General features: G+C 39.1%; 2 protein-coding genes across 2 annotated transcripts; both read left to right on the top strand.

Moving 5' to 3' along the window:
* Positions 1-30,283: 30,283 nt before the first annotated feature.
* On the top strand, positions 30,284-36,358 carry LOC139737155 (E3 ubiquitin-protein ligase MYLIP-like). The gene is made up of 4 exons (XM_071647836.1): positions 30,284-30,440; positions 32,194-32,390; positions 33,211-33,600; positions 34,029-36,358. Exons 1-4 carry the CDS (start codon positions 30,354-30,356, stop codon positions 34,648-34,650), a joined length of 1,296 nt encoding a protein of 431 aa, XP_071503937.1. The 5' UTR covers positions 30,284-30,353; the 3' UTR covers positions 34,651-36,358.
* A 5,059-nt stretch (positions 36,359-41,417) lies between these two features.
* On the top strand, positions 41,418-136,308 carry LOC139735490 (rotatin-like). The gene is made up of 45 exons (XM_071646249.1): positions 41,418-41,549; positions 48,286-48,473; positions 52,337-52,532; positions 53,757-53,897; positions 60,323-60,413; positions 63,891-64,005; positions 64,399-64,552; positions 68,247-68,409; positions 72,583-72,850; positions 73,854-74,033; positions 75,306-75,518; positions 76,492-76,595; positions 77,435-77,570; positions 83,495-83,620; positions 86,612-86,728; positions 87,020-87,174; positions 87,938-88,103; positions 88,984-89,083; positions 89,860-90,072; positions 90,785-90,932; positions 92,586-92,792; positions 93,493-93,744; positions 94,317-94,646; positions 96,508-96,645; positions 97,520-97,595; positions 99,110-99,238; positions 100,236-100,328; positions 100,904-101,062; positions 102,137-102,232; positions 103,554-103,737; positions 104,632-104,696; positions 105,984-106,026; positions 106,613-106,805; positions 108,096-108,415; positions 109,055-109,183; positions 109,966-110,172; positions 117,062-117,226; positions 118,057-118,151; positions 119,115-119,192; positions 119,909-120,035; positions 121,985-122,175; positions 122,833-122,992; positions 132,737-132,859; positions 134,833-134,936; positions 136,123-136,308. Exons 1-45 carry the CDS (start codon positions 41,450-41,452, stop codon positions 136,300-136,302), a joined length of 6,918 nt encoding a protein of 2,305 aa, XP_071502350.1. The 5' UTR covers positions 41,418-41,449; the 3' UTR covers positions 136,303-136,308.
* The last annotated feature ends 7,871 nt before the right edge of the window (positions 136,309-144,179 follow it).

The raw sequence follows: 144,179 nt of genomic DNA, 5'->3' as shown, positions 1-144,179 counted from the left end.
TGGTATATCAATTTTCAGGGGAAAAAAAAGAAGAATAATAAAAGATGGAGTTCATTTCATGTATTAGACCTGATGGAGTTTGTTGAGAACAATGAATTACATTATCGTGTTTTCTCATTGTCCAGCGTGAATCAGACCGTCCTGTCGCATCCCGATGGTGTTGACACAGCGAGCCGATAACTATGTTAAGTTACTGAGTGCAAATTCGACACAGTGTTGATATGAGCGCGCCTGAAAAGTAATGAACCCTTCAAAGTCTTTCCTCTGTAATCCATTAACCGAGTAGCAGGTGGATCAGTGTCTCCCTTGTTGTTAAATGGCATGAAAATGTTTAGCTCTTTTTTTTTCTGTTTTCCAGTTTGCTCCCTTCTAAATTTGAGGCAACTCATACACATTAAATTGGGGAATTTATGAACTTTTCTCAACATGTATATAATCATGTAGATATATCTACATACATATACAATAATAAACTACAGAACATCGATTCTCGTTCTCGGCTTTGTTTTTGTTTTTTAATCGTATATGATTGTAAAACAAACGACGGCAAAGATTCTTAACACATCTGGACATTGATAATGATGTGATTTTGAGCATGCCTTTTTATTGTTAGTTTTTCCGTCAATTTCTGATCATTAATTGAGTCAACATCTGCCAATGGCTGCAAGGCTTGGCCAGTTTGAATCGGTGAATGTATTCATTTTCTTCTCTCTTCTAAACAAGTTCCTAACCGCCGAATCAAGACGGGTAATTGCCCGCAGTTGGAAACGTGCGGGAGCGTGAATGGCACGGACGTGTCTGCGGGCAGCAGGCGGCGTGTGACACGGGTCGTATGCTCGTCACGTCGGCTGCATGGAGCAGCTCTCGGTGTTATCATACAGACGGGGGGATCGAGGGAGTTAAGTGTATATGGTTTTTGCCGGCGTTTTATGACCGGTGAACGAGGAAATTCAATGTTTCCCCCCTCAAATGACAATAGTTGCAATAATCACACACAAATCACGTGAGTCACCATCTCTGAGGCTGCCTGTTTTTCAGTCGCCAAAGTGAGTTGACAATTATGCTCCTGTACTTTCGCCCCAGGTACAAAATATGATTCCTTTCTCCCCTGAATGGGTTTCCTTTATGCTCCCTTTGGCTTTGTTCCTTTTCATATCCCCCTCCCCCCTTTTTTTACTGTGGCTAAACTTCACATTCTCCGCTTTCTTGAGCATCAACCTGAATGATTACTTCAACGCCGTAGTTTAGCGCTGTTACCATAACATCCATAAATTTGCTCTAAAAAAACGTTTGCTTCTTATTATCTTGGAATTTCAATTGCAAACTTAACGATCTGATCATAGAATCTATCTTCGCTGTACTTTGTATCATTTTCTCAGAAAATTAATGATATTCTATTAAAATGAACCTGTTTCTCTATGTGTAAAACATACAAATGTGTATATATATATATATATACATATATATATATATATATATATATATATATATATATATATATATACACCCAGCAAAAAAAGAAAGTAAACGCTCTTTCAAGTTTAGATTTCTCATAGAATATTTGGCTGAAAGCTATGTATCTTATATACCATATTGAAGGTAACTTCATTGGCTATCAACCTGGTAGGTCGACAAAAACGGAAACTTTTCGCATGAGTGAACACCAATGTTTTTCTCTTCCAGGGCACGAAAGTAAAAATTGCAAAACTGAACGTCATTCATGCGTATGTGCTCTTACATAGAACAATAAGAACAAACAACAAATTTCACACACACACAAAAAAAAACATGAATTAAGTTGCAAAAATAAACCTTTGATCTCTATGATGTCTCTAAAGCCTAAAAGTCCAATGAAGGCTAAAAATAATGGAGGAAAAATAAAGCATCTTATGTCAAATCTAAATTCAAATGAAATAAGAGAAGAAGTAATAATTAACAAAAATGGTAGAAATTTGAGAATTTTTTCCAAACTAGGAAATTGTAAATAAGGTCTGGTTATCAAAATTGCCACATGTATTTTAAAATCACTAGATTAAAAGAAATAAACAAAGAAAATCTGCTAATTCAGTCATCTTCATGCTTATCATTCCCTATGTCATTTGAAGTGTGACTTGACACAAAAATTCTTATTTTTCCCCTTTAGTTTCCCCCTTTGTTTTTCTTAGAGGTTATAAAGAGATAAAGAGAACAAAAACTTATTTTCCCTATTTCATTCACGTCTTTCATTGTGTTTAACTGGTCTTTTGTTGTCAATGTTATCATGAAGGGCATTTGCAAATGAAAAAGAACATGTCAATTTTTACAATTTTGTGCCTTGGAGGACATAAACGAATGTGCTCACTCATGCGTAAAGTTTTGTTTTTGATTAACCTGTTAGCTTAATAGCCAATGAAATTACCTTTGATATGGTATACAAAACATTGATTTTCATCGAAATCTTCTTTGAAAAATATGACCTCGAAAAAGTGTTTACTTTCTTTTTTTTTTGCTGAGTGTATATATATATATATATATATGTGTGTGTGTGTGTGTGTGTGTGTGTGTGTGTGTGTGTGTGTGTGTGTGTGTGTGTGTGTATTATACACGTATGTATATGTATACAGATTATATATGTATTTTTCCCCATTCCCATTTTCTTTGTGTGTGTTTTTGTATATTCATTGTGATTTTCATTCCCATTCGTTTTTACCAACACAGGAATAGAATTGATTGCTTTAGATCCTGTCTTTGCTTCCGTAATAAATACAAACAAAACAAGGACTGTAGAAAATGCCAGTGACCATGCCAAACGTATAGCCATTCAGTGTGATTGATGTATAGTGTAAATTAAGCGATTGTAAAATCCGCATAAACTGCATTTAGTATTTTTGTATCCCTTAGATTCAAGTGAATATGTTGTTGTTGTTGTTGTTGTTGTTATTGTTGTTGTTGTTGTTGTTGTTGTTGTTGCTGTTGTTGTTGTTGCTGTTGTTGTTGTTGTTGTTGTTGGTGGTGGTGGTGGTGGTTGAAGTGCGTTAATTGTTTCGAGAGCCCTCGTGAGGAGAACGGCATCGAAGTCAAATGACGGGCCACCGCTGGCCCGGCAGAGGCGTGCTGGTCCCCTCCTATTGCAATGGCTGAAGCGCATGACATTCAAATTTCCGGATGAACAAATCAACTTGTCGACTGGGCAATCACATCTTAAAGGGGAATTTCCCCAAATGTTACATGTGAATTCAGTAATAAAAAAAAAAAAACAACGGTAGCACATATTGGTAAAGTTTGAGGAAAATCAGACCATCAGTGTAAAACTTATGGATCTTTAGTTTTGGTTAAATCCATGTGCCGTCATATCGCTGGATAAGAAGACTATAATTCATGAAGTCATAGTAAAGAAAATAATAAAGACACACTACAGATATTCTAATATTTCCAGCATGATTAAGAATTACTTCACTTACATATTTCAGAAGCCCGAGGGATAATACACTTAATATAATTTTAATTATGTAAGCAACAAGTAGAAGGAATATGTACTTTGAATACATTTTTTAAAAAGATTGAAAATTTTTGTAGAATTCTCTTTGAATCGTCGCCCTATACCTGTGACATCACGAATTGTGTTAGTTTTTGTATCCAGAAATGACGGCACATGAATTTAACCAAAACTTCAGAAATTCATAGATATTTGAACGAAATGTCCGATTTTTCCTCAAACTTCACTAAATGTGATATTCCTACATTCACTGAATCCACATGTATATACAGTATATTATATATATATGAAATTATATATGTGTGTATACATAATATATGTATATATATATATATACATATATAATATGCCTAGATGTATATAGTTTGAGGTAAATTAAGATTTAAGAAAGAAAAGAACATGAATGTGCTATTCCAAGAAGACACGTTTACAAACGAAATCAAATGAAAGAATACAACACATTTCCTTCCATTGCAATCCACCGACAAGTGCCTAAAGTCGTGATAACGATGAATGTAAGTCGAAAGATTTCCAGTCACGAGACTATGATTAAAAAACACAAACAAACAAAAACATGGACAGTAAGGGACAATAAAAATACATACCCGTGGGTATTGCCTGTTTAAAAGCGTGATAACACTAATCGACATTGCCGCTTGAGTTGTATTTTCCTCAAGATATTTTATTTCCCCTGGGCCGAGGGCGGCGCGCAGCGCTGAGGGAAAATATGATAATAATTATTGTCTCGAGGGTAAAATGTAACTTCCAAGGGACTGCCAACGGTCAAGTATTAAAGTACAACGATAGACAGGGCAATATTTCTTATATCATGTACTCTTTTTCTTTTTTGTGATGATGGAAATAAATAAACTATTGAATGATAAATATTGAATAATTATCACATGGTCTATGTAAGTGCACATCATTCATTCTAGCCCCATGTACAGCCAGTCAAGTTCTGGAATTATAATATATCCAGACGTGACATCACTGCTCGCAATATACTGCATATCGAATTTGATCATCGCTTCATTAGTCACGCGATTGCATTATGACCAATCATCGGCAAGTATTTAAGTAGCCCATTTAATATAATTTAAGATTGTAATTGATTAATTAGAATGATAAGAATTATATTGAAAGTAATCATTTAATGCAAACGAACGAAACTCTATTCTAATAAAAGAATGAATTTAGCTCAAAAGATGTTATCACTTAATCACTACTCATTGAGAGAGGTCAAATTAGGGCTATGAGGTTGGGTCTTCGGTGCGGATACATTGTGTGAAGGGAAAACAAACAGTCTATTGTCGTTGACATTCCCAATATTATTGTTACAATTATACATTTTCAGTTACTATAGTCTATTTACAAGTCTGTTTTCTTTCTTTTTTGCGATATGGGTGAGAAACACGTCAAAACTTTGTACCATCATCACCGTTATTCTCTTCAGAATCAGTAGGACCGTATACGTATACCGTGTGCTACTGACATGATCTTCACATGTCACTTTCATTATTTTCACTGCCATTGCTAATTGTAGGACAACATTAATGATATTCGTATGATCAATTTGAAATTATCATTATAACACATGATGACTGCCTTACAAACGCAATAATTGATAGTTATAATGACTGTAGCAATGGATGAAAGCAAGAGCTGGAGAGGACTACTGGAGCGGGATAATAGTTGGGAAAATATCACCGTTACTAGAGAAATAAATTTACAGAATGGATAGAGAGAAAAAAAAATAATAGATAGGCGTAGAGTCAGAAAGAGAAAGAGATAGAAAACGAGAGATGGGAAGAAGAAAAGAGAGAGAGGGGATGGGAGAAAGGTTACAGTTCGTTATTCCGAAGGTTCGTTAATCCGAAAATGTGACAAGATTTGTAAGTCCGAAGGTTTGTTAATACGAAACGAAACAAAGCTCGTTATTCCGAAGGTTCGTTACGAACTCTATTTCATTGTCAGATCAACGAACATTCGGAATAGCGAACCCTATTTCATTTTCGGATAAACTAGCCTTCGGAATAGCGAACCCTATTTCATTTTAGGATTAACGAACCTTCGGAATAACGAACCTTCGGAATAACGCCACATAATAACGTTTGGATTAACGAACCCTTGTTTCATTTTCGGTTTAACGAACCTCTAGGTATAGGGAATTTGTGTGTTTCGGATTAACGAACCTTCGGAATAACGAACCTTCGGAATAACGAATAGCACCCGGGAGATAAAAAGGTATATACCTAGAATGTCAGTGCTCTGCCCTGGTTGCGGGCAAACTCGAAAGGTTGTTACGCGAGTAAACTCATGATGGCGCTATTATCGGTTACAATTCGTTATTTCAAAGGTTCGACTACAACTACTCTAGCTGTTCGTTAGTCCTGCGGTCCTGTTGACTGGTTCGGAAGGTTTGCGTGTCTCCGAAAATGAGAAAGGTTCGTTAATCTCAAATAAAAGATAGATCCTTTAATACCGGAAATTAAAAAAGAGACTCTCGTTTTCAAAAAGAAGTACTACCTCCTTGGTTACTCCAACCATAGAATAATATATAATATGCTTTTTTTTTAATTTTGTGTCGGTTAATCTTATGCAATCATAACAATTTGTTACATAAAAATCATTATCATAAATGAGTTAAAACGTTATCACGTTTATCCATTTCTGATAATACGTTTCATCCACACATTTTAGAATTACCTTATTAAGTTTAGAAAACTTGAAATTCACTGCTAAGTTATTTGAGTTGAGAACACTGAAAATCCACCCGTTTTCAACATCATCTGAGTAATGTCAAAACACCTTTTCTCCTTTTTTTTGGCCATTCTTCTTCAAAAAGAAGAAGAAAAAAAAAAGAGAAGAAAGTTGTTCCGTTTAGTGTGTCATTCACGTGAAGAAAATCGATATCATCTTAATTCACATCCCTTTAGTAAACAATGAATGTAAAAAAGTAGTCTATTCTTCTTGCGAAGTGCTTACATAATCTTGAAATGATCAGTTCGTTTTCATTTCCCTGCAGAGCGCTTACATAATCTTGAAATGAACAGTCCAAAACCTCAAAGTGGATTTCGCCTTATCTAATTTTGAAAACCAGTTGAATTTTTAAGACTCCTTTCTGTTCTTTGTTAGAAAATATACCCAAGTATTTTACAGGGGCAGTATTCCAATTGCGATTATTTACATTGTACTCTTTGGGTGTCAGTGTTACTGCTTTTGTTTTTATTTTTTTCACGAAATTTAGAGTTGGTCGGGCAATCTGCCCAGAGTATTTGTAATTTCCCAAAATAGGCTTTCTATATGCTAGACAAGGAAATATAAGAAAAGATACAAAGAATTAAAAGAAAAAACAAGGATAAAGAAATAAAAGTCAATTTACATAAATGCAAAAAAAGAAGGGGAATGGAAGGCAGTTTGAACGAGTGATTCTTTTAGGAGTTAACAATTCACAAAGCAAGGCATAGCATGAAGCAAAGTTAAACGAACATCAGGTGGAACGCTGATAAAGGTTCAGTGGGTACTTCGCTATGTAAAGATTTATGTCGCCTGTGACTAGAGATAGAACAGCGCCATCTACGGAATTATATACCGGGCCATACGGAGTGCGAAAATACATATTTGCAGAGAGTGTATAGTCACTGTTTTTGGATTATACGGGAATATGCTTTTGAAGGTGACATTTGGCATAGATTAATACTCCATTATGATGAATGCGATGTCTAAAGTCCCCTGGCACGAAGAGGGTTTACAATATGTCTTATTGTCGTCGACGTGAATAACTTAAGCAACCACGATTCATACCACATAATATAATTGCTTGTTGTGTCTACATTTTCTTAATGGTTATAGAGGAAGCGCTTGATCTCGATACTAAAACGACAGAATTAAATACGAACATGTCAATATATATGTCAGAGACATGACGGCATAATCTACCGGATTGTGAACAATACTTCATGTTTTTCATGCAATATGGGTACAAATAATAATACATGTATCAACTTTTTATCATTATTTTCACTATGATGATCATTATCCCTACCTTCATAAGAAATTACATTCCACTTAAAAAATACAATTTGTCATAATTTGGTAACCATGTTGCCCACATACACTGTCACGCTGAATTCTTAAATAATTTAGCAGCAATCACTACTAGAGTTAAGTGGTAGTAACCCAGTATGAATGTGAGGGTATGTAAACGGGGCATAAACCGCAGCATACGGCACTGAAACGGAGATGATAACAGCGCCATCTGCGTTAAGGCAACAAAACTTAAACTCGCTTCCTGACGCTGCCAGGGTTTAGAACAAAGATACCAAGATCTTCATAGTCATGAACGTTGCAGATCCAGTGATCATTATTACTACAGTGACCAAACGGAATGCGTTAGAAATTGAATTCTGTTAATGCACATGTGTTATGATTGTCTCTTTTGCAATTAGAAACAAATCAAGTTCGAGCTTAAAGGGATCGCACAGTTTTGGTTGAGACAGGTTTTTATCATTTTTTGTTTTGTGTGTGTGAGATAGTGAGAAACCTGTGATGAAATATGAAAGATCATGTAATTCCAATAGGGATTCAATGTTTATTTGATGAAAATTGGTTTTGAAATGGCCGAGATATAAAAAACAGAGCGATCCTATGATAAAGTGTGGGACCCACATTTTATTATGATCGTTTTGTTTTACTTTGTTTTTGGATGTTTCAGCTACTCCGAATCGATTTTTATCAAATAAACTTTGAATTCCTCTTAAAATGGTACGCTCTGTACTATTTCATAAGTGTTTTCTTGGTATCTCGCAAGAAAAGTTAAAGTCCAATTTTCATCTCCGCCAATACTGTACCATCCCTTTAAAATTTGAATCAGTGTGTATGCACATCTGAACATATACATGTCGCAGTGCGTTAGGTCAGTATTTTAGTGCTTTTAAAGGGATCGTATAGTTTTGGTTGAGACCTAATTTTAGGTTTCTAACATTTTTTGGTGAGAAAATGAGGAACATCTTACGAAATATGAAAGAGCATGTAATTCCACGAGGAATTCAACGTTTATTTGATGAAAATTGGTTTTGGAATGGCTGAGAAATCCAAAGCAGAGCGATTCTAATAATGTGTGGGACCCACCTTTTATTACTATGGCATTGTTTCACTTTGTTTTTGGATGTTTCAGTCATTCCAAACCCGATTTTCACCAAATAAATTTTGAATTCCTCTTAAAATAGTATGCTCTGTACTATAATTCATAAGTGTTTTCTTGGTATCTCACAAAAAGTTAAAAGCCCAATTCTCATATCCACTAATACTGTACTATCTCTTTAAATGATGACTGGACCAAGAAATTATTACTAGGCAAACTGAGCATCCTACGTTCATATCAACAGGATACATACGAAGAGTTTGTTCGCAAAAACCGATAAGTCCATATTTGCCAAATGGAGATATTTGCGATTAAAGGTCAAGAAAAATAAAGAGAATAATAAGAAAATCTTTGCTTCTTTTGACCATAACTTCAAAAATGTACCTTTAAAGGTAGAGACCAATATATCATTTAAAAGTTATTATTTTGTACTTTATGACAGAGACCGTACTTCAAAATCTTCAAAAATGGACTTATCGGTTTTTGCAAACAAACCCTTCATACGCAACAACAAGCAATGACAGGACAATGTATCATAATCCTCTGCACAAAACAAGAATGGAAATTCAAAAAGTCATACGAAAAAGATCAAACGAATACGAGAAAAACCAAAAACTTGTCATTTTGAAGACTGATACTTGAATGAACAGAGCTATTATTAGGGTGTGAATAATGCATGTTAACAATTAGACTGATGATTAAGCATCATTCGATTGGCTACTAAATGATAATGCTGCTTATGCTTATCATAATCACTGCTGTTAATATCATTACTAGTATTATCTTTATCATCATCATCGTTGTTATGGATATTCATTGTTGTTATTGTGATTGTCAAAATTCATTGCCCATTCATATACTATTGTTAATTTAATTGATATAATTTTCATTAACATTTTGTTATCATCATTAATGATATAACATTAAGAGGAGCGTCATTTGCATGCAGGACCCTCATGCAGACACATCCGCCTATCGTTATGGGACGGACTACAGGAAATGGAGCCAACCATAACAAACGTGCATCTGTCAGCACACGTAAAAGATAACCATACTTCCGAGAGAGCATCTGACAGATCATAAAGTTTGATTGCCATACCGCATTCAGTTGCCGCGGGGGCAAGGCTGACGTGTTCACATTGCCAGATGTCTTTGCGAAATGTCCGGGGTACTGTCGGGATGAGATCATGCAGGCCACGAATAATGATCTTTGCAGAAGGCTTGTAAAGTGCACTCCGTGTGAACAGGAACTTGGTGTCCAGAAGGAGCTTCAGTGTAAACAAAGATAATGTATTTTAACGGAGACCTTATGAAGTACATGACAGTTCAAACAGACCTTGAAATCATTCAACAGCAAGAACATCTTAAAGTGTTGACGAGCATAACTTCATGTTTCAATATTTCTCAATCTAAGTATTTTTAATGATTCGTGAATACCCGATTAGTGGTAGGTGCCAACATGTTTCTACGGTTCAGTTCTTATTCGTACCTTTTCACCCTTCACTATTTTGTTGTTCTAAGCGATATAATAATAGAAGGAATATTATACTCCGGATATTGCCATACAGGCATACATACGCCCATACACCCATACATACATACATACATACATACATACATACATACATACATACATACATACATCACCTTATCTAATTTTATGTATAAGTCGAAAATTGGCGATCTTCCTAGTATATTTTCCTCAATGTTTGTTGAAAACAGTGATATCCATACATACCATACTTACCCTACAATACACAGTGAATCATATCATCCCCCCTCCCCCCGTTCGTACAGTTATAGCCCAGCACTCGACCGGTCCTTCTTTCTGAAATGAGTTAGATTCTGTTCGGTTGCAATCTAGTTCTTTAAGTTCCTTTGAGCAAAATCTTAAAGCCAATTTTCTAAAATCCTACGTTTAATTATTTTGCCGTGATCACTTGAAAAATTTCTGCAAACTCAAAATGATGCCTCGCTTGGATGACTTTATGGTTTGTTTGATCAATTTGCTACTTTTCTTAGTATTGATACCTTAAGTTTAATCATGAATATCATACAATACCTTGTACATTCAGTAAACTTTATAATATTCTCGACATGTATTTTTGCATGTTACGTCATCTTTTACATTGATATAAGTTGCTGTACTAAAAGCCTATATTATAATTTGGGAACCTTTATCCTACAGGCTTTGCTTTTTAGTGGGTTCCTCATATTACACGTCAATTATATGTCCTTATACATTTTGTGCAATTTGTTTCAAACTGACCGTTGAGTTAAAAATATTTCTTTTTCTAAAATCAAATGGAACATAAAACTTGTGTAAAATGTGGCATATGGAACATGAATTAAAAAATTAAAAAAAAAATCTATACGTGATTTCCAAACAGTTTTACTGTGTTTTGGAAAACAAGTCACGAGAAACTCTAGAATGCCGTAACTTTGTTACTTTACATGTGATTGTAAAAAAAGTGCTATATGGACCATTTCTAGTTTGTTTAGCTTTGATAATGACGGTAGTGCAGTCCGCCGTGCCACTGCACTTCAAGACCACAGATGTGGCTTCGATCGCAAAACGTCACACCTCTAACAAAAGTTCTCCACGATTATGATTGGAAGACCAGTTCCCGCCGTCACGGCACACATGTTGACTACCGGGTGTATATCCCTCTGGTTACAGCCGTATTCATTTTAACAGCTGAACACCGCTGCTCCCGTTGTCATGACGACACCAGCCTGGATTCGCGCGTACTGGTCGGTCTTCGTCAACTGGACTACACACAGAGGCGTGCGTATATATGGGGTACTAATGGGCAAATTGGTATAATTAGCAAATTGTAGTATATTCAAGAGTAGAACAACCTTTTCCAAGTTAACGACTGTCAGGACAGACAGCCAGATACCCCTTTTCCAGAACTTAATTGGTCATGGGTAATTTTGCCTCTTGACGCGGATAATTGGTGTTACTGTGGTAAACGGAACACAGTGATAGAATAATGACATCAAGAGTTTTTATTTTACAGGATGCTGATTGATAGCATAATATACGTCACAACAACTTAGAGAAATTAGTTCAACTAAAGTCGCTTTTTCATTTAATCTTTCACAAACACTGATTACTTGGGGCTTACAGCCCAACAAACTTGCTTTCATGTATAGGTCCCGTCATACTTCTCTTTGTACAACCCGAACCGAGATTTCGACCAGTTATCATGACCATGACTGTATGTATATTGTATATTTTTTTAATCATTGACTAGGTACAAGAAATTGTGCTTTTACTTTTGATGTAATATTGCTGTACGAGAAGTTTGAAATAAATTGAAATTGATTTGAATTGAATTAAACTGAATAATCGAGCTTGTGTGTTTGATACAGAACAACTTGGCTACTATTTAAGATTTTTACGTTTTACTCAGATGTCCAAATAACAATATTACATGCATGATTGAGTGTAGTAACGATATGTTTATATAGTTTTCTTTGATCTGGCAAAGGCTAATTGATGAAAATGCACAAGACTTTTACCCTGACCAAACGATTTCAGAGAATCTTGACATGATACTTCCGTGACTTCGTTATTTTACGTCCGATTTTAAAGAGAGTGCTATTTCAGGTGTGAGTTTCTTCAATTTGTCTCCCTCTACAAATCAAATTTGTTAAGATTGCAACTGCAGATCAGCAGTTGCAATCTTTAAAAAAATAATTTGTAGAGGGAGACAAATTGAAGAAACTCACACCTGAACCTTCACCCCTCTGAATAATATCTTTCTTTCATTCAAAGTGCTATTTGTTTGATTTGACGGAAGTGATTACACGGTCCGCCGTGGCGCGAAACAGATGTCCAAATCATACGTGTAGTAAGTGTAATACCAATTAATAATATATAGCTTTCTTTGATCTGGCAAAGACTAATAATCATTATTGATCAAAAACAATGTACAAGACTTCCACCACTGCTACATTCTTCTCTTATTGTCTTTTTTTGTACAGACGATTCGCAAAAGTTTTAGTATAATTTGATTACTAGTAAAATAATACAGAAAATTATGCTTTATTACGATTTTAAGTGTTGCCTTATAGTATCTTTGATTATGGCAGACTACAGAATACTGCCACTTTTAATGTAATCTTTATCATCATTATCATGGCTGTTGTTGTTTTGTAGAGGCCAACTATTCACAGCTACGTCAGCACGCCATAGGATGAACGGAAAGTGTCATATTATCGAGATTCTCTGAAAGTCGTTTGGTCACTAAGCGTATCGGTATGACGGCACTTCCTCTTTGGTTTCCCTGTCAATGGTATTCCCATCGATCGGCGACCACGGTTTCATATCAGAAGTTTGTTACGGTCTTGATAAGTAAGTTTAATAGCCACCTGATCCGGTTCAACAGATTGAAATATAATTACATTGTATACACCACGAAACCTTGACCGAGTATGATAAACCGATACCGATTCGATCAATCGAAGCAATGCCGTGGGAGTTTTCTTCTGACATTTTGTTGATAATTGAGCAAGGGTATGGCATGTAGAGTGAACCTCATCGCAGAGTCAAATTCAATAATCTTGCTGGATGAAAAGAGTGAAATCATGCAATATGAATATCATGAATATTTGACAGAAAACAAAACAAGAACTTTTAGGAATTCATTCGTATTTAGTTCATTTTAATTCCATTCAAATATGCCCTATTTCCATTTATAAATAAAAGGACATGCAAGGTGATACTATTTCAATCAATTGAAGTGTTAAACAATTTGAAAGGGCAAACCGTTAAGTATAGATTACAATACGAACAGATGATAATGTAACGGAAAAAAAGAACAATGCACAATATACTTTGCAAATTTGTAGTGTTTCTAAAGAATGAACAGTCAAATCTGTCGGAGTAGCTTAAAGAATATATCAAATGGTAGATTACAATTCCATATTTCCTTCTATAATTTAGCAAACTAGAGTATGGAAAGTAAAATAAAGTACAGGCGTGACAATAATGACTAATAAATAAAGAGATGTCGCAGGGTGTCATAGTACTTTAAGAAGCTTTCAACATTTTGTCTTTTTCAACTTTATTGTTTGTCCCCAAATATACATGGAATGATAAAGAAAAAAACGTAAAAACATTATATCTGTCTTTCTTTCCATCTATCTGTCAACTGATTTAAATTAAATGGAATTGAATTGAATGTTTTATTGTCCTGAATGTGAATGTGGAAATGTGCCTTCCACCTGCGTTACATATAATCATAGTAGAGATATACACACAGATAACAATTGTTCAGAGAACAACATAATTATGCGTGACATATTAGCAAAAAAAAATCAAACAAAAATATTTTGCAATAATTGTTGCAGAGAATGAAAATGATAACCATAATTTTCATAATACATCTTACATAATTATATCTCATTTAATTTAGTGATTAAGATAAATTCCATATTCATAAAAATTATCATCATAATAGTTATCGTCATTACAAATTCCACATTCAGACAAATCCTCCTCTTCTAATCAACATCTTCATTTGCATTATTCTCCTTCATCTGCAACTCATCGTTCATCTTCATATATCTTTTCTATATTTCTAAATTAACGGTTACAGTTCGTTATTCCGAAGGTTCTTTATTCCGAAGGTTCGTTTATCCGAAAATTTGATAAGGTTTATTATTTCGAAGGTTCATGAATCCGAGAATGAAACAAAGTTAATTATTCCGAAGGTTCGTATACGAACCTTCGGAATAATGAGCTTTGTTTAGGTATAGGGAATTTGTGTGTTTCGGATTAACGAACCTTCGGTATAACGAACAGCACCCAAATTAACATATTATAACATTTTAACCAATACGTAATACATCATAATTACAACGTTACAACACAATGCAATAGACAAACAAACAGCAATTGTTCATGCATAAACGCAAAATTCCCTGTTGACAGGACAATTAAACATTAAACGCAATAATAACAACCATCACAACACAGTACAACAAACAAACAAACGAACCTCAGCTATTCATTCATGAACAGAGAATCCCCTGTTGGCATGGCGATTGAACAAGAGTATGGAATTTGGCACAAATAACTGGCGGAAACGAGTACGATTTGTTCGAGGCACACGCACTCTGATAACAGAGTGATTATACACATAGTGTGCATTGAACTTTTTTTCTTAAAAAAAAAACCCTTTGTTCTTTTAAACACACCAAAAAAAAAAAAAACCAACCCTTTGTTTATTTTACAAAACCCATTTTTGACAAAACCCTTTGTTCAAAGATATCTTTCATTGATGGGAATTCCTTGCCTATTATGGGGAGAGGGGATGGGAATGTTATTTTGAATACATCAGTGTAAATGCACACACAGTTATGTTCAGATTATTTAACCAAATTCTTTTCCCTTTAATGAAAGAAAATAATCATATATCATCTTCGCACTAGCTTGTTATGAAGTTTGGTTAGATTCGTTTTTATTGGATTCTGATTTTGTTTCTGATATTTCTAAAATGTAATATGATATGAAAGTACGCATATCGTTAATGGATAACGGAATGTTACAAAGAATAAAATACATTCATATCTTATATGCTTTTGCGTCATATTTCGATATTGTGTGTGTGGGCACATTTGTGTGAGTGTACATGAATGTGAGAGGACTTCCTTTTGTGTTTGCCTGAGCGTATTGCTTGCAGTAGAAAGACCAAATCTGTTTGGGCGTTTTTTATGTTAATGTTAATTTTCAGGCATAAATGGGGGCATCAGTATGTTTAACAATACTGTTGATTTAAATGCACTGGCATAGTGAGACACCTGACTCAATAGCATAAACCACTACATCATCATTATTTTCTTCCTATTTTGGAAGTCCCCCTCCCACGTTATGACCAACATTACAGTGTTTTAAAACCGATTAAGAATATAAGAACATTAGTCTTTCAAATGAAGTGCGTGCCGCGCTATGTTCGACAAGGAAATACATACATATCTATTGTATATGTACAAGTATACAGTGAAGAATCTAGACTACGAGGATTGCTACGCTCGTGTGCATGGTGTCACGTCGCTTCAACCACCCAACAGAAAAAACAAATAGGGTGACTCATTGTCACCACCCTCAATTCAAGGGGATTCCCCTTGTCGTCAAAGACGTCATTCTACATTTTCGTCGAAACCTTCCCCCACGCCCCCCCCCCGTTTTGCAATTTACTCTCTCCCATCTCTCACACTCTCCTGTGTGTGTGTGAGCGTGTGTGTGTGTGTGTGCGTGAGTGTGTGTGTGTGTGCGTGTGAGAGAGAGAATGTGTATGTGTGTGTGTGTGTGTGTAAAGGCGAAGTTATATAAGCTTCTTTAATGAATCATCTATGTCAAAGACAGAAAAGACTGACTTTCTGTAGAATCAAACATTCTAATTCAAAGCTGCCATGAATAGCAGGCAGCATTTTATCCATTCTGTGTGCATAGTCCTCATTCTTCCTTCCTGTAATACAAAACGGCCTCTATATTTTCGTTTTTCATTATGAACTGCATGTCATCTATCTTTTTGTCTGTCTTTTTTAATATAAAAAGAGAAGGATATACACATATCAATATTCATTTGTCATTTGTATACACAAAAAAATCGAGTGAAAATATTCACTCTTGAAGGAATGAGTACAAAAAAGAGTGAATTTAGAGTGAAATTGGAGTGAATTTTGAGTGAAAATTTTCATTTTCACTCATTTTGGAGTGACCTCATCAGAACAGGGATCACTTGAAGATTTTGGAGTGATCCCTGAGGTCACTCTAAAACGAGTGAAAATGAGTATTTTCACTAAAAATTCACTCTTCATTGTATTCACTCCTTCAAGAGTGAATATTTTTACTCGTTTTTTTTAGTATATATATATATATATATGTATATGTTTATCTATATCTATATATGTACATATGTATACATGATATGCTATACAAAAATAATATATATTCATTGGTCATTTGTATATATATATATATCAATAAATATAATATATATATATATGTGTGTGTGTGTGTGTGTGTATATAATATTATATATTTAAACATATGAAAACATACAGACATAGAGAAAGAGAGGAAAAAGTCCCATGCAAACCATTTTGACACGTAATTGGTATTTTCTGAGTCACCGGCCAGGAATGACAAAGAAGTCACGCCCACTTTCAGTTGACCTTAACCTACTAACAGAATTCGGTTAGGTTCATGCGTATAATATTTCTACCTTTAAAAAAAAAAAAATTGGGCAGGAGCAGACAACGAAAATTCAGTCCAAACCAAAGAATCAAATACTCTTCTCAAATTATTGCTATGCTTTGCCTGATTAGAATCACTTGACCTGTTAATTTGAATTATCCTCTTTCAATGCATGTATGGCGGATCAATATGCAGTGTAAGCTTGCTTTATCTCTGGTTCCAGCGTTATACTTTCATTATTATAATCACTACACTGTACTTATACTTTGAACTCGTTATGAACTTGATTCTAGACAATATTATATGCTCGTATGCATGTGTATTTATATGCTATGCTTTTCACTTACTTCTTTTTTGTTTTGCTTTGTTTTGTTTTTTCATTTTCCTTTCTCTTTTCTCTTACTTCTTCTGCCCTCTGTACCGTACCTTGCTATTTTAGCTTTCATGTAGTTTCGTCATTAGTACTTTGTGTCCTATATACCTCCATTGCAAAAGGAATTTACGTTGATATCTTTTTCCTGGAACCCGCGGTTACAAGCTTTGCTTTTACGGGTCCTTCATATCTCACATGTTATGGAGATTTCTTCTTTTTTTTTAATGTACATATGCTGACACACTTTCTAGTCATGACCAGCTTTATATCATATTTTGTATCTTGCTAGTTTGTATTTTTTTTTTTAGTATATCTATAGATGTGAAGTGAAATATGAATATAAACGTGTTGGACCCGTTCACTGTGTCTCGAGTGTAACGCACCTGTACAGTTTCAGTATGTAATTCGATAAAAAAAGAATGGTAATGCATATATAATACTGTGTCTCATATAGCATTATGGTTTGTTTGTTTGTTTTATTGTTTGTTTTTATTTCTGCATTCAATCAGATACAATTTGAATACAAATTTCAAAAAGTATACAAAGACAAAGAATAGCAAGAGCAGAGAAATGTCTGTTTGTTTGTGTGTGTGTCTGTTTGTAATCATTTTTTCCTCAATTTCATAGTCCAAACAGGTATCCGTGTTTCATATTTCTCTATCAATTATATACACCTGTTTCTCCTGAGACCTATAACTGAACAAGCTTGCTTATGGGCCCGATCATGATTCTCCTATATACTTTGCAAGAATATAGTCCAATACCTCTTTAATCAGGCCTTGAATATGTTTATTTCTATATTTAAACAGTTGTGCATTCAGGTGAATTTTAGGTTTCACCTAAATTGTACTTATTTTTTGGGTATTGCGTAATTGTATTTCTTATGGCATTCACTTAAGAATACGCAAATAAATTGAAATTGAAATAACGTACCAACATGCATACTGACAGAGGAAGAAGGAAATAAAAAAAAAAGCTAATATCGCAATAATATACATGCAATTTCGGCACTGAAGCCATATAGTTTCTGAGTCATCGACAAGAAATGACGTAGAGGTATCGCCCACTCTGCTGAATTTATTTTACTCCCTCACAAAATATGATTATGCTGCCTAGAATTTTACCACCTACAATTTGCACAAGCAGATATATCTATAACCACTCCATGCAAACCAAGGAATGGTAATTCATGTTCCAGCATGCTATAGCAACACAACAGCGTTACTTGATTGTTCTATGAACGAGAGGAACAAACAAACAAACAAACAAACAAAAAGGGTAGTTTGCCCATTCGAGGTCGTTGCTCTGTTCCACAGGTGAAAGCAAACAAACAGGAAGGCAGCATGTGCAGTTTTTATAGAACTGGGCATAACGAATACTTTAAGTACGTGGAATAGGAGCATATATTATTCATTGGCCATTTCGAGGAGTATTAGAGTTTAATCCGAATCTCTCGATGCCGTGTTAATTCATTATCACGCATGCAGCTATTTATTACAATGATACCACGAAATATCATAGGACCGACCCTCTCATGAGAATCCAGTTACCGTATGAGAGGGAGGGGGAGAGAGAGAGAGAGGGGGGGGGGTGGGGATGGAGAGAGAAAAGGGGTGGGGAGGCTGTGAGACAGATAGGTGAAACATTACGATATAGGTCGCAACACTTCCTGGAATAATAAACAAAAGGACTAAAAACAAGCAAGGACAAAATCACGTTATTTATTAGACAGCATCGTAATTATCCACATCTTACACCGCGGGACTCAAACTTTTGCTTCTCCTTCCGAAAAGCTCCATTTTTTTTTTAATGTGGCATTTTGATTCCTTGTCTTTTGACCGATTTATTTATTCCATACAGAGCTCTAACATGTTTTGATCATCACGAGTCCCAGAAACATGCTCCAGTTTTTCATTGTATAACTGACAATGGTTTGAGTCACTATGGTAACGACGGACCCCATCACGAAAGCTGATTGGTCACCGTGATTGTTGTAATAACCATTATTCTGGTTTTTTTGGTACTCTTTTTACCTTCATATAGTGTGGATGAACGATTGTCCCGACCAAAAACGATAGCACATCAGATACTCATGATATATCAACGCAAATAATGCCCCTATTGCAGCTCCTGAACGGAATAAAAAATGGCAAAATGTCACCGATATCAATGTGCATGTATGGACATGACATAGTGTTGCATCAATCCTATTATACACCACGCGTTTCTAAGCCTATAACACCATGACAACTGGAATTGTTTAACTAATCAAATAATATGTTTATTTACATATTTGCGGGGAATTGAAGGTTCATTGCGTCGTGTTCCTCAAAATCGACGAAAAGGACAATAAAAGGAAAGAATTTTGTCCACAGCATGTGATGAGTCAACTGGAAGAATTTAATACCGTGCAAGCAGATCAGCTGCTGCGCTGTTTATGACCTTTCGTTTCATTATGATTCTAAGTCCTATAGGTTAGGTTTAGTGGTTATTTTGATGTTGTTGTTGATTTTTTTTTCCGTCACAAAACCGCATGCGGGGAATTTATTGTTGGCACACTGTCTTGTCTGATGTTTGTAATATTACGGGGGCGTGTCGCTGCATGTCGCACGCATCGATTCAACAATCATCGTGTGTACGAGTCACCTTTTGTCCTGGACAGCGAGGTGGCGGGTGAATGCCTCTATACACACAATGAACATAACGATGATGCACGGTCGTCTATTGTTACCAAAACAGTTTCCTTTCTGGTTTCAATTTGATTAGGCCTACTAATATTGTAAAATCTTGAATCATACTTGTCTATTTTCCTCCAGTGAACGTTGTCACATCTTTCTTTTTACATGTTCTTTTCTAAACTGCAGATCCACGAAACAATGGGGTAAAGAAACCCCGCAAATCCATGTCATGCCGTAACAACGTTTTTCACTTTAAAAATGATCCACAAGGACGAGATAATAATGTCTGGATACTTTTCTTTTATATGCCTGGGTTTTTTTATCATGTTATTCATGCACTCGCATTCAACAAATTCTTGCGCAATCTCTACGTGTCATTTTCATAATCAGAAACCCGACGCATGGAGCAATAGCAATATGAATCGGTGGTGACAATGTCGAGCATACAGCAGTTTAGGCTTGGCGTCGGTGTAGGGCCCACATGACTGTGCAGTGGCGATTATAATTTTGGATAATCACGATAAGTGTATACTTGGTAAAGGAGATTTAAAAAGACAAAAACAAAACAAGACCCAGACAAATTGATGAGGCAGAAGGGGACTCCCCTTTCCTATACTGGAGCTTTGATGCTGGATTGCAGGATTGCAGGACGATGGGGGGGGGGGGGGGGGGGGCTTATGCATACAATGAACACGGCCAATTTCATTTTACGCGATGTTGGCCGTATAAGGATACACAATGCAGGGAGGTGAGACTTCTCACCTCCCTGATAATACTAGTACATGCCATATCTATCTATCTATCCATCTATCCATCTATCTATCTATACTGTCTAGCTATCTCTCTCCTTCTCTCTCCCCTTCTCTCTCTATCCATCTCTCTATCTATCTATCTATCTATCTATCTATCTATCTATCTACTAGTATCTATCTCTATATCTATCTATATATTATCTCTATATCTATCTATCTATCTATCTATCTATCTATCTATCTATCTATCTATATCTATCTATTTATCTATCTATATCTATCTATTTATCTATCTATATATCTATCTATCTATATATATATCTATATATCTATATCTATCTATCTATCTATCTATCTATCTATCTATCTATCTATATCTATCTATCTCTCTATCTATCTTTATCTATATACAAATATATACTGAGAGAGAAAGAGATACTCAGATTAAATAATTTCTACTATCTACAGAAAACCTTTCAAAAGGGAGTATGACCATTTTGACCAGTTGAGAGGTCAAGAAGTATCCTTATTTGGAATAACACTATATGCTTTTGGGGAAAGGAAAAGGAAGGGGTGAACGATATAATGATAATAATAATAATAATAATAATAGACTTTTATAGCGCAACAGTCCATCAAAAGATGCTCATGGCGCTTTTAGTCTTAAAGGACAAGTTCACCTTCATAAACATAAGGATTGAGAAAATGCAACAATATTAGTAGAACACATCAGTGAAAGTTTGAGGAAAATTGGACAATCGATGCAAAAGTTATGAATTTTTTAAATTTTTGTGTTGGAACCGCTGGATGAGGAGACTACTACAGCTTGTGAGTCATATGTGTACAACAGTATAAAGAAAATATAAAAGAAAATTCAACATATTTTCACTTTTTTCGCATAATAAAAGAGCAATTGACTTGCCTCTTTCTAAAGGCAGGGGGAATAATTTTACCCATAACATTTATCGGTAACGAGTCAGGGGAATGTGTACTTTTTTCAAAAGATGGAATTTTGTGAAATTCTCTTTATATTTTCCTTATATTGTTGTACGCATGTGACATCTAAGTTATTCATACACTGCAGTAGTCTTCTCATCCAGCGGGTACTACACAAAAACTTCAAAAATTCATAACTTTTGAACGGATTGTCTGATTTTCCTCAAACTTTCAATGATGTGTTCTACTAATATTGCTACATTCTATCAATCCTTATGTTTATGAAGGTGAACTTGTCCTTTAAGGTTAGGAGAAGAAAGAAGAAAGAAAGAAAGAAGAAGAAGAAGAAGAAAAATGAATTATGTGACATCTTCACTTTTTTTGTTTTGTTTCCTACAACATATTAAACAGATATGTTTTAAGGGATGATTTAAATGATTCCACAGAGGACGACTGGCGAACAGTGACAGGGATATCTTTCCAAACTTTTGGTCCAATGTGGGAGAAAGAACGAGTTCCCCATGAATGCTTAACCTTAGGTATCTGAAATGAAAAGGAAGTAGATGATCGAAGTCTGCGAGGAGGGTTATAACAATATAAAGAATTCTGGAGATACTCGGGTGCAGTTGAGTGAACCACATGATACACAAGAAGAGCAATTTTGAAAATAATTTGCTTTTCAACAGGAAGCCAATGGAGAGAACGTAACACTGGTGTAATGTGAGCAGTTTTCCTACTATAGGTCAGTAATCTTGCGGCAGAGTTTTGAAGACGTTGTAGAGCGTTGATTTGTCGTTGTGACATGCCGAAAAACAAAGAGTTACAATAATCTATACGAGAGGAAATAAGAGCATGTACGAGCTGTTCCGCTGCTGTTTTAGTGAGATATTTCCGAATAAATCCAAGATTACGCAACTGGAATCTTACAGATTGTGATACATGCGCAACATGATATTTGAAGGACATGGTACATGATATAATGATAAGAAGGAAAATTATATTCATAAAATATAATGATGTAGATTTTTGAATGACAACAGACTAGTCCTATCGAGCTAGGACTATCACGAAACAGTATACAGTATGTCCCCCCATAAGTACAATCGGATTTTCGCATTGATAACACCCAGGATGATATGATAAAAACCGTCTAAATGCTACCTCAGGGTCTTAAAATATAACATCTTAGCTCTATTTTGCGGAAAACCCCATTCAATTTGGTTGAGTGGTCATAGAGAAATGTGGATTGTTGCAGAGCATGTCATGAGTCACATTCTTCCAAGTTTAGCACTTGGATGCTCTTGGAACTGCATATTAATGTGTGAACACTATAGACAGAACTCGGAGGGAAGAGATTCCTGACATGCTCTACAAAATTCCTCATTTCTCTTTGACCACTGAAGCAAATCGAATGCGGTTTTCTGTAAAGATGTTTTATGTAAGACGTGGGCAATGAGTTATAGTTTTATACCCTGAAATTGTATTTTGATTGATTCACTATTTTTAAAGGGACAGGAGGAGGAGAAGAAGAAGAAAAAGAAAAACGATTGATAGCTATTGATAACCCATTAGTTTGCACAGCGGAAATCTATCATAGGCCTATATTAATAATACTTCTTCACTGAGCGCAGAACATACGCAATATATAGGGTTTATTGAATATTTTGAATGAACCTTTGTCTTACTATAAAATCAGAACCCGAATAACTATACTAGTACTACCTGGACAGCTACCACCTTTAGACATCTGCACCCGGGACAGTATATACCCCTATATAGAACATGCAGCTACCCCCATTTGAAACTATACAATATCATATATCAACAGGACATTATCTATCTATACTCCATAGTATGCAATTCTGTTTTCTTTATTCATATTTTCTTCTTTCAAAAACTTAAATGCTTTACCGTATCTATCTGCTTTTGTTTCCCCTTTTCCGTTGGTTGTTGTTTTTTATCCTTATATCATTTTCTCTTCAGTTTCAACTTATTTTTCACTTATCTTTAGGTATAAAAATTATTCCCTATGATTGTATCTCATTCTTTCCTAATTTCCCTTATAGTTTTATATCAATTTATGTTTGCAGATGTGTGTGTGTGTGTGTGTGTGGGGGGGGGGGGGGAGGTGGGCATTTGTCCTGCATGGGTGTAATTGTCCGGAGGATAATTTTCCAGGAAATTTAGAACCGTTGACCCAGAAGGACTTCTTCCCCATCTGTTGTCCTAGAATCTCTAAAATCCCTCAGTGATTGCAGATTTGCTCTGTTGCGATCAGAAACATCCTAATCGCATGTCTTTATTTACTTATTCATTTATTCAGTTTTCTTTACCCAGGGTAGTTCATACACTGTTATTCTGGGGGGCCCTGCAGCAGAATAACAAATATAACACTAAACAGTTAATTCAAGATACACAAGACCAAGGACATCCCTTTTTACATCGTAACAGCAAAAGAATATGAATGCTATACGTGTACACTATTAAATGCACATGTAATTGACAACTAAAAGCTCGACAATTTCTTGACAAATCAAAGTTTGCCCCAGGCTTGCTCGTATCATGGCAACAACTATAATTATGCAAACTGGATACATGGTGTGTCTGTATAAGGTACACGGAATGGCTTGTTCGGCCCCACATACGCCTAGAAAACGTTCGAAAACGCTCGACAGTATACAGCACCATATGGAGCTACACGTGTAGTCGACACAATGTATCGTGTATTGTATATAACCTCGGGTTTCATCGTAACTCAGAAAATGACACGTGTGAACGGAGTCTCTCCTTCTCATAGGCGTTGCATGTCTGATTTATGACGGTAGGGGGATTATCCACTCCTGAAGAGTTTCACGTTTCTAGATCACGACCTTCAACGATCTGCTCCGTTTATTAAGATCACATTAGCGATGTTTATCCCCGACTCGACGGCCTTTTACATGCAGAGGAGACTGGACAACAACATAACAGCACGGAGGTGAGGAGTCTCACCTGCTGAAGAGAGAAGGGGGGGGGGGGGTGGCAGGGGGAGAGAGTGATCGCATCGTGACCTTGTTGTGGCATTGAGAGAAGGCTGAATGGGGTCGTCGGAATATTACGTAACCGAGCGGACGCGTCACGTATGGAGGAAACCCTGTTGGTCTCACCTCCCTGGTCTATACACAACCTCGTGGTCACGATGAATACACGATGAATACAGCGTACAATACATTATGACGACATAATGGCCAATAAAATGTGTGTAAATGCTCGATACTCTGGAAGATTGCCTCGCGTACGAAACAGTTACCCCATTAGGTGCAAATTAGTTTCCAAGGACGATTGTGTTTAATCAGCTTCAAGACAGTGTATTCTATGCTTCCCAGACTGACCTACCACTGGCCACTAACAAACTTTGAGAAATACAATTGCGTCCACGCTCTTTATATTCACATTGCGGATAGATATAGGTAGGATAGGTTCATGTGGCTGATTGTGGCGTGGGTATAAATAATGGAGGACTGGATCCCATGGAAGAACAGCTTAGTGTAGCTGAATATGGGCTATCCAGCCATCTTCTCAGCTGGAAATAAACAAACAAACAAAACAATATTTTGAATACGTTCGTGAATAAGCTGAAAAATAAGCAAACATTGATATGGCACTTGCGAATAATCTTGAATTTTATCAAATGTTGACTGTCATCCTTCCATAATCACAGGCATCTTGTATTACTTCTTGTCATGCCTTGCTTTCCATTTTCCGTCATTCCTTTGGGTTTTATTCTATGTTTTATAAAGTAGAATATACATATATATATATATATATATATATATATATATATATATATATATATATATATATATATATATATATATATATAATTATAATACACAACCAAAGGCGAAGCGGGCAATAGATTATTAATGATGAATGCTGGATACTCAATGAATGTCTCGATCTCTCACGAGCCTGCAGGCACTCACGATGATAGTCAGCATGTCAATGCAACAAAATTGCCAAAAAGTATAGTTCACCCTCACAATCATCACTGTTCAAATCGATTCCTGCTTGTATATCCCCCATTTGTTTTGCAAGGTCGAATCCTCGCCAAGCACGCCAAATAATCAACAATAAAGCCTTATAAGAACGTGTGGTTCTAGCTTTTCTGATACATTGTATACATTAATCATTCTATATATTTTTTTTTCTTACCATAATTTTGTATAAGAGGAATATCAATGCGTACAATGCGATACGATCGCGCATTGGCAAGGAGATACCTATATATCATACTCGCCTTGGCATGGGTATCAAGAGTGAGAAGAAAGCATCAGCCACAGTTGGGTCTAGGAATGAGACTACAGAGTATTACACTATGTACTGTACAGTAGTCCTTCACTGACCCGCCCTACTTTCACTTTGATGACTTCTTTCCTCTATACCACTTCTTGTAATCCCATCTTGTTTATCTCTTTCTATTCCTCTCCCTTTCCTTCTCTTGCTCTAAAAACAAAACAAAAACAAAAAAAAAGAAAGAAAGAAAGAAAAGAGATATGTTCTTTCGGGCAATGGTCTCACTGATCAGGGAGATGCACTGATCTATATAGGCTCATTATAATAAGAGATCAGAATTAAGTGGGATGAAGTGTTTGCGTAGTCCATGGCCGAAAGTAATCCGACATGAACAAACAATCGAGGATTGATGAGGTCACGCAGTCTATACATGGTCACACGAAGCATGCCCCCTTCTGTTTATGCTTAATTATCATGCAGGTAGTTTGACAAGTAACTGAATTGTTTCCGGTTAAAAAACAAACAAACACACAAATCCTATATTGTCGTACGTGTTAAGAGTATCTCCAAGATTGTGTAAAAATGATAATTTGTAAATACAAACAAACAAAGAAACAAAACAAACAAACAAAGAAGGTGACTGTCCCATACTGAATGTTTTGCCCCCCGAAATTCGTTTTAGGATAAACAAATTCTTCGCAAACGGTTTACTTTAGCTGTACATGGTGATATTTTGGTCAGCGACAGTCGCTATATAATTTTCTAAACGTTCATATGCCTCTTTGCAACATGATGATTATAACAAATGTTTCTCTTGTCTTTTTTTCAAATTGCTGCCAATCGTGTGTAAGTAATGTGATTTTGATTTGATTTAATAAAACATATCGATAGAAAAAAAAAAAGAATAACGAACCTTGGAACCCCCCCCCCCTAAAAAAATGATGATGCGACTCAATTAAATAAGTAAAGTGCGTTAATGCTAGGCTATATATAGTGAGCCTACAATACTACCATTCTCATATAACACGTTCAACAGCACGTGTTGCGTTCATGCAGATTCTTCGCTATCAATAAAAGACGATAAATACTCGTTTCTGTTTGACATTTTCGTTATTTTCTGATCAATATCAAGAGAGGAAGGTTATTTCCTGACTTGGTGTGCGACAGTTTAATCTTATAGAACTATGCAGGTCTGTATTGGGGAGTCAGGGTCGGATCTAGCTCTTTGCTATATGGAGAGGGGGTAGGTTTTGATCATGACAAGCAAGAAAAAAGGTCTTCATATTAAAAGAGTCTTTACATTTTTGCTGCCACTTTCCCGCTGACAAGCAAAAAAAAAAAGTGGGGAAAGCTCGAGCTCGGGGGAGGGGGACCGGGTTTAAACCTCTCACCAAACATCATTAAAAGAAAAACAAAACAAAACAAAAAGGATCCAAGTGGGGGTTAAACCTCCTCCCCCCCCCCTCATCCGCCTCTTGAAGTTATACCTCCCTTTGATGCCGAAGGTAACCACACATGATAGAGATTTGTTGGTGTCTGTTATATTCACTGGTGTTTTCTTTATGACAGAAGTGCACACTGGTATACCTATTATTTTTATGATGCGCATGTTTTTTTTTTCTACACGCATAATTTAAATTTCAAACAGTCAAATAACGGGATAAAGAGAGAGAGAGAGGGAGAGAGAGAAAGAGAAAGAGAATGACCAATGATCTGATCTCAAAGACTCGTAGATAGCAATCTATACTAGTAATTCATTGAAAATTGTGCTGGCTTTGTAAACTGTTAGAACATCATTACATTTAACCCTATATCACTCGTTCTTCCCACCGGCACACAAACAGACCCATCTCCCCCACCCCCTCCTCGTCCACGAGCGAGCGCGTGGTCCATGTTGCTGATTCTTCGAAATAAGGAAGGGGGATCCCCCTCTCCACCGCGCTAGCTTGGGCGTGTCCCCGCTGTGGATTATCAACAATCAACACTCATGCATATTCGTCGATCGGAGATGATTCATTAATACCGGCCTTCTGTGATCGATTATCAAGTAATTTTCTAAATGCTGAAATGACCTCAGATATACAGTGGCATTATTTTAAAGGGATGGTCACAGTTTTGCTTGAGATTGCTGGAATTCAGATTTAAACTTTTTGTGAGATAATTAGGAACCTCTTATAAAATATGAAAAAGCATTCAAATAATTCAAAGTTTATTTGATGAAAATTGGTTTTGTAATGGCTAAGATATCAAAAAGCAAAATAAAACGGTGATCCTCATACAAGGCGTGGGCCCCATACTACCTCTTTGTTATTGGATATCCACCCTTTTTCGAAACCAATTTTGAAATAAAATTCAAACAAACAAACAAACAAACTAACGTGAAGCTTTAAAATATTAGGCCTATGACGTTATTTCTTCTTCATCATCATCATCATTTTCTAAGTTCTGTCTCATTTCACTCTTCAAACTTGCATGGATGAGCTCACGTGGTCAATATCTGACTACGCCCTAACTAAAGAGCTACTACCTAGTTGCCCTAACCATTACTCAATATCAAATTTGGCGACTATGTTGTATCACTTTGTATCAGTATGCTCCATAAACTACCTCATACCGCTCAACCCGCTGGTATAGTAAAACGTAAATAGGGATGCATATTATGATAGCATTAGCAATGAGCAACATGGTGGAAAAGCAGGATATTCCGTGTCAGATCTTTGCGCCATTGTACGTCAGTATGCAATATGACACAGATGCGTGGTGTGTCGTATTGCACTTTGACGTACAAAGACACAATACTAACAGTATTCACGCATACAGCTGAAGGAATGATGATAAACTCGATATCGACATCTCCCTCATCAGCTACATTGGATGATGCACTACTAGTTTATTGAGGGGGGAGGGGGCTAGAAGTGAGGAGGAAATGTAAATCCATGAAGAAACGGTTTTCTTTGACGACGTATTGACTGTCCCTGAAAGCTATCTTTTCACATCCCTGATACATATCGTGTACCCGGTATATTAAAATAATCAACGTTGGTGAAGGTGATGGGACAAACTATCCCTTCCGAGGCGATCTGGATGTAGCTATCTTTCCGAAGCGCAGCTGAGGAAAGATACGTACACATTCAGATCGCCGAGGAAGTGATAGTTTGTCTCATTGCCTGAAACTAAAAGTAAGAATTACTAGTATGTGATATGCCCGATATAGATCTAATATGTAAGTTAGTTGTAAGCGTTTGGGGATGCACTGTCAGAGGCCGTGTACATGTACATGTAGGCCTACATGTACAGTACTGCCGATACATATCCGAGTCAACGAACTTCTCAGCTCGGGACGGTTTCTTCCTCCTGCATTTCCCTGGGTTGAACAAACTTTCGAGCTGGGGACTGATAAACATAAACGATACCAAGAAATCAACTTGAGCGTACGCGTGGAGAGGGAACGCGCTGTTTTCACAAGCGAGGCATGCAGCTTGTCTGGATACGCGGTGAAACAGCTGCTTTCGAAATCGTCTCTAGCTCGAGCGAGCGCCGCCTGTGCAACCGTCGTTAGGGGAGGTATTAGTCATCGCATAAATTAGCATACAATGCCAAGGTACCAGCCACCCTATGAAGGGCGACACAAGGGTACCTTGAGATATCCACAAAATTGAAGTTAATCCTCTTATAATCCATGTATTCTAATGTTAAGTAATAATATCATTTTGTTTTACTGCTCTGTAGATAGGGAAGTGTATTTCTGGAACAAAAAAATATGAAATCATCCTTATTCCGGGACTTATTCCCATTTTAAAAATGTTTTCTGCGGAGAAGTATGGTTGATCCAATGAATATTCATCTTGACTGGTCGAGCCCCCGATCTGTAATTGGTGCAGTAAAAAGGCCTTGTCTGATTTTACAGATTCTGATTGGTTACTGGTTATTTCACCCGGGGACTAAGAATCGGAATCTTCTATTAGCCCAACTGGAAAACTTACCATTCCTTGTTGAGGGATGTCATATAATCTATAAAACTGATCACAGGAGACGATCTCTTTGACAATCCTATGAACTAAATCACCGCACTCTATAAAGTGATCACTACAAGTAAGTGATTACCCAAATTTCCCAAATATAAAATCATACTTTGTAGTCGATTTCCTCTAACTCGCTGATATTGTCCATCGAGAAAGAGTGTGGACGCTACCGTGCTTCGCTTTCAGCCCATGCTGTTTTATCGATGAGAGATTTTTATGAAAGTCACCTTCACGCCGCACACGCACGTCCGTACGTACGTCCTTACCCTTCAGCTGCTGCTCGACGCGCGCGACGACCTCCCTAGCGCACAACACACACATTTTTACACGCACACACACACACACAGTGTACTAAATCAACGAGTAATCTCCGGCCGTATAAATGTATTGCAGTAATCAGAGTTCGCTAGCAGACAAAGCAAGCAGTGTTTGATGTTCGTGGGGTAAAGCTGGCTGGTCGTCGCATGAGGAATAAAAGCGCTCCAAAATGTTGGTCTTAGTGAAAAAGCCGGATGGTCATATCTTGGAAATTGAAGTAGGACCTAAAGCAGTAGGTCAAGAATGTCTCGATCTGGTGAGTTCTGTTTTATCGTTTGCAATAAACGTAATATGTATGCTGTAACGTTACAAGCTATCTACGTTTCGAGACTCGAGACGTAGGCCATGCATGCATATGTCGCCGTCGGTTCCAGCTGATCATCAGCTGGTCACATGATGAGAACCTTGTCAGTCTTTGCAACGAGCTGTGTAGTGTAACGCGTACCGGCAGGCAGGGCAGGTTTACTGCATTGTGTATGACATGCGGGCAATGCAGTGGTCATTTCTACCACATGGTTTTCACAAGTTTTGATTTGGTCATTTGACACAGGGTACCCTATGGCAAAACCAAACGTGATTGTGAGTTAGGTTTTTTTTATAGTTTTAGATTTAATATATCTAGATTTCTACATGAAAGCGTAAGGCACCAAAGTGAAAAGTAATGACATTGTCATTGGTAGTAAGTGTATCCATCATGGACATGGTACCGTACGTAACTCATTACATTTGATCAAGAAATAAAAGAAATTTTTTAGTCTTTGACATGTCTGAACATGCCATTCTGGCGAGACTGTTTCACTTATACTGTCACTGTCAGTCATGACGTAATTTGAATTTAGATATATATGTAAGTGTAATAATAGAGGATAAGAATTGGGACATGCACTAGTTCGCTAGACCCTGCTGAGGCTGAAAACAGAATGTCAAAATTTAGGTAGGTCTAGACCTCTATGTTTCTATATTTAATTTGAAATTTTGCCTGTCTGGATACCAGTGCAGTTGTATGTTGCATGTTTTATGATCCACTGATTCCAAGTATGGAGGAAGATGATGAGTGAAGGCCAGTGAAGTTGAAGTATTAATTCAACTGGTCTAATTTAGAATCAAAGGTAATCCACTTTGAAAGGAAAGTGATCCAATCATTATACAGTCTGCAACTAATGTAAATGGCTTTCAATAAAGATAACCCAAATTCCAGAACTGACATGAGACAACAACCTGTACATTGACTGCACCTGACCACGTTTCATAATGTCCTCATGGTCATATTAAAAAAAAAATCCTACTTTCAGGAATTTTTGTTGAATCAATGTTTGTAGACAAACCATTTCCAACCATTCTGAATTTGGAGGAAAGAGTCTGAGTTTTGACCGTTCCCAGCTCTTGTTTCAACAAGAGTGTTGTTGTTTTCTGGATAATTTTAATACACATACCTATAGGAATTGCTCTTTCTTTCCTACTCTTAAGCCAAATCATCCCTATTTTTCAGTCAAAAAAGGTTGGGAGGTCTGAATTAGACAAGACTTATCTTAGCATCTGCTGAAAGCGTTCAAAAGATTGCAATATGTATACCCTACATCTGTGCTTATGGATGAAATTCAAATGAAAGTGTGTTTATTAGGATTTTTTTTTAAATTCTCTGATGTATTAACATATTACAGGGGTATTCATTTTGATACACAGAGAGACCTGTGCAAATACTGCTATTCTACAGTATGAAAGTGATGAATATGATAATGTTGGCCTAAAATGTGTTCAGGGCCTTTTGGCATAAGGCTGACGATAATATTATTTTAGAATATCCGATATACAGAGTTTTATTTCACCCATGGAAGGTCAAGTTGAAACTTGTTTATAATCGCATTATTTCAGTGACTGGCAAAAAGTACATGTTTACTGTGCTTTGACTACCGGTAGCAAGTGTGCCATAACTTCTCTTTTTCATTGTTTATGTGATCTAAAATTTTTGGTCTAATATTAATGTATTCAATGTTTCTCTGGCTATGCAGGCTTGCAACATGTTAAACATGGTGGAAGTGGACTACTTCGGTCTGCAGTTCCTTGCCAGGAAAGGAGAGCGTCATTGGCTCAATCTCAGGAATTCAATTACATCTCAGTTGCCGATTGGGTTCTCCGCACCCATCCGTCTGGAGCTGAGGGTAAAGTTCCACGTAGAGCCCCATATACTGCAACAAGACATTACGAGGTGAGTGGACCCAGCATGTGTGAAAGGCTGTGATCTTTCAGTGAAATGTGATATTAAGTGAAAACAGTATGGTACTGTACAAGTGGATATTTTTGCGCGACTAATTCTTTTTGCTCGGTCGGATAAGAAGAGATTAGCAGGTTTTTCATTCCGCGGAATCAAGACATTGGCTACTGGAACGTATGTCAAGCAAAAATATTCGGGTGCTTTTATTTTTCGTGCTAGTTTCTGGTTGGGCGAAATGCTTGAAAACTTCAATGCCGTAAAAATTTCCACTTTTATAGTAACCATTGATTAGAAATTGCAATATTAATCATCAGCTTTCGTTGCTGTACAGGTACATTGTACATCTTTGTCATACTACTATTCATAAAGGTGGCAGGCATTGAACCCTCTGGCAATAGCAGTTTACTTGTAAAAATGCAGAGTAGTGTTTGTGTTTATCTTTTCTGCTCTTGTTTGTTTTAGTGATTTGTTTGTTTGCTTGCATGGGTATGCATGTGTCAAATTCTGTAGTTCATGACCTGGCACGTACACAGTGTAAGTATTTGTAAGTGCCTGATGAAAAGAGCAAACACTCCTAAATTACAAAGATGCGACAAATCCACTATTATTTGATGTCAATACATCAGCGTTAAATCTAAAAGTACATACAGTGTAAATACAGAATGTCTTGGTGACCACATCATTGAGGGCATGCCAGATAACACACAAATTGTAGTATCCCCATGGGTACTGTACCTGTTTGTAACATTGTACAAGCAGAACGTGATTGCACTCGTATATCAAGAACATTTCCCCTTGCTTTTCTCCTTTGCAGACATCTCTTCTTTCACGATGCCAAACTGCTTGCACACGAGGGTAAATTGAAGGCGCCCATGAAGGATGCCGCCCGCCTCGCTGCCTTCTTCGTGCAGGCGGAGAAAGGGGACTTCTCGTCGACGAATAGCGATGTCGAGCAGCTCGCCCAGTGCTTTCCTCAGTATCAGGACTCTGAGGAGTTCAAGGTGACGGCGCAGGCGGAATACGCCAGGCTGCGGAGCATGAAGCAGAGCCATGCCTTGGTCATGCTGCTGAGAGAAGTGTGTGGGAACGACACCTATGGCCTGGACACCTTCAGCGCCAAGGGCTCTTCGGGCCAGCTCTACGAGGTTGGCGTTGGTCCTCATGGAGTTCTCGTCACCAGTGCTGACTCTTCAGAAATGTTGAAGTAAGAGCAGCACATATTATGCTCTTTGTCCTTGTTGAAAGGCATTTCAGAGTAGAGACGTTTTTTGTGTTGGTGCTCATTTTTCTTTCCTTATTTCTAGTCAACAGTTTTACTTGTAGAAATGTTTTTTTTTTTATTATTCTCATGTTATGTCATTAACAACAAATAAAAGATGAAGTAAACAGTTTAAAGTTAGGTATTGTGGTTGGCGATGATGTTTATCTACAAGATAACTACATTGCAATTTGCAGCTTTGTTACTGTTGAGGATTTAGAAGTAATAGGGTTTATGTCATTTTGTTTCGTTGGTAGGATATTAATGTTTTCCCTCGCATGGAAAGAATCTGATAGGATTAATAACATTCAGGATTATTACTTTGTCAGCGATTTGTCATGCAAGACTTCTTCTGTGTCATACTCTGGTTGTAGGATTCCTCTGGCCTGTGTCAAACAACTTACTGTGGACAAGAGAGATTGTGACATCTGCTACACAGTCGATGATGGACACAACTTCCGGACTGAAAATCTCGCAATGACGCTGGGCAGCAAAGAGTTAACTGAGGGAATATACCGGTCCGTCACAGAGAAAGTCGAGTTCTTCACGAGCGAGACGGTCAGCGAGCCCGTCAAAGACACATTTGTGAGAGATCTTCGCGGCAGCATCTGCTCCTTCCTGAAAATGCAGACGGACACGGGGAAGAAGTACTCGTTCGACCTGCGCCGAACTCAGCAGGAGGTGCACGACCAGGCGCGGCGGGAGCTCTTCCGACGGGGCATCACCGCGCAGTGCGCGCACTCCGACCTCGCCGCCCAGGCCAACGACAGGGATAACCGGAGTGAACTCGAGGAACAGCTTCAGAGGTACCAGGACGCCGTTCTCTGCCGGGTCTGCATGAACGCCCACTTGGATACCGTGCTCTTGCCCTGTGGCCATCTCATCATCTGCAGCACCTGTGCCGAGATGGTGTCCTCCTGTCCGTCTTGCCGCGTCGATATCGTAGAGAAGAAGAGAGTGTACTGGGCAGGGGACAGCCCGCTCAGGCCTTGCTGAGTGACAGTGTACATGTACATGTGAACCCATAAACTGTTTTGTTGTCATCAGTATTATGAAATTTCTTGCTCAGTGTTATATGATGTATGAAGAAAAGAAAAATGGTTAGTGTGTTCAAGCGTGAACACATTTAAATCAAGTGAAAAAGCTAAAACATTCTGAATATAGAATTGTAAAGTGAAGGCAAAAAACATTTTATTTGTCTACTAAGGTTATCCTTGTTATCTATTTGGGCCACATTCCAATAAAGAGAAAAAGAAAAGAAAATTGTTAAGTCAGAGAGGCTGCTGTTCCTATTTTTTCCATTAAATTGACAAAGTTAACTCCAATAGTACAATAGCATCTTCCATACAACTGAGTGTGTGCACAGTTATGTAAGCACAATTATGTAAGAAAATATACACATGTTTGTCTCTACTTGAACATGTCTACATGTACATCAATGTGGGGAAATCTAAACTCTTGTCAGTTTTCGTTAATTTGAATGCCACACTGATAATTGGTGTGTAGGAGGATAATATAAAATGCTGAATTCCTATGTGAAGTAGGGGGATAGACAACAAGTATACATGCACTCGCTGTGATTATATCAGCATCTGTCACTCCATTGCAAGGTCATTCTTTTAGAACTTATGTACAGCCTTGTACAGGTACATGTAAATACCAGCTCAGAGGCACAGTGGTCTATAAAATGCCTCCGTGTTTGCGGGGCTGTGATGTGAATATTATGACTCCATCAGTTATATGAACTTTGACACCCTTCTGTGTACAGTTACAGTGGTGGGCCGAGTCGACATGTAATGTCCTGTGGTCTGATATTAATGATATCAAGTACAACTAAGTGAGAGGCTGGGGATGTTGGAGATATTGAGTGCAGCTGTCATGCATATATTATGGTATATCCCATCTCATGATGGTGATGCAAAAGATTACCACATACTTATTGGAATGTTGTTTAAGATGCTACTATATAGTAAGCTTTACATGATGCAAGTTTTACTACTAGAAATGTGATATGTGCCACGTGGTAAGATGTTGCTAGTTTTGGACAACATTTTTGTAGATAGTATAGCTATATATTTCATTAATGGTCACATTTTTGTAAAGTTTATAAAGAAATTGCCTTGAGAAGTAGAGAGTCTTGAAGAGTGCTCATGATATTTTTAGATGAAAAGTGTTAAGGCTTCTGGTTGATGATACATTTGTTTACTAAAAGTCAGCAGGAGCCATGGTACACTGTATTGTAATGCAACAGAATGCATACGTTGTGTATTCACATTATTTATAGTTTTTAGTGTTGTAGATTTATTCTTCGGTATGCACCACATATGCGTGAGGATTGTACATGTGATTATTGTACAGTTGCATCATACATGTAGAATTTGTACTCATTGCTTTCTACCAGTAAGTACATTCATGGTGTCTTGTGTTAAGATAGTGCTTCAGATTGCAATTTTTGTACTTTTTATTTTGTTGTTTGCATTCCGTGTGATAGAAATTTCAGCTACTTAGTATGTGCAATATATTTGGATTGTATGTGACAACAGTGACTCCTTTCATGCTTTCAGTGGAGTCCTTTAAAATGCAATGAAAGGGGTACAATGTACACATACGGAGGCCTGAATATTTGTTGGTTGGTGCTTATGGAGTTCAGGCTAATGTACTTAACACCCAGTGTAAAACTCAGAAGTTCATGTGGATTTGACACCCCCCCCTCTCCAATTCCCCCCTGATATGTGTTCTCAGATCACCTTTACCTTTTGTTTTTAACACAAAGGCCAAGTCTTCTTTTGAAGCAACATTTTTTTTTTTCCTTTGGTGGTCCCTTTAAGTGGCTTCCGCTTTTTTAGCACACATTCCAAATTGAACCACACTTTAGTAACTCAAAAAGCTTTTACAGGGTTGCTACTAAAGATTTCTGGAATCCACCACGTTTGGTCTTTCTGTGTGACGGTCTGCCTGTCTGTGTTGCAATGAAGTTTTTACTCATTTGTTTTGTTCTCAGGTACACATGTGGTAGGATGCCTCATGCCACTTGAGAATTGTGACAAGTTTGCATTGTGCAAGGCAGAGAGCACTGCAGATGAATCAGAATGCAGTAAGGCAAGGTTTAATTGTTTCACAATTTTCTTCTCCTTTTTTAAAGTTATTGGGTACAGTGCAAGCGCATGCACTTGCAGTGTATAATTTTGATAAGTTTTCCGATATGAGTAGGGTTTATATGTAAAGCTAATGCTGTGTCACTCACATCAATTATTTGTGATATAACAAGGCGAGAACCTTGTGTGCTTATTCAGTGCTAGCATGTTAGTGCTGAGCTGTGAGTACCTCAGTTGCATGTACGTTGTTTGTACTGCAATAGTTTCATAGTTTGAGTTACAAGTATGTGTACATGTAGTTTCCCTTAGTATTGAACCTGTGGATTTGCGCCTGAAGCAATTAATGTCAAAGAACAAGAGCGTTGCTTTTTACCTGAATGAGAGGCAGAATTATTTATTTTACTTTGACTACTTTAACAGTTAAAAAAAAAAAAAAACCACCAAACCCTGAATATACAGGGATGAATGGATTGTATGCAGTGGTTTCTGTTGCCATGACACAAATATTTGAAAAGTAAATTGCTTTTACTCTTACCAAATTGTGCCATATTTTTAATCATGTACAACCAAATGTAGAAAATGTAGACACTCCACGCATGTGAGCTACATGTACAGCTATCTGGATAGTGTAATGCAGTGATGGCTTTGGCAGGCTTACTGTTTGCTAGTGAGGCTATGTAATCCCTGCACTGATTACACAAAGCCAAAATCTAGTCACAGCTCTTGAAAACTGTCATTGAAAATTTATTACAAAGATACATCGCTTATTGCGCAATGGCCAGAATAGTGGTGAATTCCTGTGTGTAAGAAGTCTGGTATGATTCCAACTGGAATACAGAGATAGAGAGAGAGGAAAAAAACAGAATGGAATTAAGTACAGTGTACAAGGGAAAACAGAAAGTACAATTTGTGTGCACAACGTGTGGTGGTAAACAAGCCACTAGGTGACTTTGTGGGCTTTGTGAAAATGCACCGAGGTGTGTTACATTGTGCTGTCATTCAGGAGCTTCACAATGGGGTTTTCCGTCTTTGTAATCCAGTTGATGTGCTCAATTGCTGGGGAATGAATTGTATACTGGACTGAATTCCTAATCAGCCCTAGCTGGAGATAATCCTACACCCCTTTCCCCACCCCCACTACTTCTCTACCAGAGCATTGAACAGACAAATAATGCTTCGATGTATGAAGACACATTGTATTTAACTAATTCCACTTCTTTGCCAGTTGCTTGCTCCAGATCCTATATTCTGGAAGATCCTTCAAAATGAAAATAAACATGTCAAGGAAAGTGTTTTGTTCTGCAAGTCATGTTTGATTTGATGATAAAGCCAATTAATTTACCCTATGTTCAGGTTTTGCACCTTCATGCCAATTCTCCTAATCAAGACTCAAACTGTAACAAAGTCAATGCTATGATATTCAAGAATTACAGTTTTGTAGTTGTTATAAGAGAAGGATTTGTTGTGTGTATCTCCTTTTTGTTGGTGCAGTATAAGAAAAACATGTGTTGACTCATTGTCAAAGCAAATTCTCTCTAGGCATTGCACTTTAAACTGAATTGAAAAGTTTGTTGTCCCTTAGTATACAAACCATTTGCGTCAAATGCTCGTGAAGACTCAATTTTTGTCTGGTTTTGCTTGGACCAATTGTGTGATTTAACTTATTCTACTAGTAGAGATACATGAATTTATGTACTCGGATAGCTTACATTGCCAAATGCAGTAGTCTGTGGAGAGCCAACACCACTGAAGCTAATGTGTGAATTTTTATGAATTGTGTGCAGATGTTATTTGGAGATGTTGCCATAGTAATGAGTTATCTGCACATGCCATAGAATAAACCCTCTAATGTAAAAATGGATAGCCAAACATGCAGCTCATTCCATATCATATTGTAAATTATGGTAGCAGGAGAAATAGAAATTATCCTGTTACCCCTCTCTTGAATTGATTTTTAAATGTGAAGCCAATAAACATGAAAATAACCAGAAAGTATTATTGCATTGCCATATAGGCTCTTCTTATTTGCCTTCATCCTGTGTGTTATGCATTTGGTATTAAGTATACGAGTATACCTATAAATAGAATACATTATACCTACATTAAACATCGATATATATATATATATATATATATATATATATATATATATATGTACATACATATATATATATATATATATATATATATATATATATATATATATATATATATATACATATACATATATATATAAACATGTTGCGAATTCATATATTGGCTCCAATATAACGAAGAATCAAGAAATAAACTACCTGTAGTAATGCATTACTAGTATTTCGCCAATAAGAATGAGTTTATTGTACTCAAATTTTCAGTGGCCTCCACCTTCTTTGGAGTCTCGACGGGGAATCCCTGTGGAGACTCCTGAAGAAAGTGGAGGCCATCGAACATTTGAGTACAATAAACTCATTCTTATTGGCGAAATAATGCATTACTAGTTTTTTTCTTGATTCTTTGTTTTATATATGTATCTAATATAATAGACACACACACACACACAGATAGTGCATTTTATAGAAGTGTAACATAATACTTAACGTCTCTAAAGGAGGAGTTATATTTTCCCAAAGAGAATTATTATTTTTTTCTTGAAGTGTGTAGTGTTTAGGGAAAATATCTTGCATTGAAAATGTAACTCCCAAAGGACTGTCAAGCGTTACGATACAATGATGGACAACACAATGCTGGTTCTTTATTCTTGGCATGTCTTCAGGAAGTGAAAATTGTGAAATATGCTGACGTGATGCCTCTGCTCGCAAATATGATAACTTTGTGTTAGTCACATGAATGCATTATGACTAATCACTGACCAGTGCTTATGTAGAGCAATGATTGCACACACACACCCACATAAAAACACACACACAATATATGCATATCTTGTTCATGTGACATTATATACACATTATTGTACTATATATTCACACACACACAAACACTCATGTGCACACACACACATACACACACACACACACCACACCACATATATGATATATATGTATATACATATATATATATATATATATATATATATATATATATATATATATATATATATATACATATTCAATTAATTATTTACAATTTGTTAAGACTATCTTGGTGTAGAGTACTCAATGTCTAGGAGACCAATTAATGTAGAACAATAGTTACATTTGCACAGCGAGTTGACTCTAGAGCAGGTTTATCTCTGTTCTATTGACTACTCTAGAAGTTTCGCACAATTTTATCTTCAGGAGATATAATCATCAGACAAGTGATAAAACATTGTTTTTTTGTCATAAGTTATCAATACCGTCAAGCAAACACAATAGATACCATATTTAGTGCAAAACACAATATCACACAAAAGGTGGTTTGCATATGTTATTGTAGGTGAACTGGGTGTACAAGGGGATTGAAATACATGTAGATTTTTTTAAAAAAAAAGTCTGTATGTTAGGGTACATAACTAGTTGCAATATACTTTCGGGAAAAACTGAGTGAAGAGAAAATTCAATCTGTATAGGAACCATACTAGTATATCCATTGATATTCATATACTTTTGAATGCAAGAAAATTGGATGGAAATTATATTAGTTTGATTTATCACATAATGCTGTGGAAAATCACAAGTGACAGAGACAATGATGATATAGTATGACAATTATGGCTAAATTTGATTATGTTGATCATTTCATTTTCTCACAGATTTTACCATTATCATTATTATTATCATTATAAATCGTCTTGATAATATAATGATTGTCATTGACACATGCACACATGGACACACCCAGAGAATTGTTATACAGAATATTTCTGTATCTTTCACTCTTCTGAAGTTTACACACAAGAAGAGTGTGGTGATAAACAAATCACATTAATTTTAGAGGCATATAGGCCTACTGTAGGCCTATACAAATTACTAAGTAGTAATTTTGTGGTACCAAATATATCAAAATTATTGATATACACATCTATATCAGACCTGCATAAATTATCCCATGTGAAAGGATATTACCTGATATCACGATTATACTGTGTACACTGTACAAACCAACATCATTTTCTCGATAGAACATGTGGTAAGAAAATACACCTCATCCCTTTCTTATTATCATCGTTATGATGAATGTCAATGTTTTCAATCACATCTTTGGGCATTTATTGTTTACTACTTCGTAGTTTGTGTGATATTATAGGCCTGCGCCTACCAGTATTCTGTTGACCGAAAGATTGGTCTGTATCAGTCGTCGGGGATATGTTCCGCGGAGACTGCATCTGGCTTCACAGAATCCCCTATACAACGGATGAGAGCTGATAAAGTCAAAAGATAAAAGACTCCTTCGGACGTAGACGAATTTTCTGTCTACCTATATCAACATGGTTTTTACCTACTACATGTAGTTTGACGGCCCACCTGAAGAATCGCACAGATAAAAATTACAAAGCCTTGAATCAGAACCTGTACATCCAGCGAGCCGTCGTGCATCGCATGTGTGTGTTTGTGTGTGTGTGGACCGCAGAACTACTGTATGAGCTATGGTATGTGCATAATACACGTGTAGCATGTGGACGATCGATCCCGACTATCATTGGACTGTGTGTGTGTGTACGAGCTAAAAATGGCGCCCTATTCGAAGTGTTCAACCAACGACAGAGCGTTTGACAGACGATGTTAACGGCGACGGGGCCTCTCCCAGAGCTTGAAAACATGGATAGGAAAGCAGAACCTGCTACTCTACCTACGCTGGAACCAATATTTACAAAATTGGGTAAATATCTCAAAATCTGACCCTCATCTATCTAGATCTATGCTCTGGCCTCTAATGAGTCTACACCCATCCTAGCCCCGGATACCGCGCCGCTATGATGCAACACGCTGCGCTGCACGTTGGGGCTGGTCGCAGTTACACCCATCCATACAACTGGGACACAGTAACGTTAGTGAGTGACAGGTAGGGTTGGACCTACTACTCATCGACCGCCTAATGTTTATTTGCTTGATAAGAATATTTAACTCTGAAATTCACGTTAAAAACTTGACCTACGTGATTGAGAAAATCCAGCTCTATCAAATGCCGTTGTTCCCTTTTCGATTCGAAGTTTCAGTGCAAAAATATCGCCGACGAAGACCGCTGTTTTTGCATTGACAATGCACGCAAACCGAGTTGTATTGAATACCGTGTTGTACGAAGCTTTTTAGAACTTAAATAGAAGCCTTTTAGAAACTTCCATAGACATTACATTGTGCTGTCATTACGATTCGGTGAAAATATTTATTCGAAATTTTGTCCTTGATTAAAACCATTAATGAACAGTGAATTATTGCGTTTTCCCACACCATCCTCATCTACATTCGAAGCCAATCCATTTTTTATGTGCTTTGCACGCAGAGAAGTGCGTACTACAAATGTAAGTGTTCAGTGCGCGAATTATACGCGGTCGGTTTAAAAGAAGGTGGTCGATATGTAGTAGGGCTACCATACATGTAGGGTTGGACCTACTACTCATCGACCGCCTAATGTTTATTTGCTTGATAAGAATATTTAACACTGAAATTCACGTAAAAAACTTGACCTACGTGATTGAGAAAATCCAGCTCTATCAAATGCCGTTGTTCCCTTTTCGATTCGAAGTTTCAGTGCAAAAATATCGCCGACGAACTTGCATGGCCTCGTTTCAGCTCCCCGCGGTAAAGCCCGTTATTTGATAGGATCGACCGCTGTTTTTGCATTGACAATGCACGCAAACCGAGTTGTGCACCGTGTTGTACGAAGCTTTGTAGAAGCCTTTTAGAAACTTCCATCTTAGACATTACATTGTGCTGTCATTACGATTCGGTGAAAATATTCATTCGAAATTTTGTCCTTGATTAAAACCATTAATGAACAGTGAATTTTCGCGTTTTCTCACACCATCCTCATCAACATTCAAAGCCAATCCATTTTTATGTGCTTTGCATGCAGTAAAGTGCGTACTAAGTGTTCAGTGCGCGAATTATACGCGGTCGGTTTAAAAGAAGGTGGTCGATATGTAGTAGGGCTACCCTACAATAATCTAACGTTAGATCCTATCTCGTGGTCGTATGTGGTGTGTCGTGAGCTGGTCGTGAGCCCGACCGACGCGACGGCCGACCAGACCCCGTGCAAAGCACAGTGACACCTTGACCGACAAGTATGTCTAATTCCGCGAAAAACTTCTCATTTATAATAATGACATTTGCTGGGTCAGTTTTTTGCTTCTTAGACAGACACCATTGATGCACATGGCCGGCGGAACCGGCGTGGGGGCCGTCCATGGGGGTTCGGGCCCCCACATTTTTTGTGCACCATACAAAGGAATACATAACTTGTAACTGTTAAGGTGTCATCACTTTGGGCCCCCACACTTTTTTTAACCCGGAATTACCGGAACTACGGAAGTACGGAAGTGTAAAGTCGCACTAGAAACTTCTATAAGATAGAAATCTATAGATAGAGATCTTGAAGTGTGAGCGCGGTAAGTTTATGGTTTTCCACTGAGGACCTTTTTTTTTTTTTTTTTGGCTTGTCAGCTGAAGAAACCAAGAAATGGAAGGGGAGAAATGAGCTGAGAACCTTTTTTTTTTAATACCCCCGCCAAACGAAGTTTGAAGGGGGTATATAGGAATCAGCGGACGGTCGGGCAGTCGGTCGGGCGGTCGGTCGGGCGGTCGGGCGGTCGGTCCGTTGCAAATCTTGCGTCGCGAACTACTTCCTCAGTTTTCAACCGATTCCCATAAAACTTGGCACAGATGTGTGCCTTGGGTTGTAGATGTGCAAGACGTATTTTTTGACAGTACCCAAAAGTATGTTGCCATGGTAACGGCATATTATGGCAAAAATGGGTACAAATCTTGCGTCGCAAACTCCTCCCACAGTTTTTGATCAATTTTTATGAAATTAGGTACAGATGTTCATCTGAATATATTAATGTGCAAGACACAGATTTCCGCAGTGGCAAAAAGTGCGTTGCTATGGTAACGGCATGTTGGTAAAATATAGGGCAAAATGCTTCATGGCAAAACTGCTTCATCAGTGTTCTTCCAATTCTCATGGAATTCATATTGAATGTTTGTCTTAGGATATAGGTCAGCATGACACATTTCTTGACAGTGACAAAAAGTATGTTGCCATGGTAACAGCTCACATATGAGCCAAAATGATGGAAAATTTTGTGTTGCAAACTACTTCCTCAGTTTTTGCCCAATTTCCATGAAACTTGGTACAGATGTGTGCCTTTGGTTGTAGATGTGCAAGACGCATTTTTTGACAGTACCCGAAAGTACGTTGCCATGGTAACGGCATATTAATGGCAGAAGATCAAGGAAAGATCTTGCGGATTTAACTACTTCCTCAGTTTTTTGACCAAAGCTTATGAAATGTGGCACACACCTTGATCTTGGTGGGAAGATGTGGAAGACATATTTTTCGGACGTGTCGGAAGCTGCGTTGCCATGGTAACGGCATATAAATGGCAGAAGATCAAGGAAAGATCTTGCGGATTGAACTACTTCCTCTGTATTCGACTGAAGCTCATGAAATGTGGCACACACATTGGTCTTGGTGGGAAGATGTGCAAGACATATTTTTTGGACGTGTCGGAAGCTGCGTTGCCATGGTAACGGCATATTAATGGCGGAAGATCAAGGAAAGATCTTGTGGATTGAACTACTTCCTCAGTTTTTGACAAAAGCTTATGAAATGTGGCACACACAATAGTCTTGGTGGGAAGATGTGCAAGACATTTTTCGGACGTGTCGGAAGCTGCGTTGCCATGGTAACGGCATTTAAATGGCAGAAGATCAAGGAAAGATCATTCCTTGGGTAAGACTGTCGTCACAGGGGCAGGGGTATTAATCACCTTCAGTGATATTTCTAGTTTTTGCTTGTTATCTCATGAAACCCGTAAGTGGGCCCCCACACTTTTGAAAACGCTCCGCCGGCCCTGATACATACGCTATTGCGACGGTTTCGACCGTTCTGGTTAAAACGCAACTTCGACCCAGTTTCCCACCCCCCCGCATAAAAATATATGATTTACAGGATTAATCAGTAAACATTTTGACTCACCTCTTCCACTGTTTCCTCCTGTTTTCTGGTTGTTTCCTCCACTTCTTTGCAGCGCTCCCCAATTCATCGCCGCCTTCGTTTGAAAAATGACCGCACGAATGTCTATGGCAAGCCAAATGCTCCATACAATCATTGTCTATATTGGTACACTTGCGTTTATTGACTATACCAAGTACCAGTCAGTTGTCGAGCGCTAGATTTAACTTCGTAATATTGTGAACGAGCATTTGGCTTGCCATCTGATGTTCGTGTGGTCATTTTTCAAACGAAGGCGGCGATGAATTGGGGAGCGCTGCAAAGAAGTGGAGGAAACAGCTAGAAAACGGGAGGAAACAGTGGAAGAGGTGAGTCAAAATGTTTACTGATTAATCCCTATTCCTGTATATATTTTTTCCAGATTGGTTTAAAAACCGAGCTGGAAAAAATAATAATAACCATTTTTATGCGGGGGAACTGGGTCAAAGTTGCATTTTAACCAGAATGGTTGAAACCGTCGCAATAGCGTATGTATCAATGGTGCATGGTGTCTGTCTAAGAAGCGAAAAACTGACCCAGCAAATGTCATTATTATAAATGAGATGTTTTCGCGGAATTAGACATACTTGTCGGTCAAAGTGACACCCTGACAGGGCTGTGCTGTGCAAATCGAGTCGTTACAATTTTCATAGTTGTCGATGCGATGTCGAGTGGCAAAGGTCGAACCAGTGTACATTCTCTTGATTAAGGGAGAATTGAGTAGGATGAGAAAGTTTATCTTCCTGTTCAATGTCACGAGACAGGATCGGATCGGCATTGTGGCATTTCCATTCACCGCCATTCATTTTCGTCATAGCCGACTAGCCGGGGACTTCTTTCAACCTCCATGTAGACTTTGCACATATAGTGCCAGTGGATGGAGGTGCCTCCTTCCATCTGTCTTTTCTTTCATCTTCATTTTCTATCTATCCTCTCCAATGTATATTTGTTTCTTCCTTCATCATTATATTAATAAGCATCTTATATGTCCTACATATCAAAACATTTCAAACAATATAATTGTTTTTCCTCTCTAGTCTGCACAGTAATCTTTTCTTTTTTTGACTTTTCAACCATCTCTCTTTGTATCTTCTTTTCTGTTTCCGTATTGGCGTATATCTTCATTTTTTCCTTTCCTCTTGGAGAGCGCAGATGTCTGCCAAGCAGCTCATTTCCACCACCCCACCCATAGGGCCCTACATGCATGCTGATAGCTGATATTAATAGCCCAGTTTTCCTTGTCATCAGCGCCTTGGACAGAGCCTTCGCTTAAAGTGCGCATTTATGCAAACCTCAAACATGCGCAGATTGAATTCCCAAGTTCATTGACCTCACCTGCCGAAAAATAGAAAATCCTTTGAAAGTTTGTAAAAATTCTCAGATCACTGCCTAAATTTAATCATTGATGTTCCTTCTGTCATTAACAACTTTTTGCATCAGTTTCATTTATTTAAATCCATTCATGATTTTTTTAGCTATTATTTTGTAAACAGACAAACAAACAAACCAACCAATGCTGAGAAAAACACAACCTCCTTAGAGCAGGTAATAAATGTATATGAAATATATTTAAAATTGTTTAGATTCAAATCATTTATCACAGAAGTGTCAAGGGCCCAGTTGCATAAAAGTTGAGAACAAATGTTAGTAAGAAAATCAAACATAAGTCTCTGAATACTCTAGTCTGATTGGCTGACACCTGACTTACTTTTGATTTCTCTCTTGCAATGCATGTTTGATGGCATCTTTTTATGCAACAGCTCCCAGGGTTATGTACAAAGTGTATGTGAGTATTTTTTTTTTTTATGCCTCCGCCACGAAGTGGTGCCGGAGGCATTATGTTTTCGGGTTGTCCGTCCGTCGGTATGTACGTCTGTACGTCCGTCCGTCAGTCCGTCAGTCCGTCCGTCCGTCCGTCCGCTTTCGTTTACGCGATAACTTGAGTAATATTTACTGGAATTTTACCAAACTTGGTCCAAGTATGAAGTATGATGGGGCAATTATTTGATTAGATTTTAGGTGAAATCAGCTAAAGGTCAAAGGTCAAAGTTCAAGGTCAAATCATGAAATTGTATCCGTTTACGCGATAACTCAAGACTGGTTGGAGCAAATTTCACTAAACTTTGTTGGAGGATGATGTATGATGGGACAATTACTTGATTAGTTTTTCAGTGAAATTGGACAAAGGTCAAAGATCAAGGTCAAATCCTAAAATTTATCTGTTTACGTGATAACTCAAAACTGGATGAAGCAGCTTTCACCAAACTTGGTCCAAGGATGATACATGATGGGACAATTAGTTGAGTAGATTTTAGTGACATTGGCAAGAGGTCAAAGGTCAAAAGGTCAAGGTCAAATACTACAAATGTTGCAATTTCCCCCATATCTATGCAATGCCCAAAGGTATTTTCTTGAAACTTAGTGTGGACATGTACTACTGCGTAAAGATTCTCCAGAGAGAGTTTCATGTCATAAGGTCAAAAGTCAAAAGGTCAAAGGTTAGGTGAAAATGTTGCAATATCACTTTTCTCGCAAATGGTTCAATGTATCTTCGTGGAACTTGGTACATACGCATGTACTGACTGGCAGGGATTATCTGGGAATTTAGGGGTCGTGGGTCAATAGTCAGGGGTCAAAGGTCAAGGTCAACTTCTCAAAATTTTACTATTTCCCTCATATACTATGCAATGCTTGCATTATTAGTTTCAAAACTTAATGTATGCATTACCTAATGGAGATTCTCTGGGAAATTTCCAGTCAGAAGGTCAAAGGTCAAAGGTTAAGGGTCAAAGGCCAGGTTTCAATGCTTCCCCCTCCCCCCCCCCCCCAAAAAAAAAAAAAAATCTATTTTGTACCGTCATTACACTCTTTCTTCATACCGTGGAAATTACTCAATGCATAAACTTATAAAAAGGTCTGTCAGAATTCAAGTAAAAATTCTCAATTTCCCAAATATGTGTACCTGCAATCTTAGAAAATTATAGCAAACCCAGTTCAAGACATTTCTGACAAACCTGTCATCTCAATATTTTGCCAGTTATGTGAAACTGTCATGGATCACACATTGTGAAGACATTGTACTCTACGCCTATTGGGAGAATCATGCATTATGGCGGAGGCATCAGTCGCCATAGTGACATTTCTAGTTTTTTGTCTCACAATGCACAAGGTGTACTCTGATTCATACACACTAGGTTTATCTGTACATCATGCATTCAATCAGTCAAACAAATGTTATATATTTTGTAAAATGTCTATCCATGTTGTATCATTCACAACCTTGCTCATCTAATGGTGCCCATCCACAACACTTTGTAAATACAATGTAGTGATATGAGCTTGATAGCCTGGTGTACAAAGTGGTAACACTTCTTTTCTTCCATTTTATTCATCTCAATACCAGGCCATGAAGTGGAAGAAATACGCGCCAGAGCTCTGACGAATCTTTTGAGCAAACTGGAACACCGGCTGGTGGACGAGTCCGACCTCGTCCAAGAGCGCCACCTCCTGATTCGGCTACTCGAGTGGTTTAACTTCAAAGATTGTCCCCTGAAGCAAGAAACGCTCTCCCTAATCTTGCGACTGGCTGCTGTAAGTCGCACTGTAAAGTCTACAGCTTTCAGGAGCTTAATAATTCTTTATATTGTTGTACATAAACTACAGGAGCCTATGAAATACTGTAAACGTTGATATTTTTGCGCGATTATTTATTTATTTTGCACTTAGCCGCATAAAATGAATTTTGCATGATTTCAATTTCATGGAATCAAGACATTGAATAGTGTTACTTACACTGTATGCAAAAATATTTGTGTGCTTTAATTTCATGCTAGTTTCACTTTGCAAACATTTTCACATTACTTTAAATATTATTGTACATAAACAACAGGTGCCTACAAAAGATGTTCATGTGGTGTCCCTAATTTGCCTGTGGAAATTTCACCACACAGGGCTCTGTGACTTCTGGTGGCTTCTACACTGTATTTTGAATTGTTTGTGCTGCACAGAAGCCAAATTAAACTCTTGCCACAAAGTTTTGAAAGTAAACTCAAAAGTAAAAACTTATGTACACCAGTGTAAACATACCCTGTTCTATTTGTTACATTACTATAGGAGTAAAAGAAAAATCTCAAGAGCTTTTTAACTCTTAGCAATTTTTGAAAGTGTTAATGCTTGTTAAATGATACAATGTGTTATACACTTAGATTTGGTAATGAGGCTATACTGTAGTGTATGCACTATATTTCTCTGCCTTTTCATACCAAGGTATAACAAAGCCGAGTATAACATTTCACAGATACTCAGCATCAATTTCATTATTACAATAATTTTATTGTCTTCTGTAATCATTCATTTAGTAACCATTATGTGTTCTGGAAACATGGATGCTCCCCTTAGCATCCTTTCCCCATCAGCCTCTTGGACACAAGTTATTTAGAAACCTCTGTAGATGTCAAATGCCAGTGTTCAGATGAACACATAATTTTTTTCCCTCTCCTTTCTTACTGTAAGATGTTGTTCTAACTTCGTGAAAACAACAAGAACCCTTGGCATTGTGGTGTAGTTCACATCTCTGTGGTATTAAATATTGTATGCCCATGAAGCAACATATATTGTAGTCATGCACTCTACAGCTAACATGTACAGTTGTAGCTCAGTACATGCATGATCATGTCCAATGTATTTTTGAGAGCTGCTCCTTGGCATTTGCTGCTTGACATGTGCTGTACATGTGGCCAGCTGCTAAAGTATTCTTAAATCCTGAGTCAAATTTGAGTGTGGGAACTTTCCCCGAAATTCATCTTCTTCGTCACCATATCGATACCAGAAACAAAGATGATAATAATAACAAGCCATATTTGATCAATCAAGGTGATGTGGCGGTTTTTTGGTTCAGATTTAGAGGGCTTGGGGGTTGTTAATATAACTGATCACATGTAACAGTAAAAGCAGTATATTTCTCAGTTTTTATTTTCTCAAATTTTGTGTCAGCTGATAGTTTCAAAACTAACAGCTTGCCAAAATAGTGTCTCACATTACACATTTCTATAATGGGAAAACGGTTGACACCCTGTATCTTATTTCTGTCATTTTACTTCTCGGTCGCAAATGAACCCACTTGTGAAATTGCCTTTACAAGTCCTAATTAGTAATATATTATAGATGAAAATAAATTGTACACTTGTATGTGGAACAAATGTGTGTACAGTTATGCATAGGCTTGTTAAGCAGAGATTTATTGATTACCTTGGAATGGAGGAATGAAGATGGAAATAAATTGTACACTTGTGAGTGGAACAAATGTACATTGTATGTACAGTTATGGATAGGCTTCTTAATGCTTTCTGTAGAGATTTATTGATGAACTTGGCCTAGCTACGTATATATTCCAAAGGTCCTGTCATTTATGTATGCATTTAAAAGGTACAAAGTGCAAAGATCATTTAATTACAGGAGTTCACAACTTTTGCAGTCAGTCTCAGGTACTACTACTTTGCACATGTTCATTAAGAACAAGAAATGACTCAAGATACTGTGTTATTCTGTAGAATGCATACAACGTGACCCATGCATTGCGTAACTTGCACTGTCCCATTACGCTGTATGGTTGCAATATCAAGTGACAACTAGTACTAATACTTTTTTTTCTTGGAGAGTTGATCTCCTTTCAAGCATTGATTTGACAAAACAATTTGTTTGAGAAGTCACACTTTCTCCTGAACGATTTTTTTTTTCTTTTTGCAATAATTATGATGATGAGAAGACCACAAAGCATGAAATTTGTAACTCGCAAAAATGCTTGATCTACTGCCATTTGTATAAATATATATGTCCGCAAAATTATCAGCGTGTTTGTTGATTATCATCTGTTGCACTATGTGTTTGAATTATCTGTAATGTAGTGAAATAATTGACCCTTGTTGTATTTAGTACCTAAATTATTCACACATTCTTAAATTGCAAAAAAACAACAACAACAACAGACTATGCTTAGAAGTACTCTGATATCAAAATTTGACTTGTATTATACATCATGTTAGTTCAGACTGGTTCTGACCCAATATCCACAAGGATGTTCTATTTAATGTATTGTACAAGTAGTCAGTGCCAAAGAGGCACACTTCTCACATTTCACTTATCAACTTGTACACACGTAGGTTGACCTCACAGAGGTAAGTGAGAGGTACTTGTTTGTTCAAAACTCTTCACTTCAACTCCAATTCCATTTATTGTCTCGCCCACCGGAGGTGAAGGCGAGACTAAGGGATCCAAATGGCGTCCGTCCATCGTCCGTCCGTCGTCCGTCACAAATGTTAAAGTTTACCTGCAAGACTCTCTTATGATGCATAACTTGGCAACTGTTACAGCAATGGCAGCCACACTTGGGTGATAGAAGCACTAGGGGTATCTTCATGTTATGGTGTTGTCAGAAGTCATGTGATGAGGTCAAAGGTCATTTGAGGTCATATATTAAAGGGTATGTGCAAGACCCTCTTTTCTATGTTAAAGTTTACCTGCAAGACTCTCTTTTGACAAATAACTTCACATAAGTTGCTTGGATTACAACCTAACTTGGGTCATAGATGCACTGGGGGTACCTTCATGTTATGGTGCCGTTGGAGGTCACAGGATAAGGTCAAAGGTCATTTGAGGTCATACGTTAAAGTTTACTTGCAAGACTCTCTTATCACTCGTAACTCGACACATGTTGCTACAATTAGCAATCAAACTTGGGTGATGGATGCACTTGGGGTACCTTCATGTTATGGTGCCGTAAGAGGTCACATGATAAGGTCAAAGGTTATTTGAGGTCATATGTTAAAGTTTACTTGCAAGACTCTCTTATCACACATAACTCAGCACATGTTGCTACAATGGCAATCAAACTTGGGTGATGGTAGATGTCTCTTGGGAAGTTGAAGGTAACCACAAGGTCAAAGGTTACAGACAGGGGTCAACGAACTTTTAGGGCCCAATGTTAAGTTTTTAGGGTGCATTTCGTTTATGGCTCATAACTTTTGATCCCTTTGTCCGTTTGTGACCAAACTTGGATGGAACATGTCCCTTGGGGAGGTGAAGGTCGTCACAAGGTCAAAGGTCACAGACAGGGGTCAACAAACTTTTAGGGCCCAATGTTAAGTTTTTATGGCGCGTTTCGATTATGGCTCATTACTTTTGATCCCCTTTGTCCGTTTGTGACCAAACTTGGATGGTAAATGTCCCTTAGGGTATTGAAGGTCACCACAAGGTCATAAGCAGGTCAATTAACTTCTGTGAGTTATACAAAATATTAATTCCTTGTACGCGAATGGGCGAGACACAATTTGGCGATTGCCTTGTTAGATATTATGTAGGATATGACAATTTGCAATTACATACATGTAGGCCAGGTGCTCTGCACAATCCTGCATGTATCATTGAGACCCCAATTTTTTCTCCCCATCCACATTCAGCATGCGTCTGCGGTAGAGCACCTCGTGAAGATCGGTGCAGTAGAGTTCGTCTCCCAGCTGCGGTACGACGTTGGGGATGGCCTGCACCCTCTCATCGATGACATCTTGGAGAGGCTGCTGAGTCTGCCAGCTGACATGCCCAGTGTTTCCTCTCAACATTGCTTGTATGAGATGCAGGGCGCAAATCACGGTCAGGGTGGGTCAAACTGGATTTTGTAGAAGAGTCGCGAAAATTCTGCCATCTCATTGGTCGAGAATTGTGTATTGATTTTTATTGGCCACACGTTGCCTCACTGACAAAAGTCGCTGAGTTATGAACATGTTATCGCACACTTGTAGCAAGAGTTCACACACTAAGCAAGCGTTCATGCACTCGGTAAGAGATGCCTATTGGCTAGCTTACCATGCATCCAGTAAATTTACTGAGCATCTATTAGTGACTGGATGCATGGATGCATGGTTTTCTTCTATGGCAAGCCAAAAAGAAATGCAACCAGTAAATTTGCCATTGGGTTGCATAGTCAGAAAATGGATTTCTGGCAGGAAAAAAAAAAAATGTCCTCCATTCTATAAAACAAATGATGCACATGTCCTTTTGTGCATGTGGTAACTATGGAATTTAGTCTAAACCCACTTGGCTTTGGATACTTGGATTAAGCATTCTACAGTTACAGATCGTACATTATGCTCATAACTCGATCCTACTGACACATTCAGACCTGTGCATCAATATATCTCCTCCCCATTCCCCCACCTTCCCCTGTAAACAATTTGTTTGACTAATGTTGGACCATAAACCCATTGCATGGTACGGTAATAATGGTGAGGACTGATGTCAAAGGCACAGAGTGACAGAGGGCTTATCTTATTGGAGATGAGAAGTCGATACTCATAGCCATAAACATGATACATCTGCATGCTTCCTTTCACAGATGCATAGTCTGTCGCCAGATTTCCTGTATAATGACGCAACAATACATTAAAAGTGATATACATTGGTACATGTAGGTAATGACCGGAATTTGAGGGTTATGAAGACAGGATGCTCCGCAGCTCAGTTGTGAAGAACAACGCCTGTAAAATGTTGCTGTTAGTGGGCCATATGAATGCAGTTATTAAAAGTCTATCGTTTAAAATCTTAACCCTTGCAAGCCCAGTAGCACTTCCAGGAGCACCATTACCTAAAGATGAAGTCCACTCAAAGAAATTAGTGTGAATAGAAGTGGAAAAATGAGAGTATCAGGACTGTGAGATGTGAGCAAATTCTGAGCAAAACTTGTAAATTGCTTTAGTTCCTGTCTGAGTGTATAGATTTCAAATGTATTGTCTGTGGGAGTGTATCAGTCCATTCACTTCCCTGTCTTTTTATCACTGACTTACGAAGTTTTTAATTTACACCTGTATCGCTTTGCCATTATAGAAAGGAAGAATGACCCCTCCTGGCATGCCTCTCTGTCACCTGAGACAGGCAGGGGTTATTTCCCCCTGAATGTGACCCTGTCAGCTGATGGTAGCAGGAGCCCATCGCGACGCCCGTTGCTGCAAGACAAGTCATCATCGGGTAAGTTGATAGGTAGAGACCTTTAACAGCACATAAAATTAGCATTTTTTGTTTTATTTTGTTGTGTATGTTTGTTGTTTTTTTTGGGGGGTGGGGGCTGAGATGTATGAGATGTAGGGTGGTGTAGGCAATGACATCTGATCTACTGTACAAGCTGAAATTTTAGCGTACAAATATTTTCACGAATTGCTACGTGGAGGACATTTTTGCGTGTTGCTAGTTTCGCGGTTGCGAGGGTCTAACTGAACTTAGCTATTCGTGCGTTGTTATTTTTGCATGTTGTTATTTTCGCGGTTCAAAGGCAATTCGCGAAAATAAAACCACCATGAAAATTTCAGCTTGTACAGTATGCGGCGGAATAGTATGGCAACAGATTGGCCGTTTTCACATGAGCAGAGAAACTTAAAGGAAACCCAAACCCGAAGAGAAATGTGGATTGAGTGAAAGCAGCAACATTAGTAGAACACATCAGTGAAAGTTTGAGGAAAATTGGACAATTGAGGCAAAAGTTATGAATTTTTAAAGTTTTGGTGTTGGAACCGCTGGATGAGGAGACTACTAGAGATTATGACATATGTGTGGACAACGATATAATGAAAATATAAAGGGAATTCCACAAAAATTCTCTTCTCTAGCATAATGAAAGAGCACTCGACTAACCACTTTCAGAAAGCAGGGGGAATAATTGCTGCCCTTAAAGGTAGGGGATACCTTTTACAGACCTCCCAAAATGCAGCAAAACATTAAATATGAACCTCAGGGGACTTGCTTAGGCCACTGCTTAGAATTTGGAAGTCAACAGTTATCTAAAATTTGAATAATGCACAAAACTCAACTACTCAGTAGTTCTGTGTGTCAGCCACACTTAAGCCTTTTTGTTGCATTCTTCTGTATTTGTGATCTATAAACACAAATCTAAAAGTACAAGAGCTGATGTAATAACATATAGAGTGTGTGGCAAGAATGTATATAGAAATGTTTGTAAGTGTTGATGAACTTTCTTCACAAAATATACATGCTGGACACACATGCAGTACATAGGTCTGCAAAGGTAGCCTAGTAATGTACTGGAATTTACGGTGAGCCCCGAAAACAATTCAATTCAAAATCTAACGGTCAAAAAAATGTACTAAATGTTACCTTCCACTTTCAATACTTTATGGGAGTTTCTAAAATGATACTCTCTTCAACATACCACTGTATTTATACAACTCTTCATTTAAGGCGTGCAAATGGGATTCCCTACCTTTAACGCATGTCAGTATCAAGTGGACGGAATTTGTAATTTTCATGAAAAATTAATTTTTGTGGAATTCCCTTATATTTTCTTTATATATGACACCATAACCTCAAGTAGTCTCCTCATCTAGCGTTTCCAACACCAAAACTTTAAAAATTCATAACTTTTGCACTGATTGTCCTATTTTCCTCAAACTTTCACTGATGTGTTCTACTAATGTTGCTGCTTTCACTCAATCCCCATTTCTTTTTGGGTTTGGGTTTCCTTTAAGCAATGCTGATTAATGCTATAGGAAATATCGTCTGTAGTGTACACATGACAGAGGAAGGCTTCACATAGTCTGAGGTTTTGGATTTCAGAGCAAGAAGAGGAGGCGTGGCTTCTTTCCGGGTACCCATCAGTCACTCTTCAACAGAGCTTGTGATGCTATACCAGCTTTAAATCTATACCTTGAAGTTTAAATTTGAGAGATGGAAGAACATGTCCCTTATTACCCACGCAGAAGTTCTTCCTTATCATAAAAAAGCGCCCATAGCTGATAAATACCAGTATTAATTTTTGACATACGAGTGTGACCATGCGTGCTGCATTAGTAGCCAGTTCACTTAATAGTAGCCTTGCATATAGCCCTTTGGCTTGTGCACATTTCCTTTGCTTGCCTCTGTCTGCAAACATCTTTATCAAATATTTTCTATTGGTATCGCCTTGCTTATTGATCAACTACGCTTACCTGCATGCGTTCGAATAGCAATACTGGACATCAAAGTTTGCCCAGAAAGTTAACGAACTGTGTAATCGAATGCAATAGATAAAGCTAGGCCACTAGTTTTAGATCAAGGAGCCTGTAATGTTTGGTGTTTGGGGACTGATCTTTTTGATTTCAAAAGGCGTTTTCACATCAGCCTGATGTTTCGAAATAGCACGCTATTTTCTGACTTGGGAAATTAACCCGATGTATTGCTCTGGTCGAGAAAGTTTCTCGAGTCCAACTCGGGAAATTTCTGAAATAGCGGGATAATTGGCGAACTAGCGCGCTATTTGGTAATGTGAAAATGTCTCAAGAAATTAGTGCGATGCATCCCATCATGCCTAGCGTGTGTGACCCGATCGATCGAGGCAAACTGCACACAAAGCATGAGAAATTTTTGAAAGTGCACACATTACTGATGCTGTTTGCACATGCTCAGCTGTCGAATTAGCTCGAAACAATTTTCAGGCTGATTTTTTTCGGGCTGATGTGAATAAGAAATGAAATAGCGCGCTAATTCGCAATCGCGAAAAATATCTCGAGCTTGGATTTTTATCGGGCTGATGTGAAAACGCCTAGTATCTCTCTATGAGAGCAGCCTCTCACTCTCAAATTTTTCAGGGATATTACCAAGGAGGTATTAGAGAACTCTCATACCTCCTTGATATTACCAAAACAATAAACTACAATGTCAGAAAATAAAATTTTGTGTACAGTTACACTTTAATTTCCCTTTTTTATGCCTCCGCCACGAAGTGGTGCCAGAGGCATTATGTTTTCGGGTTGTCCGACCGTCCGTCTGTCCATCCTTCCGTCTGTCCATCAGTCTTTCCGTCCGTCCGTCCGTCCGTCCTTCCGTCCGTCCTTCCGTCCATCTGTAATGAATTTTGTGGACAGGGTAACTATCAAAACCTTTTGAGGTATCCTAATGAAACTTGGCATGTATGTGTATTAGGGGGTGAAGTTGTGCCTACCAACTTTTTGGTGCACATGCTCATGGTCAAAGGTCAAAAGGTCAAGGTCAAATACATAAAATTTCACTATTTCCACCATATCTATGCAATGCTTGAAGATATTTTCTTGAAACTTAGTGTATACATGTATTACCCAATTAAGATTCTCTGGTGAAAGTTTGGGTTATAAGGTCAAAGGTCAAAAGGTCACGTAAAAATATTAAAACTTCACCTTTTTTCGCTGTACCTTGGAGATTGTTCAAAGTATCTTCATGGAACATAGTATATATACATGTACTGACAGGCAGTGATTATCAAGAGAATTTAGGGTTCATGGGGTCAAAGGTCAAGGGCAACACTTCAAAATTTTACTATTTCCGTCATGTTTATGCAATGCCAGCAGGATTATTTTTTTTTTGCACTTGGTGTATGCATGTATAACCTAATAGAGATTCTCTGGAAAGTTTTTTTTTCTTTTGTTTTTGCCTCAAAGGTCAAAAGGTCAAAGATCAAGTGAAAGTGCTGAACTAAGTTTTTCCTCCACATCTCGGAAGTGGCTCAAGTTATCTTGAAACGTACTACATATTTATGCATGTTCTGCCTGACAGTGATTATCTAGAGTCAAAGGCCAGATGAAAATGGTAACAATTTACTATTCAGTACAGAAATTGCACTTTTTCTCCATACCTTGAAAATTACTCAATGCATAAACGTATGAATGGGTCAAAGTCAAGTTAAAGTCCTAAGTAGGTCAAGGAAGGTGAACATTCAACACATTTGTGACAAACTTGTCATTTTAATATTTTGCCAATTTTGTGAAAATGTAATCACACATTGTCCACATGTACTATCTAGACCTATAAGAAAAATCATGCATTATGGCAGAGGCATACCAGTCGCCATAGTGACATTTCTAGTTTTGTGCTGATTTTGGAATTCAGTGGTAGTAGTAGTGGTGGTACATATGAGTAGACTCAGGCTTTCCTCACAGCAGTATTGCTTGCATTTATCCTTTCTTTCATAAAAAGGAAGGTATAAAGGCTTCCATGTGCAATTCAACATTCATACACATTGGCCCGAATTCACGAAGGTGGTACAATGTACAATTGAAACCATGGTTTATTACCATGGACAAAGACTGTAGTTTCTTATTGGGTGCCAAGTGTCGCATGGCCTATTTCGTCTCATTTCGTCGACGTAATGTTAACATTTTGTAACGAAATGAACATTTTGTTGACGAAATCGACAAAATGACTGATTTCGTAACAAAATGGGCCATGTGACACTTGGCACCCCATACCATACAAAACTACGGTCTTTGTCCATGGTTTAAACCATGGTTTCAATTGTACCACCTTCGTGAATTCGGGCCACTAAAATCAGTCTTGGCCTCCTGCACTCAGAATAGAGCACAACTTCACAGATTAGCATGCAGTGCATGCATTTGAGGCACACGTTTTACTACAGAACTGGTTGCAAGGTTACTGTAAGCTCTCCCCCCCCCCCCCCCCCCCCCAAAAAAAAAAAAAGAAAAGAAAAGAAAGAAAAACAAACAAACAAACAAACAAACACAAAAAACAAGAAACAAAAACATGATTTGGAGGTCAATTCCTACACACAACTCTAATGTTCAGTCATTCTGGAGAATTGTCACTGGAAAACACCTCCAGACCATCATTTGAATTGCGCAATTCAAATTACCCTCTGTAATTCTAGTCTGCTATACACAGCCAAAATATGTCATTTGAATGATGATTCTAATGACGCATCACTACAATCATCATTCAAATGACGCACTCTCTTCTCACATACGAAAAGGTCATTGACAAATGCAGCTGGCGTGATGCCCATTGGCACCAATCCAACAAGTGACAGTGAAGGAAGTAAAACAGTCAATAAAAGAAATAACAACATGAGATTAATGTTATATGCAGATGAGAGCCTTGAGTAATTCCTGGCTAAGGTAATGACATCCTGTGCTATGTCACTGCCGAATTTGTTTTATTAAGTGTGTTTATGACTGTCTGGGGAAAAGAATGAAGTGCTGATCTCCCTCTTAAGCTTGGTTTGTTTGTGACAGTGTAGAAGAAAAGTGGAAAACTACCGTACCTGTTAAGGTTAAATATGTTATGTATTGTGCCAAATGCATGGAGCAAATTACACAAAGACACCTTTTTTAGGAGTGGGGGTGGGGGAATGAGGGCCGGGGCATTTTCTCTTTCTCTGCCTTTGTTTTTGTGTTTTTTTTTTCCTCTTTCAATACATTTTTTTTTTTGAGAGAGAGAGAGAGCCAACTGTTACATGGTCCATATACTGTCTTGAATAGACTGCTATTTTTAGAGCATGTTCATGCAGCACTGCTAGTTTCGTGCATTGTACGATGCAGTCGCTCCCACTCAAGCGTGAAAGTCACATTGAATTGTTTTTGACCCCATGTCTCAGCCGTTCTATTTTCTGTGACAAAACATGTGGTTGGAAAAAAGATTTCTCACCTTTTCTCAAATTTCTGACGTAGTAGTTCAAAGCAGCAATGTTCAGTGAGCTACATGGTTGGCAAATCAAATAATTCATTCAGCAAGTATTTTACACCTCAAGGCATTGTTAATCCACACCATGTTCCAAATTGAATTTGATCAAGCAAGAGCTTCATCAAATGGAATGGTAGCTGTTCCATCAAAATTAGATCCAATTTTAGAAAACCTGTGGAATTCAGAATTTTCACATTTCACTTACATGTTACTTAAATCGATATTCATAGCAAATTTCCTCTTGACCCCTGCACAAATCTTTATTGGATTTTCCAGTCTTAGCATGAAGTCACATGGAAAAATGTTCACGTCACATTTTTGTTGTGTTGCAGTACTTATTATACATAGCAGTGGTAACGTTTTGTGAATATTTGGTTCAAATCGCTGAAGTGTTGACAAAATTGCAAGAAAGATAGAGAGAGACATTTGAAATGAAACCAAATTCCGAATATAAATAGGTACTAGTGGTATCGGTATAAATGGGTCAATGGTAATATCATTCCCCTTATTCTCTGAAACACCTAAGTCAAGTGCTCTTTCGTTACGAAGGAAAACGAATATATATGGAATCTTCTTTGTATTTCCTTGTCCATAATGACATCGTGAATCCGAGTAGTCTCCGTATCCAGCGATGACGTCACCGAAACCATCACCGAAACCAAAATTCATATTTGCATCAAGTTTGATCCACACAAAAAGCCATGTTTGGTAACATTTGTATGACATTTGAATCGTCTATACTTTCTGAGTATTACACTTTCACCCATGATGTAAACACACTTGAAAGTATATATTGGATATATGTTGTATTATAAATAGAGAGACAGAAAGAGGAAAAATATCAGCCATGGCAGTCAGTGTGATGATAAAAATAAAATATTGTAGGTGTCAGGAACGAAATATTTTAAAATTAATTTGTAAGTGTACTTTTCTCTGACCATTTCATGAACCCAAAGGAGGTGATGGTATACGAGGTGTGGTCTTCTCAACTTTTCCGTGGTTACCACTGACAGCTACAGACGTCCATGTCCTTCGGTCAACAAACAAGTAAGTCTCGTGCCCTGTTCCGTTAAAGAGGAAATCCACTTCAAAGATGAATAAACATCGAAAGAAAGAAAAAAAATATTCCTTACAGAGGTCAAGAAATGTTTTCCGAAAAAAAAAATGAAATATCAAAATGTCATATCTTCCTGATTTCTTGTCTGATTTTTGTCATTTTTGTATCATTCTGTTGGAAATGATTTTCTTTCTGTTGAAGTTTATTAATTTTTGGTGTAGATTTTCTCTGTAACACAAGGCTTGAGAAGGAAAACTGTTTGCAGGCCAAAAATTATTTTTCACAGGGTATTTTACCCGGGTGTGCCCGGATATGGCCGCAGGACTTTGTGCATGACTTTCAAACAACTTGAGGTGATATTAAAAAGAAAATATGAAAATGACAGATATTGTGTCCCACCTTGCCTGATCGCATTCGGTGAGCTCACTCATGCACCCAAATCTGACATTCAATGTTTACACTTGCATTCAAATGAGATTTATAGTGATCTACGCACGCAGAAGTGAAACCAGAACGGGGTTCTCGGCTTTCCGTGGCATTTAGCCAGGTCAAGATGGCCCACTTCTGGTGCTTAAGTTTTCTGGCTGTTGGGAGGTGTGTAAGATCATGAACCTTAATGCAGCTGCCACCTTCTCATATCTGTCATTAAACTGCATGGACTTAATTTGCCTACTCCTGTGTATTCTGTGGTGATTTGTGATAAAATCATGACAATTGATGTTCTGACTTCACTTCATTCACACACAAAAAGCTTACAAACTGCAAATCATTGCACCATACAATGTATTATTCAGGGGAGAAAAAAACAACCAACTACCCATGAATCTTACTTTGAGTGAGATTTGAAATACAACCAGATCTCATGAATAATTTCATTAACTTTTTCTGTCTGCACATAATTATGAAAGAATGGTGTTTGAATTGCTATTATTCACTATGCTATTCTTGGGTGAACCAAAGAGGCCTTGTGGTTAATCTGATGATGGTTTATTAAGGAGCTCTGTAAAAAACCTTCCCATGAGACCCATATCATGAAATCAACAAATTATGTTCAAAGTTTTAACCCATTCCGTATGGGAACCTGGTGGCCTACGTAATAAGTCTATTGTCATTTCAGAATTCAGTGTGGAACGGATTAATGGGAAGCAGTATCTCCCCAGAACATATGTTTGTCTACAGAGCACTCTCACCATCATCTTCATGTTAGCCACCAGGGATAGTTAGTTTTACAAGTTTTATATACAGACAGAATTGACCCAATGTCCAATGTAATCATCTGACTTCTTTGCATGCCTGAATTTTTATTTATTTTCAGAATGTTGTTGTTGAAAGACCCGGTAATGTGGGAAGTAATGAGTGGTCTAATTGAGTCAATCTTCATTCACTGCCCACCGGGGTACATTTGAAAACCGTGAAGAATCTTCGGATGTGTGTGCACATGTACTGTACATGGAAATCAGTGATTTTAAAAAGCTGTACACAGTTCATATTAAGTGGGATCCTTGCATACATCCAGGCTGGGCCAGCCTCCCCACTACATGGCATCTCCACACTACCGAGTCTTTACAGTACTTATGATGATAGTATTGCATGCCTACCAGTCTTGGAGTCAACTTCCATTTCTTGTTGTGAAGGGATAGTATAGTATCAGTTGAGATGAGGATTCAGCATTTAACTTTTTTTGCATGATTCTAAGAAACCTCTTTATGAAATGTTAAAAAGCTAAGTAAATTCTCAGAGGAATTCAATGTTCATTTGATGAAAATTGGTTTTGAAATGGGTGAGATATTTAAAAACAAAGTAAAACAAAGTGATTCTGATAAATGGTGAGTCCTACCTTTTATTAGGATTGCTTTGTTTTGAATATTGAACCTTGAATTCTTGTTAGAATTATGAGCTCTTTCATATTTCATAAGAGATTTCTCATTATCTCCACACAAAAAAATCATCAAAAAGATGTAGCCCCATCTCAACCGAAACTGTACCATGGCTTTTAATAGCTGAGGAAACTATGGACACTGGCTGTCTTTCAGTTGCATCTGTTTTTGAAATAAGTGATACTGTAGCTGAGTAAGTGATACTGAGAGTCTGTTGAGGTTCATTAGAACGGCAAGAACAATGAGAACCAAAGAGCAACGCCCTCCTCGTAGGCATACAGTGTTCAACCTTATTGTGCATCACATACATGTTGAAATGGTTATTAGATATATCTCTCATAGTGATTGAATGATGAAAGATTTGACTCACAAAAAGATTGCAACTATTATCTTACAATATGGGCAACATGTTTAATATCCAGGGATTAATTACGATTCACTCTGTTGGCATCATGTTGCTAGAACTAAATGCTTAGCTTGGTGTATTGTTAGGACAGAATTGAAATTTGGTTGATAGCAGATGAAATGATCACCTTTGCACAGCAGTAACTGTCTGATGGTAGAGCATATATTTGTACTCTTGTAGACTGTGCAGAGCATGTCAAAGAAAATGTGTCCCCAGAGGAGTTGGGTATGTTGCTTGAAGGTTTGCATATAGAAGTAAATGAGGGAGAAAGGTTTGCAGTAGCCCCATGTGTATGTTGTCCTCGTAGGAATCGTGGCTCGACCAAAGAAGAGCCTAGAAAGAGGAGAGTTGAGGAGGAAGGCGACATAGGGAGAATGTAAGGAATGCAAATACTGTAAAAGTGGGAATTTTTGCAGTGTTGAAATTTTCGCGCATTTCGCGCAACCAGAAGCTTGCGTGAAAATAAAAGCACGCAAATATTTTTGCTTGCCATAATGTTCCATTAGCTAATGTCTTGATTCTGGGAGATTAAATACACGCGTACTTCTTCTTGCCTGGCCGAGCACGAAAAATTATTCGCTTGAAAACATCCACTTTTACAGTATTGTGTTGTCTGACCAGGTGCTGTGGGAAATTGTGCAATAACTACATGTTCACTAGAGTGAAGACTGGAACGAACAGACTAGAATACAGACGAGGAAAAAAAAAGGAGAATATACCACCTGATAACAGTTCACTGGAGCGAGGACTGGAACACATTTATAGACTAGATTTCGGGGGAGGGGGGGGGGAGAGAATATGTCTCCTACCCACAGTACACTACGTTTCAGACAAATGAATCTGCTGTGGCTGCTTGGAATGTGATGTTATCATAGCATTTTACTTAAGATTCAGTTCCTCACCAAGTTACAGATGACTTTAGAAAGATGACCACAATACCGCATTCTCCATGACAAAATCAATACAGTATTTTAATCCACAGAAACAAATACTGGGTGCAAAATGCTCAGAAGAGAGAGTAATTTTGATCCATGACTCAGTGACCCACACTCGGAATAGTGGTGAAATTTTGATATTAACACACTGAGTAAAATAATGGTTGACAGACACTGTTTCACTCGAAGTATGGCCAGAACCGTGATTTCATCTTTTCTGTTTAAATATTCGTATTCTCCCCCCTGTAGCTCATTGTGCAGCCCCCAATCACATGTGGTCCTGACGTCATGTGACTTTATCACGGATGTTGTACTCCACGACTTTCCTGCAGAGATATTCCTCCAGAGGCCTGCCATCATTAAGGTGAGACTTTTGAGATCACTTGAATACCCTTGTGTATCATTTTTTTTTTTTCATTGATAAGTATCTTTCCTTGACTTGTCACGACATATATATTTTAGGGTAATATTGTTCCCTCTGCTTTTTGAAAGAGGTAAATGTTCTTTCATCATGCTTGAAAGTGAAAATGTATGAATTTTCTTTTTATTTTCTGTGTATATCATTTTCCATAGGTCACGTTACAATCTGTAGTAGTCTCTCTATCCAAACAATAGCAGCACGAAATTTATTCTAGAATTGCATAACTTTTGCACTGATTGTCCGATTTTTATAAAACCTTCACTGATGTGTTTTGTAACCACTTCACTTCAAAGACTAAATTTCCCCTCATGGTTTAAATTCTGTATTTCCCCAAAGAGTCTGCTATTACTGCTTGCTGACCCAAGGCAAGCCGTTGCCGATGAGAACAACGTTACCCTGAGGGCCACCCAGTGCCTTGTCAGCATCACAACTCTCCTCATGGCTCGTCTCCAGTTCTACCATGACCCCGCCCTCTACTGCCCAAAGCAAGGTATGGCGGGTCACATGATGCTTTCCCTGTTGAATGGCGTGTGACCTGACATGACGTGATGTGTCGTGCTTGAAATGCGCCACAAGAAGATTAGACCCCATGCGCCCTCTTCCTGTGTGATGGTGTTGTGTTTGTTTGTTTGTTTGTGGCCTCCGCCAAGAGAGGAGGTTATGATTTCATCAGCATTGGTTTGTGTGTTTGTTTATTTGTTTGTCTGTCTGTTTGTCTGTTTGCAAAATAACTCAAAAAGTTGTACACAGATTTGGATGACATTTATAGGAAAGGTAAGAATGACACAAGGAACAGATGATTACAGTGTGGTAGTGATCCAGGAATTTTTCTGCATTTTATGAAGGATTTTCGATGTGTTTGGTAGGTAGGGTCAATGAACTTGGGAGTTCAATCTGTGCATTCTTTTTTTTTGAGGTTTGCATTTATGCGTAATAAAATGCTTGCTGTAGTTTCTGCTAGGGCGAGGTGTGCTGCGTCGCGCAGCTGAAAGTTGATGATGAGATAAAAGGCTTCTATATTGGGAAAGCGGGCGATTTCCAGCACGCATCCATGTGTGGGTGCAAATCACTGATCTCTATGGAAGAACAAGATCAGTGATGAAAATGAGGGGCTTGGTGGAGGTCTGTGCTCTCAGAGTGCTTCTCTAGTATTTAATGGGTGTGTGTGTGTGTGTGTATGTCTAGCTTTTAACTTGATTCAGAACAAGTTGTACAGCGAGATATCGTTACTCTTTTATGCATATGCCTAGGGTTCCTGGCTCATCATACATCCACTGAATCTTCTCTCAAAAGCACAGTCTCTTTTCTTCGCTTTTATCACATTTTCTTTTTCTTCCCTTTTTGCACAAAGAGGGGATTGGTCCTCTTACAAGTTGATAGGTCCTGCCTGTGTGCACTGGAAGCACTTACCACTTGGCAAAAACCTTGCCTCGTGCGTGTCAATCTAGGAGGGCATACTTGGACTTGCACTCAACTTTTCAGTCAATTAATGCTTGAAAGTCCTTTATGAAAACGGAAATGACAAAGAGAAAGAAGTGAAACAAGGTGTAGAGGGAGAAGAATGACCCGAGAGTCTGAACTTTCAAGAGAAGCCTATTAAATACTCAGTGTGTGTTGCTGTGACAGAAATACTAAGGAAGAAAAGATTGAAACTGAGACAAAAATACAGAATGATGTGATAAACCAGTCATGAATTAAGCGAAGCATCTTGGTGGTGACTTTACTCCTGTGAATGGTAGGTTTGTTTTTTTTTTAAATGCAGCCACCACGAAGTGTCGCTGGAGGCATTGTCTTTTTGGTTTGTCTGTCTGTCCATCTGTCCTTCCGTTTGTAATCAATTTTGTGGACAGCATAACTTAAATTAAACTTGCCATATGTATACTCATATATGAGTGGACATCTCTGCAGTGCCAGAAGGTATTTTCATGAAACTTAGGGGGGCAATTTTGACCCCCCCCCCCCACGTTTCTCGTGATTATTCCGCAATGCGTGATGCTCTCGCCACGACATTTTATGACTTTTTTTTTTCGAGTATCGCGCAACTTTTGAGACCAAATTTGTCACTCCCGGGCATACCCTTTTGAAGCCACGCCCCTTCGAAAAGAATTTGTTGACCAAAAAATTGCTCAGAAACATGATTTTGTGTACAAATCCAATGTAAATTGTGTTTTTGCAATTAATTCATGTAAAAATAAATATTTTTACTTTCAATGGCTGATGATTTATTTTAGCCTGATTATGCTTTAAAAAGTTTCTGCGACAAATTTTGACAAACCCCCCCCCAAAAAAAATAAAAAAACAACGAAATATTTAAGAAATTCAATAAACTATAAAATACGTAAGAAATAATTACAAAGCCAAATTTTTGCTTCAATATAATTATTGAGGATATCGAAAAGAACATGTTCACCAAAAATTAGAAGTCTTGGAGCTTTGTTTTTTGATATATAGGCAATTTTTTTTTTGTTGCATAAATTAGCCTAGATTAATTAATATAAAATACATAAATTAAAATGTGAAAAATCTAACTATACAGTTTTGTAGATTACATTAACCTCTACCGTAGTGCAAATTTTCGCGAGGATCATGCAGTCCAAGACCAAGATTTAGATCTGAAGGGGGGGCCAAGGGCCAAAAAGGCCCCCCCGGTTTCAAGTTCCTCAAAAAACTTGGTGGGATTAGGGTTAAAGTCATGTGAAACTGTCGTCTCACACTGTCGAGATGTACTACAGACCTAGTGGGAGAATGTTGCGATATGACAGAGGCATACCAGTCACCATAGCGACATTTCTAGTTATGGCATGTCATTGAACTTTGGGGAGGCATGGGTGTTTTATATGCTGGGCAAGTACTGTAAAGCAAGAACATTTTGTGGCATGAAATTTTTGCAAATTGGCACTGGCATTCAATGTTTATAAAATGTGGACAAGAACTTTCACATGGATTTTGATTTTGTGAATCTTTGCTCTTGCAAAATTCACGAAATTAAAATGCATTTAAAAATTTCTGGTTTTACGGCACGCTTTTAAGCTGGCTGGTGTATGTGTAGCCGGAAGTGAAGGTTACTAGCATAGGATTGAGGCGAGGTTCGTGAAATCTCTGTGCACAGTGTACAAGGAAGTGAAGGCAGATATTTGATATTCAACAAAATAGAGATGTGGGGCACCCCACGTTTTTGTTTCCTCTCTGCAGTATTGTCGCTGGCTGCTAGCCAGACTCTTTATGATTGAGAATCATGGCAAAGGTCTGGGGAAACGTGTTATTCTCATAACAACAAGGTGAACAAACTCATGATGGTAATAGGGTGGATGCATCTATTTGTAACATGCCAAAGGCCATACAAAATGAATGGTATTAAATTAAGCTGTATTTCACACAAACATACGAATGTACCAGTACTTTTCCTTTGATGAAATTGATATAATACTATTTTTTTGTAAATAGTTGATTATTCTGTTAGTGTCAGTGCTGTGGGTTAGGCTTTTAAACAAACAAACAAAAACACAAACAAACAAACAAACAAACAAAAAACAAATCAAAACAAACCAAACCAATAAAGGAGAAAACAAAAATCCCTGAGCCCAGCTTAATTTGCGTGCAAGAACATAATATGTCAGTCTGCAGAATCATGACCTGGACATCTTACAATACTGTATATAGAATATGAAACTTTATCCAGAAAAATAACTGGTGTTGACCTAGCAGAGCAAGAATTTTGCATAATGCCCTTTGTGTAAACAAAGGAACAGGGAAAAGAAAAAGAGATAAGAAATTTTCACCGTGTTTATACACAATGTGCCTTATGTGGTATGTGTACCGTAGTTTTGGTTCTTGTTTTCCTCAATGCATTCATGACTTTTCTTGCATAAGATGTGTGTTCTGTTTATGTTTGAGTGAGTGTTTGTGTTTGTTTCAGTGTTTGAGTAAATTTGTGTTTCTGTTAGGATATATACAAATTACAAGTTGAACTCTGTCGGGGTGTTGCATTTTTTCTTATCTCTGGATGTAGAATTATTTATATTAATTATTATATATGTAGATAACTGAGAATCAAAGAAGTAAATTCTTAGTCAAGCTTGCCTTTTGATTTCCTTCCTTCTTTTTTCATTCTAAATGGGACATGGAAGGGTAGGACTGACGGACGTGGCGTAATAGTTTTTTATGTGAATTGCCATCTATTGCAGATTTCGTGTCACCAACAAACTCCACGACGTCTTCGGTGGGCGGGGCGCAGTCGCACTCAACAATCCAGTCGATGCTGAGCTCAGACTCCAGGCCTTCCATCATAGGACGGAACAACAGACGGGTCAGCGGAGACGGACGAGATTGGGACTCCAACAGCTCAATGTGAGTCATGCGATGTATCAAAGGTCAAACGAAAATACTATAGTTTCACAATTTTTTTTTCTGTGTATTTTGACAATTGCTCAAATTATTGCATTGAAAGTTGTTGTATAGTACCAGATAGTGATTATTTACCAAGCATGTGAAATTGTCGTCTTGCGTTCCTAAGCTGTATTGTGGACCTAATTGGAAAGAAATGCAATATAGTGGAGGCATATTGTATACACCATGTACTTTATAGTTTTTATTTTTGCAAATTTTTGAGTCCGGTGCTATTTGCAAATTTTTCAACATGCAAAAGTATCAACCCTGATCCTGACATAAATGCAAAGTACATGCATACTTTCTCTGTTCATTACTGAACTCCCCCATCCTGAATTCAACCACTCACAAAATTGTTGAGAAGTCCCTATTTTTTTGCAAAAAAAAATTAGACTCATTAAATATATATGATATATACAATGCTAGTCGCCAGAATGGCATTTTTAGCTCACCTGAGCCAAAGGCTCACGTGAGCTATTGTGATCGTTCTTTGTCTGGCGTCCGTTGTGCGTTGTCCGCTGTGCGTCATCCATTGTCTGTTGTGCGTCGTGCATAAACTTTTCACATTTTCATCTTCATCTTGAAAACCCCAAGACCGATTTTCACTAAACTTGGCAGGTACATGTAGCATCCCTAGGGGGTTAGGATTTCAATTTGTTAAAATGGGCATGCCCCACCCATGGGGGGGGGGGGGCAAATTAAAGAATCTTAAAAAATCTTCTTCTCTAGAACCAGAAGTGATCAAGCTAAGTTAATACTATGAGTTAGTACATTGATGACTGTAGTTTCAAGTTTGTTCATGGCAGAACCGGGGGTGCCCCCCCCCCCCCCCCCTTAGGACCCAGGGGAGGGGGGTGGAGAGGGGTCCTAATGGGGCCAAAATTGTACATTTTCATCTTCTTCTTGAGAACCTCCTGACCAATTTTTACCATTCTTGGCAGGTAGCATCCCTAGGGGGATAGGATCTCAATTTGTTCCAATGGGCACCGTTTCCCACCTGGTGAGGGCCCCCACAGGGCCCAAACCACCCAAAATTAAGGAATCTTTAAAACTCTTCTTCTGTGGAACCAGAAGTGACAGAGCTAAGTTAATACTATGACTTTGTATATTAATGACTTCATGGCAGATCCAGGGGTGCCCCCTTTGTGGCAGGGGGGGGGGGGGGGGGTTATAAATTGGGGCCTAACTTGTACATTTTCATCTTCTTCTTGAAAACCTAATGCCAGATTTTCACCAAACTTGGCAGATAGCATCCCTAGGGGGTTAGGATCTCAATTTGTTAAACTGGGCACCATGCCCCACCACATGGGGGGGGGGGGGGGGGGGGGGGGGGCATGGTTCTCTAGAACCAGAAGTGATAGAGCTAAAAATGATACTATGAGTTGGGGGGGGGGGGGAGGAGGGGGTCCAAAATTGGGCCCTGATTGTACATTTTCATCCTCTACTTGAGAATGCCTGGTCAAATTTTAGTAGAGCTGTGTGTAATTTAGATTAGTGACTGCATAAAAGGTGAACTTCCTATTCTCAGGTGAGCGCGAGACCCCCAGGTCTCTTGTTAGTGGTGCAATGTTCGAATAACGATTATAGCCTTCACTGTTGTATGGGATAGTATGTGTGTTTGAAATTAATCTCGTCAGTAAAATGTAGGAGATTTATGCCGCTTGTGTGTCTAGATGTGTTTTTCATGCCATGTGGAAATTCACTTAATTTTGTGCTCACCTTGAGATTCAAAAGCTGTGAGAAGCCGTGATGAAGCATCTCAAACACATTAAATAGATGAGGCAGTTTTATGCTACCAGTATAGGGAAAATTTGATTGCACTATTAACTTTATGTGAACTCGCACAATCGATAGAAAGTGACTTTGGGCTCTTATCTTGTGTTATCGTTGGAAGTTGTTTTGCAACTTCAAGATATCATCAGCAATTTGATAGCCAAACTGGAGGTCAAGGATGCTTACTGTATACTTTCTGATACAGTTGAGGCTGAAAGGGGTTGTAAGCTTTTATTGAGACCTAATTTCAGGTTTCTAACATTTTTTAGTGAGATAATGAGAAACCTGTTATGAAACATAACAGAGCATGTAACTCCAAGAGGGATTCAATGTTTATTTGATGAAAATTGGTTTTAAAATGGCTGAGGTGTCCAATACAGAGCAATCGTGATGAAAAGTGGGACCCACCTTCTACTAGGATTGCTTTGTTTTACTTTGTTTTGGGTTGTCTCAGCAATTCCAAAACCGAGTCTCATCTAATAAGCTTTGAATTCCTCTTAGAATAGTATGCTCTGTATAATTTCTTAAGAGCTTTCTTGGTACACTGTATCTCGCAAAAAGTTGTCAAATTTTCATCTCCACCAATACTATACTATCCCTATAAAATGTTGTTCGGAATAAGTCCTCTTATGTCATGGTAACACATCTAACTTTTTTTTTAACTACCTCAATTACCACTATGTTTCCAAAAAGGATATAGCACTTACTGCCAAGGTGATTGCAACACAGGTGATTTGGTTAAAGAGTGAGAAATTTCATTCTTGTCCAAAATTCCACATCTTGAATTTTAGACTTTTCCTGTTGGTGTTTCACATGATCACAAGATCCTGTGAAATATGAAAACTTTTCAATTTTTGAGTCCTTTGAGTGTATAATTTTTCATTGGCACACTTAAGTGCATCTGCATTTTAAGGTCAGTTTTCTCAGAGTGTACTTTACTAATGGTCAGCCCCCTTGTCTTATTTGTCATGTTTTATGATAAGTTGTTTTATGTGATGTTTGGAAACTTATGAAACATTTGAAAACTTGAAAGGACCTCCGCCAAGCAGCTCATTTCCTCGCTGCTGAAAATCACCAAATTAAAGAAGCCTTGTGTTAACCTCATCAGCTTCCTGCATGTTGCATGACACCTTGAGCAGAGCATGCACTTTATTGGGCGTATGCAAACCTCAAATATGAACATCTTGAACTCCCAAGTTCATGGACTTTATTTGCCAAATCATTATTATTTTTTAAAATCCTTTAAGAATTCAAAAAATTTCAGGATCACTGCCCAAATTTAATAATGGAATCAAAAGCTTTCAATCCTAGCAGAATCTTCGGTCAGAGGCAAAATGACAAGCAGGCAGAGAAAGTAATCACATGTGAGGACTACACACAACAAGTCAGGGGAGGGCTAGGGACACAGAAAACAAAGAAAACAAAAGGGGAGGGTTGGAGGTCATTGGCAATGAGCCCAGTGGGTAAAGGGAGGGGGATAAATGGAGGGTGGACAGACAAAAGGCACAAGAGGGTCAGTGATGATCCGAGGACCATGGGGGCAACCTTACAAATTGTAAAAGGATAAGAATGAATAGGGAGGCAACATCAAACAAGATAAGGAACAACAGAGGGATAAAGAAAGGAAAAGAGTGAAACGAGTAGGGGGGGGGGGTGTGAACAAGCAGCAAGCCCTAACTTGTGCACCGAGAAGAAGCAACAAAATGAAAGTGAGAGTCAACCAACAAATGCAAGTTATCAAACATATCAAAGTGTATATAAAATAATTATAACAAAAATTAATCTTCTGTTTGTTGTGTCATTATTAACATTTCCTGTAAGTTTCATTCAAATCCAATCACAACTTTTTGAGTTATTTTGCAAACAGACAAAGAAACAGACTAACTAATGCCAATAAAAACATAACCTCCTTGGCAGAGGTGAGAAAAATGAAAACTATTAATATTGTTGACTCTTTTGGGCCTTTGTAAGGACAGCTCACAATTGATTGTGGGCCAAAGTCAATTTGTGGAAATCATGACAAATGAATTAATGAACAAGCCAGTATCAAACTATGGTAGACATTGATAGAGGTGCATGGCTAAACCTACATGTGACCTTGTCATGCAGGGTTTAGCTGTTCACTGTGCTAGTATGTCCCGTAAACATGCTTGGTATAACCAGTTAATGATTCCTCCTACCCATCTGCCACGTTCTCAGATCACAGCAGAGTGGATCTAAAGTCTGTATACAAAGGGTTCTTTTGTAACATAAACCCATCAGGCTTGCTTGTGACTTTGCTTTGTTCTGGTTTGTTTCTATAAAAGTTGCCAAGTTTTCTTTCCCCAGTAACAAAGTGCTTATTCCACCATGTCACCACAGAGGATCCAGTCCGCCCCTCCCGGAGCCAGCCACGCCCGTTCCTGACCCGGAGACGGATTCGGATGACACCATCGTCCTCCAGTTCTCCCAGATGACTCTGCCCCAGTTTACGCTGGAGGTCACCGAGCATGCCCTGAACCTCCTGAAGCTCTGCAGCTCACAGCTGGCAACCCACCTGATCCAGATGCTGTACCAAACGTTTCGCCTCATGCGTGTTTCCATGACGACGGACATTTGGCAGGACAGCAGTGTCTCAGGCAGGCTTCTGGTATGAATGATCATGGTCGGATTTTCAGAGTCATGTAGATAGATTTGCTTCTTATCTGCCCACCACAGTGCACCTGTATATATCTGAATTGATGTATGGCATTCCATTCTACAAGTAACTACCGCATATTGCAAAAAGATAGGATCTGGTAGGATCTCAATTTGTGAGAGGGAGTGTATGGGGAGGGGGGGGGGGGGGAGGAGGGTGATGCCCCACTACTCCCAAAGCCCAGAAATTAAGAAATCTTTGAAAATATTTTTTTCTAGAAGCACAAGTGATAGAGCTATGGAAAGTTGATGGTCAGAGTATTACATTGCTGACTGTAGTTTCAAGTTGTTTTTGCTTTGTTTTTTGTTTTTTTAGTGACAAATCCAAGGGGTCCCTTTCGAGCTGGGACCAAATTGGGGGCTGGTTTTCATACTCTAATCTTCTTTTTGAAAATGCAAAGCCAATTTTTTACAAACCTGGCATGTATTGGTGCTGGTGTGATAGAATATACAAAAGAACACCATACAGTACCCCTCTAGCTTTCTTTGCTTTTTTTTAAGGTAATAGTCTGCAAGAATGCGTGGAAAATGAACTTATTCTACACCCACTGGGTAACTAAAAATCTTTGAAAGCTTTTATTCTGGCAGTAGAGGAGTTTCTTTTCTACAACCCAAGCAAGTGAAAGATCCAATATGACAGTACAATCCTAAAACTTGAAATTAGGAATGGGTGATAAACACCTTGGTAACATGTACCAACATGTACTGTTAAGAAAAAAAAAAATAATTTCTAGACACTCTTGGACTTTGAAATATGGAATATGATACTTTTGATATTTGAACAATTATCTTATTTCACATTTTCGGCAAAATGGCATCATTGCATAGTTTCTCAGTACTAATGTGTGTGACTCTTATGGAGGTGATATGGTCATGGTTCAGGTATGGGCCAACTGTAAGGTGTTTATAAGTGCTGAGCCTGATTCCTGCACCTATTGCAACATACGTACCCACAGACAGACAAAATGAATGAATGTCTGGAGACCCTGGGAGCTCTGATTCACCACCACTGCCAGTCGGCCCACGAGGGCGACGGTCACATGACCAGCCAGCAGCGGGACCACCACGTCCGCATGTACCAGGTCCTGACCTCGTACACACTGCTCTACTGCGACCATTTCGTGCCTGCGTCAAAGGTGTGTGTTGTATTGTATGTTTTAAAAGGTGATTGCCAACTACATGTATATGGACATTTATCAAATAGAACATCAGGGCCCCATTTCATTAAAAGTTTGATATGCTAGCAACTCATGCTGGAATGGTATACTGGTCGTTATAATGGGAGTACACTGTTTATTGATCACTGATCTCTTTCAGTAGAGATGATGGTGATGGTATGGATAGGAAAATTTTGGTATCAAATAATGAGTAATTGTAATTTTCCAATGAATTATAAACAATATTGATTATTTGTGCCTCATTTGATGTGTTGTCAAGTCATATAGGGAATCTTATGTCCGTTATACATCAATATAAAGCTTGCGATACCGAAATGAAGTCTTGCATGTAACCTAGCGATCAACTCACTGAACTCTAATTTCCTGATCTTCTTTGCCCTTATTTCATTTCCTTCCTGCTTTGTTCTTTTTGTACTTCATTGTTTCTGCCTCTGTGCTTCTGGAATCTTGCCCCAACTGCCTTACCTCATTTTTCTTTTTCTTTGTCAAGCTCCTGTCTCCTACATCCTACCTCTTTCGTTTTTGCCCTTTACATTCTCACTCCAATGTCTCACTTTATTTCTACGATTTGGCATGTGACCTTCTTGCTCTCACTTCCATTATCGTCAACCTCCTTGCTATCCAACTATCACTCTCACTTCCACTATCCAACCTCCTTGCTATCCAACTATCACTCTCACTTCCATTATCCAACCTCCTTGCTATCCAACTATTACTCTCACTTCCATTATCCAACCTCCTTGCTATCCAACTATCACTCTCACTTCCACTATCCAACCTTCACCGCTACTTCTTTCCTGCATCAACCTCCTAACCCCACCCTCACTGCTCCCTACCCTCTTTCTCTTCTGTTAAACATACTGCTACATCATCCCTTTCCTCTCTTTTACTACTCCTCCTTTGTCTGTGCATTCTCCTTCCTTGACTCTTCTTGCATTCCACCCCACCCCACACCCACACCTCCTTACCCCCTTACCCCAATGTCTCTTTTTGCTTCTACAATATGATGTGTAACCTCGCTCTGACTGTCTTTATCCGACCTCCTTGCCCCCACTTTGACCGCTGCCGCTTTCTTGCCCCAACCTCTGACTCTCACCCTCACTGCTCCATCATCTTTTCTCTCTCCTCACCTGCCCTTCCTTTCTCCATGCCATCTCCTGCCTTGACTCTTCGTGCACCCCACCCCACCCTCACACTCCCCCCCCCCCCCCCCCCACATACATCCTTCAGTCTGGAGACATCCTCCCAGAGGTTCTCTCCTCCGCCCTGGGTGTGATGCTACTGGATGCGGGCTTCGCCACGGCCTGCCCCAAGGTCAGCGAGAGGCTCGAACTCTACACCAGGTCCACCTGCCCGGAACAGACTCGCCTCCTTGGAGAGGTGCAGCAGGTGGCGTCGTCCATGTGTGCAGCTTGTCATTTGATCAGGGAAAAATCAAGCATGGTAGGTAGTGATTTTCAAATTGCCATACAGTATTCATTAATAGTGAGCTTTAGATCTTCTATGCAAATGCTAAGACAAAGCTAACTAAGCAAAAAATGATATTCTGCACATGCGTGAGAGAGCTATTTTCATTGTTCAACCTGGGAGGCTCAGTCATCTCAGCGTTTGCATTGCAGATGTGAAGCTCACCAATGAAGCAGCTGTGGAATCTAATAGAACTTTCTTTTCCTTCATATTTCATCGATATTCATTCATTCATTCATTCATTCATTTTTCATTTCCAACAAAAATATATAAATATATTACAAAAATTGAATACAGTGCATAAATTTCATCATACAAAGTAAAGGATAAATTTACAGAAAACTTGTAGGTATGGAAAATGTTGGAAATGGGGAGGAATGCTAAAAAGCTGAGCTTGTAGGCTGCATTCCCCCCACACGTAATACAAGAAATTATATGATATTTTTCTTTTCAAAAGCAAGCTTCATTGTTTTAGCTTATCATTGAAAAGTGTCTGGAGTTTGAAGTCACTTCATCTTGCTTCATAGGTGCCTAAATGCACTGAAATAATGGAAGTTATGCTGATTACTTTCCACCTGCATTCTTTGTACTATAGATTTTCCTGTAATAAAAAAATCCTTCTACACTTCACTTAAAGCAGATGTGTCACACAGAAGAAATTTGACAACATTCTGTGTCTCAATCAACTGCTCACTTTTTGCCCACTTTCTTTTGACACACATCTGAGTTATAGAATGTCTCACAATCATTCTTCCATACTATCGTTATCATACATCATCAAATCCATAGTTTTCTTTTCTTGAATGAGGAAACTTTTCATGTACAGTTTTGTCAGTGATATCTATTGTCTCTATAGTTAGGTGTGAATAGCCATTGCTTGTAATTTGTTTGTTAAAAGACTGCAGACCATCACATCACTGTCTTCATATTTTCGTTCTTCCCCTGCCAGAGTCTAGCGGAGAAGATACGTTGTGCAAATGAAGCCTGCCTCTCTTGGGGTTATCACAGAATGAAGGAAGTTATTGATGTTCTTGTTCAGGCATGTTCAGACATGTAAGTTCCATTCAACTCTTCCTTCATTTACTGATCATCACAGGAAAGTCTTACTTCCCTTTTCGCTTCAGTTGATGACTTATAATTCAAAAGGAAAATAAAGGTCTACGACACGAGTATGACTAGATACATTTTGTTTATTTGTTTTGGTTTTGTTATTCTCTGTAAACAAGATTGTTTGGTTGTTTTGTCTGTTACACTCTCGAAACGAGATTGCAGGTCTCAATTAGTATCGTAATAGATCGAGTGAAAAAGAACGAACTAGCCTGGGATTTAATCAATCTCTCTTTCTCTCGAGTCTCTCTCTCTCTAAAAAAAAAACAAAAAACAAACAAACAACAACAACAAAACACCCATACAATCCTCTTCATTCCTTGTGCACATAAGTATGTCTAATTCCTCTTACAGAACTATAAGTAGCCAACACTGAAGCAATACACAGTGGTATAGGGCTTGAAAGTGTGGTTCTGATGAAATTGAATAATTGATTTTAAACATTCTATATGTGGTAATTCAGTACATTTTTATGTTTGCTTGTTTTTTGGTTTTCCCTTTTCCAGCATATACACGTGTACCGACAACCTATCTTGACACAATCTGTGATATAAAAGAGTGTGCTTAAAAATTGCCCTCTTATCTTGATTGATTGGCTCGCTGGTGACAAAATTGATGCGGTCTACAATGAGTGTTTTTTCAACACACCTGTTTGCACATAAGCCAACTATTGCAAACTTCATTTTTTTTTTTTTTGTCTGGCCCATAAAATGCAGTAATTGTTGATTAGTTGCATGTGTATGACTTCGGGCTTTACAAAACTATTTACATGTTACGATGCATAGATGCAGAACTCATGAGGCCGCCCCAGGAGGTGAGGATGTTAGAGTGCAGTGCAGACAAGCCTTGCTGTGTTACATGGCCCATCCTGATGCCAGCTGTAGATTGAACACTTACCAGGCATGCCTTAAAATCACTCAGGTAAGTTTTTTTTTTTGCCTCTGCCACAAGATGTCGCCAGAGGCATTATGTTTTCGGGTTGTCAGTCCGTCCGTCCTTCCGTCCGTATTCAATTTTATGGACAACGTTACTAACAAACTGTTGGAGGTATCCTTATGAAACTTGGCATGTATATGTATGAGTGGGTGAAGTTGTGCCCATCAACTTTTGGGTGCACGTGCTCAAAGTCTAAGGTCAAAAGGTCCAGGTCATATGCAGAGGTGAGGTCATCACTTACCAAATTTTAGTGGCCAAAAATAAAACAAAAACCAACCATTTTTTTTTCAAGTTAACAACTCATAGCCTATAGATAGTGCTGTATGTGAATTATACTGTTAGTAACAACATAAAATGGTATACCATTGGATTATTAAAGACATTTTTGAATGCATGTAAGAATACAGAAGATTTGAAGCTGTACCATTTAAAGAAATTTGCATTTGTATATAAAAAAAATTTTATTCTGGCCCCCTGATCAGATTTGTCACATTATTGTCACCAGGCCACTAGAGAAGCTGCTTATTTTGAACCCTTGTAAGGTGTGTTAACCATTATTCCATTTCATTAGGGGGGTTCACACGTACACCAATTAGCGGGATACAAATATCGAGATTTGCATCGCGATCGGTATCTCGAGTTTTTTGCACGTGTGGACAGAAAAAACCCGAAAATTAGCGGGATAAGCATCGCGATGCTAATCCCAAGAAATCTTGCACTAGTTAATCAATTAGTGGGATAATTGTCCCCGCGCTGGTACGTGTGAACGGTTGGGATTAGAATCTCGAGTTTTTATATCCCATCATGCAATGTGCACATCACAACAGCGAGGCCTTTTCGAAGGACAAAGGGAAGTGCGCGCAGGCAGTGATAGAGAAGGGCGCTGTGTGACCCAGTTTGCAGGCTTTGCTGTTATCTCGATCGGCAATTAGCAGGATAATTCTGTACGTGTGGACGCTTGCAAAAAACTCGAGATTCCGAGCGCGATCACTATCCCGCTAATTTGGTACGTGTGGACGCTCGCAAAAAATCTCGAGATATGGAGTGCGATCGTCATCCCGCTATTTTGTATGTGTGAACCCGGCTATTGGCTTCTGTCAATGGTGAAGATTTAGGGTTAAACAGAATTATATTTTAAGGTTAATGTGATTGTATGATTTTTTGCTGAAGAGTTAGAAGTAGACAAACTGGTAGAATATGATATGCTTGAGATAGCAAAGTTTGATGACCTGTGCCATATGATATGATAAGTCAAGCATGCTGTCAACAAACAACAGTTCTCCCACTTGATGGTTCATTTCATGTTTATTGAAACCAACCAAATAATGTAGAAATCAATAGTTCATTATTTCTTGACAATGGACATGATGGCAATGTACATGGGACACCTGCTCTTTGAAACAGGTGTTGCAAGCTGTTTACAGGCTTAGGTGATGTGAAATTCACTCAGATACACCTGACACAGGAATGCTAATGACAATGCTGATTAGCCAATCAGGTCATTGGTTTGTAAATATCTGTTAAAAGCTACAAAGAATTTGTGAAGATGGTGGTCCATAAGAAACTGTTAAAAGCTTCAGAAATGGAGTTGACAATGTAGTATACTTCACTGTGGCATTGAACAGAAATGATTAAAGAGCATACATAGTGTGTGACAAAATTGTACAGTGGGTCTGTGTTTTTAGACTGCATTCACACAACACTCGCCCACTCAGGAAGTTAGCACTTTATCATATTTCTGTCACTGCTATGAAGACAGAAAATTTGGCTACGAAAGCTTACTATTATTTTATATTGAGGTCAAAAGGTAAAGATCAAATACTCGAAATTTCACTATTTTCTCCTTATCTGCATGTATGCTATGCCTGAAGGTATTTTGTTGAAACTTTGTGATACATGTACTACCAGTAAAGATAAGTTTGGCATATAAAGAATTGATATTCTGGCCTCCTGATCAGATTTGTTACCTGGCCACTAGTGAAGCTGCTGATTTTAAACCCTTGTTAAGTGTGTTATTCAACCATTATTCCATTTCATTAAATTCTGTCAAAGGTGAAGATTTAAGCTTAAACAGAATTATGTTTTAAGGTTGATATGATTGTGTGATTGTTTGCTGAAAAATTAGAAGTAGACAAACTGGTAGAATAAGTTTGAGATAGCAAAGTTTGATGACCTGTGTCATATGATATGATGAGTCAAGCATGCTGTCAACAAACAACAGTTCTCCCACTTGATGGTTCATTTCATGTTTATTGAAACCAACCAAAATAATGTAGAAATCAATAGTTCATTATTTCTTGACAATGGATGTGATGGCAATGTACACGTGACACCTGCTCTTTGACACAGGTGTTGCAAGCTGTTTACAGGCTTAGGTAATGTGAAATTCACTCAGATACACCTGACACAGAAATGCTAATGACAATGCTGATTAGCCAATCAGGTCATTGGTTTGTAAATATCTGTTAAAAGCTACAAAGAATTTGTGAAGATGGTGGTCCATAAGAAACTGTTAAAAGCTTCAGAAATGGAGTTGACAATGTAGCATACTTCACTGTGGCATTGAACAGAAATGATTAAAGAGCATACATAGTGTGTGACAAAATTGTACAGTGGGTCTGTGTTTTTAGACTGCATTCACACAACACTCGCCCACTCAGGAAGTTAGCACTTTATTATATTTCTGTCACTGCCATGAAGACAGAAAATTTGGCTTGGAAAGCTTACTATTATTTTGTATTATATATATTGAGGTCAAAAGGTAAAGGTCAAATACTGTAAATTTCACTATCTTCCCCATATCTATGCTATGCCTGAAGGTATTTTGTTGAAACTTTGTGATACATGTACTACCAATAAAGATAAGCTTGGCATATAAAAAAATTGATATTCTGGCCTCCTGATCAGGTTTGTTACCTGGCCACTAGTGAAGCTGCTGATTTTAAACCCTTGTAAAGTATGTTAACCATTATTCTATTTCATTAAATTCTGTCAATGGTGAAGATTTAAGCTTAAACAGAAATATGTTTTAAGGTTGATATGATTGTATGATTGTTTGCTGAAGAATTAGAAGTAGACAAACTGGTAGAATAAGTTTGAGATAGCAGAGTTTGATGACCTGTGTCATATGATATGATGAGTCAAGCATGCTGTCAACAAACAACACTTCTCCCACTTGATGGTTCATTTCATGTTTATTGAAACCAACCAAAATAATGTAGAAATCAATAGTTCATTATTTCTTGGCAATGGACATGGTGCAATGTACATGCAACACCTGCTCTTTGAAACAGGTGTTGCAAGCTGTTTACAGGATCAGATGATGTGAAATTCACTCAGATACACCTGACACAGGAATGCTAATGACAATGCTGATTAGCCAATCACTTCATTTGCTTGTAAATATCTGTTAAAAGCTACAAAGAATTTGTGAAGATAGTGGTCCATAAGTAACAGATAAAAGCTTCAGAAAAGGGGTTGACAGTGTAACATACTTCACAGTAGCTTTGAACAAAAATGATTAACAAGCATATATAGTGTGTGACAAAATTGTTCAGTGGGTTGGTGTTTTCAGACTACATTCACCTAACATAACTTGGGAAGTAAGCGCTCTATTAGATTTTTGTCACTTCCTTGAAGACAGAAAATTTGGCTAGGAAAGGTTATTGTATTGGCTTAGAGGTCAGTTTCTCCCCATATCTGTTTAATGACTGAAGATATTTTCTTGAAACTTAGTGTACGGATGTACTATCAAATAATTATTCTCCAGAGAGAGTTTCAGGTCATGAGGTCAAAGGTCAGGTGAAAATGTAAAACTTTCACTTTTTTCTCCATATCTTGGAAATGGTTCAAGGTATCTTCATGGAACTTGGTACATATGCATGTACTGACTGGCAGCAATTATCTAGGGAATTTAGGGGGTCTAAGGTCAAGGTCAATTCCTCAAAATTTCACTATTTCCCTCATATTTATGCAATGCTTGCAGGATTTACCTTGAAACTTGATACATATACATGTATTACCTAATGGAGATTTCTCTAGGAAATATCCTGCCAAGTGGTCAAAGCTCAAATGAAAGTACTATTCACTTTTTGCTCCATATCTTGAAAGTGACTCAAGGTATCATGAAAATTAGTAGGCATACATGAATGCCTGTTTGACGTGGCAGTGATTCTCTTGAGAACTTTAGGGTCATAGGGTCAAGGGCCAAAGGCCTGGCTGAAATGCATTTTTTAAAAATATTTAATACTGAAATTACACTCAATAACTCAATGCATAATCTTATAGACTGGTCAAAAGTCAAGTAAAAACCCTCAAATCCCCAAATGTGTGTACCTGCACTCGTAGACAATATAGCAAACCTAGTTCAAGGAGAGTGAACGTTCAACACATTTGTGACAAACCTGTCATTTCAGTATTTTGCTAGTTATGTGAAACTGTCTTCACACATTGTCAAGACATTGTACTATAGGCCTATTAGGAGAGCCATGCATTATGGCGGAAATATACAATGTACCAGTCGCCATAGTGACATTAGAAGATTTAATGATCTTTCTTTGTTTGGTTTTATGTGTGTGTGTGTGTGTGTGTGTGTGTGTGTGTGTGCAGATGCAAAATTATATAAATTTCTGATTCTGATTTCTTAGATCCATTCTGTTGGAATGTCGAAGATCAACTCTAAAATCAATGAATTTAAGTCTGCAAGAGTTTTAGCAATGTAATTTATCATGTTTGTTTAAATGTTCAACAAAAGATGATCATATGCCAAATATTTCATGAGGGTTTTACTTTTGTGAATTTCGCCACTCACTTACTTTTCACAAATTTAAAAAATGCAAAAATATTGACTCTGATTCCAATATAAACGTGACGTGCTTGCATAAATTCCTCTATTCATTCCTTTACTCCACAATAGCGAATTTGACCTCTCCCGAAATCGTCTGGAAGTGCCGATACACAAAAAATAAAATTAGACTTGCTAAATATATGACATATACAGTATTTGATCAAACATCATTGTGTGGCTGCCATGATCTGGCTTCAGCTCAGTGATAGTGCCGCTGCCAGGTAAAAAGGCATTAAGTGACTGTGGTGAAAATCCCAGGCTAGTTACTTCCTTTTCACTTGGTTTTCATGATGATACAACAATACAGTCTTGTTCGTTGAGAGTAACAGCTAACAAAAAAAAAAAATAAATAAGAGGAAACATTAAAGGGAAGATAAACCCCAAGAACAATGTGGATTGAGTGAAAGCAGCAACATTAGTAGAACACATCAGTGAAAGTTTGAAGAAAATCGGACAATCGATGCAAAAGTTATGAATTTTTAAAGTTTTGGTGTTGGAACCGCTGGATGAGGAGACTACTAGAGGTTATGACGTATGAGTGGACAACAATACCAAGAAAATATAAAGAAAATACTACAAAAATCCATTTTTCATGAAAATTACAAATTCCATCAACTTGATATTGACATATGTTAAGTGTAGCAATTATTCCCCCTGCTTTCTGAAAGCGGTTGGTCCACTGCTCTTTCATAATTCTAGTAGTCTCCTCATCCAGCGGTTCCATCACCAAAACTTTAAAAAGTCATAACTTTTGCATCGATTGTCCGATTTTCCTCAAACTTTCACTGATGTGTTCTACTAATGTTGCTGCTTTCACTCAATCCACATTGCTCTTTGGGTTTACCTTCCCTTTAACGAGAACAACCAAGAAACAAGTAACAACAATTGACCAACAAAAACAAAAGCATAAAAAACCTTGAAACATCTGTAAATATCATATTTGACACTTCACAAGCTCAAATTGAAGCTGTATTTGCATTGATGTAATAAACCTATCATCTGTTTTAGGGATCATCCTTGTGTCAATGATTTGCACATTTTTCCTCCTTTTTTTTTAATTCAGGACTGTCTTCAGGTCAAAGAAGCCATTCAGCCGGGGTCAGAGGTCAGTTATAAGGTGACCTTTCTCGTTGACTCCAAGATTCTTCATGAAATTGCCTGTTACGGTCTAGATGACGCTTGCGCAGAGGTATGTCACTGGAATTGTCCCTGTGTATAGGAGAGTAAGTTATGTCTCAAAAAGCCCTTATTTTAAAAGTTGCAAGAAGTCAACGGAAAAAAAAAAAAAATCTATGGCTCAGTTTCTGTAAGGTTTTACCAGTAAATGAGGGTATGGTTTACCCCAAAATTGCATAAAAAACAAAATATTGTCCTTTTAGGGGCATGTGTGTGTTTATTTATGAGTACCGGTGTGTGGATTTAAATGTGTATGTATTTCTGTAAATCATTATCTACTCATTTCCCTAGTCTGCGAGTTAACCCTGTGTGTGCGTTGCATGCCTAGATAGCACAGGAAAGCCCAAAGCATTGTACACACTGTCTAAAGTCCTAGGCACAGAAGTGGTTAATCTCCATTCATATGATTATGATCATATTGTCGAACTCTGTGCCAAAAGTGAGTAAGTTACTGCCTTCTCCAGTAGATATAGTATGGCAAGAAGAGCCCTGGGTGCTTAGGGGTTGGGTGATAGTAAAGTGAAGCATTGTTTAGATGTGTAGAGCCTTGTTTCTTTACCTTCTGCTGTGGTGTTTGTACACTGCTGTAATGAAGCTTTACCAACGACATCCTGGGAGAGAAAAGATCCAAATGCACTTTCAAATTCTCCCTATCTTATATAGCCGATATCAAGCGATATCACCTTGCGATACCGATATTTGATCGATCGCTCTTGGGAGTAGTCGGGACGTACACTTCCGGTTTTGCGGTTTACCCACGTCACGTCCTTCATCTATAGATATTTTCCATAATTTCGTTGTTTTGCATCATCGGCCCAGCATTCATGGGCCACTTTGCTGAAGAATACCATTCAGAGTAAAGTTACAGATTAGAAAATAACTCTATTATTCGACAGATTATAAGACAGAATTTAATACGAACTGTGAACTCTTGGAATATTGCTCTTGTGTACGGAATGAACTTTCAAAGAGTGATGCGAAAAAGCTTTAATCAGTTGAGAGGAGAGCAACAAATTTAGTATCAGAGGTTAAATCGTTGTCATATCCTGAGAGGCTCAAGCATTTGGGGATTTCATCCCTAGAGTATCTACGTGAATGTTCAGATATGATTCAAGTGTTCAAAATTTTGCATGGTATGGAAGACTTTAATGCAGCTGTTCTCTTTGTCATCAATGATCATGTTACACGCGGTCACAAGTTGAAGTTATATAAAGGAAGGTATCGAACAAGTAAAAGGTCGAAGTCTTTCAGTCAGAGAGTAGTAAATACTTGGAATAACCTTTGTGCAGATGCTGTCGAGGCAACATCAGTGAATAGCTTCAAGTCCAAGCTCAATGATCCCTGGAAGAAGAAGCATAACAAATTTCATCCAGATTGCATTAACTGATAATTCCGTGGATACAGTACATCACATGGATCTCCTCAGGCTTAGGATTGAATCCTTTGAATGGCCCTCTATTAGTTTCCAACTTACTGGGCGTCATCGTAGGTAATTCAGGTGAATACTAGTACTTAGGCGTTCAATGTGCATAAAAGCGTACATTTACACATCGCGTGTTCATAACCGGAAGTTTATATCCCAAGAATTAAAAGTAAAAAAAAATTAGAGCGCCACACGCGTTCAGATTCGGAGAGTTATATGCAATAGTGAGAATTGATGTATGAGGGTAGCTGTCCTTTTTAAAAAGATTATGGCTCATTGTTTATGTTTATTGGATTTTCATATAGAGATTGTGGCCTTGAAAACCTGTTTGCACCATTCATTATCTTTTCAGTCACCTGAGCCAGTGTATCTTGAAGTACTACCCTCATATCTTATATGTTTATGTAATTTGGTCACGAGTAAAGAAGGTCACTGTGTATACTGATTGTTTCTGCTTTACAGAAATGAGCTGTAAAAAAAAAAAATGGGTCAAGCTTATTAGACAAAGAACATATCTGCTTACTCCATCACTATTTTATGCCCTAACTCCTGTCCTTGATCTCCTGCCTATCAAAGATCTATGATACTTGCTTCAGCTGTTATGGTACTTTGCCAGTAAATAAACCACAAAGTTATATTACTTTTATGTATTTGAAGAATTTGGTTGCAAAACAAGTTAACTCTTTTCTTATTAAGTTGAGATATCGTCGATTAAAGCTGCTTAAAAAAAAAGGATTTTAGAAAATGCTAAGAAAAATGTACTATTTGTAATCATAACTTCAAGAATAATTCTTGTTATTTTATAAGTAAGTATTTCTGGAAAGGTTTTATTTTTCTCTATCTGGTGATGGACTTAGTGTGAAAATAGCCCATTTTGCAATCAAACCCTTCATTTCATACATAATATGTATATAATCATATAAGGTTGTAAATATATATGTGCATCCATGCAAGAATAGAAGGGAAGAGATTAGTCAAACACTTTCTATGACCTATAATCTTTAAAAAAAAAGATACAAACAAACAGACAAACAAACCTGCTTTAGCTGCCTTGAGGAATAAGCCAGTGCAGAGTTAGCCCATGCCCATGTGGGTACAGATGATCATGCTTTTGATCTCCCTTGGTGGGACACTTCACTTGTTTTCAAAGCGACAATGCATAAGCTAGCCTGACATAACCATTCATGGAATTCATAAATCATACTCAAATGATGGACTTGCATAGACTAGATGACCATATCGGGTGACCAAGCATGGTCTGCATGGTCAGCACTTGGGAAAGCATCCATCTCACTATTTTTGCATAGACCATTATTCATTAACAATCTTTGTCAATCAATATTGCCAAATACCACTTTTGCTGTCAAGTTTCTGATGTGCTGGCAAGCACCGTTTATAAGGATTACTTGAATAATCATTGCATCACAGATGCTTATCTTGCTACTTAGTTGAATTTAAAAAACCAACATACCGTGATGATACAAATGACTTTTTTTGCTCATGCGCGAAGTGGAACCCCGAACCAGCTTATTAGCGTCCTCCTTTTCAATTTTCCTCTCCCCTATCCCCATCACTTTTCAGGTGCAGGAGATGAGTGAATCCCTCCTGCTAAGCCTTCTCCAAGGGAGACTCCTGATGAACCCAAGCCTCTGGGGAGACCTTATTCAGGCCCTCCTACCAGTTCTGCCTCTGCTACAGGTAACTTGGAATGAACATTGCAATTGATGAGTCATATATTGCTGTATGTCACTAACCGACTAAAAAAAAGTCGCAAAAGGATTTGAGATAAAATTGTACATAAATAAAAGAGTGTGTTGAGACTGGCAACATTGAATCAGAAAGCTAATGGGTATTACAGTAGCAAAGACAGTTTGAATAGCAGAAAATAATGTTAATTCTGACAATGCAAATATAAACACTTTGCATGTTGTATGATGCATGAATTGTGTATCACATGCACTGACCGCTTTATACATGTTTATGTCCCAGGCCAGAGTTGGTGTTAGTCACCCAACTGTTGGTCGATGTGTGAACGACTTGGTCCACAAGGCCCCTGGCCCAGGGGCATTTGAGTCTTATGCTAAGCTGCCTTCATCAGAGCAGGTCCAGGGGGCCCTAAGGCTTCTCTTCAGCAAAGATTTCAGGTAATAACATGATTTCCTCTATCATTTCTTGTTTTGCTCCTTTGTAATTCTTAGGTAGCTCACCTGAGCTAAGGACTCTTGTCACATGTTGAGTGTGTGTATGTGTGTGTGTCTTGTCATTTGTAAAATTTCTGCATCTTTACCTTCTTTAATACCTTCATGGCTAGATGAGGAATGTCATAAAAGGGAAGCATTGGGGCAGAGAATACAGAGCTTTTAAGGTGGTACAGACTGCCCTAACCCTCCGCCAAGGGAGTTAAAGTATGGGGCCCCAAAAGGCCAAAAGTATGTAGATTTTAAGGATCTTTTCCCCAGATTCAGAGGTCTCTGAGGAATGTAAATAAATGGCAGTCTGTTTGATGCTCGGAAATTTTTTTAGCTGCTGTCGCATACTTGGAAGGATCTACCATGGCATGGAAAAAACAAAACCAAATCAAACTGAAGGTCTAAATGTATAAAGAAATATTTGGACTTCTTTTGTTGCCAAGGGTCATTCTCCTTTTGATATAAGTTGTCAAATGACATAGTGCTGGAAATGTGTTGTCTTGACTGAGATTCTTTGCAGAAAAGTAGGATGAGCATTTCTGCTCAAAATTTCTCAAACTTCCAAAGCATCCAAGCAGGACACGCTGGATCCAATGTGGAAAACGTCAATGATTTAGATCTAAAATTGCTGTGTTACCTACACATGTACTTCCTTTTGTAAGCCAATGTGGAGCAGTGATGTTGCAAGACAGTGATAACAATCCTCTTCTCCTCACAGGGTGCGCACGGAGGCCTCCACCACCCTCATGTGGCACCTGCTGCAGGAACCGGAGGCCCACCTCAAGCAGCCTCCCCTCAGTCCCCCTCCCATGGGCGTGGCAGACCTCTTCATCTTCTCCTCCGCGAGCAGCCTGGATGACGATGGAGGGACGTCGGTATTCCAGGTCAGGGCTAGCATGGAACCATGAGAATGATGTGTCTGCAGTGATTTCCTCCTCCATGCAGAAATGCTGTGATATACATTAATTAGCTTTGACCCGTTGAGGATGAGTCCCAATTATACTTGGGCAAGTGTCTTTGGGAAAAACGTGTTGTAACAAAATCAGCCTGTCCTCAACGGGTTAATTTTCACTCATGAGTGAGAAATATGAGATCATTTTTTATGAGTCAGAATAACTATGTGGGGGGGGGGGGGGCAGGGGCAGTCATTGAGTGGGGTACAGTTTGTGGTAGTTGCATAGGTGATCCTGCATGTGTAATGCAATCATTTGCATCTTCATTGCTCCAGAGATATTTCATTATATCTTTTTTTAAATACATTAGAATAAAACCATAATACCAGGAGACTTGTGTGGAATTGATGTTTGATTGTAATTTAGAAACACTAATTACTGGCACCACATATGTATGTAGGTGTGTCATTCTGGATACTGTAAAACCAGAAACATTTGCGGCATGAAACTTTCACGAATTTGCGCCGATGGGCCTGTTTTGCGGCATGAGTTTTTTTAGAATTGCCACCAGCACTCAGTGTCTTCTGGAGACAAGATATCTTTTGCATTCATTTCGCTTTTGCAAATCTTAGCTTTTCACAAAATTTGTGGAAGTGTTATGCACAAGACAATTTCTGGTTTTACAGCAAATTTAGAAATGTGCATTCTGCTTTCCAGTTGGTACTCCATGAACTGATCCATAACAACAAACAAACCATGTAAGAGAAACCTGTTCTTTTTTGTTGAGAGGAGAGAGAGAACATGGACAGCAACCTCAGATTAGGTTTCTAAGTAACAAAATGCTGATGTTGGTGTATCTTTCACCACTCAGGAGGAAGGGTTCCTGCAGGTGTTCAACATCTTTGCTTCGGAGGACACTGAGTCGGACCTGAAGAAGTCAGCACTGCAGCAGATGGCTATCATCTTGCAAGGTGTGTCAGAAATGCCAACTTTGGGATGATTTTCTTTTTTCAGTATTTTGTACTGTTTTTATTTTCCAAAAATACTGCAGGTTTTATGGAAAGTACTGTTTCCCCGAGTGTATTACCGGTACTACATGTCTTCAGCAGGAAAAGTAAAATTAATGTTTTTCCACAAAAGATATACCTTTTTACCTAGCCCTCTGAATACTCACAATGCTGTCTACAAGGTTGGCATGCCCTTGTATGTTCAATAAGAAGAGAAGCGATAAAGAGATTTCTCTTCACCATCATGATGCAATAAAAAACCTTTTTTCCACCTCCCTCCTTTGCAGAGTAATACAATTTTGTGCTTCAGTTTCTACTTTCTTATCTTCTGGTCACACTTTTCTTCCCTTGTAAAATGAAAATTCACTTCCCTCTTTGGAACTTCAGAATTTGCTATGAATGCTCCATAGTCTCAAATACAGTGTCAAAATGGTATTATTTCATGATACAGGCCTGAAAATGTATCTTTTGGGGCAACAACATTTTAATCCTAAAGAGAAGTCAATGCATAGCCCTTTGTGTAATCTCAAATGTTGTGTTTGATTTGTGCCTAGATATGTGTGTAGTAGAATACTTTACGACCATAATGGCATGATAATAAATTTTAGGTGGAATGTCCTGGCTGAAATATTACCAGCACCCATTTTTGGGGTGATTTTTTTTTCCACTAGCAATACCCTTTCTTAGTTTATCTACTAGTATTCCACAACCTTCATAATTTCTTCCACATTCCTTTGCAGGCAGTAGACTTCACAAAATTTTCATCTCACATGGCGGTCTGTACATGATGCTGGAGACACTCTCCTCCGTTGTCATGCCGACGGGCCAGTCAGGCATGGCCAGGGAGATGATCCCAGCGGTGTTCTCCATCCTAGGTCACCTGGTACGATCCAGCTCATCCCTCAGGAGAGAGCTGGCACATAGACCTGGGATCTACCTCACTCTCTTGAGAGGTAAGCCACATAAAAGTTAGCTTGTGGCTTTGACCCTTTGTACCCGTTTTTCAAAGCCATGTGACTTTTCGTGGAAGCGTTTAAACTACAAATGCAGTACAGCAGAGTTGCACAGAGAATTGCAAGCTTTACTGTGATTTAGATTTTATGACAAGGCTATGGCTATGACACTTTCAATGTACTGTGGCATGAATTGCAATTTGTCGACTGGTTTTTGAATGGTTTAATATGTATTTGAGCACAATATGCGAAATTGGCAAGCCGTTAACTGAGTTGGGCATGTGAATGTAGCACACAAAGAGTTAGTGATTCAAAACAATTCCCCGCAGATCTATTTCTGCATTCACAAAGGATTCTATCTCAACGTCAACATAGACCTACAGTGTAGCTATACGTAAGCAAATTTTGACATTGGATAAACTTTGATGTTCATTACATGAAACAAGATTGATCCTTCATGTGTGTATTCACTTGACCTTACTTTATTGGATGAACTTAATTTTTAATTTTGATAAAACAAGTGCTGTCTTTCAAATACCCATCTGTTAGCAGAGCAGCCAAGAAATGTTTATTCCCCCATACCAAGTGAAAGAACTGTGCGTTTTTGGAAAATAAAACTCTCGCATGGATGTCGAGTGTTATGTTACACCTCTTCAACAAGCAATAACTGTTAAAGTCGCACCTTGTCCCCCTTCCCTTTGTTCTCCCCCAGCGGCCCTGATCTGTCGCTCCGAGGAGGAAGCCAGGCGAGATGCTGCCCTCCTCCTCACATTCCTCATCTTTGACGAATCAATCACCATGACGATCAACGATCAGGAAGGAACCCGAAAGATGTGCCTACCAAAGCCAATCGTGCAGAAGTAAGTATGGTGCCCTTCTCGGGTGATATGCTCAGTACAGATGTATGGTGACTTTTGTGTTAGTACAGATGATAGTTTTTGGAAGTTTAAGACATTTATGACAAATTCAAACTATCTAATTTTGGATTCACTGTGAACACATTCTGGCTCATTGTGCTGTGGTATGTACTGTATACTTCCAATTCATATCTGTGATACATATTCACAACAGCAATCTTGTCACAAATTACCACTTATGTGGTTGTGCCTGTGTAATGCAACTGGGTTTGCAATTTCCCGGCACTCTCAAACTAATCCTTCTCAACCAGTTCTGCGAATAATCTTTGATATCTGTAATGGATAATCTTTGTGGGCATCAGCAATGTCAATGATCACCCACAACATAAGGTCATTTTCCTCTTAAGCACAGAAATATTGCATCTGGCACAATATATGTAAGCCAAAATGTAACTTTAAACCCGTGTATTTGCCTGCTTTTGAGCTTGATGACAGTCTATAAATGTATGAAGTAAGGTATACACCAATGTTTTACACTTGGTCATGCCCTCCCAACCTCCGTCCTTTTACCTCCCAGCCCTGACCACAACTCCCCTATGTCTAGTGTGAGAAGAATCTTTATAGCCCTGACCTGTGTGTGTCAGTGCAGGGTCAACGCACACCACACACATCTCCCTGTCACCCCAACTAACTTATCACTACCTTGTGTGTGTATGTGTGTGTGTGTGTGTGTGTGTGTGTTTTACCAGTATTTCAAGTTTCGTATTTTGTGTGTGACCAGTAAAGGAAGTTACACTTCCTTACCTAATCCCACAGGGACTTGAAACCACCGGGGGGGGGCCTTTTTGGCCCCCCTTCAGATCTCGGTCGTGGATCGCACGATCCTCGCGAAAATTTGCACTAAGGTAGAGGCCAATGTAATCTACAAGACTGCATAGTTAGGCTTTTAAAATATTTAATTCATGTATTTTATATTAATTAATTTATGCTAATTTATGCATAAATAATTTTTTCTTGCCCATAAATACAAAAATAAAGCTCCAAGACTTCTAATTTTTGGTGAACATATTCTTTTCAATATCCTCAACAATAATATTGAAGCACAAATTTGGCTTCATAATTATTTCTTATGTATTTTATTGTTTATTGAATTTCTTATGTATCTCATTGTTTTTTAACTTTTTGTTTTTGTGGTTTTTTTTCGTCAAAATTTGTTGCAGAAACTTTTTAAAGCATAATCAGGCTAAAATGAATCATTATCAGCTAGTAAAAGTAAAAATATTTATTTTTATATGAATTTATTGCAAAAACTTAATTTACATTGGATTTGTACACAAAATCATGTTTTTGAGCAATTTTTAGGTCGACAAATTTTTTTCAAAGGGGCGTGGCTTCAAAACGGTATGCCCGGGAGTGACAAATTTGGTCTCTAAAGTTGCGCGATACTTGAAAGAAAAAAAGTCATAAAATGTCGCGGCGAGAGCATCACGCGTTGCGGAATAATCACGCAAAACGTCGAGGGGGGGGGGCAAAATGCCCCCCCCCCCGGTGGGAATAGGATTAAACATGGTTCTTCCAGACTCTCCTCTCTGTAAAACACCTTGCCAGTTTTGAATGGCCCATGTCCCGACTGATGTATGCATCTTCCTTCCACAGCTTCCAGTTGCCTCTACGTTGTGGGATCACACCATCCACCCGTCCCCACAGCATGGCTCCGAGGCCCTCCCCTGATCCCCTGCGACAGCCGGAGACCTGGGCCAGGCTGAGGGTAGAGTGGGCCCGGGCCTGCTTCTCCAACGATTCCAGTGGTCTGGACTATATCTTGGTGTGCAAAGAGAAAAGGATCCTGGCAGCAGAGTATAAGTAAGCCATTTAAAACACACAGTTTGAAAGAAGAACTAAGTATGGAAAAAAGGGAGATAGTCTGACACACTTTACACCTAACTGAAACAAAGTTTGTCTCGAGTCGCAAATACATTATCTTTTTTAGTGGTGCTGAGGAAACCATAAACAGTGTTTATATAAACAGTGTTTATGAAATTATACTACAAATAATGCTTGATGATAATTTAGATGTCCTGATTTGCATGATTGATAGCAACATTTGGGGACTGTGTGAATTGGTCTTGTTTTGAATTGTGAAATTCCTACTTTTGCAGTAATATATAATAGAGTTGATTTGTAAGGATCATCGTATGCTGATATCGTGACAAATAATAAATAAGCAAGGAGGGTAAAACAACCTAAATGAGATGCTCAAGGGTACTGTAAAACATGATATATTCGCGGCATGAATTTTTCGCGAATTGGAGCTGACGGCCTTTTTTGTGGCATGAAATTTTCGTGAACTGCCACCGGCATTCAATGCATATAGTGTAGGCAAGAACTTTCGTGTGCATTTTTTTTTTACAGTAATGATATTGTGCATGTTGGTTTAGTGGGATGGAAGCAGCTTATAGCAGTACCCTCACCAAAAAAAGAGCTTATAAAGACAAATTGCAGGAACTTACAGCAGAACTTTCAGTAGCATTCTGAGTCCCTGTCACTTTTCTTGTACACGCAGCCCTGATCTGGACTTCACCCCACAGGAGACGGCTCTGCTGGCTGCATCGTGCCCAGCGAGTTTCCTGGGCCAGTCCCTGCGGACCATCCTAGCGGCCACTTCCCACTTCACTGTGAGGCAGACCCTCTGGGGCCTCTCCCTGGGGATCCAGTGGACGAGCCTGCAGCAGACCAGGGCCGACCTGGATGCAGGGAGGTTGGGCTCTCTGACCAGGGCTTTGCTGAGTTTCGACTGGAAGGCAGCTCTTAACAGGTAGAACACAACAGTGCAATAATCCCTATAAAATTACAATCTGTTTTCAAAATGGCTTGTTATGCTGCAGTTGCCAATAGCCACAGCATCCCTCTCCCCTGGACCACCATGCATGCATCATGTATCATTAGATATTATTTTGAGATAGATAAATACTTCTTTTTTTTCTCACTTGACTGAACGATAATGATACTGAATTCACAGGAAGAATTAGGTGGACTTTACTAACTGTCCTGTCATTTTAATAGTAACAGAATATTTTCAGAATTTAGTGAGAGGAACTCTGTCAGGATTGGAAATGTAGTGGGTAATTTTAAGCCATCACAGCCAGAAGTATTTTGATTTCATTTATTTTTATATATTTAGTTGTCATTTGTCTTCTGATGTATTTTTCTTTCATTTCTATTCAATTTATTTCATTTTTTTTTTTTTTGGGGGGGGGGGGGGGAGGAGATGAGATGAAGAAGGGAGGGTAGCTGAATATTTTTGTGTATTCATATACTATATGTTAACCAGAGACATGGACTTACGACTCTGATGATACTTTCACAATGTGCATTCATCCTGTGAAGATTTCTCCAAGTGGTACCTGCCAACCCAGAAGATGAGCAGCTGCTTGCCCAGGTCATGACCCTGCTCACCCAGCTGCTGCACTCGCCCCTCGTGACCCCTGACCTCATGGAGTGGGTGGGGTCCACCTGCTTCGAGGGCCACTCCTCCCTGGTGGAGCTGCTCCGGAAGTACCCGCCCACTGGCCAAATTGGGGAGGGGCAGGCCGAGGGCACAGGTGGTGGTGGAGGGGGAGGAAGGGGGAAGGATGGCACCCAGGGTCAAGTCAGGAAGGAGCTCCTGCGGCTGCTGACGGCATTTATCCAGAACCTGCCCCTATCTCAGGATGCCTGGTAAGTACCATACCTGTCTGTTAACGTACTGTAGTGCAGTAAATTTCAGAGGAGAAATATATACATTTCATACAGAAACTTTCGCAAATTTTGTAAGGAGCCATGATTCGCAACAGTAAAATGCACCTCATATGAAGATTTTCGTCTACACAACCTGTGGTACTTCTAGTGTACTTGTAATGTTTTTATAGTCTGCAGTTTGTGAAAAATTCTTCCCTCAAAAAAGGCCGTCAGCTCCAATTTTGGAAAGTTTCATGCCATGAATATTTCTGTTTTTACAATATCTGCCTTGAGACGTGCATCCTTCACTAATATCTAATTCTTCTGAATCTGCAAACTGAGATACCAACTATTACTTTTTTTCCCCTCTAATTGTCCCCGCCGAACAAGTTCGAGCAGGGGACTATGAAACGGGCTCCGTACGTGTGTGTGTCCATGTGTCCGTCCGTGTGTCCGTGTGTGCGTCCGTGTGTGATCAAAATCTTCAATTTGCTACTTCTCTGTCATTTATGAGTCAATTTTGATTCTGTTTGCTTTATTTGATAGCACTACATGGGAGCTTTGAAACTCCTACACAGAATTTCAGTTGTGACCTTTGACCTTGACCTTTGACCTATATTATACATTTTGCTACAAAATGCTACTCCTTCGCCATTTCTAACCCGATTTCGATTCCGTTTGCTTTATGTGATGGCACTAGGTGAGGGCTTCAAAACATCTACACAGAATTTTGACCTTTGACTTCTTTGACCTTTGACCTTGATTTTTTACCTATATTGTACATTTTGCTACAAAATGCTACTCCTTCGCCATTTCTAACCCGATTTCGATTCCGTTTGCTTTATGTGATGGCACTAGGTGAGGGCTTCAAAACATCTACACAGAATTTTGACCTTTGACTTCTTTGACCTTTGACCTTGATTTTTGACCTGTATTGTACATTTTGCTACAAAATGCTACTCCTTGGCCATTTCTAACCCGATTTTGATTCCGTTTGCTTTATGTGATGGCACTAGGTGAGGGCTTCAAAACTAACACACAGAATTTTGGTCTTTGACTTCTTTGACCTTTGACCTTGATTTTTGACCGACATTGGCTACAAAATGCTACTCCTTCGCCATTTCTAACCCGATTTCGATTCCGTTTGCTTTATGTGATGGCACTAGGTGAGGGCTTCAAAACTTCTACACAGAATTTTGACCTTTGACTTCTTTGACCTTTGACCTTGATTTTGACCTATTTTGCTACAAAATGCTACATGTACTTCCGGCGGGGACATATATTACGCACTGCGTAATTTCTACTTTTCCTTGTTTCTATTATTGCAGGAAAAATGAAATACTGTTTGTTCAACCGAAATATGCCCTTTCAGCACTCAGAATACCACAATGCTGCAATGCAAGACAAGTGGGCATTCCTGCACCGAAGTACACCTGATTTATAACACTATCAGCTTTTCTAATTTGTTTGAGCTATTCATTTTCTTTTCTTGTGCCCCAAACGTCCCATATGTATCCTCAGTGGCTGATAAAAGCCGCTAATCAGGCAAAAAATGGTGTTCTCCACATGTTTGAGACAACTGTTTCCATTGCCTGATGCGGGAGGAAGTGTTGTCTCAGCGTTCGCATTGCAGATCTAACGCTCGCTAATTTCCATCTCAGCTGGGGAACTTATTTCTTTTCTTCTGCCACAAACGTCTCATCTGTATCCTCACTTGCAGAAACTGTCTCATTACAGACGGTGAATTCAAGCGAAACAAAACATACTTGTAACTGATTCTAGTCCTGTTGTGCTTACACAACAAAATGGAGCCATGTTAAAAAGATAAAAGCATCTTTGCATGATGTTTGCCTGTCTGTAGGAGGCGGCGAGGGGCCTTCCTCGGTGGACCTCTGGTCCAAGCTCTGCTGGGGAGCCTTGACCTGGCCGATGCCCTACACTTCTACGACCTGCCTTCGTTGGAAGCCACTCTCCACTGCCTTATCCACGTCACTGCCAGGTGTGTGTTAAAGGTTGTCTCTCCCTTTTACAAACGACACGCAATTTTGCATGGATTAAGAATAATGTCTACCAACATCCCATGTGAAATCGTATGGCAATACACCACAGAGTTTGTAGAAGGGAAATTAAAACTAACCCCCATGTCGCTTGAGAATATAATCCTCGTTTGCACCAAGAAAATCATTTGGAATTGTCTTTGGTTCTGAATAAATTCACTGGAAATCTATAGTATTGTTTCCCCCCATCAATTATGAATTTTATCATTCTGAGGAAAGGTCTGAATGATCTACCTTTACAATATGCTAGCTTATAAAGAGGAATCTGATTTTCAGGGTTGCAAAAGGGACATGCAAACTTTAACCATCAAACAATTTTTGCTTGGGTTTAGTGGAGAAGCACACACTCACACCTGCCTGTGGTGCTGCATTAATTTTCAAGAGGGATGGCTCTGAGTGGTTCAGGGTTGAATGATTGAGTGGTCATATTCAGTGGATCAATTCAGCTCATTGTATTTACACCCAATGCTTTTTTCCAATTTGTTCATACATCATTGTCATGAATTTCTGTCAATGAGCAATTTTACACTTTGGGGAATAAGCACTGATTAAAAGGAATGTTCTGTGTTCATTAAAAAAAAAAATGCTTATAAACATGTATGAATTATAAAGGAAATGCTGCTATATACAGAGTTTCAAGTTTGATATGAATTACAGTTGTACCAGGTACTGTGACAATGCAGCTTTGCTAGCTGAGTGAAAGCAAACCATTTTGTTCTTCAGACAATCATAATTAGTTCTCATCAAATAATTTTTGTTTGTATTTCACTAATATTTCCAGTCAATATAAACTAACAAATATTGTATCACCCACAGACCTGGTTGGAGTCTTGACTGGGCTGAGGGCGACAGTCTGACACTATGTCAACAGATGCTGACATCCCTACAAGAGGTTATTATACAGATATTGCCTCTTTACAGGTGTATCATAACACATATCTTCCCTAAGAGATTATATTTGGAATATTGTTTTGAGGGGTTGAGGCGGAAAAAAGTTGCTCGTAAGGAGCTGCCAAGTGTTTTATTACAATGATAGACAAGGCAATGCTTGTCATATCATATTGTGGTTTACATAGACACACATCATTTCATCATAGCGTGGATTCACACCAATTTCGATGGCTGCAATGCTGCATATTTTAAACGTTCTGTCGGCAACCAGTCAACGAACCAGTCAAATTCTGGAATCATGTTACCCGAAATGACATCACTGAAATGGAGTATAACTTCATTGAATTGTTTTTGATTCCCTGTGAAATGCTGCTGACCCTGGTCTGTGATTTCAAGAAAGTCAGAATGAATGTGGTAAAAGTGAATCTAACTTCCTCTGATTTATTTTTACTTTAAATGCTGCTGAATGTTAAACCCTGATTATGTTCCCTGGAAAGCTTAAAGTTCATAGAAGTTGGAATGTATGTGCTAAGAAGTGAATATCATCACTATCATCATCATTATTACCTGGCATTCAGTTACAGTGTACATAGTTCAGCTATATCACAGTTCTTACCAAAGATACATGTACAATTTCTTAAATGTGTGTAGGGCCTACTGAACTTGCAGATTTTGATGAAAGTGGGGGGTTTCTTCCATTCCTTTGTTGTCGTTACAGTAAAAGTATGATCCCAAGCTTTACTACCAGTTCTAGGACAGGAAAGACAAAAGGGGGTCAGTACTAGAATGTCAATTCCTTCAAAGAGGAATATACAACTTGAGACAATTCTCCCTATCGCATATAGCCGATATCAAGCGATATCACTTTGCGATACCGATATCTGATCGATTGCTTTTGGGACGTATTCTTCCGGTTTTGCGGTTTTGGAAAATCATACCAAAGATCCTAAGTAGTGTAGGATCTTTGATCGTACATTCCTTTCTGGAAATGTCTCGAACGAAATATGTAAGTTTGACTTCAGGTCGAAGTGGTCTTTCCTGCGAAGCAGATATTTCCACATTCTCTGCTGAACTTTGTCTGTTGGGAACTTCAGCCATGTCTCATCCCACATCTATGGATATTTTCCATAATTTCGTCATTTCGCATCATCAGCCCAGCATTGGAACGCTGTGCAGAAGAATCCCATTTATCAAATGTAAAGTTACAGATTAGAAAATAACTCTATTATTCGAGAGATTATAAGACAGAATTTGATACGATCTATGAATACTAGATAGTACTTCGGCATTCAATGTGCATGAAAGCGTACATTTACACATCGCACTTTCATAACCGGAAGTTTATATCCCAAGAATTAAAGGTAATAAAATTAGAGCGCCACATGCGTTCGGATTCAAAGAGCTATATGCAATAGGGTGAATTGTTGATGTGTCTTGGAGTATACCTTACATAACTTTGTAAAACACTCCTACATCTTCAACCCCTGGTCTGTGCAATGTACTCTCTCTTTGCAGGTTGTGTCTGCCTTCCATGTTGGGCGTGGCGGCACGGCGATGTCCTACATGGGCAAAGGGGTGACCAAGAGTGCCACCCTCTGCCTCCTTCACCTCACCAGGGAGATGGCTGCCAGGGCCGTGGACAAGGTACACCCATCCACCTCCACCTTCCAGGGGCAAATTAACTCTTTCAGTCTAGTGGTAACATGTATCTGTATAATGTCAGCAGTATTTCAAGATAATGGGGCTAAGAGGGCTAATCCTTTACCCTCTCCATGCCACACTGATTACCTGTCCATAGATATGTGTGTGAAATTTGTGCATATTTGACTCATTGGCATAGAAAGGGTTAGCCCCCCTCTCCCACCCCAATATCTTTCACAATAATTTTTCATTGCCAAAAGATCTCACACTGAAATTTCATGGGGTCTTTCTTTCACGTCTTGTGCACATTTGAAGACCTTATTTGCGAAAATCGTGGTGTATGGTTGTGGAGATGTACAGTTGTAGCACATAATTTGTGACCAGTGTCACAAAAAATGGTAGTTTCCGGAGATTTTTATGTGTACAATGTACGGATTGTACAAGAAGTGATGTTAGGAGAATGTTTTTAAGCTGTTTTTCCTGAGATAACATTTCTTTTGGCCTTCATAAATTATTCTAGATTAGAAAACAATGAAAAACAAAAGATTTGAAAACAAAGAGATACGTAATATTACTGCCTTGATGTGCTTATCGAAATGCAAATATTTGGAATTTCAAGAAAATTTAGTATATTCGCATGAGTAATTAAATATAGTAATTTCAATACATTTTACTAAGCTATTTTTATAGATTAACATGATAAGCAACAATCATGCCTAATTTTGATTGTTTTCTCCGCATATGGGGGAAAAGTAAAAAATGAATATTCCTTGGAAAAAAAGAAGATGTATTTGTGTAAATCATAAGGGAATTGTAGAATAATGATATATATTAATTTGACTATGCATTATTATGAAGGATTAATGGAATGACCACTAGCCAAATTTTATCACAATCTGTTTATCAATGGCCCAGATCTGGGCTGATGCCCAATTTCCACTCTTAAAGTATGCTTTGAGTTTGTTGTTATGTTGTTTGCTTGTCCATCTTGTTCTTGCAGAACTGGCCCAGTGAGTGGCTGTACACCAGCAAAGGAGCATCAGAAGCAGGCTACATGTGGCTAGCCCCTCTGTTGTCATACAGGGACCCTGAGGTAAGGGACAGTGGTTTCAATGAGGAGACGCCTCAAACAGCTTACCCAGCTCAGCCATCTAAAAAATCATCCATGCACTTTGTTCTGATTATCATCTGGCTATTGCATGTGTGCAATGAATGTGTGTGAAATATTTTGCAAGTCTCTGTTTGATTTTCTTGATGTATTTTGTGTTCATGTATTCTTGGTGTGGATATCCTTTTTTCTTTTTTAAAGAATTTATAAAAGACTTTACCAGAACCTGACATCAAAGTACTTTTAATATTTCTCTGACGGTGCCTAATGACCTAGATCTACCTAGTCATGATGCTGTGGTAAACTTTTGTTGGTATTAGAAGAGTGATATCTAGAATAAGCCTGGAATACCTGGACAATTGCCACATCAAATGATTACAGCGCACCTGTCATCTTGGAGAAGCTTGCAAGTGAGGAATGTCCATTAAAGAATCTGATGTATATACTTGTGTGATGTTATGATTTTGTAAATGTGCCTTTTTGATAAAAGGTTATTGAAGCAGTAGACTTTACATGTAAAATAATCTATTGTTTCTTCCCCCCTGTGTATGCAATACAAGGTGCGAGCTGCCGGTCTTGGAATAGCTGCCTCGCTTGCATCCAGCCAGCAGGGATGTGCTGCCGTCTCCAACTGCTTCCAGGAGGTGCCCGGTGGGGTGTGGGGCCTGGCCCTATCGGTGCTCCTGGACCACTCTGAGTGCAGCGTGGTCCGACAGCAGGTGAGTCCATCAATGACAATTGCTTCTATGGAGCCCATATTTCCGACAGAGTATTCATGCATGCTACCCAAAAAGTCTGTAATTGACAGGCATGGTGATTTATCTGGGGCTGCATTTATCATCTTTCCCCTGTTTGAAAAGGCTTTCAAAAGCCGTTTCCAAAGCCCTTTAGAAACGGCTTCTAAAATAGTTGCGTTTATCAACTCATCGCGAACACAAAAACTGGCCTCTGTGTGGCGCGCATCTTTTCAGAAACCAGAAACGCAGTACAAAGCCGTTTCAAAACAGCTTTGCATTTATCTCGCTTCAAAGGGCTTCTAGAAACAGGTTTCTGGAAACCTGTTTCGGAAAGCACAAATTTGCGGTTTTCAGAAAGGCTTTCCGAACCCCATAATCAAAACAGCTTTGCGTTTATCATCTTGTAAAAATTCCCTGAAAGCTGTTTGGAAAACCTGTTTCTGCCGAGAAAAAGAGTTGATAAATGCATCCTGGGATGCGCTGGTATTTTGCATTCTAAGTTGTTTAGTTTATCTTTTGTGTGTTGGAGCTCTGAGATCAGCTCTCTTTTGGCCTTATTATGGAAGGGAGGGAAATATTGGTGGCACAACAACATGTCACACATTCTGACAACAAAACAAATCACCACCACCATCATATCAGACTTAAAGTAACAAGAAAACTTTTTTCTTCCCTCGCCTCAAGTGCCATTGTCCCCAGTCTCGATCTTTCTCCTCTTCTCCAACGTGGGCCGAACAGGCCACAAAGTCTGCACAAATGCAGATTCATGACAGCCCGAGGTATTGCCTTATTATCCAAGCTAATGATGATAATCATACGGATAACTTTATGTCATTTAACATCAGAAAATATTGTCCTCAATAGAATCACATATTGCTTGAGTATAAGACTAAGTGGTGTATATGACCTTGTTCAGATTTGGAAGATGTCAGTCTACACAGACATCATTACTTTGAGTATAAGCAGAAATGTGAACACACCTAACTGAGGGACTGGTATGACTGTTGCATTCTGAAGCAGAAAGCCTTTTGCGATAACGATTTCTGTTCTCTCCAGGCGGCATCTGTACTTGCCAACCTCTTGCTCCAACCTCTGGCCTCAGATGATGTTCCTAATGGCCAGAAGCCGAGGGTTCTGGACCAGGACTCTCAGGTAAGACCCTGCTGCTAGGACAGTTGCCATTACGAAACATGTTTTGTCAGGATCGGTTGTGTAAGAAAGGCTTTCTCTCTCAAGCAGAGTAGAATATCTTGTTAGCGGTCCTTGCTCTCACACACTTCTACACAATTTAAAAACCAGGAATAAAAGGGCCTACAATGTATGTCGGGCATTAGAACCACAAGAGCAGATGATTGTGAACACTGTCTATGAGTTGAACCTTCTGGCAGGGAGCTTGAATATGAACATAACAGTCAAATTTAATAGTAGCTCTGGTCTTTCCAGGAGTGGATGTTACTTTCACCTACACTGCAATCGCCATACTAAGATGTTGAAAAGTTACTGAAGTTGCCTCTAAACCACTTCAAACAGTCAAGTAGAGAAAAGGTTCAGTATGGTGATACATAGCTATGGTGATCTCTGATTACAGATAGCGTCTTTATTTTTCTTTTTTTAACCCCCACTTGTAACACTGGTACTGTACATACATTGTACTGCACAAAACTTATGTTGTTTTTGAGAGGGGGCTATACATACCTTTGATGGTGTACTGTAAAAGTGGAAATTTTCGCGGTGTTGAAATTTTCGCGCATTTCGCGCAACCAGAAACTAGCGCGAAAATAAAAGCACGCGAATATTTTTGCTTGCCATATAATCCTTTGCGTGATGTCTTGATTCCGCGAATTTAAAAACACACGAAACTCTTCTCACCCTGCCTAGCGCGAAAAATTACTCGCGCGAAAATATCCACTTTTACAGTAATAACAATATTTGACACAGTGTGGTACATGTGAGTGTGTGCATGCTTGTGACCCCTCGGTGACGGAAGTACTTTTAGTCTTGTAGAAAAATGTGATACTTCTCAGTTTACCCATTTTTGGCATAATTGAAGTGATTAAAACCATATCCAGAAGGTAAGATGAACTTCCCTAACCAGACTTCAAGCAACTACTAGAGTGAATTAAAGACATGGTAGCATTGGGTGGGGTTCATGGATGGCCCAATTCATTCGCTTCCCACAAAACCATGAATAGTACCGGTCATCGAAAATGTGCATCAAAGCGTACGCTCATCGGTAACGGTTGACTCCAGTGAAGATTTTCCGTCTGTGTGTGTACTTAGATAGAGATCAGTGGTAGATCTGTGCACATTTTGTTACAGTGATTCTCAAATATATCTGAGTCAGGCCAGACTTCCCACTTCTGAGTATCCCCATGCTGCCGGGTTTTCAAGTTTTGTGTGCATGGCTGCGTGCAGGTAGAGCATCAAATCTAACATGAATTTCTTGAAATATTTCACCCTTTTATTTTGGCAGATGTCCATGTCGGGTGTGACTGCTGTGCTGGCCCTCCTGCAGTATCACCGCTTCTTTCCTGAGGTTGCCATTCTCCTCACCCACTACTACCCTGACCACACCATCCGACCCGTCAGCGTAGTGGAAGATTCCACTCTCCCATCCACCAGCACACAGTCTGGGCCACCCACACTCACCACGCCAGGTAAGTTCAGCTTGCTTGTCAATGTCAAAACATATCAGCAATATTTTGTGCAAATATTGAATGAATGAGATTAGGTTTACTGTCAACAGTAGTAGGTCTTTACGAGGAGGTGTCATCAATATGTAGTGTCTCATGAAACAGAGGCTTCAAAAGTGTAAAAAAAAGCACTTCCCTGCTTTTGCGGTTTCTTGTTTTGGTGGGAATATTCTGTTTATAAAATTTGGAGTGAATTTGGAGGGAAAGGTTTTGTGAATTGTTGATTTCATAAATATTGGTTGACTTGGTTAAAGTAAAATCACCACATGATATACTGCTTAAACAATATTATGTTTAGTAAAAGACATACTGATTCATTTCCATTTGTGGTCTCTTTAGTGGATTTTTTATTTTTGAGAATCTTGTGTCGATTGATATTAACGAAATCAACAACTTCTAAAAATGTCTCCTGTGAAGCACTAACTTTTCTCCTGAAGAGGGATGACAACTATTTCCCATTTCATCACTTCGGTTCTCAATTGTGAATTCATCCACTTGCAAAATTGTCCTCAAAGTCCCAAAATGTGCAAAATATCATACTTGGGAAGTATCTGGCACATATAATATAAAACAAATAGTGAATACACTTTACTCATGCAGTGAAGCAAGATCTGGTGAAAGTTGAGATGCTCTATTTGACCTGGCTTTTCCACGTCAAAGTCGGCAACACACCATCCTTTCACCTTGTAGGAATATCTTGTTAAAACGCCATGGCACTCTTGACCATTCACTGATTGTATACTGTCCCCTTGCAATGAGAACTTTTCAGACCCACCCACCCTTGCAGTTATCATTATTGCGCCCCTTTGAATGCATGCAATATAATGTTGCATTCCACCTCCTGCTCCTCTGCAATAGATACTACTGACAATGATGATGTCAGTGCAGCTAGAGGTGAGCCTAGAGGATCAAATCCAAACCAGGTGAGTTTTAAAATGATATTCACCCTTGACTAGACTCTGGTTCTATGAGTTTTCTTTATGAATTATCCTAAAGAGGTGTGTTTATGCCTACACCACAAAGCTGCGCCATAGGCATTATGTTTTTTGGTTGTCTATACGTCTGTAATCAATTTTTGGCCTGACATAACTTAAAGGGGATGGCTAGTAACTGATCAGTGGGAATCAGTGGGAATGCTGGGGGATGATTGTTCCAATTCTTGTGGGATTCATTTAAGACTACATTATATATCCATTGTTGTGTGAAAATTATTTGCTCCAGAATGGTCTCATGTTCAATTAATGTGCAGTTTATTGTTTCCAGGCTATTGTAGCATGCCTGTACAGTGACGGGGCATTAAACTGCACATTACTTGTTGAATATGAGACCGTTCTGAAGCAAATAATTTTCACACAACAATAGATATATAATGTACTCTTCAATGAATCGCACAAATATTGGAACAATCATCCCCCAGCATTCCCACTGATTCTCACTGATCAGTTACTAGCCATCCCCTTTAAGAACCATTTGAGGTATTTAAGCAAAACTTTTCATATGTATACTATGAATGGAAGAAGCTATGCCTCTCAACTTTTTGGTGCAAATCCTTTACAATTGTAGGTCAAAGTCAAATAGTGAAATTCCATTGTTTCCCCTTATATCTCTCATGCCAGAATATATTGACATGAAACTTACTGAACAACATATATTTATTACCTAATTAAGATTCTGTAGGTAAAGTTTTTGGTCACATGGTCAAAGGTCAAGTTAGAATTGTCAATTTTCACTTCACAACTTTTATACAAGGATAATTATTTACTCTTTGTTCTAGACTCATGTGCTCTGTGCAATTTCTCTGTTCAAAACTTCATTTCACCATGCAGAGTAAAAGAATTCAGAAGGACCACATCACACTTTCCTCCAGAATTCAATTTTGTAAATCAAATTTTCAATTTTCTATTGTATTAAACTTTGTTGCAAATTCTTTTTTGGGGCCTTCTGTGCCATAGACTTTGGACAATGTGTATAAAGCTATGGGGATATCTGTGCCAGTCGACTCTCAAAGCACATGAAGGATCGAGGGATCCAAGTTCATTTTCATTTTTCAGTATCTTGTATGTTTGATTCTCTCCCTTCTCTTTCACTGTTTCACTCTCCAAATCACCTTTCCATTTGTCTTCTGTTCTCACTTCTGAAGGTTGTATTAATTGTGCTCATTACTGAGTTTGTCCATTGCTTCTCTTTCAAATTACTCATGAAATGGACAGACTGAAAGAGGGAGACCATCCACTGAGCACAGGTCGCCTGATGGTGAGTGGACAACAACAACCCTCGCTTTTGCATCAGATCCATCCTGAATTTTGTGCAGTTGGCATTCTTTGCTTGGCTGATTTGAAGTTCAGAAGTTTGATTGTCAATGTGTTTGATTAATTGTGGATATTATAACAATCCTGCATTTGCGTGGCATAGTAACAAAGATAAAGCAGGTCAGAACAGTGTTTGTCTTGCTACCTAGTTGAATGACAATTGTTTAGTGAACTGTCATATACAAGAATTATTTATGAAAGTGAATGACATTATTACATTTTAGCTTAGAAATATTATACTCTGTGATGGCAATCCTTCCTTGTTCTTTATTTAGTACATTTACTTACTAAATAACAGTGGAAATTTCAGTACTATTGTAATTGCGGGAAGATCATATTGCATGTAAATATATGCTGCCAGATTTGTTTAAAGTGTGAGAAATCAATACAGCCATACAAGACTCTGTATGGATTTAAATAAATGTGCTAACAATTTCATTGTTTGTTTATTTTTTCTGTGTTCACATACCTTGCACGAAAAGTTTTGTATCCCTCCATCATCGGTCCCTCTTATCTCGCCTTGGTATCAGGTCATTCTCTGTCGTCCTCCCCCGACACCGTCTCCCCCTCCCCCTCCCCGAGTGCGGCCGGTCGCTACGAGAGCGTGGTGACGCCCGGCCTCGTCTCCTCCGTCTCCTGTCTCCTCACCAACCTCCTCGCCGTCATCCCGAGCGATGCGGTCCTCTCCATCACCAAGGAGAACATCCTCAAGACTCTGCTGAGGTAAGTCGTGGTATCTACAAATCATCAAATGAGATAATTCTATCACCATCAACCCCACCTACACATCTGGTCTTCCCTCTGGCCCTTAATCATTCCCACTCATCCTCCCAACTCTTGACGCATATAGGGGTGCTGTGGCATAGTGCATATGACTCCCCGATTCCCAATCTGAGGACCAGAGTTTGATTCCCGCCCAGTGCGTACATCTTTGGACAAGAGGTTTTTACCCACCATGTCCCTCTCGACCCAGGTATATAAATGGGTACCAGGCAATGCTAGGGTAATAATAATGGCAGGGCCATCTAGAAGAGCAGTGGAAACACAGATGAGGCTACCCTGGATAAAGAAGACCATATTATTATTCTTATTATGCCAGCATGCATTCCATTGTCAAACCACCACCTTTCCCAATCAAATTGTGTAAACATTCTCTGACCTCAGCACCAGTATAGCATAAACCACAACACTTCGCTCCCTTATTCTGATATAGTCACGTCATTATGTGACTGTGTACTATAAATCAGAATTGTAGATGAATTATTAAAGACACTCATTCTCTCGACTCTTAATACGTACACTCCTCAGTTATGTCGTCTCTCTAAATTGTGTCTCGCACTAAGACACCAAAACATTACAGTGTGCGATCACCAAGGAAAGAAAAGAAAAGGAAACAGAACAAAGCTAAGTGATATCGCATGAACGACAGTGACTAGATGTTTGTATAGGGTACCTCTTGACAAAGACAGCTTGCCCTGAGTCAATGAGCAATAGTGTGAAAGCAATGCTATGGGCTCTGTAGACCATGCCATATGCATTAAACTGATCCAGTGGTGTATAGAAGGCACAGAGTAATGTTTTCCTTGAGCGTCTCAAGCACTTTTTATTAAAAGGAATTATTAGAACAAGAAATATCAAACTGTGATGGACTGAACTTGATGTGTACTCTGGAAGATCAGACTGTGATTGTCATTGATATCCTTAGGTATTACTATGCCATTTAAGTTTCCTGGGATATGAATTTTAGATGTGTATCTTAGGGTTTATTCATTTTTCTTTATTCCTCCTTTGAACTTGAAATGCACAGTTAGACATCAACTGTTTGGCTGAAATTTGATTTAAGTGGCAGGTGAGGCCTTCCATGAACATTCCTTTAAAACTTTGGTTACATATTGGAGGCAGTTTGTCACCATGCTATGAAAAGTGTAAATCCTGAAAATCTAATGATATGAATCACTCACATGTAATGATTTGTTCTTTTTTTCCCCCTTTTTTTTTCATGACATCCTGTAGACTGATCAATGTTAGTCGCATTCAGTCACTCATCAAGGAAGCCACGCCCTCCACCTCATCGCCTGACCCTGCCCCCTCCCCCTCCTCCTCCTCCTCCATCCAATCAACGGAGACTGCTGTCTGTCACACGGCAGGCCACTCTTCCCTGTACACCAGCCAGCTGGAGCTGGGCAGGCAGAGTTCCATGTGCAGTGCCATCCTCCGCTTCCTATTGGCCAGCCTGCAGCGCGATGCTGCGACGTCATTGGACGCTGCCCAGGATGGGAAGCTGGCTGTCAAGTGTTGCCAACTCCTCGGTCTGTGCCTTCCAGAACAAGCAGGTATGACTACTGTTTTTTCTTCTTTCTTTTTAAATAGTAAACACACTTTGCAGCTTCTTTCGTCAAGTTTTGACTCAAACCAGATTTTGACAGTGGTGAAAGTATGCAGTGTAACATACATACTAAGCAGCATGTTGTGAGAAAACACATTGAGTTGTTTGGTACGGCATCATCGTCAAAGCAGGAAGCAACCAGCAACTCTTGACTTGAGGAATTATTTTACTACATGAATTTGTGACGATGTAACTTGCCTGCATCAATGTTTTTGAGTAGCCCAAAAGCCAAGGAAAGAAAAAAGAATTGAATTTCACATAAATACAACTTCTAGCTGCAAGCATGCTGCCCTTGAATATTCAAATATACATATCCAAATAAAATTGCATGTGATATCATATTAACATTACGTCCCCGGCTATTGATGAGAGTTTTCAGTGAACAACATTTGGTTGACTGCGAATTGCTTTCTCTAATGGAAAAAAACCAACAACAACAGAAATGTAAGCATTCAATACATCATCCATGTTTAGTTTTCTGTTCATTCTTTCATTCGTTCGTTCGTTTATTCGTTCATTCGTTCATTCATTCATTCATACATACATTCATACATTCATCCATCCATTCATTAATCCATTCCTGTAGATGCCCGGCTGTCTGCAGGCTTGCATGAGTTATGGAAGAGATCCTTTCAGCTCCTGACTGCCCTATCTCATGCTATGGGTGTGAAAAACCTTGGCCCTGTGCTCGATTCCTGCTGGAGAAACATCACCGGTATGCATTTCCCCAAAAAGAAAAAAGGCAGACAAAGGTTTGTTTTTTTCTGCCTCTACCTCAGCTTTACTTTCTACCTTATTACTTTTTTTTGTTTGAGTGTCACATGTATGTGGTTTTATTTTGTTTTTCTTTCTTTCTTCAGGAATGGGAAATCAAGTAAGTTTGTCATTTTAACTTGCCTGTGGTAAAATTCTGCAAACAAAATACCTGTAAGGGCTAATAATTTAGAGTTGATGCCAAACCTTTTTTACACATTTTTCTCCCAAACTTTGAAGCATGATTGCTTATAAACTAGTGCAGAAAAATTGCTGTTGGTCTAGAATTTGTCATGCATTGTTTTCATGGAGCCCCTGTGGGTTTCATAATGTGTGGGTATGAATACCCTGCCAAAACATACAAAAGCCTTCTAGTTAGATGATCTGTCTCTTTTTTTCCGTGGGTTATCATACAAATGTCCAAGTTTGATAAGTTGAATGTCCAAATTCATGAAATTCTTCCGTTGAGATGTTTTTATTGTTTTTATTGCAACTTGGTTACGTTGATGTAGGGCGATTTGTCATTAAGTTGCAATAAGTCGAATCTCGTTTTATGCTGAAATGTCCTCTCCTGATCCTCTAAAGCTAAACTTTGATACTGTATATTATACAGCAGTCTTGTTGCTGGTGCTGCTATTCAAGGTCATGTATCAGTATAAAAGAAGACATTTTTCATGTGAGCCTTAATTTGTTTTCTGGCAGATATAGATTTGACAACACATTTTGTACATCTCTGAATTTTAGCTTGCATCGTAACCATCCTAAGAAGCCCCAGCCCTGCGGCCACGCGGACGGCTGCCCTTACCTTCCTCTCAGTGATCCTAGCTAAGGTAGAGGAGGAGGAGAGGAAGTGTGATGAACGTTTCCATGACAACAGGGATGACCTGCAAGATGGGGAAGACACCAAGTCCATGGCAACAAGACTGCTGGATGAAGAAAGCCTTCTAAATGGTGACATGAAAAAAAAAAACTTGTTGATCTTGCTCTTTATGTAGATACAGCATGACTTAAGGAGAAGCTTCTTGCTTGCCATGAACTCTTATGTTTGAATGTCTGTATGAAGCGAATATAGGAAGGATGAATAAATGCAACAACATCATAGATTTTACCTTTAATAATGTATTTACATTCAAATTACTTCATAGCGTTAAAAAGAACCATGAACATTGTAATTATTTTAGATCAAGCAACGACTGATTTCTGCTTTTATGTGTATATTTGTTTTCATAATATAAAACATACTGAAATTCAAAATTGACTACTAGTTAGCATAGTAAATAATTGTTATTTTTATTTTGAAGTGACTTGGGTCTAATATTTTGGAATGTACGAAGGAATGAATCAATTTGTTTGGTATTTTAAGTTTGTGGGAAGCTGGTTACAATTTGCACAATATACACTGTAGATACTGTCTAGGATTTACAATGATTGATTAAGACTGAAGGTGTGTGGTATGATTGATTAACTGTTACTTCCTAGTCTCTGGCAGTCAGTAAATATATTTAATTTGTTTTAGTGTACGCCCATGTAACTTGAGATTTGGTCAATGCAACAAAAGTCAAAGTGACATTGACCATTAAAAGGGGCTTTAACTTTTAGCCCAGAGCCATGCTCAACTCGTTCTCCTATCAAACGCTGCTTTGAAGCCGAGTGCACTTTTTTTTAGCTTCAACTTTTCCTATTAGAATTATAAAAGTTTGACTAATGCCACATTGACACTTTTTAATGAATACTTAGAGAGCAAGTATTTACATTCAAAAGTGCTTACTTCAATTTGATATGTCTTTGTAGAATTAGAGTTAACCGTATCAGACTTGAATATCATTTTCCCCCCTTTATCTACTTCATTTCGCTTTACTTACCTATCAATATAACAATTGCCATTCTAATGCCGATTAGAATTGCCCCCGGTAGCTAAAAATATCTTTGAACCCCCTCGTTGCCCCGGCAACGGAAGGGAAACCCCTCACACGCTCCCCTATATAAGCCCGAGCGCGGGCGATCTCATCCTCTTTCTTCTGCCGCCGCTACTCATGACGAGTTCCTCCACGGTTTAACTTACGCTTAAATACAGATAAGATCGTTCACTTGTTACCTTATCGTGTTTGATTCATATTTTTTGGAGTTATATTCCTTGTTCTCTCGGCTGTTTAGCCTAGTTGTTGCTTCTTGTTTCTGTGACGACTTAGGGCATTTAAGATGCCTAATTCGTCTCGCTCTTCACCGCCCCGCTCGATCCCTACGGCGGAGGCTGCACCTAACGTTTCAATGAAGGCGGGATCCAACACCGCAAAAACGGAGCAGAGCACAAAAAAGAGACCATGTAGTAATCCTGTGCTCCCTACTTCTTCTCCTCCACCTAAAAAGGGAAAGAAGAGTGCCCCGAAAAAGCATTCTCTTCCCAGTCCGGCCGAGAAATCAGGCTCCAATGTAGCGGTTTCTCCTGCCGTTAGACCCAACGTCAACGAGACTAACCTGGCTCCGCCGACCAAGTCGGTAGACTCCAGCGTACTGAACGTCGACCAGCCTGCTAGCGTTGATAATAGCAGCTCGTTTGATACAACAGCAGCCTGCAAATTCTTCATGCAGGCCCTACAATCGGTACTGATTTCACATAACCAGGGAACCCTTCCCACACGGGCGGGCGATCCTACAGGTCCCTCGGTTCTTCCGATCCCTACGCAATCTGTCAGTAACCTCCCGGGGTCCCTTCCCGCACGAGCGGGCGATGCGACAGGCCCCCGAAATCTCGCCCCAGCGACCGTATCGCGAGCTCCGTCCTCCCCCGGGTCCGTCGGCCTGCCTACACGTGATAACGCGGCCCGTTCCGACTCGGCCCCAGTACTTCGACAATCCCGTTGCCGAACCCGTGATAGGGCTTCCCCCCGCCGCAGAGAGGGAGAAGATATCGGGTCTCGCTTCCACTCTCGCGTTCCGACGATCAGTTTGGGCGGCTATTCCGATGATGAGTTTGGATATCGCCCTCCCAAAATAGCATCTCGTGCAAGAAACTGGGCAGACGATGATACTGGTGTTAGTTTCCCATCGTCTCACTCAGTACACTCTATCAGCTCAGATGGTCGGGAAAGCAGATTTACTGACGAGCTTCCCCCTTCTGATAAAGAATCAACGAATCAGACAGGTAGAAGGGATGGCCAGATAGCCGCCGAACTACTGATAAAGTACTGTCCCCAGCTAAAGGCAGAATCAACTGCTACTGAGGAAAAAGAAGAGGCCAAGCCTATATTTTGCTTGGAATCTGAATTGTCTGCTCGTAGCCAAGGACCCAGTGCGGTGAAACTTGATGCCCCCTTTGCTACGTGTTATTCCAAACTAGCCCATTCGTCCCTGAAATCCCGATCTAGCCGTTATGACGCTGTGTCCGGTTTTCGGTTTGGCAGTAATGATTTCAACGCGGTGTTCAATACACCTGCAGTCCCAGAGGCAGCGTTCCGTGTTGGCGACGCGCGCGCTCGCAAATCCAACTTCAACGGCATGAGATCTCGATCTTTCCGAAGAATAGATTCGCAGATCGCTCACATTGAGAAGACAGCCCGTAGCTCGATGAGGCTCGCGGCTTATCAAAGCTATCTAATTACGGCGCAACGAGAAGCAAGCCGTTTGGCCATAGACGGGGAGGACCTGAAAAAGATCTCCGATTTGCTCTTGCGAATTTCAGATCTCCAGTTCGAACAGGCCGCCCGAACAGCGTTACTGTGTTCAAAGTTTCGCAGATCTCAGGTGATGGAACAGCTCAAACTCGAGAAAGAGGCTGAATCCATACTCGCAAAATTGCCCCTTACGGGCCCAGACCTGTTTGCGGGAAAGTTTCAGCAGGTACTGGAGGACACCATCGCGGCGTCTAGCACTGCAGACAAGACCGCCTACAAACTGAGCAAACCCAATCGCTCCTTTCGATCCTCTAGGGACCATATGCCCCCTCAATCAGGGTTCTTCCGTGAGGGACGACCATCTCAAGGTTCCCCCTATCGCAGACATCCGTACAGTCAGTCTTACAAGCCATCATCCGACTCTCGCAGGCCTGAGGGCAGAGAGCGGGGTGGAAGATCGTATAGACGACCCCGGGGACAGCAATCTAACCCCCCCAGAATGCTCTCGACTGCCCCCCAGCGGGACCATTCTTCACAGTTATGACTATCCGAATCAACACGCAGGGCAACCCCCAGTAGGGGGCAGACTCAAAGTATTCGCCCATCAATGGTCACAAATAACCTCAGACAAATTGGTGCTCTCAGTAATTCAGAAGGGATATGTTCCCTCACTGATTCACCCAGAATCGCTTCCGGAGATAAGCAAAAAAACCAACCTGCCAACAAACCCAGAAAAAAGAAGGGCTTTGTTACAAGAAATAGAGTCCCTACTAACCAAACGGGCAATTGTTCGGATCCACACAAGAAGGCAACTTGTGTTATCCCCAGTTTTTCTCACCCCCAAGCGAAAAGGCGGATTCCGCATGGTGCTAAATGTAAAAAAGCTAAATCGATACATCGCAAACTCCACTTTCAAAATGGAAAATCTCCGCAACATTCTACCGCTCATCAAGGCAGACGATTGGGCAGTCTCCATAGATTTAGTAGACGCCTACCTTCATGTCCCCATTGCCCACACTGCACAGCATTTTTTCGGTTTCGCAGTGGCAAACAAAGTGTACCAATATCGTGCTCTGCCATTTGGTCTCAAAACTGCCCCACGCATCTTCACTCGAATTGTTCAGGCACTCGCAGCCCACTTACGAGAAAGGGGCATTCGAATTTTCGTCTATCTAGACGACTGGCTGGTATTAGCAGACTCTGCAGACACACTACGCCAGCACTTAGACATTACATTAGACCTAGTCTCCAAGCTAGGTTTTCTCGTAAACTACGAAAAGTCTCAGCTAGAACCCACTCAGAATCCGGAGTTCTTGGGCGCCAAACTAGACCTGAAACTAAGGCTCGCCCATCCCCTCCCTCACAGAATAGACAAGGTTCATCAAGTAGGGGGATTCCTGCTCCGCTCGTCTCACGCACAAGCCAAGTACTGGCTGCGTTTTCTGGGCCTCCTTGCAAGTCTCTTGGACTCAGTCCCAGATTGCAGAAGGAGAATGAGGCAGATCCAAATAGCCTTTCTCAGTCAGTATCGCCCACTAAGAGACCCAATGACTCAAATTATCCGCCTTACAGGGACATTGTCCCAGGCGGTTCGCTGGTGGATGCCCCCAAATACCCTACAAATGGGAAAACCCTTCAGTACCCCAGCCCCCTCCATGACCATTCTCACAGACGCGTCGACGATGGGATGGGGTGCAGTACTAAACTCGGACCAGGTTCAGGGAACTTGGGGAGAAAGAGACAAGGGTCAGCACATAAATGTACTGGAAATGCGGGCCATACAGAATGCTCTGTTTGCCCTCAAAGACAGAGTTCGGAGGAAAACGGTTCTGATAAAATCAGACAACCTCACAGTAGTTTCGTACATCAACAAACAAGGGGGCACAAGGTCGAAACCTTTGTGCAATCTCACTCTAGACATCCTAGATTGGTGCGATTTGGTGGAGATGAATCTCATAGCCTCTCACATACCAGGAAAAGACAACTATGTGGCGGATTTCCTGTCGAGGGGAAGTTATCTCCCCACAGAGTGGCAACTCAATCCAAGCATTGCCAAACAGATCTTCAACAGGTTCGGCCCTCCTCAGGTCGACCTATTCGCATCGACATTGAACAAGCAGCTGCCAGTTTATTGCACAAAACACAACGACCCAGCAGCTCTGATGACGGACGCATTCACAATGCAGTGGAAAGGGTTTCTGGGGTATGCGTTCCCACCCTTTGCATTGATACCAAGAGTACTACAGAAAGTGCAAACAGACAAGGCTACCCTCCTTCTGATAGCTCCTTGGTGGCCGAAACGGCCTTGGTTCCCCACACTGTTAGATCTTCTAACCTCTCCCCCAGTAATCCTTCCCTTCAGGGAGGATCTCCTCTGTCAACCAGGGACATCCATATACCATCCCAAGGTTCCCTACCTAAAGCTAACATTATGGACCATTTCAGGGAAATCGCGTCCCAGGCAGGTCTTTCGGGAAGGGCTGCAGAACTATCCTCCTCCTTCCTTAGATCGTCTACATGAGCCACTTATGACTCTAGACTACAACACTACTTCAAGTGGTGCTACGACAAGAAAGTGGATCCTTCCACAGCACCTGTAGGCGAGATCGCTGAATTCCTCCTGCACCTATTTGACAAGAGCTTAGCCTTCTCAACAATCAGAGGCTACAGATCGGCTATTTCAGCCTTACATAAAGGCTTCAGAGGGGGAGAAACAGTAGGATCCTCCTCTCATCTGACTAGACTAATGAAATCCCTCTTTTTGTCTAGGCCTCCTCAGAAGAAACTGAGTCCCTCTTGGAGTTTATCGAGAGTTTTGCGTGCTCTGTCCAGGGCTCCCTTTGAACCTATGCACGACAGTTCTCTTGCTAATCTAACCATCAAGACCATTCTCCTCGTAGCAGTCGCTAGCGGGAGAAGACGCAGCTTTCTGCATGCCCTCTCTACCAAACCGGGCCATATTCGTTGGGAAACTAACGGGGTTAGACTAATCCCTCATGCCAAATTTCTGGCTAAGAATCAAACCATGAATTCTACGCCAGGTGAGATTTTCATCCCTGCCCTTAAGACTCTGTCCTCCATCTCCCAAGACAAACTTTGGTGCCCTGTACGGGCCCTTAAATGGTATCTTCACAAAACCGAAGAATTGCGCACTTCAGACAATCTATTTATCAGTATCAATTCTCCCCATGGCTCGGTCTCACCTGATACTATTTCTCGCTGGATAGTTCAGGCCATTAAAGCTGGGGGTACGACTTCGATCCTCTCCCATAAGGTGCGGGCCCATGACACTAGGGGCATAGCATCCTCCTGGGCTCTTTTTCAGGGAGTCCCCCTGGAAGATATTCTCAAGGCTGCCTACTGGCATAATCCTAACTCCTTTACGTCCTGTTACTTGTCAGACGTCATTTCCAATGAGGCCTCTTTTGCCTCTGCAGTTCTTTCCTGTCCTAGCAGGAAGTAGTTCCATCTTGTCTGAACCTCCTGCCTCGGCGAGCATGCAGCTCGTAAGCCATGCTCAGTTAAAGAAGAAGGTTCCCCATCTGAGGTTATCCGCAGTCCCTCCATCCTCGGATCTGTTGGAATCTGGCAATTGTTATATTGATAGGTAAGTAAAGCGAAATGAAGTAGATATGTATGTTCGGTATCGAACATTTTATCTACGAGAGAGCTTTACTTACCTATAGGTCCCTCCCTCCTCCCCTCTCTGCGGTTCAGCCGGTCCTTTGGCATCGAAAGAGGATGAGATCGCCCGCGCTCGGGCTTATATAGGGGAGCGTGTGAGGGGTTTCCCTTCCGTTGCCGGGGCAACGAGGGGGTTCAAAGATATTTTTAGCTACCGGGGGCAATTCTAATCGGCATTAGAATGGCAATTGTTATATTGATAGGTAAGTAAAGCTCTCTCGTAGATAAAATGTTCGATACCGAACATACATGTCCACGAGTACTTTTTAGTAAATACCTAGCAAGTACATGTTGTGGAACTTAGTTAAGACTCAATGAAATCATCCTCTCGCCAAACACTAGAGAGAGGAAAGTGATGACTGCTCTTATGTAAATCAGAAAAAAAAAAAGCAACTAAAAATCAAAAAACAAAATGAAACAAGAATCAAACCAAACAAACAAATATTTTGAAAACCATTTTGTGTCATCACATAATCTACAGAGTTCCTTTGGCCATTGCCAAGCCGACCGTTGTGATGAAATGGCTGTTCTGTTTCTTCCATCAGGAGCCAAGGCGGGCAGCGACCTGTGCGAAGTGCTACTGAAGGCCTACGATGGCTGTCTCCCCAGGTCCACGGGGCCGGGTCTAACCAGAGAGAAACCAGCGGTGTTTTCAGCTCTCAAGATCCTCCTCGCTGTCTCGAGCACCGCCAAGCAGTTTGCTCTGGATGGTGAGCTTTAGCTCTCATCTTTTTTTTTTTTCCACTTGTCATTTCATGTATTCTGGTAAAAGTAGTGCCCAAGTAATGTTATGTTATGTCTAAGTTGTTCAGAGAATGTTGACACAAGTTGGACATAACGATTCTTGCTAATTACTCACACTTCAACAAAACAGCATGAGGCATTAGTTTTTGGTAGGGTTAAATCTGAGCTCATCTACTCAAAAATTCAGCTGTCTGAAAGATTTTTCTTCTTCTTTTTTTTTTCCAAATATGTAGTGTAGGAGACTTCCAATAGCTGTGAGATGAAATAATCTGCTTCCGGGGATAACTATCACCATCATGAGTGAAATATTTGGACCTCATAAACATAGGGGCTGAAATGGAGACTTTGCCCTCTTCCCCATTTCCCCTCTTCCCCTCTTCACCCCTCCCCCCCCCCCCCCAAAAAAAAAAGAAAAGAAAAAAAAAGAAAAAAAAAAAAAAAGCAGTGAAGTAGAAGATGATAAAAGAGTTTTATGCAGTACTCATGAAATGTTTTTACCTTTCTTTTTAATTGCATATGTATACATTTTGTTTATCGTACATTCTAACCCATTGAGGACGAGTCTTGAGTATACTCGGACTGGGCTCTGTGGGAAATGCATGTTGTAGTAAATCAGTCCGTCCTCAATGGGGTAATGATGATAAAAATATTTCATATTTATATTTTTCTGATGGAGATGTTAAAAAAAAGTGAATGAATGAATAAATTGATGAAAGAAAAATTATGTATAACTGAAAGTCATCCAAATTGTGTTTATTGGTATTATAATTCATGACGTTTGGTCTGTGGTCAACAGCTGGGCTGGTAGAGACCACAGTGGACTCCATCAAACAGATTCACACCAAACTGACCCTTGAGAGTCTCCATATGACCAAGCGCTCCAGGAAAAAGGTGAGAGGATGACCGATCTTGTATATGCCATGTATTTTTACAATGGTTCCATTTTTTGTTTTTTAATTTCCAGAGTCAGCTAAAATTTGGAAAATTAACAACACTGCAAAATGTTGCCACCTGTAAAACAAATGCAGTGAATATCCATCTAAGGTGGAATAATTGCTATCTATGCTTCTAAAAAAGAGATATGTTACTTGTTTACTCTAAACCCCTCCCAAATTTCGAAAAAGTTATTCTTGCAAAATATGTAGTATGGCACTGTGGCATGTTGTGTGACCAGCCAGTCAATGGGTCAGCTTTTGTTGTGAATGTCGGTGATTGAGTTGAAAATTTCAGTCAAATGTTTGCTTGAATCTGGAGCAGTCCTCTACAAGCTGTTCCGCTTTCCTCCAGATGGTGTTCCCAGTCAACAAATTACCCTTGTAGAGAGGGCTGAATTCTGCTTAAACATGGATATGAAAGTAACCCATTTTCTCTAGACTCCTTTGAATGCTGAAATTGAGTTTCTTGATTATGAAGTCAAGGATAACTACTCTATACCTTGCAAATTAGCCTTGGAATGAGCCTAGTATATTGTCAGGGTTTTTTTTCCACTTCTTGCTAATAGGGCATAGATGTTATGTGGTTTGTTTGTTTGTTTGTTTGTGGGGTTTTTTTTTTTTTTTTTTTGGGGGGGGAGGATCTTAAAAATTGATTTAGCATGTGTAGTACAAGCAATTTTGCAAGTTTTGAACTGAAATATATTTTTACTTATCACCAGTATAGATGTTTTTGGTTTGCTTGACTTGTGGGGGGTTTGCACAAGTTGGCAGGCATGTAAGTCTCCAGCATCATGGATTTGTGATTTTTGTTTTGTTTTATTTTCAAAGCAAGGGCTGCTATCTAAAGAAATCAGTGATTTATGCTGGTTTGTGTTTGACATTTGTCATTGCTGCTGACACTTCAAAATTTCTCTTCTAGGAGGATCCTGTCTATGGGCAGCTGATGTCTTCCTTTGATATGCTGAATAGCATGATGCTGCACAGTAACAATGTCAAGGTAAAAACCTTCCTTAAAACCAATATCCTACACAAGTATTTTCATACAGGTCACTTCCAGTTATGGACATTATATGTTAAAGGAAAAGAAAAGGCTGAACCATTCCCTCTCCCCGCCCCCCTCAACACACACACACACAATATCAAAGTTGTGCAACAATTTTGAAATCAAAGGGATCACTGAATTTGGATATGTGATTGCAGGAGCTCCCTGATTCTGCAGAAGGCTCACTGAAAAGTTAAGATATCTCCTCCATGCCTTGACAAGAGAATATAAAAACGTTCCTGATGTGGGGATTACAATTGCCCACTGAGATGCATGTAATGGGCAAGTATCTCCTGATTGCACTTTGGAATCTTCCTGATATTGATGGGCAAATGTTGGCAGCCATGTTGTTGCAACGAATGCCCAGATGAAAACAGGTGACACTAATACTGCTAGCTTTCTCATCTGGAGGGCATTTCATTTCAGTGATTTTCACTGACAGATTTACGCTCACCCAATCAGATGCAAGGATTTCATTGGCTTAAAATAGTTGTCATTGACAGACAGGTTTTGTGAAATGCTGTCCAGATGCCCTGATTTTGATGATTCATTCCGTTTGTGTCCTTTCACCTTATCAAGTTGGAATGTGGAATGGAATCTTACTTTTTCTGAAAAGAGACCTGTCAACACTCTTGTTTGATATTCTTTTTTGATGCATGCATGGTCCACAGATTGCAGCCCACCAGGCGGGGCTAGGCCTGGTCCTTCACAAGCTGTGGGCCTGGCTGGGACTGGACCAAGAGCTGATGTCCACCACACTGTCTCTCCTAACCACCTATACTGCCCACTGCCCAACAGGTAAGACTGATGTAATATGATATCCTATCTGACAATTTGTTTTGTTGATTCCACCCCCCCCCCCCCATACTATATTTAATTTCTGGATCTGTCTCTGCTTTATTTTGTTTCATTTTTGTTTTTATTTGCTTCCATACACATTTCGCAGACTTATATGTATAATAGTGTCGTAAATATCAAAAGGGAATGAAAAACAAATATGTGGATTGAGTGAATGCAGAAATATTAGTAGATCACATCAGTGGAGTTTGAGGAAAATAGGACAATTCCTTCAAAATTTATGACTTTTTAAAGGTTTGACAACAGCCATTGGTAGATAAGAAGACTATAACAATTTTTTGATACCACACATGGACAACAATACACAAAGAAAATGTGAAGAGAATTTAACATATTTTCTTTTTTCTTGCATTAAGAAATTGCACTTAGCATACCTCTTTGTGAAGGCAGAGGGAATAATATTGTGCTTTACATATGTCAGTTGCAAGAAACATGTTCTTTTAATAGAATATAGAACTCTTGTGCAATTTTTTGTATATTATTGTCCTGCTATTCAAGGCAAGTATATGGCACCCCCCCCCCCCCCCCCCACGCAATTGGAGTATATATAGAAATAAGGTACTAGGTGAGCATTAAAAAAAAGTTGGCATGTGCTGAAGTAAGAACTACTACCTATCTATAGCAAAGACTGATTCTACTCAGTGATAGTCTGCCAGTCATGTGTCATCACAGTAATCAAATCTTGTCTACCTCAACTGATCATCAAGCGCACCTGGAGAACGTTAAACATAAATAAGATTTGATGAGAAAATATGCAATGTAAGCAAGGGATTAGGGATGCGGTCTGGGTATTTAGGAAGTATGATGATTGGGTCAAGGCTTAATATTCAATTAGAGATTTTTAATAGGATGGAAAAAACAGTAGCTTTGCCCAATGCGAGTGTGCTACAGTGTGGTCTTCTGAATCTTACATTGTGTGGTAACGTGAGAGTACTGTAAAACATGATATATTCGCGGCATGAAATTTTCGTGATTGGAGCCGATGACCTTTTTCGCGGCATTAAATTTCTTGCAAATTGCCACTGACATTCAATGCATATAGTGTAGACAAGAACTTTTGTGTGCTTTTTAATTTCGTGAATCTTGGCTCTGGTGACATTTGCGAAACTAAAATGCAAGCGAACATTCCTCGTTTTACAGTATCATTTTGACTGTGGTGAATTTCTTGTCAAGAGTCAATTTACTTTGATGTTTGTTCGAGTATTTTGTAAAAATCATCATAATCATAATGTAACTTATATGATTGATGTAATGTTTTCCAAAATTACACACTGAGGCTGTTCTTGAAGGATTGCCATTTTCTTGTCTCATCATCGTGGAATGTTCATTTGTAATATATTTTAGTGGGAAGGATAAAAATAACTGACTATTAATTTCATGATATGAGAGTTGGGAAAAAAGTCACAGGTCAGGGTCAAAGGTCACTGTGCTTTTGCCAGTCATATCCACTAGACCACTGGGCTTCTACCCAACTGGCAGTGGTGGTTATGAGCCCTGTATATCAGCGGGTACTGCATAATTTCTTCAAATTAATGACTCTTACATCACTTGATTATATTGCAACTGATTGACAAATTGCCCTTCAACTTGATGCAAAAATTATTGATCTTAATGATTTATGCAGTACCTGCAGCTATACAGGATCAGAACCATCACTGGCTATCAAGCGGAATCTAGGTTGTCTAGTGGATATGACGCCTGATATAAAGCCGTCTCGAACTTGGTGTAGAATTGCGTTATTCGATGAGTGAGATCATATTGACCTATAATTGAGAAGAAATGTGTACATGTTTTGACCAAGATGTGAGCTAGCTGCAAGCAGGCTTTGTGGTCTTCCAACCATAATAGTTGGCCTTCACTCCATCTTTTATTAATATTTTCCTTGATAGTGTGTGCAGCCATCGCATCGAGCAGCCCCGGACAGACAGGCAACTCAATCTTGCACTACCTCATGAAGCTGACGGAGAGGGAGAGGTCGAAGGCCGAGAAGCAGGGAGGCCCCTCTCCCCTGCTGCGGAGTCTCTTCGCCACGCTCGGCAACGTGGTGTGGTTCGGAGAGTGCAGGAACGTCCTCTGGAAGGTGAGATGAGCTCGTGGAGGTGGTGCGGTGGTGGGGCTGTGGTACTGTGAGATTCACACTGACGCAAAGTAGCGGGATGCAAGTCGCGAGATTTGCATCACAATCCAAATCTTGAGATTTATACCCAGTATGGACATAAAAATCTCTCTAAAGAACACAATCAGCATCACAATCCAAATTCCAAGAAATCTTGTGATTATTTCCAAGGACATTCATTGTTCACCAGGTTTTGCAATCAAGTATGTACATGTACATTGTGTTCTTACATCTTCTACCTTACTCTGCATTTGAACCACATGTCCTTTGCTGGAAAGAGAAATATAATTTATCACATTTCAGTGTACAGGGGAAAGAATTCATTTCTGCCGTTTTCCAATCATAATTTGCTTTTCTCTTTTTTTCCTTTTTTTGTTTACCAGTTTTTCACTGATTACAAAACAAATTATATAATGATCAGGGTATCCATAGTGCATGAAATAGAAATATGAAACTGAGTGGGAAAGGATCTGCAAGAAGCACCATGAAATGCAGTTTCCGATGCAAAGTGGATGCACACATTACAAAGTGTAGGATGTACTCTCTTCTTTTGTATTCTCAAAAGTACTTTTCTTTTGTTATCATAAGTTTTTTTTTTTTATTTGATCTATTTCCCTGCAGAGTGGGTTCCTTTCATCCTTCACCAAGGTTGCCCCACCCCGCAGCTCCAAGCAGACCAAGGCAACCAGTAGTTTGAACCAGTATGCCGCCCTCTGGCTACAGCTGTTTGCCAACTTGACCTTTGCCATGGAGGGGCAGCAGATGGTCATGCGCATTCCAGGTAAGTCCTGCTCTTTATTGTCTATCTTGCTGGTTTCCTTGTACACTTCAAAAGCCGTGTCCCCACTTGCATGCTATCATTGACAATAGGCAAATTTGCTTCTAATTTGCTTCTAAATTGTAACTATGGTACGAGTTACATTCATACAGTGCCTACCATCGATGATAGGACCCATAGTTAGCTATAAACGACGAGCAACACTCGACAAGATCCTGAAGTGCAATGCGTCGCATGTAATGACCCCCATTTCATGCATACCAAGCATTTTGTGCGCAGGTGTTCATCAACTTGTTGAGGATGGACTGATTTTGCTATAACACATATTTCCCATAGACACCTGCCCGAGTATTCTCGGGACTCATCCTCAATAGGTTAATGGGAAGGAATTCAGTGCTCTCAGGGGTCATTCAAGCTATCCACAAGCCTGTTGTCGCATGCATATGCATGGGCCCGCTAACAATAACGTTTCACACGGGCTGCCCTAACTATTGACCTGCACACATGCTAACTACAAGAATTATTGTTATAAATACAAGTTCCATTCACATGGTCCCTAAATACAGTTAGAGGCCTATTGGACGCCACTTTCATCAAAGGTAGCTACATGTAACTGTAAGTTAAATTTAAGTTTGGGTGTGCCATGTGAACTTACATGCTTGTGTGAGTGTGTTGGACCTAAACATTTGATGACTGGCAACCATTTCATTCTAAACCTGCTTGAACTATTGTTTCTGCAAAATAAAGTCTGCCTAGCATGCATTAATTAGGTGCTGTACTGTCAGGCAAATCCCAGGCAAACCTTCAGCAAGCTCCCCTGGTTGCCATGGATATTGTTGGTTGGAGAGCTTTCAAGAAATCTGAAAATAGTCTATGAGGACAACTGATTTATTTTGCTATCCATTTTTTCTCTTTCTGTGCAATCTTGATGTCATCACCACTTTTGATTTTCCCTGAGGTCTGTATGTGAAGATTTTTTAGTCAACCAAATCTGGTTTGCTGGCTCTTTGCAACCTCCCCTGCATTGTTTATAACCTGACTTCGTGATATGCAGCAGTTGCTTTCAGTCCCCATTCCCCAGAGCGTACCAGTTCCCGAACCGTTGTCAGACCATACTACAAACAATTAGTCTAGATTCTTGACTCTTTTTATGATATCTTATTTGAGCTGCTAAAATCTGGAAGCATTTAAAGTCAAGTGATTGGTGCGATCCAGAGAAAGAGAGAAAATATAGAGTTCAGACCGATGGCTTTAAGTTGATGCCAGAGATCAAAAATTTGTCAAAATTTGGTCAAAAAAAACTTGTGATTTATATGTATATGCTCCCTCAAAATTCTGCGAGGAAAGTCTGAGATGCCCCTTCTTCATACTGCAGTGCTGAGATTTTGCCATCATCCGATTTCCCCTCTGGGATACAAGATACACACTGAAGTAAAAATAACATAATTGAAAAAACAACCTGTAATTCAATCAGTCAAATTCCTTGCATGCATCCTTTTTTGTGTCAAGGATCTGGTTCAATGTTCTGTATAATCTTGTTGTGTCCTGAAATCACACTGATGTTTTCTCCTCCACTGCGTAGTCACAAGATGAATTGAATTAATCACGAAATCTGAAACAACAAATGTTCCCTGAGCTTTTGTACTTACACACAATATCTGCTTTCTTTTTCATCTGTCCAGGGCCCTGTTTCATAAAGCTGCTTGTAAAGTTACAAACAACTTACGAGCGACTGGTGATCAGTTCTGATGTGCTATACTTATCAGAATTTTCACAATTTAGCACAAGAACTGATCACCAGTTGCTCGTAAGTCATTCGTAACTTTACGAACAGCTTTATGAAACACCCCCACTGGTCATTATTTGCCTTGCTTTGTAAGGAGAGAAGGATATCTCAATGTGACAAAAGGCCAAACTTTTGCCAGGACCCACTGACCAATACCTGCTTCACACTCGTTTGACTTCCAGGTCAACATTTAAAGATCTTTTCCCCTGATGTGTCTAGTCCCTTCTTAGCAGGGGGATGAATGCCTCTCATAATAGAATCTAGTGAAAATGGTTTTACTACCAGACCACATCCTAATTGAATTTTATCTGAGGTCATTTGGTCACGCGCGTGACCATGCAGGATGCAAAACTTTGTTTACTTGTGTGCGTGAAATAGTGTTCTGTCATCACAGGTTAACCCTAAACAAGCCAGGCTTTTCTTTTTTTTTTTTGGCTGTGCTATGGGGGGCTATGGGGGGCTGATTCTGCCCCCCCCCCCTTCCCGAGATCTCAGCCATTAGTTGTGAGATCTCAATGAAATTCGGCACACGCGACACCCTTGTTGTAATCTACAAGATTGTATCTTAATATTTTTTAAATTACCAATTTCTAATTCTAATCTATTAATTATACAAATTAAGACCAACATCTGATTTTAGCCTGTTAAACAGTAATTAAAAGCATTGAGAGTCTCTTTTTTATTTGTGTATCTGTTATAACATATTCTAAATCTTTACATCATAAAAAACCCAAAAGTCATTTAAATTCTTATGTATTTTTTTTTTGTTTTGGATTTTCTTATGTATTTCTGTGTTTTTTTACTTTATCTTTTTTTTTCAATGGAAATTGTCATGGACCACCTTTCTTCCATAATTAGCATAAAATTAATCAATCAAATTGATGAATAGTAAAAATAGTGAGATTTTTATGAGTTTCATGACAGAGCACTGTTTTCCATAGTGAATGTACACAAAATCACATAATTGTGCCTGTTTTTGGGGTGACATGCTGTTATGAAATTAGGCGTGGCTTCATAACGGTATGCGTGGATGTTGCAAATTTGGTCTCATAAGTTGCGCAAAACTTGAAAGAAAAAAGTCAAGAAGCCTCAAAGCGAGGTCTTCTCGCGTTGCAGAATTATTGCGCAAAACATCAAGGGGGAGGCAGATCCCCCCTCCGGTGGCCCTATTAGGGTTAGATAGGGGTCTGTTAAGAGTAAATGTCGGGTAGATTTCCAGACTTTTTAGAGACTGCCTCACCCCCATCTTTGGAAATTTGACATGCTTCCTCCTCTCCCCCTCCCCCTTGATAAAACAAGTTGTTTACTATTCAAACAGATTCAGTTATGATAACATTATTAGTAATGAAGGGAATGTGTTTTCCTCCCAAATATATTTTTAGGACAGAGAAGAAAGAGAGAGAAAAAGGACAAAGTTTCGGCTGAAGATATTGTACAAAGCACTGTATGCCTCGTAGGATTTCTGTCCTTTTTTTTGTTGTTGAGACACATTCAATCCAAAATTTCATTTGATAACTGAAATGTGATTCATAAAAGGGAGTGAAATCCAAATATGCATGTGTGGATTGAGTGAATGCAGCAATGACTGAACTACCTAGGATGTTATTAAACAATTGGATGACATAGCAAACATGCAAGAAATCTGAGTGGCAGTGTATAGTGTGAAATTTATACATTGATGAGATCAAAGCTTTAAGATAAAATGTTGCTTGTACTCAAAATGGTGCAGACAGAAAGTCAAATAAATGATGTGCTGTTTGATTCCACTTCTTCTTCCCTTACAGCAAACAGAGAATGAAGAAAAAACCAAGAATTATTATGTTTACAAATTTGGTGGGGGGGGGGGAGGGGAAACAGACAAAGGAAAGACGGGAAGACTGGTTGAGGATATTTCATTTTCTCGTAATTATTTTAGGGTCTTGTCCTCTTTGGTAGAGTAGGTAGGCAAATGAGATGGGGAGAGAGAGGTCGAGAATTGCCCAATTCTGTGATATATGAGGGAGAATCTATCTACCTGTGGGTTTGATCCCAGTTCCTCTGTTCCTCCTAGGACAAAGCTCAAATAGGGCTGCAAACTCCAGCCCCAGGAGACTCGGGAGGTAGCAGAAGACTCCCCAGGGAGGAAGGGGGTGATATTCTTTGTTCCTCCTGGCAGAAATTCTGAGAACAAAAACCTTCCTCCATACCTCTTTGTCCAGGGCTTATTTTGGAGGAGAGAGTAGTCTCGTTATACAGACCTGAGGTCATCAGAAATGTCCACCATTATTGCTGTTGCTTTATATGAGCGCATCAGTTATATACCATTATTGCAACCAATACAGTCTGCTACCGTTATAGTAAACATGGATATTACAATATTCTTGTTACAACAAAGTAAAAAAAGTCCCAAAATTATCATCATGTAAATCTCTTTGTATGCTTTACTGCTCGGTTATAACCAACTTTCGATGTAACGAAAGAAAACTGCCAGTCCTGAAGACTTTGTTATTTACAACAAGAGTCCACTTTATGTTTGTTATTACTCTATGAGCCTTGACTTACCTGATAATCTTTCTTTTAAATCCATGCTTTAATTGTTCACCTTAATTCTTTAACAAGTTTTCTTGATGTTTACAGTCACATGCAGGTCCTCATATTTAGACAGTGATGTTATATTCCCTTTCGATCTCCCTTGGACCAAAAAAAGAGAGAGAGAGAAAAAAAAAGAAGAAAATAGTAGTGCCTGGATAGAATTCGAGGTGATTCATAAAACGACTGTATTTGATACTTCAAGGTGTTCTGTGTGTTTCAAGTTTAGTACAACACATTTTGATTGACTAGAGACTTTCTTAATCAATCTTACTCTTATGTATTGACCCTGTGGTCAGATATAGGAAGTCTCGTGCATTTCTAGGAAGGGAGCCTTCCTAAAGAGGTCACTCACAAGAGTCAAAAGTTCAGGACAGTTTAGCCTTTGGTTGATTGGGGGGATGCCTTCTATTTTCATTCCCCCCCCCCCCCCAACTGGCTTTTGATTGTGTCTGAAGATGGCATTTGACATTATATATCTGTCTGTCTGTCTGTCTGTCTGTCTGTCTGTCTGTCTCTGTGTGTGTGTGTGTGTGTGCAAAACGTTGACTATACCCGCTTTAAAGGATGTGTACAGTTCTGGTTAAGGTGAGGATTTAGCTTTTAGCGTTTTGTGAGATATTCAGAAACCACTCTATGAGATGTCAAAGAGCATGCAATTCTAAAGGGTATCAAAAGTTTATTTGATGAAAATCTGTTTTGAAATGGCTGAGATATCAAAAAAAGGTGAAACAAAGAGATCCTGATAAAAGGCGTGGCTTGTCGCCTTTTATTATTAATCATTTTTTGGATATCTCAGCCATTTGAAAACCAATTTTCATCAAATAAACGTTGAATCCTTCTTAAAATTACATGCTCTTTCATATTTCAAGAGGTTTCTCATTATGTCACTTAGAAATGTTCAAAACATGAATCCCCACCTCAACCAGTACTATACAGTCCCTTTAAAGGTACAGTTTACCCCTTTGGGAGCAGTGATTTTAAATATTTTGGAGTTACCACATTTGATGCATATGTGTATCACACAATATCCTATCATAATAAACATACACTTTGTATTGCAATAAAACCTAAAATATAGGTCAAAATCACTGTGTTTCTCACTAAACCATAACTGTAGATTGTTTAGTCTAGAAACAATTCTATTATAAATATTGTTCACATTCTGTATAATTAACAATGCTTATCATTGGTTATCCTGATTAAATGTTTTGCAATGGTTGTTTCTATGTCTAACTCACATTTTAGAACTATTTTGAAGCACTAAAGCTAGATTTTGTTTCATCTGCAAATGGTAAATTATGCCTTTAAGGTGAGGTGTGAAAGAAGAGTTTTCACTGATTTTCAATTCATCTTGCCTTAGTTTCTATTGCAATACAGTTTGTCCATCAGCAGTTGTCTGCTGTACTTCCACCATCATTATGTCATACATGTACATCTGGGATTAATGTCATTAATCTGGTGACGTGTTGCTCGCGGATGGCATGGCATCGCAGCAGAGTTTGTGTGAAATGATGTCATAGGAGAGAGATTGCTCAGAGAGAGAAAAAAAATATTCAGGTGTTAGAATAGAGGCTTTTTCGCTAGTTTGAGAAGCTGAGGTCAGAGAAAGTGTAAAGGTGACTATTGTGTCTTGCAGAATCTAGTGGCTGTTGCGGTTAACACCAAGAAGGAAACGATTCTTGATACCCATCTGGAATCCCCTACATCTTTTCCCCAGTTGTGTTTTGCTCTTTTTTCTTTTTTAACACAGAATTTCTTCTTCTTTGTGTTGGCACCTGCCAAAGGCAATGGACTGTACCAATAAACTAGGGATGGTTGGGTTTTTATTTCAAATCATGAAACTAAGGCGGGAAGAGTTTAACCGTAGTAAGACGCAAGATAGCTGTCGAGGGAGTTGGTGGAGATTATGGAGTAACTAATAAAATGGTTTATTTGCTGGATGCATTCACACCACATAGAATACCTGTCAAAGCTCATCACACGCTCTTACCTAACAAAGACTGGACCTAGATGCTAATCAACATCCATGCTTTTATTTTTGGAGGAGTTTACAACCAAGAGAAAGGGGAGTGACCTTTTTTATGTAAGTTTTTTTTTTTCTTCTTCTTCTTTTCTTTGGAAATATGATTTTGGTGGGTAGTATCCTTAGGAATAGTACAAGCATTTTTTCTTTGAATGTTTGTCCCGTTTCATAGCCTCTTGAGTACTGAGTAAGTGTGTACAAAGTCAGGTCTTGTTCACACTTGCCATGATTTCAACATAATTGGGTTGTATGTGAAGCAGCAAGAATGTTTTATTTTTCTCGAAATCATTGATATCGTCAAATTCATAGTTATTGTTACTATATTGATATCTCATCATCATCATCAATGTTCATTTATATGTTGAACAAGCAAAGAGTTAAAAGGGGAATTCCACTGCAGTTGAAAGTCAGTCTGAAAAAAAAGAGTAAAATTTTCTGAGCACATCAATGTTAATTTGTTCTTAATTGAATGAAAAATAAGGAAGTTATGACATTTTGAAGTTCTGCTGATTTTTCAGGAAACAGTTCTTGAACAGTCAACATGAATATGCAAATAGTGAAGTGATGATGTCATCCCCATGTAACTTGCCACATAGTTTGCACGTGAAATTGTGAAATTTCCAGTTTTTCATTCAAACGCAAATATGCCCCAGTCTTAAATTGTTAAATATGCATGCATATATCTATCACTGCTCACAAACTGTATTCATCATTTTTGAGAGACAATTTAGCTATACCCACTAAACCTGTTTGTATGACATGGACTCCTTGTTTATCTTCAAGTCACTTTTTCTTTTTACAAAGGGCAGATGAGATAAAACTCATGAAGTGGATGGATGGATGGATTTGTGTGTAGATACAACAAACTCCTGGTCATATGATATTGCTGTCATGGTAACAGTAATAGCAATTATGAATGAGAGTGTAGAATAATCTCTGGAATGAGAAACAGAACAAAAAAACTCAAAGGAAAGGTTGCAAAATCATTTTTTCTTTTTTTTTTGCACAGTCGGCATGCAGATAATGTATGTGCATGTTCTCAAAATGCTACAGGAGTACAAGATTAAAGGACAAATTCACCTTCATGGACATGTGGATTGAGTGAATACGGTAGCAATATTAGTAGCACGCATCAGTGCGAATTTGAGGAAAATCCATTCAAAAGTTATGAATTTTTGAAATTTCAGCTCAGTCACCGCTGGATGAGAAGACTACTGCAGCTTGTGATGTCACACGTGTAAAATGCTAATAAGAAAATATGAAGAAATTTCAACATATTTTCGCTTTTCTCGTATTATAAAAGAACACTTGACTTGCCTCTGTCAGAAGGCAGGGGAATAATATTACCCTTTTTAATAACATACAGTGTACATCTCTGACAAGTCGAGGAAATGTGCACTTTTTTCAAAGAATAAAATTTTGTGGAAATTTTCTTTATATTTTTCTTATGTTGTTCTATGCATGTGACATCATACACTGTAATAGTCTTGCTCTCATCCAGTAGTTACTGCACAATTACTTTAAAAATTCATAACTTTTATCCCCAAACTTTCATTGATGTGTTCTACTAATATTGTTGCATTCACTTAATCCACATGTATACGAAGGTGGACTTGTCCTTTAAAGTTCTGTGAAGTGATTGCAAGAGGGTAATGTGCCCGTATGCTGTAAATGATTGTGGCAATGATTAACCAAAGCCAGGTCATTGGTCCCAGCACCCTCCATACCCCAGGAATAGCCCCCCCCCCTCCCCCCCCCCCCCCCCCCCCATCACTCTCGCTTCCAGCGATACTACCAGTCCCTGGGGAGGCATAAATCATATTCTGACCACAAAAATATGAGACAAGTTTTTCTAGTCACTTATCTTGTTCTTTTTTTTTTTCTTCTTTTTAGATCAAAAGATGTATTGGTAAGAAGAAAATAGCTCCATGGAATTCCATTGTGGTTATGAATTTTCCATTGACCTAACTTGGTTTCGTGGCCTAATTGATGTTTGGTCGTAGGCATCCCCCTGACAAATGTTCCAAATATTTGATGTAGGGATGTGCTCATTAATCTTTGGATGATAGAGAAGTTGGTTTGGGTGTGAGAAGTTTTCAGTATTAAGATTAAACCATTGAAGACTAGTCCCCCCTCCCCCCCCCCCCCCCCCCCAATACTGAGGCAGGTGTCTGTGGGAAGTGTAGGTTGTAGCAAAATCGACTTTTCCTTATTGGGTTAATCAATATCAAGGGGGCTCTAGTCACTGTGGTTTCGTGAGGATGGCATTTCATGAAGAATTTTGTCAGATATTTTTTTTCTGACAAACTGTTATAAACTACTGAAATCCTTGCATCTGATTGACTGAGAGCAAATTTGTCGGAGAAAATATCTGACAAAACGCTTGATGAAATGCCCCCCCCCCCCCTCCAGATGTATTAGGGAAATGTAAGAATTGATGAAGTTCAAATCACCTCAATTCCTGTACAATCTGTGTAATATCTTTAACTCCTTGACTTTGCTTTACAGGCATCTTTGACTTGTCTGACTGCATACCAAGTTTGGCAATTTCTAGATGATACTGAGAATGATATGACAAAGACCAAGTAACCTGATAACCAACAGAGGGCAATGTATCATGGAAGGCTTTGTGCGTTGGACTCTTTTCCATACACAGAGCTAATAGCTTTCTACTGAATTTAAAAAAAAAATTACAAAGCAGGAGATCTTTATGCAATCTACTGTCATGACAACTCTTCTCCATTCATACGCTGTACCCTAAGACTAATTTTGCAACACCTTCAAGGTTTTTCTGTGAGACAGATCTCTCGAACTGGAGTGGAAAACCTGTCATCATGTAGAATTCTTTCTAAACAGCATTAAGATAATGTCCAACGATGACATATGGTGTTTGCATTTTACTTGACAAGTGCAACTTGCGCTGACTTTTGGTCTACAGTGTACAAATGTATTAAAAAGTAATACAGGTTTGTTTTTTGTTTTTTCCCCAGATCATTTTTTGTTTCTTTTCAAAATATGACTTGTGGAATGCATTCTGAAAATGAAAGTCGACTCTTCCATCCATTCAGAATCTCTGGCCTGTTGCACAAACAACTTGCCAGCATATTAAATTGATATGGATTAACGTCACTCAACAGCACAATGGGAACACTTCCACCCCAAATTGGACTGTTGCTAGGGTAGTTGCAATCAAAGATAATTACTGTTCAAAACAAAATGCACCTCTCATGTACACTGGGCCTCTGTGTATGTTTAACTATATTCCTGCCAGGTAAAAAAAAAGAAATACCTGTAATACCTCTTGCTCATAATATATTTTCTTGTTTATTTGTTGGTGTTTCTTTTTTTTTTTCTTTGTTTCTTTTAGGAAGCCTGGATCTTCTCAGTGACTTTGCCCAGTGTCCAGCAGCTAGTCTTCACCGTCCAGCCCTACTGGTCCTCCACAACCTCTGCTACCTAGCGGTCAACCGGACGAGGCTACTGTCCAATGGTCAGGACCGACAGCTATATTTGTTTTTGTTCTTCTTCTTTTGGGAGTTTTGATTCCTGTTTTCTCTTTTTATACCCCCGCCAAACGAAGTTTGAAGGGGTTATATAGGAATCAGCGGACGGTCGGGCGGTCGGTCAGGCGGTCGGTCGGGCGGTCGGTCCGTTGCAAATCTTGCGTCGCGAACTACTTCCTCAGTTTTCAACCGATTCCCATAAAACTTGGCACAGATGTGTGCCTTGGGTTGTAGATGTGCAAGACGTATTTTTTGACAGTACCCAAAAGTACGTTGCCATGGTAACGGCATATTATGGGCAAAAATGGGTACAAATCTTGCGTCGCGAACTCCTCCCACAGTTTTTGATCAATTTTTATGAAATTAGGTACAGATGTTCATCTGAATATGTTAATGTGCAAGAGAAATATTTCCGCAGTGGCAAAAAGTGCGTTGCCATGGTAACGGCATGTTATTGGTAAAATATAGGGCAAAATGCTTCATGGCAAAACTGCTTCATCAGTGTTCTTCCAATTCTCATGGAATTCATATTGAATGTTTGTCTTAGGATATAGGTCAGCATGACACATTTCTTGACAGTGACAAAAAGTATGTTGCCATGGTAACAGCTCACATATTATGAGCCAAAATGATGGAAAATTTTGTGTTGCAAACTACTTCCTCAGTTTTTGCCCAATTTCCATGAAACTTGGTACAGATGTGTGCCTTTGGTTGTAGATGTGCAAGACGCATTTTTTGACAGTGCCCGAAAGTACGTTGCCATGGTAACGGCATATTAATGGCAGAAGATCAAGGAAAGATCTTACGGATTTAACTACTTCCTCAGTTTTTGGACCAAAGCTTATGAAATGTGGCACACACCTTGATCTTGGTAGGAAGATGTGGAAGACATATTTTTCGGACGTGTCGGAAGCTGTATTGCCATGGTAACGGCATATAAATGGCAGAAGATCAATGAAAGAACTTGCGGATTGAACTACTTCCTCTGTATTCGACTGAAGCTCATGAAATGTGGCACACACATTGGTCTTGGTGGGAAGATGTGCAAGACATATTTTTTGGACGTGTCGGAAGCTGCGTTGCCATGGTAATGGCAAATTAATGGCGGAAGATCAAGGAAAGATCTTGTGGATTGAACTACTTCCTCAGTTTTTGACAAAAGCTTATGAAATGTGGCACACACAATAGTCTTGGTGGGAAGATGTGCAAGACATATTTTTCGGACGTGTCGGAAGCTGCGTTGCCATGGTAACGGCATTTAAATGGCAGAAGATCAAGGAAAGATCATTCCTTGGGTAAGACTGTCGTCACGGGGCTGGGGTATTAATCACCTTCAGTGATATTTCTAGTTTTGTGTGTCAGTGCTGTGCTGTTTTGTATCTTGATATCCCTATGTTATAATTTCTTTTTTTCAAAGACATTTTTTAGTTTTCTCAACTACATTGTATTCATCAGCAGAATTAGAGTCAGTTTTATCCAGAAACACCCTTCTGTCAACAAAACCTGACAAGTGCCGCATTAGTCCGTCATATGGCAAAAGTGTGTATCTGCAGGCTCACCATTCCTTCTCTGGCTAGCTCTATATGGCAACAGGATGTATGTAAAGATACACCCTTTTGCCGTCAAGTATACCTCAAAGTTGTGACAGTGATTCAAGAAAACTCTTATTATAAAGAAACATAAACTTTAGCGCATCTGAGAGTTGGTTGAATGTTTTGTTTGTTTTTTTACCTCAAAGCTCCCTCATATAGAAAGCATTACAAAACTCACATTTTACCCAGATACACCCCATTGCCACATTACGGCCAAACCCCCTTGGGACCATTCTAGGCTTGGCAGCCACTATGGTGCGCACATTTCCTTATCTAATCTACTTGTTTCAAATGACAACAGCATCAAAGTGTCTTAAGTATGGGCTTAAGTTACCGGCGCAAGTGTTCTTTCACCTTTGCACACACAGACAAGCTGGTTCGTCTATTCCTGACCAGTCTGACGGATGGAGATCTGAAGTCGCAGTTCATTGTAACTAGCGCCCTCTATGCCCTCATTTATGACAGCCAAAAGGTACAAGTTCTTTGCTCATAAACAGTACATTTATTCAGCTGCATCCCTGTGTATTTCACCTTCTTCATATGAAGACTCCCTGCTATGTATTTGGCAGACAGTCTACTAGCATGTTTATCTTTATTTCTATAGTGGCAATGTTTTGAAAATGCTGGCTGTCCATGAGGGGACCACTAGAATGTATCAATTGAGCTAGGATCAAATTGCACTTGTCTGCAATTGGTTTGAAGACAGCGGGCCAGCCAGTGCTATTATTGATGCATTGTGTTTATAAGCGCAAATTCTGAACTGATATTTTGTACAAAATAACCAATTCTAAAATTGTTCTACATGTGTGTGTAAGTGTTACTCAATTATGAGTCTGAGTCGTGATTGCACACTTTTCCCCATAACTTGAGAGATTTGCGTATACCAGGGTACTCTTGCAGTTTTATACTGCTTGTACAAGGTTTGCAAAGGGCAAGTTGTGAATATTTGGGCCTGCTATTTTAGTACGGTGCAATATTAGAAAAACAAATGATCCCTGAAGACTGATATGATATGGTAGTCTTTGTGTAAACTGTTCAGTTGAACATATTTACATGGTAAAAAGCCAAACGTGATGTTGTTTGGGAATTTGATGGCTTGGTTGCCTTACATAAATAATCTCTTGTACCAACAACTGTAAAATTGCTCATAATTCAAGGAGAAACACATGGTTTAATTTGAGAGTAGGAGTATGAAAACAAGAGACACAGTCTAAAGACTGCATTGAAGAGTCACACAGGGAAACTCATAGGGTACAGTTTTTAACAAGGTGAATTAGGCACTCCTGGGGGGCATTTCATGAAGGAACTTGTCGGATAAAATGTCCGACAAGTCAATCATATCCGACAAGTTCAGAGAAATCAGCCAATCAGACTAAAGAATTTCTCAAAACTTGTCGCATATAATTGAATTGTCAGATATTTTATCCGACAATTTCCTTCATGAAACACCCCCAGTTCTTTTAAGATTGTATATAGCTGGTCTATTTTTTTAAAGGACATTCACAATGAGGTGCCCATTATAAGGGAGTGAAATTGCACTCCCAGCATACTGGTTATGATGGGGCTTTTCTTTATGTACCATAGTGTTATTGGACATTCTTGCTCCCTCCCATCTCTCCCCCTCCCCATCCTTCCCCCTTTCCCTGCACCCCTTCCAGGCCAAGGCCCTTCTGAAGCCATCGCGCCTCTACCTCACCCTCAAAGAGCTGGATGGCGCGCTGCAGAAGGAGATCCAGCAACCCCAGCCGCCCCGCTCCCCCGGGGAGGCGGCTAAGAGAAGCATGGCAGCCAGGTGCCAGGTGACTACAGCCGCCATCATGACGCTGCTGCAGGAGTAGGGAGTGAAATCACATTGAGCATGCACGGGAAGTTTTGCAGAACAGTTTATAGGCAGGGCTCCTTGCTACCTTTTTTCCAGTGGTGGCAGGCTCAGGCCACTAAAATCTCTAAATTTGAAATCTTGTTGGCCCAGAGAAAAGGAAAAATCGAAAATGCATTGTGAATCTTACTTGTCTGAGCGGGCCGCATTAAGTTCCATAGGCAGGAATTCACTTTGTTGTTGCTAAGTAGGGCAAGACTCCAGCAAGCTTTGTGGTTGCTAAGGGCAACTTAAGCAAAGCATGAATGGAATTTGAAACATTACTGAAAACTAACGGTCTGTACCAATGATAGCTTGTGGTGCGCGATGCATGTGATATAAGGGCAGTTGCACAGCAACTTTATCTTTTATCCTCTGAACTCCTCCCTTCGCTGAATTTGATTTCTGACTTGTGTCAAAATATGCAACCGGGAGTCTAATGTGTCTCTCATGAGATGAGATTAATTATCAGTTTGACTGAGAATTTTCTCTCTCTCTCTTTTTTTTTTTAAATCCGTACATTCCCGACAAGTTCACTGTGTATGCAAATATGTAGACATGATGTACATAGAACAGAAGTATTTATGAATATGCATATGCAGAGCTGTAAAAATGTACAGAGATTGAATAATAAAACCTCCACAAAGCTGTAAAACAGGATGAGCTTGTTAATGTTGTGGTCAGTACTATGTGAGTATGCAGAGAGATTTGAAATGATGTATGGAGTGATTTTTAAATGGGTGTGGCAGAAATGAGGAGGGAGGACATCCTTTTGATGTCACGTAAAAAATGTTGTACATCTCATGAGCATGATTGATGCTTGATGATCCTGTGCGGGACATATGGTACAGAGGCATGCTATGCATTTTGCGTCACTGAGCAAGGAGCTTAGCTCCACGCCTCAAACTTGTCTCGATATTACCCTATCAAACATCAAACATGTAACACAGGCATCTCGTGTAGCCATTTGGGGTTTGCTATGCTCAGAACTTCACATTCTAGAGAACACTAAATTTGTGACAATTGGGCAATGATCACAAATAAATGTAGCCAGTAGGAAGAAGGGAAAAAGAGCAAAAACAAAAATCAGTACAAACCATAAGTCTTACAAATAATGGTGGTGATGATACAATATCAAGTTTTGCTGATATGAATGTGGGTACACCCGTTTTCCAGTCCTCATGCGCTAATCCTGTTTTCAAAGACTGCATTCAACATTGTGTTTCTAATGGCATCGGCCCTACTTGGATTCAAAGTGGAATGACAAATTGATGAGAAACTACAAGGCATGATATCCAAAACTGGTTAGTGAATTCATACACACAGACAGACACACAAACAGTGTTGCCTGTGCTACTGGTACAGGAGGTAAAAAGTCTACACAGAGGAGGTCCCCTTACTTTGGAGATCATCTGACCCTAGGCAGTTGCCCATTATTCAAACACCCCGCAAAAAAAAAGTCCAATAATATGAACGAACTAATTTGCTATTGGTGTAATCTTGTTCAGTGCAGACCGCATTTCATCTCCGCATCTGGGTTAAAGGGGATGGTACAGTTTGGGTTTAGATGGGTTCCAGGTTTCCAACTTTTTGTTTGTTTGTTTGTGTGTGTGTGTGTGTCTGTCTGTCTGTCTGTGTTTGTGAGATAAAAAGAAACTTCTTGTGAAATATTAAAGAACATATAATTCTTAGAGGAATTCAGTTTAGTTGATAAAAATTGGTCTTGAAATTGTAGAGATATCCAAAAAATGTGATCCTAACAAAATGCAACAGGCCATGACTTTCATTACGATCACTGGTTTACCTTGTTTTTGGATATCTCAGTCATTTCAAAACCAATTTTCATCAAATAAACTTTCATCTCTGCTTAGAATTGTATGCTCTTTAAAACATTTCATAGAGTGGTTTCTAAATATGGTGGTTTCTAAATATCTCGCGAAACATTAAAAGCTGAATCCTCACCTCAACCAACACTAGGCATGGACAAGCCTAGGATGTTAGGGGCAACCTTGGTTCTACTCTAGAGAAGGGGATTGTGATGTTTTGAGTAGTATAAATCTGATATAGGAGCAGAGAGAGAAACAGACAAAAAAGGATCACATCAAATCGCAGAAAACCCTGGTAGGAATCACTGCACAAACCCTCGCTGGAAATCATGTCTTTTAACAGAGTAGATTTACATTGTATTCTACCAATGAAACATTCTTGGATTGCTATGCATTTGCACAGGGTCTGCTCCCTTCCTCCCTTCTACATTCTCACCCCCTCTCCCTTTCCCTGTAAACTCCTCCCCCTTCCTCTCCCTTTCCCTCTATCTCTCCCACCTCCCCCTCCTTCCCTCCCAATCTCTCGAAGTTAAGATCCAAGATTCTAATCATTCTCCTCATGCTTATATATCATAATGCATCATATTGGTGCTTGCCGTCCAAAGTATCGTACAATAAAAGTTACTAAAAGTAGGGTAGGATATCAAGTGGCCGGAATGACCTCGTTTTACCACGAAAATTGAAGGAAAAAAAAAATGATTTGTCTGTCATCATCCCTCTTAAAGCGTCAATCATTTTATTGTTTGTCCATCTAGACATGTAAATATCAGCCTGGAAGAATTTCTTGGTAACCCGTACCTGTCCATGACTCATTTCTTGTCAACAGAGATTATGAAAAAAGAAAAGGGAAAACGAGTCGAACAAGGCTAAGTGGATCATAGACGCATTTCCAAACCAGGCCGCTGGAAGTACGTGGCGCTATCGCGTTACGAGATGTCAGCGTGCCAACATAATATGCCTGTCTTTCTCTGAAAGACCAACAATACTCGGAATTGTCTGGTATCGCCATCTTATTGTCTTCACACTCTTTCCTCGCATCGTACATTCAATAAGAGATTCTAGTTCAAGTTAACTTGCCACACTTTCCTGCTGTGACGCGCTACTCTTATCGCAAAGGAATAAATTATACAGCATTCAACCCACAGAGTAGAGACGTCAATAACCAATAAATAAAATGAAATGAAAATGAGTGAAAAGAAATTCAATTCAATTCAATCAAACAGTTTCTACATGCAAGAGAAGGGGACGTGACATAGACCCCCCCCCCCCCAATGATAAAATAATGTGAAAACAAGAAACGAGAATTCAATGAAACAATCGATTTTTTTTTTTAAATGATGAATCGTGCCATGTAAAAGATGCCTCAAATTCCATCCACTGAAATGCAAATCTTCTGTCATTTTCGAATGCCCCAGGTTTCTTCCAGTTGTCCTAAGATACAAATTTCGAGAGTAAAATATTTTCGAACAGCAATATGAATTTAAAGGACATAATGTGTCTGTACCGTCGAACATGAATAACAATGTGTCATTTTGTCCAATATCTCTTCGTTGTTTGGCAGATTTAATGGCATTTTTTTTTTCCGAATGCAAACAAACTAGAATACAGTACAAGCATAGCTCAATTCGTAGTCTATAAAGATTATTTGAAACACCTGTAGTCCGGTCTGCGGGCTATTTTTAACAGTGATCCGATGACAACGCCTCCAAATGCACTGCAACCTAGGGTAACACTTGACGTCAACTTCGAAGATTGAATTCGAAGATTGATTTTTAAAGAGCATTTTCATTTCCCGTCTTCCTTCCCGCCCAAACGGCCTTCCGCCATGCCCTACTAAAACCGAGCACCGGGCAACGCGTGGACTTTATATTCCCGATTCCCACTACACCCGATCAGGTAGGCCTACACACAAAATCTGATATGATTGACAAGTCAGCGAATTGACGAGGAGTCATAAAAAGCGGCAGAAAATAAATCTATTTGATAAGTTGTATATATACGGACGTGATTTAAACCTAAGATTTTCTTACGCTATTGCGCAGACTGGCCTTTTTCGCACTCTTGCTCCGTTGTGTCCGCCTATGAACCCGACTATTGGTGCAGAAGTAAAGGAAACTGGGAACAAATAGCAAAATGTTCCAAGATAATGTTCCAAACTGAAATTTTCGCAGCTGATGCTTTTTTTTTTCTGGAGTATATTTCGTGAAATCCAAGCCAAGAATAAGTGGAACTCTCGGTGATTCAAGGTGAGTGTGAAAAACGTGGAAATGTGACTGTCAGGAGGATATTTTACGTGGCGAGGTGATGGGACCCTCTAGTTTTATTTATCAGAATAGCCTCTCAAGGCCCAGTCAAGTGTCAGCACTATAATCCTAGGGAGCCATGCCATTATCACTATACCCCAGAATAGTCAGGTGAAAAGACAAGAAGGAAAAAGAAGAGAAAAATAAGGAGGAGAAGAAGAAGAGGGTAAAGAAGAAGGAGAAGAAGTTACAATGAAGGAAGAAGAAAAAGTAGAAGAGGAAAAGGAAGAAGAGCAAAAAGAAAAAGAAGAGGAAAATGCAGAAGAAAAAGAAGAGAAAGAAGAAGCAGAAGATGAAGAGGAGGAAGAAGAAGAAAACTTGACCACTATGATGTTTGCGCCGGGCAGGATTTGAACTTCGGATCTCGTGCTCAAAATCCCACAGCTTTAACCCCTGGGCCTCAGTGACCTCAACATCATCATACAATAAGATACATACTGTTCATCCTCGCTATCATCAGCTCACTCCCTTCCCCGCTCGGAGGGTCTGTGCATCATTGCATTATCGCGAGACAATACAGGACCGTGCGATGCTCTTGCCGATCAGCAGAGAGTCGGACATTTTAAAAAAATAAAATCATAGTGTCCAGATGTGAGTTGAGTGAGGTGAACCGGACTCGCGTTGGGTTCCACGAGAGGAAAAGGGTTGAGAACTTGATTTGGCAGATAGGGATAGATCAAGGGGGATAATAGGTCGACACGTGAGTGACCATGTGTTTATGCGCCTCTCTGTTCACTTGCTTTTGTCCATGAGTAAGAGTTTGTTTGCGTATGCGGTCAATGTAATCTATTCAAAAATTTTAAAGGGCAACCACAAAATGGACAGGAGGAAATTTAGTCAATTTCGACCAATAAACGTACTCTCGCTACTTTGTTGGCGTTGCTCACACAACCATGCCTGGCAATTCGCTCTGAACTTCATAATGGCGGTGAACTTGCCAAATCAAATACAACTTAATGAGTTGACGCGCATAGAAACCAATCCAATAGACAGGGATGTTATACTTTCACATGTTCCTGACTGTCCCTAGATCTGGGGGGGGGGGGGCATTTCATGTAGGAACTTTTCGGATAAAATGTCTGACAAGTCAATTATATTCGACAAGTTCAGAGAAATCAGCCAATCAGACTAAAGAATTTCTCAAAACTTGTCGGATATAATTGACTTGTCAGATATTTTATCCGACAAGTTCCTTCATGAAATGCCCCCTGACCTCAATACCTCTGCATGTAACTGACCAAAAACGATACGGTTTTTTTTTTTTTTTAAATTCCCCCGGGGACACCCGGCAGCCTTTCAGTCGGAAATTATTCGCGTCATTTTTTTTACGAATCGGTTCGGATCCTCCCGTTATTCAATTTTGCTTTGGCACAATCATTTTGATGCATCCGCGTCCTGTTATATCACGTAAATAATGGCCAGGCAATCCAGCCAACCTGTGGGATGTGCATGAACTTCTTGATTTATTACATTGCTGTTAGTGAACACTTCCCAATGCAGTTGAATTGCTGTCTTATGTCTCATGCCGTGTTGTTGCTTCAGAATTGGGGGAGGGGAGAGGGAGGGGGAGGGGAGGAAACAGAGGGATGGCTTCAAGGGAAATTGACGTGACATGTTCATAATGGCTGTAACCATGGACCTACTTTTGTTGTTGGTCCATGCTGTAACTAACCATATACATGTATATGAGGAAGATCTATACGTGCAACGACTGTGAGCCATCGGGTAATGATACGATTGTCGATTGTAATGCGGCAAAATATAAGGACAAGTTTGGTGCCTTGATTTATTTGCACTATGGCAGTGTATAACAATTGTATGTGTTTATGGCAGTAGTATAACATGTATACTGTCAACCCTGCATTTACAGTAAGTCCCCATCCTCCCCCCCCCCCAAAAAAAAAAATACAATTGGATTTTCGCATAGATAACTTCCAATATAATTAAACTGTCTAAATGCTACTTCAGGGTCTTAAAATATAACATCTTAGCTATATTAATACAGAAGACCTAATTCAATTTGGTTAAGTGGTCACAGAGAAATGTGGGTTGTTGTAAAAACATGCATGGGTCTGACTCTTAAAAGTTTAGCACTTAGATGCTTTTGGAACTGCATAATGCGTGAACACAATGGACAGAACTTGGAGGGAAGGGATTCCTGACATGCTCTACAAAACTCCTCATTTCTCTTTGACCACTGAAACAAATCGGATGGGGTTTTCTGCAATTGTATTTGGATTGATTCACTATTTTTAAAGTTATAGTTGCAGAGGGTCCCGTTGTATTTTTCTTTTTTTTTCTTTTTTTCTTTTTTTTTTTCTTTTTTTTTTTGGGGGGGGGGGACATACGATAGAGTCGAATCCAAAGGAACTGGATAAGGATAAAGTCCTCCCTTAAATTTTGATATACACAATAGAATTAGCACAATCACATTTACAGGTATATCCTTCCGGTTATTATTTTTCTTCGACTTGAGCCCATTTTGCGACTTGTGTAAGAACGACTTAATAGGCGATCAGACTGACTATACACTGTATACCGGTACACACATATATATATATATATATATATATATATATATATATATATATATATATATATGTACCGGTATACAGTGTATAGTCATGATAAATAAGAATGAGGCGGAGAAACGGAGAAATTAATGGAGATTATACGGAAGAATTATGTGATCAGTCCACGATTTATTCACTGTACACATAAAACACCGGTTAGTCGCTAGTGACTTATCATAATTCACAGTAGAATACACGCAAGACACAAGACAGCCTTGTGTATATTATAGGCCGTAGATAGAACATAAACAAGATATCGCCAACAAATCTATACAAATATTAATAAGATACTCTTATTACAGAAATGTACAGGTTACATGTATGTTTTTTTTTTTCTCTTTGATTTAAATAGCCTCGGTCCAGTTCAACACGCCGTGTTTTCCAGACTAGAATATTATCAACCTCCTCTATCTCAGATATTCTTTCACTCATCAATTAATCTTACACATCGAACACATGCGAGATACCACATCATTCAAACGAGCGCGGTAATATCTCGGATATATCAACTGGAAAGTACTTCATGATTACACGCTCGTATTTCCATCTGTTATCGTGCAGAGGTAAAAAACAATTACTCTCACCTTCTTATAGTCATAGATAGACTTATAGATAAACCACTTATATATTTGATAAAGACGCAGTCTTGGGTTCATTTGCCGACAAAAATAACACACGACATAAGTGGTATTCAATGTTTGGAAGAGGCTTTGAAATAGATCAATCACTCAAAGAAGTGTAAGTTGTGCGATGGTATGGAGCCACCTTTGACGGCACACACAGACTTCACTGTAAATCTGGGATGGTGGAGCTGGCAGCGACCAGCTACGGGCGCCACAAGCCATCAATACATTTGAATTAACAATGGTTACGTGATTTAAATGTCCACGATTTGCTACATTGATTTTAGTGTCCACGAAAATATGCGTCAATCATCACTCACAAGACAAGCAACTACTTATTGCCTTGTTGCTGTACAAGTTCATTATACTTGTTTCAGACTTATACTGAGAAGTAAGCTTATAGTCATGAACAGTGAAAACTAACGATACCTCTGTAATAGATATAAATTCGTATCCCATTGTAACAGCTTTCGAAGTGAATTCCATAGTGGCATCTTTTCACACGAGTTGGGCACATAAATGTGATGTAAGG

Source organism: Diadema antillarum, unplaced genomic scaffold (genome assembly GCF_040938485.1).
Source record: "Diadema antillarum isolate AM-2024a unplaced genomic scaffold, OU_Dant_1.0 scf00000028, whole genome shotgun sequence".
Classification (NCBI taxonomy): domain Eukaryota; kingdom Metazoa; phylum Echinodermata; class Echinoidea; order Diadematoida; family Diadematidae; genus Diadema; species Diadema antillarum.
This window is presented reverse-complemented; position numbering and strand designations above follow the sequence as displayed.

What these genes read in the sequence shown, in the direction of transcription:
- LOC139735490 (XM_071646249.1), top strand. Translation starts at nt 41,450, where the DNA reads ATGTTAACGGCGACGGGGCCTCTCCCAGAGCTTGAAAACATGGATAGG. An exon ending in CTACCTCACTCTCTTGAGAG is followed by an intron (nt 90,073 to 90,784) that starts GTAAGCCACATA and finishes GTTCTCCCCCAG; the next exon opens with CGGCCCTGATCTGTCGCTCC. An exon ending in CCAAAGCCAATCGTGCAGAA is followed by an intron (nt 90,933 to 92,585) that starts GTAAGTATGGTG and finishes TTCCTTCCACAG; the next exon opens with CTTCCAGTTGCCTCTACGTT.
- LOC139737155 (XM_071647836.1), top strand. Translation starts at nt 30,354, where the DNA reads ATGTTGGTCTTAGTGAAAAAGCCGGATGGTCATATCTTGGAAATTGAA. An exon ending in GTCAAGAATGTCTCGATCTG is followed by an intron (nt 30,441 to 32,193) that starts GTGAGTTCTGTT and finishes CTGGCTATGCAG; the next exon opens with GCTTGCAACATGTTAAACAT. An exon ending in GACTCTTCAGAAATGTTGAA is followed by an intron (nt 33,601 to 34,028) that starts GTAAGAGCAGCA and finishes CTCTGGTTGTAG; the next exon opens with GATTCCTCTGGCCTGTGTCA.